Source organism: Rhyacophila brunnea, unplaced genomic scaffold (genome assembly GCF_057557595.1).
Source record: "Rhyacophila brunnea isolate RB1 unplaced genomic scaffold, BYU_Rbru_1.0 scaffold_23, whole genome shotgun sequence".
Lineage (NCBI taxonomy): Eukaryota > Metazoa > Arthropoda > Insecta > Trichoptera > Rhyacophilidae > Rhyacophila > Rhyacophila brunnea.
Window position 1 is genome coordinate 30,745,089 of NW_028232893.1, and position 144,179 is coordinate 30,889,267.

A 144,179-nucleotide genomic window follows, 5' to 3' on the forward strand; every position below is an offset into this window, starting at 1 on the left:
TATAATGCAAAGTTAAATAGAAAAAATATTTCTGTGTCGCGATGTCAATGTCACAATCACAATCATTTGACAGAAGCGTTCCACTGTTGAATGAACACCTCCTCTAGCTCCTTTTCTCAATCCCTAGTTCTTCACTGCCGGGTAAATTCACCGAACTTTATGAGTTCATCAATACAGTGACGTCCAGTCAATTGCCATTACTTAGCTCAGCTCGGCTTACATTTGCTCAGTAACCTCTATCACATCGCATACTCTTGTCTGCCAACTTATTCATTAGTTTCCTTTACGGTCTTTCTGCGTTATGCCCAACATGCACTTTTCCATGACACGTTACGCTACTCGTATTGTTAGGATTTCTCATACATTTACAGCGCACGCCCACAAGAACGTCGGGCAGTTGCGTTTTTTGGTATGTTGCCAAAAGCGGTGTTTGCCACATTGGCAACAAGTTGCTGGCAACCTCATTAAATTTCGATTAAAATAATTTATGGTCATATAAATTATGATAATTATCGTGAAATTTAAGTCTTTCAGTGCTAAAGACGCGCTAGGCGCGTAACTGTTAGTTGGCCATTAGATATAATTAGCATGATACTTAAACGTGGTAGTTAATTAGTAATTGAATTATAATTTCGTTTAATACTTTCTATAATATAAGAACTCGATATACCATTACCGTACTGAAAGCCTTATGAGGTATGCTTACAGTGTAAGCATAATATGTCAAACTATTATGAGAATATCATATGTTTTCTTTCACGACCTGGTTTAAATAAACGATTCCTATTCATTTAATTTTCAAATTTAGAGTTTGCATTTATGTGTATGTTCTCGCTCTCTCTATGTTCATATGTTTTCTGTCATGCGTTACAGATAATAAGACAAAAAAAAATGGTGTGTGTACTTATATACGCGCGTTAGAAGTTATACTTCTTTGGCGTAACAAAACAAAAACAAAACTTGTGATAACCTAGATTCTTCGACTAGCTCTTAATTATCTTGTTAAATTACACACTAAAGGAAAAGGGCCGTTTATTGGAGCGCCGTTGGTTTATTTCTATACACTTCAACTTATATTACTAAATTATATAATGGTTTCTCGTTGTTTTTATTTTTAAAGTACCTAATGTCACTCTGGCGTTTAATAGTTTGTTTACGAAAGGAATTGCAAATGGCCAACAATAATAAATTCGCTGCCTAGGCAACGGAACAATTCTAAACTATAATAGTATACTGTATAATCGTCACGATTGCAGATCATACTGTGGCGTAAAGGTAGTGCGTTAGGCTGATAACCGAACAATCGAGTGCCATTTTTTTGTGTGAAAAAATAAATTATGTGTTACATGTCACACGCCAAAAATACACTCTGATCTGATTTTCCAAACGCGCCTAAAGAAGTATAACTTCAAAAATATAAAGTCAATAATAATCAAACTGAAACGGGGTCTAACCAAGTGTAATATTTGCGTATATATTCCACTTTTAAATAATTTTGAACCAAAAAAAAATATAATAATATACTGAAAAAACCCCAGCCACCAAAACAATATAGAAATAAATTAATTGAAAATATTTCAGATATATGACGTGTATTGTTACGTATAAGGAAATGCATTCATTATAAAATTCTTAAGAAACTAAATATCATTCAGACAGGCAGTTTTTAATCTTCAAATTCAATGCAAAGTTCATTAGCTCGCCAGGTTCATGGCGATGCGGTGACATTTTTTTTCCTTTCCGCGGAACATTATGAAAAATAATCATGTTATGAAAATTACACGACTCTTATTTTAGTAAACAATCAGATGACATTGAAAATGGTTACCAAGTCGTTTGTTTGCGGATTAACATTAATTTAAGTGCGAAATGTGTGAATCACTTCACTGTAAAACGGGAATCCGAGAAATGAAGGATTTTCGTTTCGTATATCGTATAATATAATATAATATAGTGAACCAGTCGGACTCGTAATAAAATATTGTGAATGTTGATTGTTAGTTTATGACGCCTGAATTCTTCAAAAGTAACGTCCCGTTGTGTCTTAAGGCGAATCCTCTACCTACCAGAGGCACCTAGCGGAAAAATACGAAACTTGCAATTTGAGACAATTGTGTAATCCGAGCTGTATGCCGCATCGGAATTAGGGATTCCAATCCCGGTATCCCGAGCTATTTTCGATACCTATGAATCCCGGGATTGATAAACATAATCCCGAAATTTTCGGGATTAATTTTTTTATCAATTTTTATGGAAAATAAAATAAAAACGAAAATATAACAAAAAAATAGTTTTAATAACAAATAACTACATTAGAAATAAACTGAGTTTGAATGAAGTTTGATTTATACCCATGTGTAAGTTGTCGATTCATTTTATTTTTTCACATAAATTAATAAAAATGAGAAGGATTGGAAAAAAACAATGCTTCGCACTATTAACAAAGTAATTCCACCATGATCTCATACGTTTTACATCAGTTTCATATTTTTCTGTTGACTAATTAGATTTATGAAGCGGAAAGGCCATAAGTACACCATGATTTGCTTTACTATTTCAAATCTCGCTAACCCATTCATTAAGTCTTTACTATCAGAAACAGCAATCTCATATTAAATTCACATTATTATTTATATTACAATATTATTTACTCCATTAAATTTATGTATTTCCAAGATTGAACGTATACAATATCAACAATAAATGTCTTAAATAGTATAAATTATACTAGATTTATTTTTGACCGATTTTATCAATGTTATTTGTAAATATAAAAATTTTATATTAACAATGGAAAAAAATGCCAATCCCGGGACCAGTCGCGGGTCCCGGGATTGTCAAATTGTAATCCCGAAATCCCGGGATCAGAATTTTGGCTCGGGATAGGATTACCTAATCGGAATATTAAGACTATACTTCAGTTGGGGGGCATGGTCTAAATAGATCGTGACTAGGCGATGCGCGGATTGTGCAAATGACGCGAGCCGTACGAAATATGATTTGTCATAAAATTCAACATGAGTCCTTTTAATGTTGTTCATTATTATATTCGTAATAATAATAGTAAATTCATTGATATGTTTTCTTTTTCAAGTAAATGCGGACCGTTTTTTAGTCATCTTTACACAATTTAAGAATATATTCCTCTGACGCCATGACAAAACAAATTGACGTGCTCACACCACGACTGTCAGTCTCCGATTGGCGACGACTGCGAAATTTCGTTGCACATACCTACTGTTGAAAATTATTTGCCGTTTCACTTATGTACGCTCTTAAGACAAATCCTCTACCTACCAGAGGCACCTAGCGGAAAAAAAACTAAGCTTGCAATTGGGACATTTTTTGATAATTTACAATTTAAACTGTATTAATTAACGGCAGTTTTGTATTAGCTTTAATTTGTTACTTAGTACAATTTTTAATATTGCCTCTACGTGCTTATCTGTCCCATGGGTACCTTAACTTCAACGAAATTGCTTCGGGTGTTGATATATTCCACCTACGTGAGAATGAGTTTAGGTGGACGTTGTTTTATAAATTCTTAAAATAGGGTCTGCTTAACTCATCCGGTGTACTTCCTTGTACCTATCTAATTTATCTACTGATCTATCTCTTTTTTATGTAATACTGTTATATTTATATATCTTTGTTTCTAAATGTCATGTTGTGAACGTCTTAAACTTATAATTTGTAATGTCCACAATATGTTCAAAAAATAAATAAATTGAATTGAATTGAACTTAAAGTCATGAAAATTCAGTCAAAGCACATTTGAGTGCATGGCGACCTTAGCCTTTGGGTAACTGCTCCTGAGATATAAAAATTATGCTTCACATCAAACGTATGGTCCCGTAATACGCCCGATTAAGACGGGGTGTGATGCGGGGCAGGTGTGGTTTGGTGGGGCCATTAACTTCAATGTATTAATTAATAAATATGTACCTACCTGAAAACATTAAACATTAAAGAGAAAAATATTTTTTTATTTTAAGTCAAAGATAAACTTTACAGTTAAGTATTAAAAGTTATAAAATGTGAATTTGTTAAAGGATTACATCTTATTATTACATATTATTTATTAAAATTTAGTTTAATAGGTACTTATTCTATATTGTACCTACAAGATATTTGACTAATTCACAGTTTTAATACTATTTGTATTTATTTTAAAAAACATCTATTTTTCTAAAAAATATAAAATGTAAATTGAAATTCTTTTTTATTTATATCAAAATAAAACTTCACCCCTACTGCAAGTATAGCTAATCATGGAGGTTCATCATAGCACGTCTGGCTAATTAGGGTTTTATGAAAATAGTCAATGCACACAATCAAAGAATTTTTTCCTATAACCATGCCTTAGTCAGAGCATACTGGACACCAGGCGGCGCCTCCAAGAATCTCTGTCGCTCGCTAATCATCTTGCGTCATTCCAGGTCCCGTAGCTCCGCTGTACACATTTTGTAGATAGTATTTAGCGATCTTGACTGCTTACTCCTCTCTCTTATCCATTCGTTACTCCTAAAGTCATTCTTATATTCTCCTAGTAACACTGCACACCCAGTATCCGTCACAAACATCTTTTCAGCATACGATTGGTCCAAGCACCCGAGAGTTCCTCAAGAACGACATAATATTATTATGAACGATGACAATTTAGGTGAAATTCTTTATACCTACTCTCTAGTTCTCTCTCTATACGTCGACACCCTAGTGTTACTAACTTAACGTAAAGTGTAATATATTAGCAGTGGTGGAATTACGTTGCACAAGATCTCTTAGTGCGGGGTAGGAAAGCGGAACCCATTAGGGCATTTTTTTAAAAATTTAATTATACATTTGCAAATATTATCATCATAACCACAAGTCACAAGCTTCTTCCAACGCCTCAAGTTGTGATCAAATTGAGACGCATGTCACGTCACTGTCACGCTGTCTTTGCGACGAATTTAGTCTATGGTTTCGTCATTTTGCAGAATATTTTGAACTATCACCACCTCTCTAAATTCAATTATAGAGAGTGCCAACTCCAATGTATTAGTATTTTGAATTATTATTAATTATTCATGCTAATTTCAATTAATATTAATAGTTTCTACGTATGCGTACGTTAAAATTACTTGCGATATTATATCCATAAATAATATTTTGAATAGAACCCAACTTGCAGACCATAGATAATAGACAATATCCACCATCTTGTGGCGTGACATTCCCGTTGAAATAATGGAGATTGCTATATACTTTTGAAATAACAGTGAGACTACTTACTGCCTTTGCATTTAATAGCGATTTTCAAAAGTGCGTTTTGATGAGAGAATGCTGAATTTTCCACTAAATATTGAATTTATTTGGTTCACAATTAAAATCTCTATGGAACTGCGTTCACAACTTTTTTTCGAGTTTTCGGAGATTGCTATCTATTCTATGCTTTTATACCCCTTAGTTCATAGGTTACGACCCCCAAATGGTTGGTTGGGTGTTCGCAGTGACGTCCCGTGGGGGCAGGCAGATTGAGCGTCGCTTGGGGGCGGCAGTTACTTGAAGGGCGGCAAATCGAGGAAAATCATTAGGTATATTATATAGAAATAGGTACCTAAACTTAGTACCTAATAACGAAAACATCCTTCGATTAAAAAAATCAGCTCACTGGTTGGAAACAAAATGCATTAAGAATTAACATACAAGGTTTAACAGGACTGTATTTTTTTGTTGGTTTCGCGATGTCTAGTTTACTTCTGTTGTCCTTGGACGTCACGTCCTTGATGACCAGCAATGACACGTGCAGATTTGCGAATTATATTTGAATCATAGGTAGGTACATAGGTACTTACCTAGCTTGCGTGTTTTGAAAGTTGTCAGGTGTTTTTTTAAATGTATCTGAAACCGTGGACTCACAATATTGATTATTGAAGTGGAGATGGCATTTAAATTGGATTTAGTGGTATATATTTTGCTAGTAATGCATCCATACAACACATTTCTTAAACATTGGGGTGATGTAAGGATGATAAAAAATACTGTCTAAAAATGGGGCGGCAATTTAGCGCTGCCTAGGGGCGGCATTTTGTCTAGGGACGTCACTGGGTGATCGGGTGTATTCCACCCCTGAGAGACACCATGCCCACGAAATGCCAACATTCACTCATAAAAATGTGAAACGATTAATGAACTCATGTACCTACTTACATTTCATAATTACACCTTACAACTTACTATTCGCTAATACTGATAGGTGATTATAAACTTCTATAATAAATAAACGGTGATTAATTGCCATAACCTTAAAAGAGTTTACGTGCAAGATAAAGCATAGACAATATATTTTTTTAAACGGTTCCACGAAAAAGAATTTAGAATATTTGCATAACATGGTCATTCATTATGGCAATTCTATATCGTAGGTAATTATTTATAATGTATATCCCCGAATTACTTATTCACAAGGAATACTTTGCAGGTATCTAGTAGGTAGGTAATCATCGGTTTCCTTGCAATGTTAACAATTATTAGTAATTAACTTTTTATTTTGATAGTTAATGCCACAGTAATTACTAGATTAATTGCCGTGTGATTGTTATCATTTTTACCAGGAATTTTTTCCGTTCTGTTATATTTATAATGGTAATAATTTATTAGGTGACTTCCGATCCTGCCATCTGGAATTTTAATTTTACTATTACACTAAAATTAGCAGGCAGGAGTAAACGACAATACAGTCGAACTAGGGATTGCAATACCGGTATTTATTTCAAAATCGGTATCCCAGTATTTTTCGATACCGAAATACCGGTTTTAATAATCAAGCAATACCGATATATTCGATATTGACAATGGAAACAAAATGTATTAATTAACATAAAAGGCTTAACAGGGCTGTATTTTTTGTATAGTTACGCGATGTCTAGTTTACTTCCGTGGCCCTATGACACAAGTCATAAAATATTAACATTTGGAAACTAATTTATAATTTAGGAAAATAATTTTCAACTATAGGCGCGCCGAAATTTTTCGTTCGGAGCAGAACATTCGGAGAGCGAACGTTGAGCTGGGAATACGTCAATTTGTTTCGTGATGGCGACGGGGGTATTAATTCTTAAATCGTGTAAAGATTACTAAAAACCTTACCCATTTACTTGAAAAAGAAAACATGTCAAAGAATATATTATTATTGTTACTAATATAACAATAAACAGAACATTTAATGGACGTATGTTGGATTTATATGACAAATTATATTTCGTTCAGCATGCGTTATTTGCACCCGCGACCCGCAATCCGCGCATCGTCTAGCCACGATCTTTTTGGACCATGCCTCAACTGAGGTATAGCCTTAAGCGTTGGACTATAACGCCGTGGGTCCCAGGTCCCCAAATTATATGTAAAAAAAACTTCTGCAATGTGGAGAGAACATCACAAAAGTCAATGCCCCGAATACAAATGGATACTAAATTATTATTATACCTATTACCTACCTACTTATGATTAAAAGCAACCTTCAATTATTATAACTCAAATTATTTCAATCAGCTAATAAAATTTCATCATTCATGTTAAAACCTCCAGACTGACAATTTTGCCAAAATGTTTTTTTTTTTTATTTTCTGTTCATATTAGATTGCCTTCAATATATCAGGCATGAATGAATTTTGGTCAATCCTTACGCCGCGTTACCACATATTGTCAATTTGTGTTGTTCAACTTTCTGTTGAATGTTGTAAAAGAAATTAATAGAAATGTTCCCATATATCAGTTTGTTGAATTGACAGCTAGTGTAATCAAGGGGTTAATGTTACATGAGAACGGAGCATTATGCCGATATGAATAAAATTAGGTCATCAAAATGTACAAGACATGTAAGGTGAGTCGGGGTAAGTGTGAAATGAGATGAATTTCAACCTGGTTCATGATGAATAGGTGTATTTTAAACAGTTGAAAACTTTACCATAGGATCTTCAAAAGCATTACAATTAATATGTACAGAAGGAACCCACTGTATATCTTACTATAATACGACATTTTAAAGTTTTTTGATCACTAGTCAGTTTGTTACACTTACCCCAATATTGGGGTATACTCACAAATTCATTTTTATTCCAAAAGTAAGTACCTACCTAGATTCAGTTGTAATATAAAATGATTTCATTGAAATTTTGAAGGAGAAGCGTTAACAACATGGCCCCCACACCCTGAAGCGGGCCCCCAGGCCAGGTTCTTTGGTAGGCGCCCATACATATCACTAAGATTAAAGCAGTGACGTCCCGTGGGGTAGGCAGATTGAGCGTCGCTTGGAGGCGGCAGTTACTCGAAGGGCGGCAAATCGAGGAGAATCATTTGGTATATATACCTAGAAATAGCTACCTAAACTGAGTACTTAATAACGAAAATATCTTTCCTTTAAAAAAAATCAGCTCGCTGGTTGGAAACAAAATGTATTAATAATTAACATAAAAGGTTAAACAGGGCTGTAATATTTGTGTCGTGTTCGCGATGTCTAGTTTACTTCCGTTGCCCTCCAACGTTCTTGGTGACCAGAAACGACACGATCATGGATGATAAAAAATATTGTATAAAAAATGGGGCGGCATTATGGCGCTTCCAAGGGGCGGCATTTTGTCTAGGGACGTCACTAGATGAAAGGCAGTATGGCGCTCTACAGTCTACAGTAACGTTTTCCAAATGGTGCTCGAGGTAAAATCAAGAGTATTTAGTACTTACATTTTTTAGCGATTTTTAGTATTTTTTAATACTCGTACATTCACTTCAATTATTGAATTATTGAGCATCGACACACATCAAAAATTGCATCGCATAACTATGTTTTAAAACCGTATTCAACATTAACATTTGAAGTAAATTAACTCCTCAGGCGACATTTTTACTGTTAGGGTTAATTTGTGGTGTATTTATCTCACTTATCTGGTGAACCCACCACGCCGAGTCTCTCCTGAGCCCGGGCCTACAGGCTAGAGCCCTGTCAGCCGTGGCTAATTCCTATTCTTATTTCTTTAATCAGCTTACGTGACCTCGTCGTAAGCTCTTTGTATCGCTTGATTCGTATGTCATCACTACCGGCCTGCTGCAGGAGTGAAAGGAAGCGAAGGTGTGAATCTCGCGCCTTAAAATGAGGCGTAGTTCCCCTTACCGTCTCGTAGTAGGATATTTGCATAGCAGGACAAAAGTTTGACGATGAATGTATCCAAAGAATTGAAGTACCCAAAAGAAAGCGAAAACTTTTCACATTTCAAATTTTCACGACGAATGGAAAATTATAGCACGTAAAACCATGGCCACCAGGCCACGATGTTTGCCGGGCCCCCTACCTGTCGTTAAGGTTAAGAGCACTGTGATGCTCTACAGCAGCGTTTCCCAAATGGTATTCTACAGAACCCAACGGTTCCGCCAGGTAAAATTAACGGTAGTGATTTATTGTATTTTTAAATCAATACACTTGAATTATTGAGTTGTCAGAACTCTCGGGTGGAAGGCCAGCACCTTCTGCACTGCACCACGAGAACCGCCCCACATAAATATATTGTGACCTCACCGGAATCGAACTCGGAGCCGCCTGATGAAAGACCAATGCATTCCGCACTGTACTACAAGAGTCGACAGTTAGGCCGAAAGGTTCAAAATTACATACCTACATACGTTCCTATGAAAATAATAACATTTTATACACGATGTATAAGTATATTGTGGAGTCTCATCCCAATCATCAGAGTCGAAAAAACCTCAGCGGAAAAGGACCTCCAGTAGGGATAAAACCGAGTTGGTGTAGGCCCGTCAAAAAAGTATCGAATCGATACTTATATTTCAATACCAGATATCGACACTTTTTCTTTACATCCTACGGCCCTATATTGGAGACAACTGGGGCCCAAACCATGTGCCATTAATAATAATAAAAACCATCTTGAATCGCTCTCAAGAGTTGTAATACAAAAAAATCGTGTTATATTATATTCATAGAACAGATTAATAAATATAATTCAGATAGGCTATACCCCAAAACACTACATTTTGGCACAAGATTTTGAATGTGTGTTCTACGAAAATGAAACATACATTATAGACGTACAATTAATAGTGTGTATTAAAATCTTCAAATACACCAATATTGAATGAGAATCAGTGCATAAACCGAGAGCAATAGTTGTCAGAACAAAAGACAAGCTTAGAATGACGCGTTCTTGACGTGTTTAAGTTTATCCCATATCCCACACTCGAGATCGGTTGCCTGTTACTCCACACCCGTTAGTTATTTCAGTTCCCACTAATTCTGTGTTCCCTTATTATATTATATAATACCTACTCAATCCAATCTCCTTGGTGTCATCCATCGAACTGACGAGAAGTAAAAATTATGGGAATGATATGGTTGACATCGATCAAATGAAACAAAAACATTTTGTGAAGTTATAAAAAATTTATTTGGTCCACAATAGTTAAAACATTATTTATTATAAGTATAATAAAGAGCTTCAGGCGTAACGCCCACAGGAGGCGGCGGGGTGGCGGCGTGAGCGTAAATTTTTCGAGCGATATGCTCACTCAACTAAAATACGATGTAATCGTATACAGCAGAACCCATAAAGAACGGGGCGCTCGAGGAGCACATAAACAGGTCGCACACTTTACACCACTAAAGGCTTGGTTAAGCGGCGACGCTCCTATACCGCGAGCCCATATTTTTGTTCTTCATGGTCAGTTTCCAGATAGTAATATAAAACAAATATGCTGTCGATCTACTTTTCGAGCTAATGAAAGGCAGTGCAGGAGCGTCTGCTTTGAGAAATGTCTCGTAAATCCCTCGCAAATCCGACACCGCCTCCACTGGGGTTTTTCACAAATTTCACCCTTATTGCACTCAATTTTATTCTGAGGTAACTTTCTGTCACTGACAATGTAATGCAATATGTATTTGCAGGGACAAATAAAAAAAAATACATTATAAATTTACCACCATAAATTGTCTACACAGATTGCACTATAAACAGTTGCCATATAATCCAGTATTTTTTAAATGGTGATGAGCTTAAGGGGGATGTTTATACTATCAGAGGCGAAAAGAGGCACCTAACGGAAAAATACGAAGCTTGCAATTTGAGATTTTTTTTTGATAATTTACAATTTCAACTGTAGTAATTAATAAATATGCATCTGAAAACACTAAAAAGATTTTTTATTTTTTTTTAAATTTAAAGATAAACTGGTAATTGTAAAAAAATGTAATAAAATGTGAATTCGTTGCAGGGTCAAATCTTATTATTACATTATATTTTATGGCCATATTTATTATTAAAATTTAGTTTATTAAGTTTTAGATTTTATGTGGTATAGATTTTTGACTAATTCATCGTTTTAATATTTTTTATATATATTTTAAAAAACATCGATTTTAAAAAATATATAAATGTGTATAACTTGAAATCCTTTTTATTTATATCAAATTTTATTTTAGGCATGGTCACAATATTGAAGCTCGAGTTGATATAAATAGAAAGGATTTCAAGTTATACACATTTATATTTTTACAAAAATCGATGTTTTTTAAAATATATATAAAAAATATTAAAACGATGAATTAGTCAAAAATCTATACCACATAAAATCTAAAACTTAATAAACTAAATTTTAATGATAATTATAAGCATAAAATAAATTGCAATAATAAGATTTGACCCTGCAACGAATTCACATTTTATTACATTTTTTTACAATTGTAAGTTTATCTTTAAGTTTAAAAAAAAATAAAAAAAAATTTTAATGTTTTTGGATACATATTTATTAAATAATACAGTTGAAATTGTAAATTATCAAAAAAAATCTCAAATTGCAAGCTTCGTATATTTTCGCTAGGTTCTCTGCTGGCATGCGTCTCCCCCTTAATTGCAAATTCAAACATCGGACAACTTATGTTGGTATATCTATATCTATGTATATCAACTATTACTGTGCAAAATAAATAAATAAGATTAGGTACTGTTTTTCTACTAATTTTCTGTTTTTGACTTTCTCACATTCGACTCCGCGCAAATATCAGTGACGTGGTGGTGCTAAAAAGATAAGTTCCAGAGCACTGATTTATTTTAATAATCCCCTAAATCCATTGATATTCCAAAAATTCAAATTAGAATGTTTAAAAATTTTAGAATCACTATTCGTTTTGAAAAACTTAAGAGTGTCAACCCTACGTACTCTGGCCCCAATACACTACTGCAATCAAAGATGTCGCCATCACTTGTATAACTATGGTTGAACCGCCAGGTGGCACCACTAAAACAATATTTGGTACAAGCCGGTTATGGGGAAGCCAGCGGCAAACACATTTTGAAAATAGCCAATATACTGGATTATTTGTTAGGTTGGGTTGGGTTAGGTTAGGTTAGGTTTTCATTCTTGAATTAATGAATTTTGCCAAAATCGGCTATGACGATTAGCACGGTTCCCACCTGGCTTCCCCATAACCGACTTGTACCCAATATTTTGCCAATTGAACAAAATATAAAAATACAAAAACTCACCGGAATGCTACAAACTTCAGGACTTCACTTACTTGAAACCCCAGAGTCAAACAATCATCATGTAATATTAGATTAATAACCAATTATTAAATTATCATGCCATCTTCGGGTCGTTTAAATGCATTCAAATAATATATATTGCCCGTGTGTACAGTTGTAAACAATTAACGGTACAAGTCGGTTATATGGGGAAGCCAGCGGCAAACACATTTTGAAAACAGCCAATATACTGGATTTTTGTTAGGTTGGGTTAATATAGGTTAGGTTTAGTTAGATTAGGTTAGGTCAGGTTAGTTTTTAATTCTTGAATTCATGAATTTTGCCAAAATCGGCTATGACAATTAGCGCGGTTCCCGCCTGGCTTCCCCATAACCGACTTGTACCCAATTAACATATAATATCATTGTTTCAATATTTACCATCAAAGGTTTACCATTGTCATAACATAAGAAGAATAGAATTTAACCAGTACCTATTTCTCATTTATTAAATTCCAATTACAGTAGAACCTCGATAATTCGAAAAACGATAATTCGAATTTCGCCGTTTTTCGAATTTTTCGTCAATTTTAACCCCCAAGAATCATTTTTCATACAAAAAGTTTGTTATAAATCGAAATTTTCGTTATTTCGTAATTCGAAATGGAATTTGGTCCCAAAGGCCATTTTTATCCATATAAAACGAAATAAATGATAGTAAAATACTTATTTTCTTGGAAAGTAATAAATTTAATGACTGCAATTAAGTAAGCAAACACCTGCAAATTTACTGATGGGAGGCAAAACCCAAAGTTTAAGTTGTGGAAAAACCCAAAAACTCCTAATGTACTATGACATATCCAAGCATCAATATTATTATTATTATTGCAGGGGATGTCAATCAAGGTACATTTACTTGTCATTCAAGTAAATTCAGAATCCATTATTTTATTAATGTGAAAAAAATGTTGTTTTACAAGGTAATCTTAGCACATGGCCACTAAATGGTTTTCAGTGAAAAAAAAACATTTATTTACGAAATTTCGTAATTATTAAGTAACTAACTTGTGTCATTTTTTTATAACTGACAGAATTACGTTTTTAATATGTATTTTAATAAACAATGAGTTTCTTATCTTTTAAAATTTGAGTTGATAACAACTGAATGTTTAGATTAAACTGGCAATAATGAATACACAGTGACCCTTTGTTTGACAGGACTAGTTCACTAATTGACTTAATGAATTCACTTGACATTTTTATTACTGTTTATAGGATATTAAAGAATTTTATTTTAAATATAATACACACCTACATAGGTACCCGTTTTTACTGTGAATTTGTATGAATCTAGATTAGATTTTCGAAAGGAACAACATTCTTATTTAAGAATTTGTATTCTTGGTAGGTACCTATCTAACTGGATGTCTGATTACTCAGTAATTAGTGCTTAATTACAAAGTGTAAAAAACACATATTTCGAACTAGTTCACCATTGAATTACTTTTTTCACTGGTAAATACCACGTAACACTATTTTTCAATACTGCATCGTCTCCATACAAATTTACGAAAAAAATTTTTTTTCGGAAAATTCGATTTATAGCGATTTTCGCTAATTCGAAATCAAATTTTCAGGGTCCCTTGGATTTCGAATTATCGAGGTTATACTGTATTGCAAAAAAAATCAAACCATCACGTCTTAAAATGATCAAAATATACAAATATCATTTACAACGATGTTCAATCTTCTTCCAGATGGAGCCATCCGTGGTGTCTATAAATTAACTGAAGCAAATTACCGTATGAAGTGTCATTTTTTATAGTAAAAAAAATATAGTTGTATAAAAATTAGTACAGTATTCCCAGAAATCTTTTTTTTGCCTCATTTTCTGATCTAGACTCCATCTCTATGAAAGAAGATTTTTTCAATATATTTTGATTTAGGTACATTATATAATAATTAATTACCTAATTGATTATATTGGCATAACATGGTGAACAATAACACAATATATATTATTACGTATTACTTATATAAAAAAATAATTTTCTAACAATATACATAATTAGTTAATTAATATAAAAAAATTATCCATACACCAGACAGTAATATTTAAACATATTTTTTATCATAATAAGGGTGCACTTATATTAATTAATTAAGAAAAGTGTGCAATATATTCATATTTATATATATTTTTTTTAATTTGTATTTTATTTTTATAATTTGGTTCCACCGTATCCAAGTGCAGAATAAGGCCCCTTACGCACTGTCAACCAGTTGCTGGCAACCAGGTCGACAGCAACTACGAAGCATAAGAAAATAAATCGGCATTTACACACGTGGTTGCGGCAACCAGCCAGTTACCAGAGCCAGAGACCAGTCGACAGTGCGTAAGAGGCCTAAGCCGTTTTAAATACTGAAATATTCATATAAAATTGTTTATTAAAATTTTATTTTACAGAAAAGTAAAAAAAAATATGTACTACAAATTAACAATTTATTAAAATAAATTAATAAAAATGATAATTCATGCAGTTCCCGATACATCCATATTTGATGAACGGAAAGCGGACGAAACCGGTACCGACCCTTTATTGAAATTATATGACTAAGTACATACTGCAAAATTCGCTTTGATTTATTATAATAAAGCAGTGACGAAAGGTGGATTTGGGCTGTGGAGATCCAACATAAATAGTGCAAATTAAACTTTTTCAACGTCCACGATGGCCGAGTGGTTTACGCGTCAGCTTATAATATCGTGGGTCTGGCTAATAGACATATTATTTTTCAATTTGTGTTTGGAGTTGGAGTATGGACCTAATAGGTTGAGCAAGTGGCTAACATCCATTTCTCATAAAAACAAAAATCTGTTAATACAAACCTCCACTCTGTGGAGGCCCATATGATCCTATTAGGATCGGACATGGTCAAAAGAAAAAAAGAAACTTTTTCAATCATTCTTATTTGTTTGCAGTTCATTTACACGTCTATTAGATTTAGTACAACGGTGAATCAGCGAACTGGCTAACGATTCTAGTGTCATCGGTGATTTCTTCATTTATGCCATATCCAGGTCGACCGTGTGAGGCGCACTTTGTTTATATAATTATTATGTCGATGCTTGGTGTGCCATGAAAGTTCAACAAAACGTAAAGGTTCAAAAACACTGCTTTTTTGCAAAAAAAAGATTTTTTAGGGAAATGTGTTTTTTTTTGAGTTGCCAATTTTAGCAAAATCCAGTGAATATTTTTTATAGTTCAATAAGGAACGTTCCTGTACAGAATTGAAAAATGATAAATCCCAGAAAGGGTTGTCTGATTTTACGACACATTAGCAATAACCTGCTCTTTTGCCCGCACCTTACCCTACTACCCCACCGCTGCTATCGCGGTTATTGGATAACTTCACTTACTCACAATGAATCGTTGTTAGGTTATTAGACGTTTGAATGAAAACGTGAACCCCTTTACCTCACCTCACCGCTCCACCATTGCTATCTGAATAGTTTACCTATGCATGATAAGCTAATGTATGTGCATTTTTTATTGTTTTAATATAAGCATGCGCTCTCTGTCCGCACCTCACCTCACCATTCCACTGCTGCTATTTGACCACTTTACCTAGTGTTATTTCGTAACTTCGGCACGTTTTCCACTAATCTACTAAATTGGTGTCACCAATGTATTTGTGCAAGTTTCACGAGTTATAACCGAATACACATACAACCGGTTTGATGGTTGTATGGGAACCCCACGGTTGGAGCACCAGAAGAAGAAGAAACTAAGATGGTAGAATGTAGTCTATAACCTGTGCAGTTTTAATAATTCTTTAAATTATGTCGGAACAAACAGAATATACACTACGAATTTATTAAAGGGATAATAATATACTACATTATTTGAGTTAAAAGACATTAGAAGTTTGATAGTTTTGACAGAAAACAAGAAATAGTCAGAGCGGCTCCGAGCGAGATAAAGTAACGCAATAGATTCAATTAAAGTGTGTTTTAACGTTCAAGATTAAATTGTCCCATTATAAAACAATGAATTTTTAGTTGTTTCCTATATAGAACCAGAGTATCAAAACTTTCAAAAAGCAAATCTAGCTCGAAAAATGTGTAAACAAAAAAAAAAAAAATTTATTATATTATTATAAATCAATTATATTCATATGGTAAAATAATCCTTGAATATTGGCTACCGTATCAAACAAGAGCCGTTGCTAATTTTATCACAGACGCCTCCGACGGCCAAAGATCTGGCGGCAGATTAAGCCTTATAGGGCGACACATGAGGTTGGCACAGTTTCGACTTGTTTTTTTTTTGCCATTTTCAATGATGACCTCCATAATCCACGCCGAATAAATTTTTTTCATCAATATTAATCGATTGCCCTTGATAATAATCTGTTCCAAATATTAATACGTGACATTCGCTAGGGGGTCATGATTACGATATATAAATGACTTTAGCATTGAAATCGACAACAAAAACAAAACGCCGTGTTTATTTTGGCGGTGATTTCAGTCAAAATTATCGTATTATTTTAAATATAATACTATCTATTTATAAATGTTAATGATATGTTTAAGTTTCCTATTTTTAATTCAATATAAATATAAATGTGTACAGTTCGTCAAAAATATCTTTTTTAAATAATGACATTTACACTTTTTTTTTAAATGTACATACATAGTCCAGAAAAATAATAGCAACTATTCATTGGCCAATTAAATTGATTACGTGAAGCAGTGGCGAAGGGTGGAGATAGGCTGTTAAGATCCGACATAAATAGTGCACACTAAGCTTTGTCAGTCAAACATATTTGTACAACTAAGACTACAATGTATGGATAGTGTTTGTTAATTTTTAAAATTTGATTAAACCCTGCCTAATCTAAGCCATAGTAAGTAGATAATAGTCAAAAAATATTCATTTATTTAAGAAATATCTAAAATTATGCTATTAAACCATACATAATTTTAGATATTTTATAGATTGAAGAATATTTTTTATATTATTATGGTTTGGAATAGGCAGAGTTTTGATTTTTAATTAACTAACTAACACCATCTGTAATATGTATTCTTTTCAATGACAACAAATAAGTATGACTGAAAAATTGTGCACTATTTTTTTCGGATCACCCATAGCATACATAAACTATTATGGTTTGGCTTAGGCAGGCGTTAATTGAATTTTAAAAATTAACCAACACCATTTGTAAATTGTATTCTTAGTTCAATAAAAACAAATTAGGTTGACCGACAAAGTTTAGTGTGCACTATTTATGTTAAATATTAATAGCCTACCTCCACCCCTCGCCACTGATATATTTCCAAAACCGATATGTCCACAATTCAATACCTACTTGTGATAAATGATGTTTTTGTGTTACACATTTAAGTCAAAGTGTTCTAATCTACACCTCAGTTTAAAGCACAGGGATTGACTTTCTCTCACTCCTGTGGCAGGCCATGAGTGATGCAATATGAGTCAAGTGAGACAACGAGGTCACAAATGCTTCCTCGTGGTTAATTATAAAACAACTTTTACGTATGCTGGTTAAGGATACAAAAATAGAAATGTTTAATGATACCTTTTCAAAATCTCAATACACGATCGACGTGTTGGACACGCCTGTTATAGATCATTATATTATATTGTGTGAAATTACATTACCGTACATGGACTTCTCGGTTTTGAAAATAAACGCCCCATATGCTATTAAGAAAACTTTACAGGGAATGCGACATAAATCATAAAACATTGAAAACAAATATTTCAACAAAATGCAAGTAATTATAATTTCAAATGTCCAAATCTCTGTAATTTACAAAACGTGGAATAGAGGACATTAACTGACTACCCAGGTTCGAATCCCAGACATGCTCAAAAGAAGAAAAACTAACCATTTGAGCAGACTCTTACGAAAGATCTTTGGTCCAATCTGCGAGAATGGTATCTGGCAATGACGGTATATCCATGAACTCGTCAAACTACTTGACGAATCTGACTCAATCAAATCAATATCTCAAATGACAAAATCAAATGTCTGCAATGTGCCACATATACATGAATAAATATCGGAAAAGCACTCCGCATTTAATGGTTCAGTAGGATAACGTAGTGCGGGAATACCACGGCTTCAGTGGCTTGATGCCCTACAGAGAAGAGTGCAAAAGAAAAAGAAGGAATAGTTCAGTTCACCACCAAAGCAATAATATATCAATCATTTTTAACTGCAGAACCATCGTTAAGTTAAAAAATACTAATTTATTAGTTAAGTTAAAGTTCAATTTATTCAAGTCAAATGTATAATATCGTCACTGTTATGGCAGAAGACGCTAATTCGAAAAAATGACATATTGAGTTAGTTATACCAAAATGTTCCTTATTTCAAACTTTACCGTCTGGAAACCTTCTTAATAAATAAACAGTCTTTATTTTAAAGTCGTCCTTTTTACGATTACTTGATTAACTCACATGATAGACCATTTCAAACATTTTAACAACTTCAAAGTCAAATTACTCAAAACTAGTATTCTCCAGTTAGTGTGTTCTGCCAGAACAGAGACGATATATTGTTGGGAGGACATACTGCATTCAAATTTGTCCATACTTTATACTACAGGAACAATCAAATTACCCTACTTTACCATACTTTCATATCATGGCCCCCACAAATGGCTCTAGCCTGGGGGCCTGGGCTCAGGAAGGGCCCAGCGTGGCGAGTCGACCAGATAAGTAATATAAACACACATCACAAATTTTCTCTAACAGTAAAGCGCTATTGTTCTTCAATATTGTTATTATTTAAAATTATGTGGTTGTACAATATAATTTTTAATTGTGTATCGATACTCGACAACTCATTCAAATAGATGTATTAAAATATACAAAAATCACTAAATATACACATTAATTTTCTCGCGTACACCATTTGGTACATCTACTGTAGAGCGTCACACTGCCTTTATCTTTAGTGATAGGTAGGGATGCCCGCCAAAGATCCTAGCCTGGGAGCCATGTTTCATATAAATAGCCACCCTAGATATATGTTATCATATACAGTACTCTCTCAGTAATTCGCCACCCCAAAAACCAGACAAGTGTCCAATTAGTGAAAGCAGCGGATTATAGTGCATACCTACATAGAAAATATGGTAAAAATTAAAACAGGTATTTCGTAAAAATAGTTTTTTTTTGAGAAATTTGTACTAGCAAATTACGGTTTTATTTATAATCAAAATCAAGTATTTACTAAATTATATATATTTATAAACTAAGTTTATTAACTAAATATTAAACAGTAAATCACTTCACAACAACCAGTTGTTCAGTGAGGCAGATATTCTTGAATGGCTTAGGATTCCTGGCTTTCCCTATGACCAAAAGCTTCAGTTTGTGTGTCCCGGTTACATTGCAGCACGGCATAATTATGATGCGGTCCTTGGGCACTTTCCTCCCTGGTACATTACTTTCTTCACGATGATCGTACGTTTTACGAAGGAGAAGTTTCCAAAATAAACCCGTCTCATCTGCGCAGTATTCTTGTACGCGGCGGACTATTGAATTTGACAATCGAATACCAGCGAATTATAGAGCTTGACTTTGTCCTTTCAACTAGTAAAAATAACGGCGGATTAAAGTAGTTGTCGGATAATGGAGCGGCGGATTACTGAGAGTGTACTGTATTATGTAATGGTAAATACGTTGAATCTTCTTTCAGATAGAACCTTCAGAAAGTTCCATTTAAAAATCGCAAAAGCATCTTGGCTCGTCAGACTTGACATAAGTGTCATTTTCGCATGCAAAAAATATTATAAAAGCACCCTTCTTATTTGGGAGTTTATATAAAAATTAGTACCTACTTAATCCTTTTTTTTAACTAATTTTTATACGTATAGGCTTCATCGTTATAGAAGAAGGTTTTCTTCAACATTTTTATATATTAGTTATTTCCTACAAAGGACTGATGATTGCCAAGTTCCATTGGGAGAAAACAATTGAAGAAGGGAAAAAGATGATTTTCCACCGAGGTTTATTAACAATCCGTAACACAATGAAAAATAATGAAGATTTCTTAATTTGACTGTAATTAATATTACATATAATTAATATTTGTCAAAAATAAAATGGAGAACCATTACGCATTCATAGATCAAGTGACATTTTAGCATACCGAGATTATTAACAGAGCTGGAAACGGAGCCAAAATTGAATCCTTACTTATTTTGAGCTAGATTCCAAATTTAAACTTAAAAATTTAGGAATTCTAACAGTGTATAGGTCTAACTGATTGTAATCATTCACAACTCAATGTTTATGGATATGTCACTTAAACTGTTAATGCATAATGCCATGCGAATTTATGTAATATAAACATATTTACAAATAGTGTCAGCTTAGTTTGAAAGTAAACATATAATAATTATATTATAATACAAAAATATAATTTCAATCGAATAAAAATAGCATTAGTAAAAAAATACTTGTAAATAATAATGCATTATTTAGGTGTGAGTGACATCTAGTTAAGAAATTATTAAACCTTCGACATAACAAAATTTAAGGAAATAATAATATATGTAAATTGCTACATACACATACAATTAAATAGATTTACTTTTGACAGTACTGTCAGCTGAAAAAGACGGTTGGGTTATGATTTGAGCAAATAGACTTCAAAGATAAATATGCGATTGTAAATTCTACATACATAACTCATCTCAAATAATCCATTATTACTATTCTAAGAAAAAAGCTTGATATTTCTTTGTTCTGTCAGTCATGTTTTAGCCGTACAAGTCAGGCCAAAACATTGAAATGCATTGCTATGAAAATAATAGCAACATTTTATACACCTGAGTTCATGAAATGCAGTTGCATGTTTAAAAAAAATCTCAATTACATGAAATGAAAGTATTAAACTGCTTTTCATTAATAACGTGATTCATCAAACCGCCGTGTAAACTGCAGTCTGTCCGCCTGTTGCATCCAATCGAACCATCGATGACACGATTAAAACCAATGACAGTCATCAGACTGGTCAAGGCGTGGTTGGGAAGAGTTTAGGCGCATCTCTCGCACGGAGACAACAGAGAATTGATAAAATTAATATTAAAAAAACCAAGTAATAATCTCTTGGCTGTTTCTTCATGGGTGAGAATCATGGCCAATCAGAAATAAAACCATCTTTTGAGCGACCGAGAGACTGCCACCCACATTTGGTTACTCCAGCGCACAGGCGGTCTTTATCTATTTTGCCGTTCCTTATTCTCCTGATTCTCCAGTCCGTAGTAATAACATCCAAACTAAACAAACGCTCATTTAATCGTTGAATTTAAAAAGTATTTCAATGTTTTTTTAATCATTTTTCGGTACAGACACTGTCAATGATAACTTGTTCAGTAAAATATATCTCACATCACATAATTCCCTCACTAGATGTCACTATTAATTGTTACAATCCACATTAAACAGTTATAAATAATTAATAAATTTACTCGAATATCAAAAATACCATAACAAAAATATAGTATAATAAGTATTACACTCGTAATCTGTCAATGTGTTGGCAATAGGTTACAACTGGAGTTTAAAAAAATTGAATGTGTGAACGGCACAAATTATAGAAGTGAACTAGGCAGCGAATGAACAAACGAATACAGTATTTCATTAGATTTATTACTTTGAATCAATTGGAATCTCTTGAATAAGGAAATAAATCGAAGGAATTTTTAAAATAGTAATTACGAGTACTTTAAAATTGACACTTTAACTATACCCTTAGTGTCGTAATTGGTAGTGTGTTCGGCTGTTAACCGAGACATTGCTGATGCTAGTTTTTTCAGGTTTCCGAGTTAAATAATACCTACATAACCAACTACAACAGGATCCCTACTCTGAGCCTAGGGATATAGCTCAGTAGTACAGCATTTGACTGCAGATCGCAAAGTTGATGTTTCGAGCCCACCATGTAATGCTTGTTTGCTACAGATCAGCCAGATTCACTTCACGGCACACTTCTTTCGGCAGATTATAAACTATTACCATCACAGTACAAAACTATATCAATAAAATATTATCATATTGTTATTCAATACAAAATAAACTTATCTATAAAATATATAGCTAATAATTCGCTAATCACAACGGCAATATAGACCGACCTTACTATCTTGTCACCTCGTCTTATAGTCAGTACTGTAAACTAAGCAGAGGGATGCCAAGTGGATGTGGTCGGAATATAGGAGGGCAATTACACAATCAAACCGAACGGGCTAGCTGTAACAATGTCACAGAGTTAATTTGCAGAACAAACAATTCACTACAGCGCTGATTCCATGATTTACTATCAATTATTACTAGTAAGGTTATATTATAAGGTTACATACCTACAGAGAATCATAGTATGAACACTTCATATTACAAGATTTGATAGCGATTCTAGAAAGATTTTACATAACGAATGTTGAATTTGTAACCACATAAAAACAAATTTATTCTCTGTCTTGGCAGCATTACTTGTAAAAGAAAGAAAATGACTTAGAAAAAAAACTTTCTTCTGTAGAGATCTAGCTTAACTGTATGAAATTGAAGCCGAAAAAGGACCTCTGGTCTACTGATTAAGTTAGCTACAAATGACTTCGCATTGTAGGTTCATTTAAAGAGAACTTCACACTTCTACTATGACATCTGTTTGCTAATTTTCCAGACATAAAAACGTCTTGTGGAAAAATACTTCCTCATCAATTTTATGTAGGCATTATTTTTATGATAAATAATCACGTAAAACACCGAGAAATTAATACGTAGGTTAAGTAAACAAAGCAACAGACTTTTAACGAGAATGTGAGCAGCCATTTTGTTTTCAAGGCTGCCAATACAACAAAATAATAAACTTATTACCAATACAACCACTCATATAATCATTCGATTCCTAATACAGAATGTGTATAAGACTCCTTCTGTCTAGAGTCCAAATGCTTTGGTTTTAGGCTGTCGTTTCTACAGATAGATCCGAACTAAATAACCTTTATCTAATTATTATAATAATACATCATGTCCGCCAGCCCATCCAGTTCTGTAACAGTGTGCGTTCGCTAATATTGTGTGTATACTTTGTTATAAATATAAAAAATCTCCTCTTCGGATGATGGAGACGTCATTATGAGTTCTTGAGCAATGTGTTGTAGGCAAGACCAAGCGCCCACGAGATCTCGTGTCCCTTTATTTTATTCACCAGCTGTAACAAAAATCATAAAACAATCATCAAACAAGATCAAAACTAAAACGATTTCAAGTAAACATATTTTTGTTTTCGAAATCTCTGTGGTAACATCTTCGCTTGCTTATGAAGTAGTGTGTGTCGAATTCAAATCATTCGGGTCGGCCAAATTTACATGGTATTTTAATGTGCGCTTGAATTCAGAGCATGAACCTCATCAGGTAACATAAATTTCTTCTAAAAAAGCATATAAGCATTTATTAGTACAGTAGTAAAACTGTGCACCGAAGAGGCCCTTGAGGCCCTCGTAGTCCAGTGTGTAAGGCACTGGCCTTTCATCCTGGATTCGATCCAGGTGAGGTCACAATATATTTATGTGATTTTCTCAAAGCCTGGGTGTTTGTCATTGTTTCACTTCTATCACTAATTACTCTATTGTTTCACTACACTACTATCATTGGTCCTCATCATTTAATTTTCTGCTTATTAAACTGCTCTTTCCTTAGTGATACTGAGACCATTCGTTCGTTATTTTACCGATGCGTCCAATATATTTTTCTTTTAATGAAAAAGATGTGGGAAAGATTTGGAAATTCGAGAGATTACATGGAAAAGAGGGAAAAAGATTTGGTAATGTTTAATTAACCCATTGAAGACAATCGGCGCCAATTTGACGCCACTGTTGACCAAGTGATTCTGGACAATTTGGCGCCGCTTGCCCTTAGTATAAATTTTTAGATATTTCTTAAAACGTTACAAGTTTTTTTTTTCGACCATTTCCGATCCAAATATGATCATATGGGCATCCACAGAGTGGAGGTTTATATTGACAGATTTGGTTTTTACGAGAAATGGATCTCAGCCACTTGCTCAACCTATTAGGTACATACTCTGACTCTACACAAATTGAAAAACAATACGTGTACTTGCCAGACTCAGGATTCGAACCTGTAGGCCTATAGGCCAACGCTTAAGCCGCGCGGCCATCGTGGGTGGGTAAGTTTACCGACATATTTAAAAAGAAACGTCTAAATTAATTGTTTCAACACCTACACAAGTTTTTAAAAAATATTTAAATTAATCATATAATAATAAAAAAATTGTACTTGGTAGTTTTAATAAACACTACAAAATTTTATCTGGTTATTGGTTAACATTTCTGTCCGTTTTCAAAATTTTGGTAAAATGGGGTATGATCATGGGGATATTTAAAGAAGTACGGAAAATGGTGGAGGAATATTTACATCAGTTAAGGAAAAGTTAGGGAAAAAAAGTTGGGGATTTTAATGAAATAGGGAAAATATTGTACATAGGATGTTTATAAGAATCAATGATATTATTATACTTTTGTACGAATTTCGCACCTTTACTTTCATTTATTCACACCCACAAAATCTTTTAATCGATTAGCACTGTCTTCTCATGAAATCAATGCATTCGAAGATATCGTATGTTAAAAATTTAGGCCGTTGTGACTTCATTTAATTTAGCCAAATGCAGAGCTGCCATAAGATGAAAGGTTGCAGACTTAGAGAGTTTATAATAAAGAAGAAGAATATATTGACCTCAATTTTTTTGTCGGGCGCAAGATGAAAGGCCTCCTCCAGCAATACCGAGATGAAGGTGAGATCGAAGCAAACCCACGGCTGATCAGCATTGGGCACCGCGCACTCTGTCACTGAAGCATCCGTGAAGTCCTGCACGGATACAGTGCCTCCTTCTATTGGATCTGTAAACAACCATCATAATTAAATATTTAATATATATTAATAATATTAAAGGGCTCAGGTGCCATACGCCGACGAAAATTAAGGGTAGTCTGTAGGCTTTGTAGGAAAGATGTATGTCATTATGATGCCTTGTCTTTTCTCATCCTAGGAATCATCATTTCATAATCACATAAACTACATTAATACCGTAAAAGAGTATTATTGTAAGGTGGTCGCAAAATGCCTGATTTATAGTTTTTTGTATGACGTCATCAAGTTTGTATGTATCGAGTAGGCTCAAATAATCCAGAGATTTCATTGAAATTAAATAGATGCCACTGCCTAATTTAAACATACACACAAATAAACACTGATCTCTACTAACTACAATATTGTGTGTAATATACATATTTATTCTTTTTAACACTGCAACAGGCCCAATGACACTAGTAAAAGTGAAACGACCACATACACACCCAGGCTTTGAGAAAACCACATAATTATATTGTCACCTCATCGGGAATCGAACCCGGAGCCCCTGGGTGAAGGCCCAGCGTCTTACGCAGTAGACCACAAGGACCACCGTAAGCGCTAAATAATTGCTTAGCCTTCGACACTGGTCTATATTTAACTCTTTTACTCCCAGCTGATTTAGCCTAGCATATGCGAAAACTCCCAAGCGTTTTTTGACAACAAATCGTCGATTTAGTTTTTTTTAAATAACTAATTCTACACATGTTTTAAAAATTTGAAACTTTTTTTGTGTGTTCTCAATGGTGTATAAAGCAATAATAAGTAATAATATTGATAGTTTAAATCAATAAAACAAAAGAAAAAAATAATGTATCAATATTTATTTAGAAATGAACGGATAAAACTATGTTTGAACAACAAAACAAGTGTGACAACATTTTTTTATTTATAATTGATATATCAAATTTTATAATATAATCTATCCTTATGTAGTAACAGAAAAAAAAATAAACATATTATTATTTCTCTATGAAATAGAATTTTTATAAAGTAATCAAAAAAAATCGTATAGTGTCAAGGTATTCAAGAATATTATTCAATTCACGAAATCGCAAGAGAATTCGATACAGTATCGACGACTAACTGATATGGAATGAAGTAATTTCAAAAAATAAGTCTCAAAGCACTAAATCATTTATAATATTATTTATATTCATGTATTTTTTCACCATCTTACCAAAAATACAGTGGCATCCATTGTTAGTTCAAAAATTACAAATTTCATTTTGTAATGTGATATATGAATCATAAAACAACTAAAAGAAATATCAGAATTTAAAATGTGTCATAAAAATAATGTTTTATTATTTTTATGACCCTCTTTGGTCTCAAGTTCGACAGCAGAGCAATTATGACTTGTGAGTTATTAGGGTATGGCATAATTATAAACAATGCCGACACTAAAATAAATGTTAGTCACCACCCAACACACAGTGAATATAATGCTTCGTCTACATGAACGAAATATGACGGGAAAAAATTTGGAATAAATCGTAAATTTGGTTCCAAACTTTCGGCCGATGGATCGGCCCAGATGGAGTTTTCGCATAGGTATGGTGGGCCGAAATATCGGCCCCGTGGGAGTAAAAGGGTTAAATTTAACTTCACTCTTATATTCAGACTTCATCTTCACAGAAGAGAAGTTTCATTCATCGATATCTTTGATGCGCTATATATTTACCTATCAATCCGGCATCGGCAGCCCTATCGAAGTAATAACTGAATGCGCTAACGCTGTGCTCCTCAAGCTTGGTGGGAACAGGCGCAGAGATCAGCATTCTCTTCACCAGGTTCACCACCAGCTCCTTGCACCGATCGTACCGCACCACGGGCATCCGTTCAGAAACAGAGTCCTGTGTCTCTTTCACTTCTTTGTATAACACATCTTTTTTGGGACCGCTGCAACAAAAATGTCAAGCATAGAATTATTATCAATCTATGAAATAATTGGAGTCTGTCTTTGCGCATCCGTTTGTTTTGATATTAAAGCTCAAAAATGAATGATAAACAACTAAATCCGTGTCAGCATATTGATCGGCGATATTAAATAACTGACCACAATTATAAATTCCTTAATATCCATTTCCCGTAGTGTCCAATTATGGCAAACTGAGTAAATAGCTTACTGCAATTATAATTTCCGCAATATCCATTTTTCCACATAGTCAGCCATATCCAATGACGTAACCTCCGTATAGAGTAGCTGACTCAATTATAATAATTATTTTCTAAATACTCTTTTCAAGATGTTATCTTGATTGTGAGTATGTCAATAAATAGCGGATCATAATTCATTGGACATGTCACTCGAATATAAGTTCCCGGTCTGTTAGTATCTCAGTCTCTGCATCGCTCCGCACAACATCTCATTCAACCGAGACTCGGACCTTGGAACAGTATCATAAGTATTGTAACATAACTACTGTAACATACTCTTGTACCAACTGTTTACACTGCAAATAAAACTCGCTCCTCCATCCAGAGGAATGAAGGAACCATCCAGAGGAACCAAATCTCGACCTCTTCGTACACCGTACCATGACTAACCACAGACCAATATTAATAAACTTGCAACAATTCTTCTTCTTAACACTCTGACCACTGTGATGATCGCATCACTGGTTTTAAACATTATAAACATGCACAGATTATAAACTAAATTGTTACCACCAACTTAATAGGGTTTCAACAGGTGTTTTTCAAGGTGTTCTTTCTTATTAATCAATCAATCTGAAATATTCATCGGATTCATCATGATCAATTTCTAGATGTGTACATACCGAAATATACCAGAAGATATTTTTGCCAATCTGGGACCGTCGATATAGTTCAATCATAGAGTATTTTGATTTCAGGTTGAAAGGTTGATATTTCGAGAAGATTTTTAGTTTTGCACAAGTTCAATTGATAGAATATTTACCTAACAAAGTAATTCACGTTGGCGTATCTCCAAGGCACATCCTTGATGATGGGATTGATGCACTCGGATACGAGGTGAATGGCATCCGCAGGGTTCTCAGTCAATAATACGCCACGCCGGGCCGCCATTAAGCCGAGATTCAGGTAACTGCCAAAATGAGATAAATACATTATTTTAATCCAAATCATTCACATATCCTATAATCAGACACCCTCCCCCCTTAGGATGTGATGTATTTAGCCAAAGTATTTTTCCACTACTAACATACGGGTTCGAAATTTGTACCTACTTCAATTCAAAAAAGGTTCCAACACAACGCGATATAGAATGATACATGTTAGGCATAATGCACAGGGATCAAATGTGTAAGGGACATGAGGTAAATTTTTATATGCATTGTATGTGTCAAGAATTTTTATTTTGATGGTTATTTTCTGGGGTGTTTCCAACAGGGGGGTTTATATCCAAGGGATTTTTGTCCAGGGGGTAATTGTCCTATAACCATGGTGGGGATATAACGGTTATGTACCAGTGGTAAAGAAAAAAAAAAGAAAAACCCACTTGTCAGTGACTTGCAAACTTTTCTCAATCAATTGATTCATATTAAGAATTATTGCCAGTAACTACACTACAAAATGTTTCAAATTCTGCCAAGAAAACGCTACCAACTTTGTAATTAAAATTAAGGTATTGATATTATGATTAATATCCGGCGTCAGGAGTTATCCAAATTTTAGTTATAACATCCTTGTACTTGCTAAATAAGGTATCTTTGGAAAATATAATGGTAAGAGTTTAGGATAAAAAGGGTGGACTTGGGGACGATAATTATTATCATATTATAATCGGGAGACATCATTCTATTTAGCCATTGAATAATCACCTGTGTGTGAAGAGCGATATGTTCCTGTCAGGTCCTGGGAAGGAGATCAGCGGCCCGGGGATCCCATCACCGACAGGCTCGTAAGTCACTTGAGTTGATCCACCGCCTAAGTCCATGGCGGCGATCGTGTCAGTACTGGAGAGGCGGTCTGAAACCAACTTTTATTTTAGCCGGACCACATTCGCAGTTATGACGCGATAGGTAATCAAATAAAACAAAACTTGAAGTTTACGTAAAAGTTAAGTTTAAGTAAAGCTAGTATCATTCTTCAAACGACTTCTATCAAAATGTCAGTCAGATCCACAGGTAACGTGTGGCAGTCATCTGAATTATTCCTTAAATGCAGTCAATGAATATTTTGCAGAGTTCAACAAAAATTAATTTTCTGACAATATGAAAAACTTGGAAAATCAAGTGAGAAATCCTAAAATGGAATTTTATAAAAATATAAAAATTTTATTTCATTTTTCAAACTACCGTTGTATATTGTTGGTTACAATTGTCACATCCACGAAAGTATTTCAACTCCATTAAAGTGATGGAAAATGTTGAATTTCTCACCGAGCAGAAAGTTGACAGTGAACCAAGAGTTGACACCTTCGTCCGCGCCGTCCATAATTTCCACCGAATCCTCTCCCACCTTGAAGCCGGAAGTCCTGAGAGCACCTCTGACGGCGTCCAGCAGACGATCGGCCGCCACGGGATCCAGGAGTCGAAGCCCGGCCGTGGCCCGCAGGAGGAGAGGTGTGGACGCTCGACTCTCTTCCGGCACCACCGTGTAAGCATCGGCCACAAGTTTCATTATTGACTCGGCCCCCTGAAACACAGCCATTAGAATTCACTATTGTCCTTTCAATGCTGTATAAGATATTCTGGATGTTCAATATTTTGCAGCGAAGGGGAGGTATCTTTCCTAACGTGTTTGATTCAGAGCACCACTATTATCGAAACCGGAACATTTTTTTAAATATAGTACTTCATACATTTGTCAAACACAAGCCACAATACATAATTACATATACCCTACTTGGCTATTTTGTCTTTTACATACACAAATATATTCCACCAACATGAGAATGAGTTGTTTTATAAATTCTTAAAATAGGGTCCACTTAGCTCATTCGGTGTGCTTCCATACTTTATAATTTTTATAATTTTTGTACCTATTTACTTTTTATACTGTTTTTGTGATACTGCATATTATATTTCCTTCTTATTCACACTGTTTTAGTACCATTTCTTTGCTTTTAACTGTCATGTTGTCATTTATAATTTGTAATTTTCACTGTCTGTAAAAATAAATAAATAAATTTGAATGTCACAAAAACTATGTAACTAATGAGTGATTTTGTAGGTATGCGGAAAATCTTAGAAAAGACGATAAGGCCTTGTCCAGATGGTGCGATTTGACTCGCGTGTAAAAACTCTCGCGCATTCCAGGTACATGTGACCTCATTAAGCCATCCACATGTATTCGCCGCATGTCACTTCTCACGGGCGGTCGAGGAACAGGTGATCTCGTTGATATACTGTAGGTTTACCAGAGTTTCTTAACCTTTCCTTTACAATACTAATAAATTTCGGCAGTTCCGGTGATGTCACCTTGGGTTACCTACCATATGAGGTTGACAATATTACAGCAAGTAAAAGGGAAATGCCTATTTTGGCAACATAAATAAGTCTAACAAATTTTTAATACCATTATTTGCAAATTCAAATTTTTTTTTTTTTTGACCATGTCCGATCCTAATAGGATCATATGGGCCCCCACAGAGTAGAGGTTTCTATTAACATATTTTGTTTTTTTACGAGAAATGGATGTCAGCCACTTGCTCAACCTATTAGGTCCATACCCTGACTCACACACAAATTGAAAAACAATATGTGTACTTGCCAGACCCAGGATTCGAACCTGGGACCCACGGCGTGATAGTCCAACGCTTAAGCCACGTGGCCACCGTGGGTATAGTATTGTACTATAATTATAGTACGGTTGGCAACACTGCCTCTCACCATCATATCTCTTTCTCACAACCGAATAATATGTCTTTCTTTGTCACAGATACATACTTTTAGATCTATCTCTTTTGCTCGTAATGGAATGCGATGCTCTGTTTGCAATGTGAATTTATAATTTATGACAGGTAAATGAAATCTAACGGATATTTATCAATTATATGTATTTACTGGATAAAGCTATTTATTTTGAAAATAATAACATTTTAATTAGATGCAATATTGATGATTCTAAGAATATCCGAAATATAAAGATGATGAAGTACACATTAACTGAAATATTTGCAGTTAAATGGACTAGGTGAACTAAGGTGACGTTACAGTAACAAGAGTGTTGATCAATTTATAAAATCATTTAATAGGCGTCTTACGTGGGCGAAGTCGTCGAAGCGTTGAACGGCGCGCTCAACTCAAACGTATAACCGTGTGTGAAAATGTTCGTAGACAAAGTCTTTTTTTGGTTATACGGTTATATGTTTGAGTTCCGCGCGCCACTCAACGCGCTGCCGAACACGCTTACCTAAGACGAACCGTTACCCTTTCTAACATGTAACCATCTCTGTATGTTGTATTGAGTTTTTAAACGAGTATTTGTTTAGTAATTTGACAGCTCCCTGACGTAGATGGCATTGCTAACGATGTCAGTCATTCCAGCAGGACGGATAGCCTTACTGGAAGGCTTCAACAGATGTTCATCCTGATCACACTTCTCACCACCACCCTTATTTTGAGTGAGAAACTAAATATTACCTTACTACCAGATGTTAATAATATCGTTACTCTATTATCAAGTTTTTAAAAAATGCTATACAAAAAGGTATTGTTTGAACGAGAAATAAATACCTTTGGAGGATTGTCCACGTACGAAGATAAGCCCGGTTCCACTTCTTTGTACAGCTCACCTTCAATCACCAATCGCCCACCTGTCGAGTAAATGATAACCGTTAAGAAGGTGTGCTATGTTTCATCTACCAACGATACGAGCATACCACCTTGCAACGAGTCGTTGAATCAGAAAAACCAAAGTTTAATCACGAATCAATATGTCAACTTTTTTATCCATCTTCACTCCTTGGATGGAGCATATTGACTACTAAAAGGTAAAACACTTAGGCCGAGATGCATGAATTATCACAAATCGCTATATGCTATTTAACTGCACTATGCACGTTTGCTCTAAATATGCAAATGACACAGAGTACACCAATAATAAAATTCAATTTCGAAACATTTACAGACTATTTACATAAGTACTTGAGTACATTTATAAATTTCAATCTGTCTGTTTTTTTCAGTTATAACCTATAGCGGCTCGTGGATAAGATATTTGGGAGTGCTGCGGTTGATTAAAAATAAAAATAAATGTTTATTTGGATTATATTTTACTATTAACATCAAAATTAAATATAAATAATTAATTATATTTATAATTAAAATAAAGAACTTTGCATAAATTGCTTGCAGAAATAAATTTTAACAATGTTAATAAATCATTATAGCTATATTTCTATCCTTGCTGTGGCGCGCGTGCTCACACGCGATGCAGAAATGAAGAAATACTGAAAACGGACTGTCTGACCGGCAGTACGAATCTGCGAGCACCGCTGCCGAATATTCTATTGAAATCGGTACTGTGCAAAATCCCAAAAGTACCTATCGCAGTGTATGATAATATTATCGGACATTGGATGTATCGATGCGTGGGCGAGCTGATTACACGCTTAATAATATTGATATTTTCATATAATATACATAAATTTATGTATATTATAATATTACATTTGTCTCAATTTGCTTGGGGGTGCTGCAGTACCGCAGTGCATATGGACGAGCCTGGTTATAACTCAAAAATTAATGGACCAATACTGATAAATTTTACACAGCTTATAGACTACATTATTGGTACCAATTTAGTAGAGTTTCATCTCAATATCTTAAAAGGTTCCAAAATTAAGATTCACTTCTCAAAAATAAGTAAATAAATAAAATGGTCAGATAGCAGCAATGGAATGGTAGGGTGAGGTGTAGGTGGTTGAGTATGATACTGACATAAGTGGCTAATGGCACTGACTGGATATACATAGAAATGAAATGGCTGGGAAGAAAGAAAAGTGTCTATCTCATTGATTTCAAAAAATTCAAATCTAATCTGTATATAACATACATAATTTTGAAAACACTTCTGAGAACCAATAGAAAAAATCTTTTTGAAAAAAGTAAGACACCCCGCAGGAATCGAACCTGCATCTCTTGGGTTTCGCACCAATGCACATTGATCACAATGCTAAAGGCGCCGTACTTAATTGCAACAAGTTTTAACTAATGGCTCTTACTTGAAGCGATTTTCAAAATTGGGCTACATTGTCTACTTCTTTTCAACAAAATAGTTTTATTTGATTATCTCAAAATGCCCAAATAATGTAATATAGATCATTATTCAGGGGAAGGCTTCAATTACCAACATGTGAACGTTGAATCTCTCGAAAAGATGACTTATTTATTTGACTTCAAATTCATTATTTGCAATCATTTGGGGGAAGTAAACGCCCCACGATGACCGAACGGTAACGTGTCGCCTTATAAAGACACTAGTCTCGGGTACAAATCTCGGGCCAGGCAAACTCACATATTATTTTTTTCAACGTGTATTTGGACCCAGAGCATAGACATAATAGGTTGAGCAAGTGGCCAACATCCATTTCTCGTCAAAACAAAAATCTGTTAATACAACAACCTCCAATTAGAGGAAGGTCCATATCGTGGGTATTCTGCGAAAAAGCACTAAGTCAAAATTTTGCTGTTTTGACTTAATGATGAGGTAATCTTATTAAGAGTACGCTCTATAGTCTACAAAAACATACACAGTCATATCTATAAAACTGGCGAAGATAATTTATGTTATAAGTCAAAAAGACTTACATCTATTTAGAGAAAAAGCACTAAATGGACTTAGTGCATTTGCTTCTCTCATTCTCAGGCTATATTCACAAAATTCTGCGTGCGAAACTGCACTAAGTCATACTCAAAGCAATATTGCAGAAAGGAATTTGCCTTTTATACATATAAAAAAAGTTAAGACCGTCCAAACTTTCAAACTCGATTATCTCAAAACTAGTATTTTTGGCTTAATGCTTATTCGCAGAATACCCACGATATTATGCTTAGGTTCTAACATGGTAATTTACTTTTATAATCTAAACACCCAAAACAGGAATGACATTATGTTATTATATTATTATTTGTCGAGTCGTCAACGTTTTTTTGTATTAAATTTTTTTCATGAGTGAACAATATTAATCTCTACCATTATCAGAGCAAAAAGTTAATATGTATTCTTATTTGGAATATGATGTTGTCAAATAATGTTTTTCATTGATAAAATCACGGTGATAACATGTGCGTCGCAAATTACGTATTTGCAGATTTTAATGTAATATGTCATACAAGTTTTGTTTTTATATTGTTATCTTAACAAAAACAGGCCCAAAAAATGTATGTTTGACTATCTATGTTCAGATTAAAGATAACCAAATATTACAGTTCCATATTTCTTAGTGCTGTGATTCTTTACCAGTACAAGCGTGCCGCAACAACGGTTTACATATCGAAAGTATTAACAATCTGTATCAAAGGCTGCTTAGAATGAACGACCTCAAAAAATCGCAATCAACAGTACTTTTTACCCATCTATATCACTGGCGAAGGGTGGAGGTAGGCTATTAAGATGCGACATAAATAGTCCACAATAAACTTTGTCAGTCATACGTATTATTGTTTTCATTGAATTAAGTCTACAATTTACAGATAGTGTTAGTTAGTTTTAAAAATCTATTAAAGATATATCTATATTTTGAGCGATACGACAAAATTATGCACACTTTTTCATTCATACTTATTTGTTTTCATTACATAATATTACACGTTATATTGTTGGTTTATTTTTTTTAATTCATTAAGCCCCGCCTAAACTAAACTGTAATAGATAAAAAAAATAGCATTCTGTCTATAACATATCCAAAATTATGTATGATTCAATTGCATAATTTTAGATATTTTACAGAGAGATGAGTATTTTTTGACTATTATCTTTTATGGCTTGGTTTCGCAGGGTTTAATTGAATTTTAAAAACTAACCTACAGCAGTATCTGTAAATTGTAATCTTATTTCAATGAAAACGAATACGTATGACTAACAAAGTTTAGTGTGCACTATTTATGGCGGATCTTAACAGCCTACCTCCACCCTTCGCCACTGATCTATATATCGTCTATGTACGTTCAATACCGCGTATGAGCTAATATGTTCAAAACACGTATTTTTGGCGCTCTCGGTTAAACGGCACAAGCCGCATTCAAATTTTGAAATTGACCAATAGACTACTTGCACTCGGTTAAAATCAATACCGCGCATGAATTATCCATACTAAAGAAGTAAGCAGTACTGCGTATAACCCTAAATCCAATACACCGGACGAGCGGAGAGTTGCGGCGATACCGCGTAAGGTCCAACTGATTTACAAAATAATCCTATGGCAATAAATTTGCACAGATGCATACGATAATAAAAATATATTTTATAATATAAAACAGGAAGACACAATAAACTGCATTTAAATCTTTTTTATTGCCGAAATTACAAGGTTTTTTTGTCCCTCCTGAACATTTTGACAAATGGTTCTTCCGCGGTATTGAACTTACATAAACGATATTTTATAAAAATCTAAGTATGTTTGTTTGATTTACTTTTCCTGGCCGCCCCCAACCGACATGATACATAAATACTCAACCAATAGGTATTAGGCTTGCATGATATGCAATGCCAAATGCATTTATTACTAATGTTCTGTATTAAAAATAATAATTATAGTAGGTATGTCTTTATGTTTTGAGACAATAATTACTTCCTGGATATTTTGAGCCCTGTATATGTTTCAGTGGCGAAGGGTGGAGGTAGGCTGTTAAGATCCGCCATAAATAGTGCACATTAAACTTTTTCAGACATACATATTTGTTTTCATTGAAATAAGACTACAATTTACAGATAATGTTGGTTAGATTTTAAAATTCAATTAAACCCCGAGAAACCAAGCCATAATAGATAATAGCCAAAAAATACATGTATATCTATAAAATATCTAAAATTATGCAATTAAATCATACATAACTTTGAGTATTTTATAGATACAATAATATTTTTTATTTATTATAGTTTGGTTTACGCAGGGCTTAATGAATTAAAAAAATGACCCAACAATATGTGTAACATGTAGTTTTAATCCAACGAAAACAAATAACTAAGATTGAAAAATTGTGCACAATGTTGTCGTATTGCCCAAATTAGACCAAATCTATTATGGTTTCGTTTAGGCAGGGCTTGATTGATTTTTAAAAATTAACTAACACCATCTGTAAATTGTAGTCTTAATTCAATAAAAACAAATACATATGACTAACATAGCTTAGTGTGCACCATTTATAGCGAATCTTAACAGCCTACCTCCACCCTTCGCCACTGATATGTTTACACTAAATTAAAAAGTATTAGTGCCCATACGCACTTGTGGCAGGCCGCCTATCATTTTTTGTATGCAAAGTGCGATATGCGGCAGGCCGCTGCGGTTAGCCGGCATACAAAAAACGATAGGCGGCCTGCCGCAAGTGCGTATGGGCACTTAGGCTCGCATGAATGCGAAACAGTATTCGATATACAGTAGAACCTCGATATAACAGACCAATGCGGGTGAAGCCGTTAATGCCGAAAGTTTGTTATATAAAAACACAAACAAAATCCTGTTTATTCGTCTTTGGATGATATATCCAAACACACCCATTGTGGAGTGACATTAATGTTCGATGTCGACGCGCTTGCTTCCGGTAATCCTGGTTTGAAAAAAGAATAAAGTCTGCCATTTTTTACCACGTTTTTATTAGCTCGTATTCTTGTTTGTCCAACACATTTTTTTTCTTGTGTGTCCAGTACAAATTTTTTCTTGTTTGTCTAAGGTTTGTATTGGATGATTGAAGATTTTTAACTAACTTCCCGACTAGCTAGCATTTGAAAGTTTTAGAATATATCAGAACACGATGCCAATGCATTTTTTTAATACTTTTAGCCATCTTTAAGTAGAATTTAATTCATTTTCATTTAATTCTGTTTTGTATGAAAAGTTATTTCAATACCATTATTGGTAGCTAGGGAGTCCTAGCAACTAAATTATTCATATATACGTGCGTTACTATGGAAATCAATACGAAATGACATTTCATTATTCAGTATTTTTATCAACTACAAATTTTTTTGTTCGTTTAGCTAGTCAAGTCAAGTTTATAGGATTCAACAGAAAATTTAAAAACATTGTATATAAGAAGTTCTTTTTATCTTGTAATTATAACTCTCTAAAATTATGAAAATGCGTGTAATATAGATGAATTTCGTTATCTGACAAAAATAGTCAATAAATGTTATTAGATCGTCTAGATGCGATCTTATCACTGATAACTTTGTTTTTGGGTGTGTTGTTTGTTCTTCCTCGTTATCGTCTCTTACATCCTCATTTTTCAAGATCATAACTCTTATTTCATTTTCAGTCATGATGTAATTAATACCCAGGGTCACCTTCATCTACTTCTAACCATTGTAAACTTATTGAATAGAGCAATAAATGTATCCATTCATTTCGAGTAAACAAATTAAACTGCCGTGCAGCTGTGTGAATTAGCAGCCAGTGTTGGAAATGTCAATGCTACGTTCAGTTGATGAGAAGGACGCCATTATGACTTGAATTGGAGTGCGAGAAGTATGATTTGATTATCATACGCATAACATTGTTGACAATTGGATATAAACATGTATAACAGGATGTTTTTAACAATTTTCACATTTCACCGGATATCTTATCTGTTATATCCAAAGTCCGTTATATCGAGGTTCTACTGTACAATGATAATTCTATTGAACTAACAGATGGAGCTGAATTGGGTATTTTACAACGTTTTTCTTAGCTCATATTCTTATTTGTCCGGTGGTTCTTTGTCCGGTACAAATCTTGCAATCGATTTTTAACTAACTTCCCGACTAGCTAGACATTTGAAACTTTTAGAATATATCATAACACGATGCCAATGCAATCTTTTAATACTTTTAGCCATCTTTAAGTAGAATTGAATTCATTTTCAGTTAATTCTGTTTTGTATGAAAAGTTATTTCGACACCATTATTGGTTGCTAGGGGTCTGGGGTCCTAGCAACTAAATTATTAATATATACGTGCGTTACTATGGAAATCAATATGAAATGTCCAGTACAAATTGTTTTGACCGTTTAAGCTAGTCAAGTGAAGTTTATATGATTCAACAGAAAATTTAAAAACGTATATAAAAAGTTCTTTTTATCTTGTAATTATTATGATTACACACACAAAAGGAAAGTATTGACAGAATCAAGGGAAATATAAAATATATTGCAATTATTTTTTGTTAGATTTTGACGATATGTGTGATTCGTATTTCTTACTATAAATAATTTAACCAATTTCATCCGCTTTCATGAGACAATCTCAACCAAAATGAGAAATATTATCTTATCTCACGTCCCCCCCTACAGAAATATGTCACGCGCCTCGATACCGGGAGGGGAATAAAGAAAATCCTCGATGAGCGACTTACCGATGTATGATTTGTGAAATGTGTAGGCCAGCACCCTCGAGCCTGTGGAGCCGGCGTCGATGATCACCGCAAACACCGGTTCGCGGTAGCCCATCTTCAACGCTATATTCTCCACAACAGGGTGGAAAACTGTCGTGCAGACGGCTGGAAATAAATGAAAAATTAATACCACAATTAATAACTATACTTAGAACTATGACTTATACCCCGCTTACACGTGCATGGATTTACTATTGACAGTACGTATTATTGCGGCTATAACAAAAAAAAATCACGTGTAAACAGGTATTATCGTGCAAATTGCAAGATTGCATGCATGTATCGAAAAAGTTCTTGAATTTTTACACGACAATTGGACCGTCTGCCTGCGCAGCAAAACAATAGTAGTGAACCTGCCAGTATAAAAGGAACTACACCACGCAGAGACTCTTTTTGAGGTTTACTGATTTTCACATCCTGTCAAATAGTACCAATATAATGATAACATCGCGTCTCACTTACTTTTGAAGAATGATATATACATATAAAAAACCACAGTACATTCTGTGTAAAAAATACAAATATTAGTGTGCGTGATGGGCTCATGCAACAGAAGTGAATCTATTTTTTTTGCTCTCCACTTTGGTTAGATTGAATTCTAAAAACTAACCAATATTATTTGCAATTTGTCCTATTAGTTCAATGAAAATAAATGAGTATGACTAACAAATTTTAGTGTAGACTATTTATGTCGGATCTTAACAGCCTACCTCCGCCCTTCGCCACTGCTGTCAAGCATATTTTAGTAAAAGACAATTGGCAAGACTGCTTGTTCTACATTAATCTAATTGTATAGGATGGTTTTATTTATTTATAACTTAGAAACTCTTGTGGCCACGTTGGTCGCCAGTTTGTTTTAGTTATAAAATAGAAATACTTCCGGTGTTGTATTTATTCAGAGTTCACAGAGATTTAATCAATAATAACAGAGAATCTTTCAAACGGTACACCAAAATAGATTAACAAGATAAGATGACTCGCTCGACCAAATAACCAAATGAACTTTCCAAAGGATTAGTTTAGTTCAGGTAGGTATCACATTTGACAACTAGATACAACACATATCACTAGAAACGAGTCTCGATAGTGCAAGGAGCTTAGTCTCAAAATAGAAGACCTGTATGATCAAAAGGGTCAGAGCTAATCAGACTAAGCTGACTGGCTGTAAGTCTGTGAGAGATCTGCGAGAGATACCAATTACGGACAACATAGCGTTAAATCCTAATCTGTCTACATAGCGCTCGCGGTGTCTAGTCAATGGGTCGCGCCATCTATGGGTCTCTTTTCGAAGTCATGCCGCTATAATTGTGTAAAATGAATCACATGTAAACATAGTGAAGTATTTGACCTTTACATAATAATTTGTAACGGCAGTAGTACAAACGAAAAATATCAAGTAGTCAAGTACCGTTATCGCCAATTCAGATACCAACTGTAAATAAAACTCCAACTTGGGCTAGATAAGGAATACATGCCCCTACAAATGATAAGCTAATGTGATTACTGATTATATCTGCCTTTACAATGCCCTCCCCCGCTTTCGAACAATATTCTGAAAATTACCAATTTAATGGTATTAATTTAAATAATCGAATCATTGATTACCAAGAGATTGGTCCACGACGACAACCGCCAAATGCAAAAATTCCTCTCAAAACTCTCCTCGCAAAAATATCCATATTTCTCTCATCCTGTTTGCTGAGGGCCTGGCATTTTAATCCATACATTAATACTGGGCATCGGTTAGTTTTATAGATCGTAATAAATTTTTGAGTGTCCTCTGCGCGTTCTTCCTTGAGGCAATTATTATGATGATTATGTCTTGACAATGGCATCTCCAACGAGCACGAAACGTCGAGGCAAGGAGGAAGAACACCGTGTCCGGAAACTTGTACGTATGCAGTTCACCGTATCACACTTCAACGTGAAATGTTGTATCGGAAATATATGGCCGTATTTGAAGCACCTAGTTTCAAAAGACCTTAAAACGATTTTAGGTAGTTTTGAGAAAAAAATGTGAACTTTTGTATTTATTTTTAATTCGAAACGTTCTAAAGAGTAGAGTTCTTAAAACGATTTTAGGTAGTTTTGAGAAAAAAATGTGAACTTTTGTATTTATTTTTAATTCGAAACGTTCTAAAGAGTATTTTGGCTTTCCATTTTAGGGGTATTTGAAAAGAACACCCAACTATTTTAGCGGGTTTTAAAATTCACCCTGGGGAATCTGAATCGGGACAGATGCTATCCCACAATACTTTCAGACTGTTGATTTTCAGACGGATGCAAGACGAATTGTTACGAATTATTAATTGTCTCTCGAATGCCCTCAATTGAGTTGCTGAATACGATAGCGTCATTGGTGTAGAAACTAATTAATTATTTTCTTTTTGTGTAAATACTTCTGAATATTTCCGTCTTGCTTTGACGTCAGGAGCTTTCGGTTGAGAAGGTCTACCAAGCACAGCCTATTAGCGAACATATCCGATGATCTAGGACTATTTGTACGAGACATGAATACCTAATTATCATTTACAAGAATAAGTAGATAGTTATGAAAATATTTATCAAAAGATTGTTTTGCTCACCGTTGGTGAAAACCAGGAAACTAACAATCACGGTAAGAAGGAACATCTTGATATGGCGGTGGCCGATTCCTTGACTTTGGTTATATAAGTTATTTTTCAGATAATATCAACGATTATCTAATATCAATTGGATCAATATCAGAATGCTACATCTAAAAAATAAATATTTTGATAATAGTATTATCTTTTTTCCATATTCCATCAAAGTAGTTATGAAAAACATTTCTTATTTATTTTGTTTCTTAAAAACTATAAAAAATGTTACTAATTGTTCGCTTTTCTGAACTGCCAACAATAAATGTTGCATTATTTTAGATTTTCTGAACGGAGCTGCCAATTATAAATTTTCCGTTATTTTAGATTTTTCAAGCGATCATTAGTAAACTTTCCATTCAAAATCAGAATCGAAACTGTTTTTTACATGAAGAGTGCCTGATCATGACGTTATTTCGCCAAAACTTGTATGCCAAGCCGTGAACATTGTGTATGTTTTCTATCCATTCATGTGTATTTTAAAAACAATATTTATCATTTTAGTCTGAAAACGTCCATGAAAAACTCAAAACACTTCACAAATTTCCGTTATCTAGTTCGCCTAGTAAAATTTACCAGGGAGTCACTATATAGGTACTTAAATATCTATTTATTTGTTTGACTTTTTCAATCACCTATAATTTTGGACACGGCTGAAGAATAAAATTTTATCATTATTTCACATTCACAACATATGAAATAGATTGTTAATTACAAATGAGTTTCGGTATTATCATCTATTTTTGAGCATTGTCGACTTTCTTATCATTGTAAAAAATTTAAAAAATATATATTAAAGTCGATACAATTCATAAGTTGTGATAATATTATGCTGCACGTCGCGTACTATCATGTGACGTTACAGTAAGCTGCCGCTACGGGAAAAAGTGTGTAATGTCGTTTTTCTTGGTGTTTAAAATGTTATCAGACTGATGCTCCCATCCCCTAGCACATTTTGAACCTTTAAATGTTTAAATGAACATTGTCAGTTAGCAAAATCTGCCGAAATCACCAGAACAACAATGAGGTCACCTCACGTTGTACCGCACTGCATCGACACCTGATCAATGAACGTTTTTTATCATTATCTACATGCCTACACATTTTAGACTCATGTCAAAATCACGTGTTTTTTGTATGTTGTCTACTATTTATAGTCAAAATATTATTGAGTTTACTAGGTTACTCCATCATTGAATTTACAGAGATCATTTAGAGAATTCATTTAGAGATTCATTAGAGAGAATTTACAGATTCTGCAAAAAGACGAAACGATAGACTAAATTTGTCGCACGCGACGACATGCATCTCAATATAATCACAACTTTAAATATATTAAACACTTCAATATTTATTTAAGTACCTAGTAATATTTTATTTATAATACTTGTTTCTACTTTATCATATTTTACCACGTTTTTATTATCTCGTATTCTTGTTTGTCCAGTAGAAATTTTTTCTTGTTTGTCCAAGATTTGTACTGGACGATTGAAGATGTTTAACTAACTTCCCGACTAAGTAGACATTTGAAACTTTTAGAATATATTATCAGAACACGACGACAATGTATTTTTTTACTACTTTTAGCCATTTTTAAGCAGAATTGAATTCATTTTCAGTTAATTCTGTTTTGTATGGAAAGTTATTATTGTTGGTTGCTAAGGGGGTCCTAGCAACTAAATTATTAATGTATACGTGCGTTACTATGGAAATCAATATAAAAAGTCAAAATGACATTTCAGTATTCTATATTTTATTCAGTACTTCTATCAAGTACAATAAAAAGATTTTATTATTACATAGAATTGTCAAGTTTATATGATTCAACAGAAAATTTAAAAACGTGGTATATAAATAGTTCTTTTTATCTTGTAATTATATAATAAACAAAACAAGTAAAAAAATGAATATGTTGATAAAGTGTCCCAATTATTATTATTATGATATGATATAACTGATTTCTATTATATTTTTTTTAATAATTCTATATTAAGTAGATGAGTGTGTTTGTTAAAGTTATTTGAAATGAGTTTAAATGAACATTTATGACACTTGTAAATTAATAACATCTGTAATAGAGATAAGAGACTGGATAATGAAAAAAACAAATAAATTTACTCATATTGTCTGACACTTGCATTAAATTATTATGACATTAACCTACTATTATGTCATAATTACATGTGCTACTGAACACTGACAAAGTTTGAAGGAAATTATTACATAACGTCTCTTGCATATCAAAGTATGAATGACCCGATGCCAAGAGTCCAATTTTTGAAACAAGCATTATTATAAAATATGAATACCTGTTTGAAAATCAAGTATATCAATGCAACGGAAATGTTCAGCGTAGTTGGGAATAGCGAAGAAGAAACAACAGCACAACCAAAAAACAAAGTTATCAGTGATAAGATCGCATCTCAACGATCTAATAACGTTTATTGACTATTCGTAAGATAACTAAATTCAACTATATTACGCGCATTTTCGTAATTTTAGAGAATTGATTAAAAAAAACAGCAGACTTCAAAAGTGTAAACAAAACTTGATTCTTTTTTCAAAGCAGGATTACCGAAAGCAAGCGCGTCGACATCGAACATTAATGTCACTCCACAATGGGTGTGTCTGAATATATCATCCGAAGATGAATAAACTGCATTTTGTTTATATTTTTATTTAACGGACTTTCGGCTTTAACGGACACCCCCTCATTCACATTAGTCCGTTATATCAAGGTTCTACTGTATAGAATGGGTATAATGCGTCAGAAACATTATCATCACGTTATGTGCTGTCACAGTAAGCTGCCGTTACGGGAATAAAGTGTAAAATGTCGTTTTTCTTGGTAGGTATTTAAAATGTTATCAGACTTATGCTACCATCCTGTAGCAAATTTTGAACATTTAAACGATTAAATTCAGTTAGCAAAATCTGCCGAAATCGCCAGAACAACAATAAGGTCACCTCACGCGTACCGCGCTACATCGACAACCGCATGACTCAATGAACGTTTTTTATTATGTTCTGCATGCATACACATTTTCAACTCATCAAAACGTACGTGCACTTTTTGTTTTTATTTTTATTCTGTGGATTTTCTATTAAATTATTATCTATGTCTGGTATTTACATCTATTATCTATGGTTTGCTGGTTGGGTTCTGTTCAAAATATAGATGCAATATCACAAGTAATTTTAACGTATGCACACGTACAAACTGTTAAAATCAATTGAAATTACCATGAATAATGAATAATATTTCAAAATACTACCTAATACATTAGTGTTAGCACTCGCCATCATTGAATTTATAGAGATAGTGATCATTCAGAAATTTAGTCGTCGTGCCAGCATGTGACAGCACATAACGTGACGGTAATATATTTAAAGCATAAGACTCCCATCTAGCATTTTCTTTTTCAATAATCTCAACATTAGTACATATTCAATTTACCTCACTTGTCAAACTGCACTAATATTGTTGCTAACGACACTGTACACATTAAACATAGATTGCTTCATCATAATTATTTACCAATTACTTATTTCAATTAGCGGGTATGGTGAAAGTGAATCTCTATTTTTGAAGCTTCATTAATTCAATATTTCATCACAAAAACATTTCGTAATTTATTGAAATGCATCAACGGCCATTAAGTAATAGATACACCATTTGTAAATAAAATTCAAAAGAGACAAAATGGTCATTACGATATTAGCAAAGCGTCTCCAAGTTTTGCATCTTAGTCTATGAACCTGTGTTGCCACCTATTTCCGCAAAACTTAATTATTTACTAATTCACCGGTCTTTGGGTCGGCCCTATCTAGGGATTATCTCATCTTCGAGCACCACACCAGGCCCATTGCCATTTCATTTGCTTAGTCCCTTTCTCTATCTTTACGCATTATGCTCAACATATGCCTTTCTTTATCACACACTAAACTACGTGGACTTCTCTTGTAATGATGATTCATGTTTCACATGCTTGCGTGACCACCGGAAGTACATATTGGTTAAAAACATTAATGCTTGATGCAATTACTTTTTAAAATATCATTCAGGTATCCAAATACAGTCAAACTTGGTTATGGGTATTGGGAAGATGGGACCGACTGAATTTGCTCGTTATAAGCATTACTCGTTATATCGTTATATAACGTTTTTCGCACCACATTCTATTTAATCATAGAACATAAAAAATCTGAAAACCATCGTCAAAATGACCGAAACAGCATGGCATTCATAAACTACAAAAGAAGTTGTTTATTGTAATGAACCGCGCGGCGCTGGTAGGTATGTCATACTGACTTCACAAAGATTGGATTTTTTACATGCAATTTCAACCATATACGTGGATACTTTTTCAATGTTGTCGGCGAAAACACCAATTAGGTACTTAAGACACTTAGCTAGTGTCATAAACGTAATCCAATCCTGGCGGCATCGGTCTAGTTAACTGGCTGGTCAGATTTTATTACTTAGGGACGAAAATGTTGTTGTTAAACGATCAACATATTAACAGTTTTGGTCGGTATACCCGAGAAGTAGCTCGTTATAAAAGTGAATAAATGTATGGAGAAAATCATAAACTAAAATGTCAACAAATGTTTCCTCATTACATCCGAGATCTCGCTAATTCCGTGATCGTAATAACCAAGTTCGACTGTATTTAAATCACTGGTGTCACAGCAAGACCGCGCCGTGAATGAACCAAATTTATAAAAAATACAAAGACGTTGAATCTTCTTCCATGGCTGAAGGATATTTTAGTTTGACATGAGTGTTATCTTTGTAAGGAAGAAAGGAATACCAAGCAAAGTAAAATAATAATAAAGTCAGTCGTCTTCCAGCTTCTAAGTGGATCTAGACCTTCTTCGCCAGGCGCCAGGTGCCAAATGTAAAGTCCTTAAACTAATTCATAAAGAAAATAAAAAGTGTTCCATCCCTAACTACAAACAATGTGCCCATAACCTTCATGTCGATCATTAAATAAACTTTCACTTGTGTTTTGATCATGTCTATAAAAGTCTCTGTTCTATACCTTGTGTAAAAGGGGAAAATATACATAATATTCAACTGCCCCAAATTTTGATTTTAATCGAAGTGAAAACAAAAAGCATGCAAACCTTAAAAAATAAAACAGAATTTTTTCAGTTCATATTTCAGTTCAGAGAGTATTATAAAAACCATCAGTTAACTTTGTCGCAATTAGATAAGACACGTATAGCATAGTGGTCAGTGCACACAGGCATGAATCCCAAGGGACGTAGGTTCGAATAGGTGTCGTATTTTTTTCAAAAAGATTTTTTGGTTATATATTTCTCAGTTCAAATTATATATATACTAGCTGAGCCAGCTGGCTCTCGCCAGTCTGTCTCGCTAGGTCTTGCAGACGGCTTGGCGGTATTGTATATTAATATAATTGTGAAGTATGCATAAACGGCGCCATAGTTTTCCCTTCGGGATAGATTTTCATTTACGTCAGATATTTTGACATTTCGCTGATTTGTCAGTTTTACGATTTGCATCTCGTCACTGCCAATACAAATTTGGAGTCATATGCGTAGTCTATTCTGGAGTCAGGCCTTCACAATATCACCTGACACCACTTCAGGCTGCTAGGCCTAGCAGAACAGCTAACAATCGCCGATTTCTACCAATGACATATTAATTTTAATACAATATATGTGTAGGTATGTGCATTTAAATATGATAAATAATTATACATCTCATTCATTCCAATATACAGCAATATTATGTGATTATCATAAAAAGCGACACATTATATCAAAATATTAATCTCTTTCGGGTCCTATTTACATAATAGAAAAAGATTAGCAGCATAAAAAACAAATTTTTGTTTTGTTTCATTGTCTATAAAAAATAGAATAATATTTACAAATCAAATTTTGAATTCAAAATTAACCTTAGCCAATATAGTTTCCCGGTGCGGGACATTCATATTGAGACAAATGTTAATAAATAATAAAGCAATACATATTATATCTGAGAGGAATAGACCAATTCTGATAAAAACAGGAATTTATAAAACCTAAAAATGTGGAATCAGCTTAAAGAGGCCTTCATTCAGCAGTGGATTGATACAGGTTGATGACGATATAAATAGGTAGGTATATACTCGTAAAATCACAAATTTAAAAAAAATATGGCAGTTTATGTGACTAAGAAGAGTAGAATTAGGTTGGGATAACCTTCATCCAGCAGTGGATTGATCTTGGTTGATGATGATAATGACGATATTATGAATGGGTAAATATAATATCAGCAATTTTGATAAATATAGCAATTCATATGATCGACAGAAATACAAACAAATTAGTTCTAGGCCTTCATCCATCAGTGGATTGATTCAGGCTCATGATGCTAATTGCAATATTAATATATATAATATCACCAATTTTGATACATACGGCAATTCAAATGACATAAAGGAGTAGAATCAGGCTAGGGAGGCCTTTATCCAGCAGTGGATTGGTTCAGGTCGATGATGATAAGGACGATAGAAATATGTATAATATCACAAATTCGTTAAACCTATAGTAGTAGAATCAGGTAGCGGAACCCTTCATCCAGCAGTGGATTGATTGTGGTTGATGATGGTGACGATATGAATATGTCGATAAATATAATATCACCGATTTTGATAAATACAGCAATTCATATGACAGAAAGGAGTATAATCAGGCTATGGGAGGCCTTTATCCAGCAGTGGATTGGTTCAAGTCGATGATGATAAGGATGATAGAAATAGGTATAATATCACAAATTCGTTAAACCGATAGTAGTAGAATCACGTTACGGAACCTTTCATCCAGCAGTGGATTGATGATGATGATGAAATTCAAGACTGTCAAGAATACAATCAACGTAGAGAAGCCATTATCCAGCAGTGGATTTATCGAGGCTCGAGATAATAATGGCATTATAATAATATAGATAGGTAGATAATATAATATTACTGGTTTTGATAAATATAATAATACATGTGTAAGTAAGGAGTAGAATAAGGCTAAGGAGGCCTTCATCCAGCCATGGATAGGTCCAGATTGATGATGCTAAGGATGATAAAAATAGGTAGATATTATACAATATCACAAATTTTGTTAACTATAACAATTCGTATTAATTTATTTCATTGTTTGCAATGGCTACTTAATATGACTATATTACAATCTATGGAAATTAGTAGCCTACGTAATTATTCAATTAAAAAGAGTGCATAAACAGCCACAAAGAAGTATTAAAAAAAAAACAAATTTGGAATACAATAACGTTATCTATGGAATAATTGCATATCATCATACCATATAATCAATAAAATTCTCTATGATTATTAATTAATAGAAAACTCATCTTACAATAAAAATGTCTTGATTGAAATTGATTATTTAATATGCTAATAGAAATGTCACATTTTTTCGATTATTTCTGCAAATTCTAAATTTGAATTCTGATACGTCAAATGAACTTGTTTATATTACAAAAGAAAACAATTGAAAATCAATCATCTATTATTTCAGTTTGACAGATAAATAGCAGTGACATGGTTTTAGATTATATTTTCGTAGTAATTAGTGAGGAAATATGTATTTATTTCTTGTTCGTACGCCAATGCGCCGCTTATAGATTTGAATAGTTTTATGGAATATTAATTTAGATATTTTGCAATATTGATTATATAGAAAGAATTAAGCGACATTATAATCGATTTGCGGTAGACGAAAGGCAAGATGCGAAAATGTATGGTGACGGATATAAAACGCGATTTAAAAATGATTTTATCTGTGATTGTGTCGAGTTTTATCAGATTGTGTCCGATTCAAATGGAAGTAGATTCGGGACTCTAAAAATTGAAGTGAATTCCTTTAATAATCAACAAAGTGGTATTTAAATAAAAAAGTTGACGTATTTTCCAAAATCTCTTAGGATAATAATATATAGGAGATTATTAGTAAATAAGTGTTTTCAAATTATGTATGTTAAATAAAAGAATGTTGCATTCTTAAATCTTGTAAATCGTTGTTGAATAAAAAAAAAACAATATTAAGTTAATATGAAAAATATATAATATTATAGTAATTGACATACATAAAGTTTGTAAATTACCCTATTATCATTTTGCATAATATTGTATGTTCATGTATAAATTATTATTATTAAAAACGTAGCATAACTCACTACAAAGCACTGGTGATCGGAAACATGTCTGACCTTCCTATGCCAGTGCAATAATTCTGCTATTTTAATCATTAAAATATAATCTATATATTGTAACAGCTAATCACGACAATTTATTTATGTCACACCGAGACCACGAAAGAAACAAATGGATAAGGCGGCAGACAAGAGTAGACGATGCACTAAACGATCACATGGATGTCCTAAAACCGACTGGATCAGCGTTCTCGTTAAATTTGGCAGATGTACATGACAACGGAGAACTAAAGACCGAGATGAGTGTAGAGCTAGGAGGCATTCATCCAGCAGTGGATTGTCCCCAGCTGATAACGACGACGAAGACTTATTAACTCTTACTCTACGCTGGCCATGAAAACATGTCCAAACGAATTAATACCCCGTTTACACATGCATGGATTTACTGCTGACAGTACGTATTGTAGCGGCCATAAAAAGAAAATGCACATGTAAACAAGTATTATCGTGTAGGTTGCAAGATTGCATGCATGGATCAAAAAAGTTCAGAAACTTCTGAATTTTCACACGACAGTTGGGAATTATGCAATATCTGCGCCTGCGCAGTAGAACGATAGTGGCCTGATAGAAAAAAAAATGAACTACACCGCGCAAAACATTCTTGACATTTACCAGTTTTTACAACTGATCAAATAGCACCATACAATGACAACATCGTGTCTTGCTTACGGTTGAAGAATGAGATTGGCAAGAAAATCAGCACTTTTATGTGGAAACAGTTATTATCATGATAGTTTAAAAAACACAGATTGTTGCAAGTAAATCCATGCATGTGTACAGGCACTGTAAAAGTGGACGTTCTGTTGATATCTATTTTACAAGGAATCGCCGAGTGGCTAATGCGTCGGTCTATAATGTCGTGGGTCGCAGGTTCGAATCCAGGGTCTGGAAAATCTACGTATTGATTTTCAATGTGAGTTTGGAGTCAGAGTAAGAAGCTAATAGGTTGAACAAGTCACTAACATTCATTTCTCGTAGAAACAAAAATCTGTTAATACAAACCTCAACTTTGTAGAGACCCATATCGACAGCTCCTATGTACAAGGTCAGAACTGCAAAATGGTAACTTTTCAGTAGTACGATTTCAATAAATTTTAATGACACCACAACGTTAATTTAACTCCTAGAATTTTTGATTATTTTTCGATATAATCGTTTTATTATCTTTAAAATTATTTAATAAAGGCAATCAAGTCAAAATATTAAAAACGTAGTTACAACCTTTCTACGTAGGTGTCGATATGATCTTAGGATCAGACATATCTGATAGTAAGGTTATAGTTAGTTCCTCACCCAAAATAATGGTGACGGAGACAAGTGTGGTCAGGATGAACATCTGCTGAAGCCTTCCAGCAGGGCGGGCCTTCCTGCTGGAACGGCTGACATTGTTAGCAACGCCATCTACGTCCCGGAGCTGTCAAAATACAAAACAAATACTCTTTTAAAACACAACAAAATACACAGAAACGGTTAAATGTTGGAAAAGATAAATGATTTATTTATAATCGACCATTCCGAAGATTGGTTTATGGTCCGTAACAGCTGTCAACATAAATAAATGACTTAATTAAAGTAGAAATAACCACGTAAGCCCAGTTCAATTAATAATTAATTAACATAGTAAATGATTTCGAAAATTGATTAAGAAACTCAGGTGAATACAAGTAAGTACAGTAAGTATATCGTATTGTCTTTTCTAGTATGAAAACAAAATTGCGTTTATAGGAAAGACACGCGACACAAATGAATATATAATACATAAAAGACAAACAGCAAAAGTTGATGATATCTATCAATTATGGTCTGTCATTGATGCTTCGAATCTAAATTTATGGTCCGACAATAAGAAATTGGCGATAACAGTCGGTGTAGTCGCATATAGAAGACTTCTCAGTCCTATCATAGCGGCAACGCATGTTTAAATAATGTATCGGCTCTCTTTTTAGTTGCGACTCCTTTTCTTCTCCGCAACACAGAAAAAGTTTACTAATAATAATTCTAACATCACTGCTGATGGTTTTAGACATATTTTTATTATAAAAAGCTTCAAATTACGTAAATTGATAAACCTGTACACCACGGGAACGTAAAATGAAATGATAAATTTGGGGGAGTTCCTCATTTTAAAATGGAAGTGTGATTAGCTGCACTGGAGGAGATTAGTTAGTTCACAGTTTTGACACGTGGACAAGAAGTTCTCGTTCGACAATAGAATCAGCCTGTTTTATGCAGTTGGTCAGTTGACTCAAAATCAAACAATCCACCTCGTCCACCATATCACGTAATCAGGTGTACTAAGGTCAAAAAAATTGTCACAACTTCAATGGTGCATTTAGTAACACGCTTGGCTGTCAACTGAAACATTAGTGGTTCAAGGCCTAACGTGGGTGACTCTTCGTTTTTCATTACCCATCAGTCAGATTCACTTTACCGGTGAAATTGTTGCTACAAAGGTTTCAAAAAAAAATTTAAAAAATTGGCAGAAATGTTAGTTTCTAAACATAAAAACAAACCTTATGGGTTAGGTACACAATGGTCCAAGCAAGGTGAATGCCCTTTGATACGTATTGAAACACTGATACTGTGTTGATAAACGGCAAACATTTGCCGGCCAACGCATATATCGATATATTCACAATGATAAACACCAAACCACCATTGAAACTGACTTGGACCATTGTGAAGGCCAGCATTAGATCTTGGCTTGTTTTTATGTTGCAAAAGACTACAACCACAACCACAATTGAGTATCTTATAGTAAGTATACTTATTTAATTCTAAATAAAAACTTACCATTAGAATAGAATTATTAGTGAAAACATCAAATTTTGAATGAATTGAACTTTGATTATGAAAAATATCATTTTTTATCATGATTATAATATTATTTTAATCCATGATAACAAGTATACCTACCTATTCTACCTACCTAACACGGATGGGTAAATAATTAGCAGTTATTGCATTTATGGATAAAACGGAACAGTTTTTATTTGAAATGTTTTGCGAAAAAGGAAATCTACAAAATAATGTTCCTATTTCAAAAAGTTTCTGTGGCAAAAAATCGAATTGACAAATTTTATTTATGTTGTCATTTACGTGCTATTTTGCAGTGTTGAGTTAAACTTACCACTAAATATCTGTACGTATTGAATTTTCCCATAACGGGAAGTCATGCCTGCTGTTTATGTGTTCTAAATTCTGCAAGGTTTCATTTTGAAGAAAAAGCACAGCACAAAAGTAAAAATAAACTGTCTCCGTTTAGGTTAGGTCGACGCACTGACACTGTTGACAGTTCAGCCCGAAAATCGAAATGTCAAATCATATCGACGCAGGAACCGGGATAAAACGCCAAGATCCTTAGTAAGTGCATACTAATATTGACTTTCCGGTTTTTATAAAATAATAACGGTCGTATCTAGAAAATAATTCAATCAACGGAGAGACAATATACACGTTTTCAATGTAAATAATCCACATGGACGTGACATGACTGTTAATTTTACGTAACTAGATTCCTAAAATAGTAAAAGTAACATTCTACATACCTTGCGTTGTCGAATTTCGCTCATTTTATATCCGTCACGGTGCGCGAACTAATGCTATTCAATTAAACTCGGCGGAATGAGAATTCCGCTGCCGAAACAAACTATGCTCGATAGTTGTCAATGCCAAACTAATGCTGCGTTCTTTCGAGAAATATTGTAATTATTTCCCGTTGTCATCGTAATTCGAGGACCTTGAACTGTCGTGGCGCGTTATCTTCTCTCTTTTGCTATTATTTCCGCAAACAATACTTCAAACATTGTCTTATTACCTACGCGCGTGATGTTTATTGCAATATTTTCACCTGTGCGAAAATTTCCTATGCACTCGATTATTTTCTCGATGAAATCAATACTAATTGAAATTTTCAAATCGCGATTCGTTTGTTTACAAATTCTTACTCTGCTGTGATTGGACCAATTGCGATTTCAATCATCATCATTCATCTAATTCTATTTTTTAAAATAAATATCAATAAAAGTTACCTACTAAACCCAATGATGTTGAAACATTTTCTTCTAAGTATTTAGTGATTACATTTTTATTTTCTTCAACTTCAGCAATTTTACCGTTAAAGTGAATCAGATTGTGTGTAGGTAACAAAAAATCGTCTAGCCCAGCGATTCTCAAACTTTTTGAAATTTCCTGCGTGGCGGTCCCTTTCAAAATTATTAAATGGCTCGCGGACCCCTTTAGTAAAAAAAGAAAATCTATATTATTTTAAAGAAATTCGGGGTGCCAAATACTTTGCACAAGGGTGCCACATACCTACAGCGCAGCACTGCTTATAGGCTGTTGTGAATAAAACAATTATGTACGTATTCAGAAAATATTACATGTTATGTAGTCATTAAATTTAAATATAAATTTTAAAGTGATGGATGCGTCTGCTTTGCCTGAACCAATTCTTCTATGTTTGGCTTTGTTTTGGCCAGTGCATCTCTCATGTCATTTGTCGCGTAAAATCCATTTCGAGATTTTGTCTTGATAGTAAGTGGGTAATGTAAGAAAAGCTGTCTCACACTCACAGGTGGTTGCGAATGAAATGCACTCTTAGAACCATCTTTGCAACATCAGGATAGGACTGTGCCATTTCAATCCAAAAATCACTACAACACGTTTCAAGAAAAACATGTTTTGCACCCCCATCATTTATCAAATCAAGGAACTGTTCCTGAATTAAACTGTCATCAAGAAATGTTACATGCTATAATTATGCGTTGGTTTTTTGCGGACCCCAGTTTGAGAACCGCTGGTCTAGCCTCAAACCATAAGACTAAGTACCCCGAACTACCAACTTTCAGCTGACAGTCAAGCAAAATAAATGTATATTTTTTTAAATAACTTGTCTAGGTTTTGGTTTGGTTTTTGGTCTTAAAACGCCTTAACCGGTTCTATACCTTCAACAAATTATCTCGCTCTATGAGACCGTGATCGACAGGCTGCACATACAAATTTCACGAGATTTATCTCGCCCAACTTTAAACTCAAATTACTAGCCACTGTCGATTGATTTGCATAATCTAAAAAATTAAACACAGTGACATCTGTTTGAATAATTATAAAGAAATACTAAGCGAGAAATTATCGGTATTAAGCAATTTTAATAAGAGCTTCACTCTACATTCAACGTGTATCGCTCAAAATCTACGGCCTATCGGATATTGCCATAGTAATATCGTGAGGCATGGAAAAGGTTAAAATATTATTTTATACAAAGAATTCAGTATAAATCTCACAGTGGCAAAGGGTGGATGTAGGCTGTTAAAATCCGACATAAATAGTGCACACTAAACTTTTTCGAACAAACGTATTTGTTTTCATTGAACTAAGACTACAATGTGTTTTGTACAACTGTTTGTTAGTTTTTAAAATTCAAATAAACCCTTCCTAATCCAACATATTATAATAGATAATAGTCAAAAAATATTCGTTTGTCTATAAAATATTTAAAATTATGCCATTAAGCCATACATCATTTTAGATATTTTATAGATAGAAGAATATTTTTATCGTTTATAAATAGTTTGGTTTAGGCAGGACTTAATGAATTTAAAAAACTAACCACATCATTTGTACCTAATAATATGAATTACTAATTCAACAAAAATAAATAAGTATAACTGAAAAAGTGTGCACTATTTTTGATCACCCATAGCATACCTAAACTATTATGGTTTGGTTTTGGCAAGGTTTAATTGGATTTTTAAAACTGACCAACACCATCTGCGGTATCTAGTCATACTTAAATGAAAACAAATATATATGACTGACAAAGTTTATGTCGTATCTTAACAGCCTACCTCCACCGGACCATAGCATAGCAAACTCCGCGCGGAGATGTAAAAATTTCAAGACCTAGTGATTTACGTAGGTATACACAAAGTCTCCCTCCACTCAAATCCCTTAGTGAAAGACTAACACAGGATCCAGCTAGGAAGGTGTATCGATACTTATATATGCAATTTAATTATGTTTGAAATGATTAGGCATGTTATGGGTATTCTATCTATTATCTAAAATCTATTTTTGAAAATCTTTACAGAGAAAGCATGGAAGTGAAGAACTGCCCATTGTCTGAAATATTGAAGCAGCTAGGAGTGGGCCGGAGACCTTTCAATGATGACTTCTTTGTCGACAGCAAAATTCTGGCGCCACTTCAACTCCGACTCGGGGTTTACGATATAGATGACGAGTCTCTCTGCCACCCATCGTAAGTTAAGAACAATAAATTATTTGTGACTCCGTTAATTTCTGTCATTAATTTCATCATGGAATGAGAGTATCTGCCTGATAACACAAGACTAAAATTAAACTTTTTGTTTCGTTCCACACTTTCGGGCACCAGTGGCGAAGGGTGTAGGTAGGCTGTCGAGATCCGACATAAATAGTGCACACTAAACTTTTTCAGACATACTTATCTGTTTTCATTGAACTAAAAATACAAATTGCAGATAGTGTTGGTTAACTTTTAAAATTCAATTAAACCTTAAAAATTTTCCCTTCACCCTGTACTATGCCGCTTCTTGTATTATTCGAAAACCGATACACTCAGTTCATAACATTAGCCAATCACAGCTTAGCTTTCAGATTGATTCAATACGCGATAAATGTCAAATCATTCAAAAGGAATATTTATGTATAGAATAAATCGTCACCGTTCAGGCAAAAGTCACCAATCCTAAAAACATAGTTTTGAGATATCGCAATTTGAAAGTTTGAAAATGCAGGAAAAATCAGATTTTAATGTTTTTAAAGTTTTATCTACATTAAATTATTTTCTCATGTCTTAATAATTTCTTTAAGGTAATTTTACTTTTTGATGCTAATTAAAACATCTGGACGGTTTTGAAGGAGGCAAGGTAGCTCAATTATGGTTTGGTGACTTTTGCTTGTTAATAATCTGAACAATGTTAGCCAAAAGAAGGATCAGTAAAACTCACCATCCATAGTATAGTGACTTTTGCTAGTATATTTATAACGAAGGATTTATTTTTTTTATATAGTCAATAATGTCTATTCACCTATAATGACTTTTGCTTGTTAAGATTTTATCAAAAGTCATCTAGTGAAAAACAAATAATTCGGATTTAAGCAAAATTTTACTAACTAATGTACCGTGGTGAGTTTTGCATCTTAAAGAACATAATTTTACGCTTCGGGTGACATACTCAACTCAAAACTGCCATTTTCAGGGTTGGTGACTTTTGCCTGAACGGTGACGAAATATTGTTTATGTGCCACTTGAGAACTAATCTTCTAAACCCGGTAGTGGCACAAGAGCATTTTGTACAGCTTCTCGGAGTTTATCACGTTACTGGCTGATAGATTGCAGGTGACTGACAGCAAGTCCTACAGAAATACAGAAACTGGCATACTAAACAATCTCTTAATCAACATTGGCTGTGCAATCTTAAACTAACCCTCCTGACCATTAGCACGTAATTTACTGACCACATAATCAATTCTAATGCCGTCTGAATATTTTCAGTGTTTCCATATCGTGCCACATTCCCGGATGCGTGACGCGATTCGGTTCAATAATGGAGTTTGATTCTCATTACAATGCAGGTAACTATTATTAAACTTGAAGAATATTTACAAAAACCGAAAAGTCCACAATATAATATAGTCAAAATCTATTGAAAAATACTTTATACATTTATCCTATTATCATGTATATAACTTTCAAAATCCGGTCATACAATTGTGTGGATCAGAACCAGACGTCAAAGACAAGTCTGACATTCGTGAAATGCTGGAAGAAACAGATGAAGATTTTTCAACATTAACAGTGAATCAGAGAAGATATTGAGTTTTTTTTTCAATGAATCTCTAACTTAAACACTAATTATCTCAGAACTGAATAATTGAAGACCCGAGAATGAGAACAGGATATAAACCAAAAAGTCTAAAAACGGTTTTTCGGTAATTTCATATTAAAAAAAAAAACCTATATCGATGAGTTTGAGAACGAGATATAACGAACTCCTACTTTTGCCACAAGATGGCAGTAGTGGTATCAAATTCAGCTAAAAGCTAACTTCACTTAGAATGAGAAAGATATATAAACCATTTATATCTCGTTTTCATTCTAATTCGAACGTCAGTTATATTTCTGTAAGCTGTCAATTCAAGTGTCTTCTTAATATTATGTCCAGTGAAAGTGAAGATATTATGTTCAAGAATATGGAAGATAGTGACTCTGAGTACATCTTAGAAAGTGAGGAAGAAGAAATTAGTACTCCTCGTCGTCGTAGGAAGACTAAAAAACAACCGGCAAAAATGTTGAAGATGTTGATCCTCAAAATGAATAAAAAATATTTTTGATTCTCATATTTTGTAACATTTTTACTTATAAGTGATAAAAAACATTTATGAAAATAAATAAGCCAAAAAACGGAATTAATATTCATTTACTTAGTATTTAAAAATAAAATAATAAAATTAATATTGAAAACAGGATAAGAACCAAACACAATTTAATTGATAAAAAAATATGTATCTGCAAATATTTAATTATTTTTGTTATAAAATGTTCAAAACTACTTTAACTATCACGTTACATTCACTTTTTGAATGATATGGATCACACATATTTTACAATGTTTTTCTTAGGTCGTATTCTTATTTGTCCATTACAAATCTTGTTTTACTTTTTAACTAACTTCCCGACTAGCTAGACATTTGAAACTTTTAGAATATATCAGAACACGATGCTAATGCATGTTTTTAATACTTTTAGCCATCTTTAAGTAGAATTGAATTAATTTTTAGTTAATTCTGTTTTGTATGAAAAGTTATTTCGATACCATTATTGGTTGCTACGGGGTCCTAGAAACTAAATTATTATAAATAATATATACGTGCGTTACTATGGAAATCAATATGGAATGACATTTCATTATTCAGTATTTCTATCAAGTACAATTTTTTTTGATCGTTTAAGCTAGTCAAGTCAAGTTTATATGATTCAACAGAAAATTTAAAAACATTGTATATAAAAAGTTCTTTTGATCTTGTAATTATTTTAAATCAGTTTATTGGCTCTCCTGTAAAATTCACTATTTGGTCTTTGTATAGTTTTCATTCTCATGCCTTCAATTGTGGGTTGAACAAATCTGGTTCTGTGGGTCTATTCTATACTTATCGAACACTAAATTGATAAATAGTATCAAACTTAGGGTAGGTTTGTATCAAAATATTAGCACTTATTGTAACAATTACACGAAGCCGGTTTTTATTGTTGCAATAAGTGCGATATTTTAACAGCAGCAAGATAGGTGCTGTTAAAATATAGCACTTATTGCAACAATAAAAACCGGCTTCGTGTAATTGTTACAATAAGTGCTAATATTTTGATACAAACCTACCCTAAGTTTGATAATATTTTTCACTTTATCACTTTAGCGGTCGATAAGCATAGAATAGACCCACTGGTCCACACAATTATAATATTGAAATGTCATTCTTGAACATTTGATTCAGACATCCAAATGCGCTCCATCCCAGCTTTGATCTCTGGATCTTTGATTTTGACATACAAAATTATAAATTATTTCAAAGCTAATTTTCAGTTTGTCTTCATCACACTTGATATAAATATCAGGCATGGCGAACAGACCAGATTGCAAAGCAATTTATGGTTGATAGGCCCCCTCGTCATTAATGTAAACTCTTTTGTGATTTTACTTTCAGCGCATCGCTACCTCTGCTGTGAATGCAGGAAGCACCTCCCGAGCGCTCACTTGCTGGACTTACATTGCGCCGAGTCGCATGACTCCTTCTTCGCTGTGCTAGCCGAAAGAGGACCCTCCGTAAGTTCAACATCTTCCATTTACCAGTCCCAATTCTCATCCGTGTCCGGAAACTTGTACGTGTGCAGTTCGCCGTATTACACTTCACCGTGAAATGTTGTATCGGAAATATATGGCCGTATATTAAAGACTGTCCAACCTCTTTGGGTCGTATAGTACTGACATAAAATTCTTATCTGAATAAAACACTGTTTTTGTCGGTTTACACTTTACAGGAAGCCAGCAGCAAAAAAATTTTGAAAACAGCCGATATACTGGATTATTTGTTAGGTTAGGTTAGTTTTTCATTCTTGAATTCATGAATTTTGCAAAAATCAGCTATGAAAATTGATTTAATGTTCATATTGAATCTAATAAAATTGGAGACCGTATAGTATACAGTCATCTCTTTCCGATAGAAAGCTCACGGCGAACTGTGCCACGGTGAAATGTTTTACGTACAATTTACATGTAACCATTCTCATGTCCCGAAGCACTTTACAGCACCATGCGGTATATACACACGTTTTTATTCATGTTATGTCACTTTATAAATGGACTAAACCGACGAATGATTGACGTGCTGAGGATTCAACTAATACAAGTGCAACGGTAACCAACTAGAGTAAAGCGAATTCGTTATTCATTACATATGCGATTGTAAATTCTATAAATGATCAAATGATCCGTTCATACTAATCCAAGACAAAAAATGATATGTCATTATTAATGTTTTTAGTGTTTGAAGGAAAATAAGTCACGCCAAAATATTCATATTAAGCCGCATTTAGACCAACCGAGCGAATGTTTGTTCTTCCCCCACTCTGGCGAAATTCTTATGCTCGCTCAACAAAAAGCGTTTATGTCAAGAGAATTTTGCTGGAGATGGGGAAGAACAAACATTTGCTCGCGTGGTCTAACTGCGGCTTTACATACGTTGCCACGGGATAAAATCCAGTTGTTACAGTGTTACATGTTTGAGTCCTATTTCAAGTAGATATGTCATAACGTGAAAACTGCTTGTTACACATTTTCGATCATATGACACTTGCACTAGTTTAATCCTCAGCACCTTAATTGAGCCGTCTATTTTCAAAAATGAGTTAATAACAAAATATTTCGTGACGTCACATTTTCTACGTAGCCTGGTCAAGTCACAATACATTTATGTAATTTTCTCAAACTCCACTCCACTCATGTTTCACTATACTTCTGTCAGTGGTGAAGGATGGAGGTAGGCAATGGAGATTCAACATAAATAGTGCACACTAAAGTCAGCCATACTTATTTGTTTATCTTAGAATACAATTTGCAAATAGTTTTTTAAAATTCCATTAAACCCTGCATAACCAAATCATGATACACAAAAAATACTCTTCTATCTATAAAATATGTGAAATTATTTACGATTTAATTTCATATTTTAGATGTTTTATAGACTGAAGGATATTTTTCTCTAATATCTATTATGGTTTGCTTTAGACGTTGTCCAGATGTTGCGTGTCTCACTACACTTTACGTGCGAATACCAAAAATGTGCTGCGCCCAAATGATGCGTTTCATTTGACAGTGTACAAGCTAGGTGACGTAATGCATTTTTTAATGGGCATGAAAAAGCGCGAGTGCAAGAAGAAAGCCCGACAACTCAATTGTGATACACGGTTCCTTTGAGATTTTATATGTCACGATAACTTGCAAGATGTATTCTCGGCAGTGCACACGCTAGGTGACTAAATAATCTCGACTCGATCGAGAGGCGGACATAATTCATTTTGGAATGGCTTTAAACGTCGCATTGTCGAAAGTCTCGCGATCACTAGCGCTTGTCGTGCGAGAGATAACACCGTGCGAGATGTGAACGGCTCAATTAGGTCACTTGTACCTAGAGAATGCGTGAGTCAAATCGCGGTTTAATTGAATTTTAAAAAGTATCTTATACCATCTGCAATTTATATTCTTCATTCAATGAAAACAAATATGTATGACTGACAATGTTTAGTGTGCACTATTTATGTCGAATCTCCACAGTCTACCTACACCTTTCGCCACTGACTACTGTCAATGGGCATCAAAGCCTTTTACAGTATTAAAAAAAATTATATTATCACATTTAACAACGAAACATATGATGTTATAATCAATACTGTGTCATCTCTATATGATTTTGTAGTGACTAATTATCATTGAATACAATATACATTTTTTTTAAATACCCATGCTAATAATAGATTATCACCTGTGCAAACAATATAATATGTATACTAAAACGACATTGGATATTTTATTTCAATTGACAATAATTTCGCTGGTGGAATGATTCTGGCTGATCTTCTTGTTCTTAATCTTGCGTGACAGGCCATTTATGTCCAAGGCCGACTGCATAAACGTCCACCAAAAATCTCTATCCCAAGCTCTGTCTTTCTTGTCTTGCAGTGCCACGTTCGAGACGTATAAGAATTGTAAAGGGTACCGACGATACATCAGTGATGTCGAATCTATGGCACACGAATGTTTCGTTTTGAAAAGAAAAACAAATTACCTATAATAATTAAAAAAATATTTTCTTTATAAAAAAACTTTCCAACTCTCTCGCTCAAACGGAAATGACGAAATTCATGCATAAATGAGAGATCGAATTGTATAAAATATCGCAAGCAAATACTCTTCAACAACAATTATTACGTTTAATGTAAATGTATAATTGCATAGCTCGGTCCTTAGGATCACGCAATTAAAAATTTAAATATTCAATCATCAAACATAATAACTGCTTGTTATTTTGCCTCAAACATAATCGCGAAAAATGAAAACCGTTCAGTGATTGAGAATATAATATGAAAGATATGCCTTCGACTAGAAACACGGTGTAAGATAGAATCTCAAGAACTCAATTGTAATTTTTAAACTTATTTAAGGCGTGCATTTTTGAAGCAAGTATTAATATACAATTTTGAACTACAATATACAAGTTTGAACTGTCAGAATTTTAAATGAATGGTAAGTATTTATTTCAAAGTATCGGTATAAGCCCGCCAGTTTTAATGTTGAATGTAAAATATTGGTACAGCAAGAAATAATATTCAAAAATCAGTAGTAAAAATAAATAATCATTATTTAAATGGCATGGGCCAATAGATAAAATCAATATCCATTATTATTTTGATCGTATGAAAAGTAAAAAACATTCAATGGGGCGCACGGCATTTTAGGGTTACCATTATCGCATATAAAGTATATTAGTCTATGCATTCGTGAATATCGGTAAGAACAAACTATTTATGATTATATTATTATTAAAAGAAGATCAAATAAGAAGTCGCAGAGGTGCAGAAAAAAGAGCTAGATGGACATTTCACAAAATAAATGCGAATAACCTCAAAGATTAAATTAATAATTGATCAAAAATATAGGTTCTCTAAGTAGGTACGAGGGTGGGTCAATAAGTCCTTAGAAAAGCCGACAGGTGGCGCGACTAGTACTGTAAGCGGTTTGTTTTCATGCAGCGGCACTACCGATTCAGTATGCTACGAAGTTTCAATCAGATTGGTCGGGTTGTTGTGTGTTTCTCGTACATTTAAAAAAAAATTTGCTTGTGGAAAATGGAAAAATGGAAAATGGAGAAAATTGAGTTTAGAGCTGTTATTAAACATTTTAATATAAAAGGGTTAACAGCAAAGGAAATAAAAAATTAGTTGGATTTAGTTCACGGCATATCTGCTCCTTCACTTGCAACTATTTATAACTGGTTAAATGAATTTAAACGTGGTCGTACATCAACAAAGGATGAACCACGCTCAGGACGTCCTGTAGAGGTGACTACACCAGAAATGATCAATAAAATCCACGATATGGTGTTAAGTGACCGAATATTAAAGTTGAGTGAGATAATTGAGGTTACAGGGATCTCAAAAGGTAGCGTCATTTCTATTTTACATGACAAATTGGGCGTGAAAAAAATGTCTGCAAGATGGGTGCCGCATTTGCTCACAGTCGACAATAAACGCAATAGGGTGGTGGCCTCTAAAGCCCTGTTGTCGCTCATGCAACGCAATCCGGATGAATTTTTTCGTCGCTTTGTGACTGTAGATGAAACATGGATACACCACTATACTCCCGAGACGAAAGAACAGTCAAAGCAGTGGATTGCGAAAGGCGAACCATGTCCAAAGAAGGCGAAAACCGTAAAATCAGCTGGTAAGGTTATGGCTACTGTATTTTGGGATGCACGTGGAATTATTTTCGTTGACTATTTGGAAAAAGGAAAAACAATAACAGGGGATTATTATGCATCTTTATTGGACCAGCTAAAAAACAAAATTGAAGAAAAACGGCCTTATTTAAACAGGAAAAAAATCCTCTTTCATCAGGACAATGCCCGTGTTCACACATGTTTACGAGCAATGGCTAAAATTGAAGAATTGAAGATCGAATTGGTCGACCACCCACCGTATTCGCCAGATTTAGCCCCCAGTGACTTTTTGCTTTTCCCAAACTTAAAAAAATGGCTAAGTGGACAACGTTTTTTTTCAAATGAAGAAGTCATCGATCGGACAAATGCTTATTTTGAGGACCTTCCGAAAACTTATTTTTCTGACGGTTTAAAAAAAATTGAGAAACGTCTAACGAAGTGTATTGAGCTCCAAGGAGATTATGTTGAGAAATAAAAAAAAAATACAAAAATAAAAACTGTTTTAATGCTTTTTTCTAAGGAATTATTGACCCACCCTCGTACTACAAATATTACAGAAATCATTTTTTTAAACTAAGTACATTTTTATTACCTATTATTGTCTAATTTTATAAAAAAAAAATGAATCTCAGTTTGGGTACAACAATAATTAATAGTATGATATTAAATTTATCTCAATTAAAATAGTATGCTAAATGAATTAGTTAGGGTTCGTGGATTTTTTATATTTTACATGTTTTTTTACTCATCACTACAAAAAAGGTTTTTTTCAACGTCTTTTAAAATTACTAATTTAAGTAATTATCTTAATTATTTATATAATCTTTCATTATTATTATCCTAAGAGATTTTGGAAAATACACCAACGGCTCATTTAAGCGACATTTTATTGTTATTTTTACATCTTCACTTCAAAATGTGCGCTACCGATTCATCTACCGTTTGAATTGACCACAATTCACAAATTTTCAATGATTTTACAGGTACGTGACGTTTATATCCGATATTTTCTTACACACCGTATACGATCGCCATATTTACTGTCCACGCCTGTCAGAATGACGTCTTTGTCGCTTAAGACCTTCTAATCCTTTATTTGACAAACGAATTCGATTATTTTTATTCAAATATCGTAATGTAGGCATTGGCGCACTTTTTTCCGGTGAAAAAACCATAATTTTGGTACAATTTAATGCGTATAATATCTTTTGACAGCGGGGTACGCCACTGACGGCCATTTCATAGATAATGTGATATTCCAAATTTGATTTTTTTAAAATACTTTGTGGCTGTTCACCCACTATTTTTGTTATTGAATAATTACCTAGGCTACTAATTTCCATACTAAAAAAGTTGCCATTGCAAACAATGAAAGAAATTAATACGAATTGTTATAGTTATCAAAATGTGTGATATTGTATATTATCTACCTATTTTTTTCGTCCCTATCATCATCAATCTTGACCTATACACTGCTGGATGAAGGCCTCCTCAGCCTTATTCTACTCCTTACTTACACATGAATTGTTATATTTATCAAAATCAGTGATATAATATTATTATCTACCTATCTATATATAATGCCATTATTATTACGAGTCTCAATAAATCCACTGCTGGATGAAGGCCTCTCTACGTTGATTGTATTCTTGACAGTATTGAATTTCTAATGTTATTTATCTACATATTCATATCGTCATCATAATCATCATCATCATCAACAACTAGGATCAATCCACTACTGGATGAAGGGTTCCGCAACCTGATTCTACTACTATCGGTTTAACGAATTTGCGATATTATACCTATTTCTATCATTCTTATATCATCGACCTGAACCAATCCACTGCTGGATAATGGCCTCCCTAGCCCGGTTCTACTCCTTTCTGTCATATGAATTGCTGTATTTATCAAAATCGGTGATATTATATTTAAAAACATATTCATATCGTCATCATCATCATCAACCAGGATCCATCCACTGCTTAATAAAGACCTCCCTAGCCTTATTCTACTCCTTTTGTCATATGAATGTATGTATTTATCAAAATCTGTGATATTATATGTATCTACACATTCATATCGTCATCATCATCATCATCATTATCATATACCTGAACCAATCCACTGCTTAATAAAGACCCCCTTAGCCTAATTCTCCTCCTTTCTGTCATATGAATTTCTGTATTTATCAAAATCGGTGATATTATATTTATCTACATATTCATATCGTCATCATCATCATCATCATCGACCTGAACCAATCCACTGCTTAATAAAGACCTCCCTAGCCAGATTCTACTCCTTTCTGTCATATGAATTTCTGTATTTATCAAAATCGGTGATATTATATTTATTTAAATATTCATATCTTCATCATCATCATCAACCAGGATCCATCCACTGCTTAATAAAGACCTCCCTAGCTTGATTCTACTCCTTTTGTCATATGAATGTATGTATTTATCAAAATCTGTGATATTATATGTATCTACACATTCATATCGTCATCATCATCATCAACATTATCATATACCTGAACCAATCCACTGCTTAATAAAGACCCCCTTAGCCTAATTCTCCTCCTTTCTGCCATATGAATTTCTGTATTTATCAAAATCGGTGATATTATATTTATCTACATATTCATATCGTCATCATCATCATCATCATCGACCTGAACCAATCCACTGCTTAATAAAGACCTCCCTAGCCAGATTCTACTCCTTTCTGTCATATGAATTGCTGTATTTATCAAAATCGGTGATATTATATTTAAAAACATATTCATATCGTCATCATCATCATCAACAAGGATCCATCCACTGCTTAATAAAGACCTCCCTAGCCTGATTCTACTCCTTTTGTCATATGAATGTATGTATTTATCAAAATCTATGATATTATATGTATCTACACATTCATATCGTCATCATCATCATCATCATTATCATATACCTGAACCAATCCACTGCCTAATAAAGACCCCCTTAGCCTAATTCTCCTCCTTTCTGTCATATGAATTTCTGTATTTATCAAAATCGGTGATATTATATTTATCTACATATTCATATCATCATCATCATCATCGACCTGAACCAATCCACTGCTTAATAAAGACCTCCCTAGCCAGATTCTACTCCTTTCTGTCATATGAATTTCTGTATTTATCAAAATCGGTGATATTATATTTATTTAAATATTCATATCTTCATCATCATCATCAACCAGGATCCATCCACTGCTTAATAAAGACCTCCCTAGCCTGATTCTACTCCTTTTGTCATATGAATGTATGTATTTATCAAAATCTGTGATATTATATGTATCTACACATTCATATCGTCATCATCATCATCATCATTATCATATACCTGAACCAATCCACTGCTTAATAAAGACCCCCTTAGCCTAATTCTCCTCCTTTCTGTCATATGAATTTCTGTATTTATCAAAATCGGTGATATTATATTTATCTACATATTCATATCGTCATCATCATCATCATCATCGACCTGCACCAATCCACTGCTTAATAAAGACCTCCCTAGCCAGATTCTACTCCTTTCTGTCATATGAATTTCTGTATTTATCAAAATCGGTGATATTATATTTATTTAAATATTCATATCTTCATCATCATCATCAACCAGGATCCATCCACTGCTTAATAAAGACCTCCTTAGCTTGATTCTACTCCTTTTGTCATATGAATGTATGTATTTATCAAAATCTGTGATATTATATGTATCTACACATTCATATCGTCATCATCATCATTATCATATACCTGAACCAATCCACTGCTTAATAAAGACCCCCTTAGCCTAATTCTCCTCCTTTCTGTCATATGAATTTCTGTATTTATCAAAATCGGTGATATTATATTTATCTACATATTCATATCGTCATCATCATCATCATCATCGACCTGAACCAATCCACTGCTTAATAAAGACCTCCCTAGCCAGATTCTACTCCTTTCTGTCATATGGATTTCTGTATTTATCAAAATCGGTGATATTATATTTATTTACATATTCATATCGTCATCATCATCATCATTGACCTGAACCAATCCACTACTTAAAGACCTCCTTAGCCTGATTCTACTCCTTTCTGTCATATGCATTGCTGTATTTATCAAAATCGGTGATATTATATTTATCTACATATTCATATGGTCATTATCATTATTATCATCATTGACCTGAACCAATCCACTGCTTAATAAAGACCTCCCTAGCCAGATTCTACTCCTTTCTGTCATATGAATTGCTGTATTTATCAAAATTGGTGATATTATATTTATCTACATATTCATATCGTCATCATCATCATCATCGACCTAAACCAATCCACTGCTTAATAAAGACCTCCCTAGCTTGATTCTACTCCTTTCTGTCATATGAATTGCTGTATTTATCAAAATCGGTGATATTATATTTATTTACATATTCATATCGTCATTATCATCATTATCATCATCATCATCATCGACCTGAAACAATCCACTGCTTAATAAAGACCTCGCTAGCCTGATTCTACTCTTTTCTGTCATATGAATTTCTGTATTTATCAAAATCGGTGATATTATATTTATTTACATATTCATATCATCATCATCATCGACCTAAACCAATCCACTACTTAAAGACCTCCTTAGCCTGATTCTACTCCTTTCTGTGATATGAATTTCTGTATTTATCAAAATCGGTGATATTACATTTATCTACATATTCATATTGTCATCATCATCAACCAGGATCAATTCACTGCTGGATGAAGAGTTCCGCAACCTGATTCTACTACTATATTATACCTATTTCTATCGTCCTTATCATCATTGACCTGAACCCATCTATTGCTGGATAAAGGCCTCCCATGCCTGATTCTACTCCTTTCTGTCATTTGAATTGCTGTATTTATCAAAATCGGTGATAATATATTATATCTATTTATATTTCCATTATCATTATGAACCTGAATCAATCCACCGGTGGATGAAGGCCTCTCTAAGTTGTTTGAATTTCTGTCGGTTATATGAATTACTATATTTATCAAAATTGCTGATATTATATTTTCCCATTCATAATATCGTCATTATCATCATCAACCAAGATTAATCCACTGCTGGATGAAGGTTATCCCAACCAAATTCTACTCTTCTTGGTCATATAAACTGCAATATTTTTTTAAATTTGTGATTTTATATACCTACTCATTTATATCGTCATTATCGTCATCAACCTGTATCAATCCACTGCTGGATGAAGGCCTTTTTAAGCTGATTCCACATCTTTAGGTCTTATAAATTCCTATTCTTATCAGATATAATATGTATTACTTCATTATTTATCAACATTTGTCTCGATATGAATGTCCCGCACCGGGAAACTATATTGTTTAAGGTTAATTTTTAAAACAAAATATGATTTTTAAAATATTATTCTGTGGCTCCAAGCATTTATTTTTTATAGACAATGAAACAAAATAATGTTTAAATTTATTTTTTATGCTGCTAACCTTTTTCTATTATGTAAATGGGACCCGAAAGAGATTAATATTCGCATTATATTGGATCGCTATTTATGATAATCACGATTGAGATGTATAACTATTTATCATATTTAAATGCACATACCTACACATATATTGTATTAAAATTAAAATGACAGTGGTAGCAATCGGCGATTGCCAGCTGTTTTGCTAGGCTTAGCAGCCTGAAATGGTGTCAGATGATATTGAGAAGGCCAGACTCCAGAATAGACTACGCACATGACTCCAAATTTGTATTTGCAGTGACGACATGCATATCGTAAAACTGACAAATCAGATAAATTTTCAATTGTCTGACGTGAATGAAAATCCATCCCGAAGGGAAAACTATGGCGCCGTCTATACACACTTTACAATTATTATATTAAAATCCAATACCAAGTCACTATGATGAAAAGCTGTCTGCAAGACCTAGCGAGACAGACTGGCGAGAGCCAGCTGGCTCAGCTAGTATGTATATTATTATTTTTACTATTAGTGTAAATGCCGAATCAGATAATAATTTAATATTGTTAATTTATTACTTTATTACAGTATGTAATGTAAACAAGACCGTGAAACGTATTGCCATTGGCGAGCCTTAAGTCCGAGGACAATTAATAAGTCGTCCGATTTGTCTATGCTCTGATACTGATCAATGAACGAATAAAAAAATCGAGCTGTCAAAAGTCAAAAGTTGGGATTATCGGAATGTTTTCCGATAATCCTAAAATGTTATGATATTTATATGTAGACTTGCATAAAATAATATAACAGTAAAAACAACACAAATTTTATGTTTTCTTTTATGAATTTCATAAACGTTTTTAGTAATAGGTTGTACGTAATTGAAGGAAAAGATTTTTATGTTATCGTTTGACTGGGTGTGTATTCTAGATTATCATTTTCAATCATTCACATTGATCGACATCGGTCGTCTTTAGTAATAGGTTGTATGTAATTGATATATCATTGAAGAAAACGTTTTATTCTGTCATATGTTTGTTACCATTGATTATTATTGTGAATTTTTGAACACAAGCAATACATTTATTGTAAACAACTGAAGTCTGTCTTATTATTGAATTCTGATACTGAAAATAATATGTAATAAGCACTATACAAGTCTGAAGTATGTCTTGTTATTATTGCAAAGTTGAAAATGTATATAATAGACACTACAATTTATTTAACTCCGCAATGAAGTAGAGATTAAGGGTTTGAATCTCATAAGGTAAGGTTACATATATCTTTGAAGTGCGCTTAGATCAAGAGTGTATGCCTAACAGCTACCTACAACTGATGGTTTGGAAGGTGCTGTTAAGTTAAGTTACAGCTGATAGTTAAAATGAAATAGTATCTTAAAGGCACTAGAAGCTTGCTCAGGAGACTCGCATTGCATCATTAAGCTATTTTATAGATACACAAATGCTGCTACACTAAATGGGCGTAAGGGATGAAATAATAGAGAAATATCATTCTAATAGTACAGTCTGTTCTGGAGAGCCAGATAGAAAGAACAATACTATCCTACTAAATTTAACATAATAAGGAAGCTACTAAATAAGTTATTTCTGTAAAAGAAAAAATCTGTCCAAAATAGATTTTATACTGACAAATTGATATTTACACTTACCATTAATTATTTAAATAATTCCCGAAAATTATTTAAATAATTCCCTATCATAATTTAAATACTTCCATTGTTATATTATAATACTTACCAATAATCATTTTTTACTTGCTGTTCATATTAAATAGTTCCCACCTTTTTAATAAAATACTTGCTCGATTTTTTATTAAAATACTTGCTGTTAATGCATATATATACTTACCCAATAATTTGAAGCCCTTATTTAATAGAATTCTTGTTTTCATTTTTTTTTCGCCATAAAAAACTGCTTGGCACGTCAGACAGTCGAAAAATATTATTTGGGAAATTTTGGCACGCGTACGTAAAAAGGTTCGCCAACCCTGATATATAGTGTTCAGCAGAAGTGGGAAATTGACTTGGATTCTAGATGGATGTTTTTTTCAGTGGAGAGGCAAGATGAAACACTCACAGCACCCATGTATTTTTTAGTTTTTTGTGACGTCATTACTGCTGACAGTACCTATAATCGTGGCCATAACAAGACAATGCACGTGCAAACACATATTGCGCAGTTGCAAGATCGCATGCATGGATCAAAAAAGTTCAGCAACTTTTTTATTTTCATACGATATTTGGAACTTGTGCGATATCTAGAACGATTGTATCAGAGCATTTTATGATATATTTTCTTTAATAAAGAATCTAAAGCGCGAATTATATTGAAGTGCATGTCGCATACTATCACATGACGTCACAGTAAGCTGCCGTTATGGGAAAAAGGTGTATAATGTCGTTTTTATTGGTCTTTAAAATGTTATCAGACTGATGCTCCTATCCCGTAGCACATTTTGAACCTTTAAACGAACATTGTCAGTTAGCAAAATCTGCCGAAATCACAAGACCAACAATGAGGTCACCTCACGTTGTACTGCACTGCATCGACACCTGCATGACTCAATGACCGTTTTTTATCATTTTCTACATGCCTACACATTTTCGAATCATGTCAAAATCACGTGTTTTTTGTTTTTAGCGATTGGCACTATGTATTTTCTATAAAAATGTTATCTATTATCTATGGTCTGCGGGTTGGGTTCTGTTCAAAAAATTATTGAATTTACAGACTCGTTACTAGGTTACTCCATCATTGAATTTACTCAAAATATTCTGCAAAATGACGAAACCATTTAAAATACTAAAGACTAAATTTGTCACCGTGACAGCGTGATAATACGCTATATGCATCTCAATATAATCACAACTTTACATTCTTAATTATTGTGTTTATTCAATATTGAATAAAAAATAATAATTCCAATATTCCCATTTTTTTTTTGCTTATATTTATCACAATTTAAGGTTTCAATTATCTTTTGAATGCCCCTCATATAATCATCGAATAAGAAAACCAGTCAGGTGGTGTTAACACAATAATTACTGAATAACGTGACAGTATATCATTTGATTTTCCAGTTTGCGTGTTACGTGGAAGAATGCAAGACGAAGTTCAACAATCCTGAAGAGAGACGGGCGCACTGCATCGCTCATCACAAATTCCCCGTCGATTTCCGCTATGACAACATCAAAAAAAAGAAGAAGAATGCGAAACTCAAACACCACAAAAATCAGCATCAAAAACAAACAAATACCAGTGAAGAAATGTTAATTGATGCTCCGTTGAATCAAGTTATCGACGGTTCTCCTAAAAGGGAGGTGAAACAACCGGTTTTGAAGAATTTCTCATTCGGTCACTCGAAGACTAAAGGTTTTAGTAGTAAGGGAAGTGTTTACACCGGTAAAAGATTCACCAATGATTGCAATATGAAGGATGAAGAGAAAGATGGCTCCGGCGACGCCAGACCTAGCAGACTGGAATCTGAAGATATGCTCGTCGAACTTAAGGATTGTTTACCGGATTGCTGATGGTTAATAGCTGCGAAAGGCTGATTTAATAATGTCAAGTTGATTACATTGCATTCCAATCTCAACCGTTAGCCGTACGGTCAAGTACTTTCTAAAATTGTTCTAAGGTATATTTTGTTTAATTTTCGAATAAAATTTACAGAAAATATAATTGGATTATTTTTCAACACGTTACCCCATATTGATATATTATAAAAGTTGCAAATAACTAGACACCAGTGGCGAAGGGTGGAGGTAGGCTGTTAAGATCCGCCATAAATAGTGCACATTTAGCTTTGTCTGTCATACGTATTTGTCTTCATCTAAATAAGAATACAATTTACAGATGGTGTTGGTTAGTTCTTAAAATTCAACTAAACCCCGCGAAAACCAAACCATAATAGTTTTGGTATATTTTGGGCGATACGACATTGACAAACGTGTGAACAGTTACATATTGTCACGATAGTTTAAAATATGCACTTTTGCTGCCAGTAAATCCATGCACGTGTACAGGCGCTGTAATGCTGGATTAAAATATTGCAATTATAATAAAACACCGTATTATAATAAATACATTTTTTTTATTTACTGGGTTTTTCAGACAATTTTGAAATTAAACAATTTAAAAAACACATAACAAATCGTAATGTCTAATATTACTGCGTACATTTGAATATCAAAATTATACACAGTACGATATTTAATTTAAACAACAGAATATCGAATCTTACGGACATTCGTAATTACCGATATACTGTAACACTTTTATCGACAGTGCCCAGACACGTAAATTCAATTACACAGTACGTACACGAAAGATAGATGAAGGTCTCCCCAAACCATTGATATACTACTGGATGAATCTATGCTTCTTAAAATGACGCCCGATTTTCAGCGACTCGGCCAGTGTTAAAACTTACTGTTTTAATATCAGCGGACTTAACTCGATATAAGCTCACTTAATATTTGTCTCGAAAACGACCTGGCAATAATTATGAGTAAGCCCGATCTAGCTTACATCTTACTCTAACTAATAGTCAGCGCATGACGACTTGCTCTGTCCGCTCAGACATGAATTTTTGGTAGCTTGCAAGCTTTGGGTTGCAGCACCGTTAGGGTCACTATTCCAAGAACGCAAATTTAGTTTTACAGCCAGGGCAATACGGGTGAAATTCGGGAATCCATGTTAACGGTCTTAACGCATTATACCTACAAGGAAATATTATAAGACGATATTCGTAATATCTTCTTTTTTCTTTTGTGGTACATTTTTAAAATGACACTTGTATGGCAACTCCTCATCTAGTAGTATATCAATGCCCCAAACTGATATGAAATTATGACATTAGGCAATTTAAATTTCTAGTGACGAAATGTTCGTAATTTTATATTAATATTGTCATGTAACTATAATAGCACGTATGTGTTTAGTTTCGCATCGATTTACGGAGACCTCCGCGTAACAATCGTGGAGTTTGGATATCCTGCAGTCTCACTTGGCCTTTCCTTGGGCCGCCACGGCTTCCATGGCCTTCTTGACAGTCTCCTCGTCACCGAGGAACTGCATGGAGACTACGGGCTTCATGTTCTCATCCAGCTCGTATACGAAGGGGATTCCAGTAGGGAGATTCAGCTCCATGATAGCTGCGTCAGACATGTCTGGAGGAATAGACAAAAGATTGGTTGAAATCAGGCCAAATGAATTATTGTAATAGATTTTTGGGTTTCCACCGTGTGTACTACTTCCTTCTTCCCTCGACGTTTCGGGCTCGTTGTAGAGGCGATTATCAAGAGATGATCTCTAAAAGAAGGAAGAAGCACACACAGTGGAAACCCAAAAATCTATTACGGTAAAAAACAACCGTGAAAGTCTCAAACATTATAAGGCAAAGGAAACTTTTTACAGGCAGTACAGCTAAATCACCGGTAGAGTAACACAAGTAAAATGAAATTTCATCATGCGAATGTTTTACGTTGACGTTACGATTATTTATCTAAAATCTATTGATTGTTTTAAATTTACCACATTTGGCAGCACTGGCATGTTTTATATTAACGTTCAACAATTTGAATAATATTTTTATTGATTTGCCCTTAGCAATATGTCTGTACTTTTAAAAGAATCAAACTCATTACCTGATACATTGAGTACAATGAAAAAATTAGCCAACCACTTAGGATGAAGATTTATGACTATGAATAACTATGTATGAATTATTTCAAATCAATAGTAAACATTGTCTTAATAATGGTTTGACTGAAAGATATGCGAATTTCTTTTATAAACCCAATTTTTTTCAAGATCTTTGCATATAATTTTACACATTTGTAGAAAAAGGTTCTGATCATCACTGAACTCAATAGACTTCCGGCTTCGGACGGTTACTACCAAAAGTTGGTTGGGTACAAACGGGAACAACCGTTGCGCAACCCTAACTAACAGAGATTTGATAACATTAGACAGAAACTACTAATCAGAAGGCGCAATCGCTGTAATAAAAAATAAGACGAATCAATCGACATTTCGATTTTAAAACTCCATGCAACTGGGCCAATTTAGTGATGGACTGTATTCTGCCAAAAGTTGGTAAGTCTCGAAATCATGTTATGGAGTAATTGCAATTTAAAGTTAGATATGCCGTCTAAAATCAGGCATAACGCTGATATCTTCTGCTTTATATGCACATTCTATATATCGGATGACCTTAATTTTTTTTCTAGATAATATAAAGACACAATCCGTTGTTAACTCTAAATACCTAAATTATCGACTTAACAACTTTTGGTAAAACAAGTGTAAATAGTTTTCCTCAAATACTCACCATCTAAATGCTTTACGATTCCTCTTAAACTATTTCCGTGAGCAGCGATGATGATTTTCTTTCCTGCTTTCATCTAAAAAGCAGAAAAAAAACATGTCAAAATTACCCTAAAATCGGTAGATATGACATTTTAGCGGTAACTTATTATTAGTATCACAGGACCATTATAATTTCGAAGCAGTTCATCAAATCCAAACTGCTGATTGTGTTGTAATTTTATTGTGCTACAATTAAGATGGATTTCGAGTCACCTTTTCCTTTTCGCATAGCAAACGTTTACTCACTAAAACAAAATATGTATCTTTTGAATGATATTTTCGTGAACAGTAAATAGGTAGGTACATTATCAGATGTTCAAAAATTATTTAAAAAACATATCGAAGAAATAAAAGCGATAATCACATGTTTTTTTATACCTACAATATCGTAACAATATTTAACTATCATAGTCACCTGCGGGATGATGACGTCATTCCAGTAAGGCAGGGTGCGCTCGATGGTGAGCTTTAGACTCTCGCAAGTGGGAAACTCTTCCGGCTTGAGGCAGTCGGCGTAGCGGGGATCCTTCACAATGACGTCGTAGTATGGGTGGTCAGGTTTCATCTCTGGGGGCGGCACATCAAAGCTGCGACGCCAGATGTGAACCTGAAATCATATGGTTACCCTTTATAACAATGCGCTACAAACATTGGGCTTCGTCTTCGTCTTGTGTACTTCCCGGGTCTTTTCGGGTGTTAACGGTATTAAAATTTATGATTCCTTAGTATTGTTTGGACCCCACGTGAGTTGAAGTACAGCCTTATGGTGATGAAGGTTCGAAAGAAATTTTTGAGACTCCTTTACGTGAGGCTGTATGGACACTATCCATAGCTTAATAATTACGGACTTTTTCTTAGGCATACTCACATACTATAGTCTAAAAGCTAAACGAGATCTTTATTTGGATTCGTATTTTTTCCAATTTATATAATGTGTAAATGAGAACTCTGCCATTCTTAATAGTTTTGTCCTGCGTGTTCCTGACAATTATCTTAATAATCGTAGGGCATCAGTTGCTTGTTCTCCCAAGGTGCAGAACTAACCTGCAACTACTACTAACTGTTTCCAACATTTTCATTGATGAATATTTATTCCACTTGTATGAGGTAACTTCAGATGGACCTATTTTTATTGATTCTAAAATAGTATATTTTTATAATTCTTGTATATATTCTTCTTATCAGACTGTATTGTGTTTAAACAGTTATAATACGCGTCCATATAAAAAAATAGCCGGAATCATTGATATCATTAAACGCTTCTTCATCTGACCCTCGAATAGACTACAACAGACACTAACAAGTACATATTTAGTAAAATATAATTTGCACCTATGTAAATTTATCCTGTCATTGTTTTCGGGGCAAAGGGAAACCCTTTATATTTAAATCAGGGGTAGTCAACCTGGTCCCTACCGCCCACTAGTGGGCGTTCCAGCTTTCATGGTGGGCGGTAGAGGTTTTAAAAACATTTTCATTATGCATCAGCCTCAGTGATCTCATTAATAATTTATTTAATTAAATGTAATTTCATTAGACTTCATGCTTCTATGTATGGAAAGTATGTATAAATAAAAAGATAGATTTAACTACAGTAAGTTGTTTTATAAAGATTTATTCTGCACACTTAGCAAAAGTCTAACATAAAGTATTTGGTAAGTAATTATTATTATATGCTTTAACTTGCTGTAACTCTGCTTTATAAATTTTATAAGTAAAGTTACTTCCCTACTTCATAAATCACCATTACTGTGGAACCGGTGGACCAGTGATGCCAACCGTACTATAATTATTATAGTACAATACTATAATTTTAGTTCTGCGAAAAATGTTAAATACTATAATTTTACGCCAAATATACCAAAATAATATAATTTTAAAGGATTCAAGACGAAAAATGTTCCTGTACTATTGTACATAAAAACGCCTTTGTACTATAATCAGCATAGAAAAAGATGGCAACACTGCGGTGGACGGTTAGAAAATTTTACTACTAACAGAGATACAAAAGTGGGCGGTAGGTACAAAAAGGTTTACTACCCCTGATTTAAATTAATATATCGAAATGTGTAAAAAATAGTATGTATTTCTGTTCTAATGTTTTAATGATCCAATCTCTTTGCAAATAAAAACATTTGGCGGGTTGCCAACTGCGTGGAATTTGTTGTTATTTAAATATACCAACCCCTCGAATTGAAATCATGCTCGGTGGCCACCTGCCAAGTGGAAGGTAACCGGAGGAGAGGAGGTTACATTACATAGCGTATTAAAATTCATACAACTGTGATAAATGGTCAATCCAGAAAAGATTATTAATTCGAAACCAATAAAAACAGACTAATCTTTTTTCGGTGTTACCACACAGTCAAACCTCGATTTAACGGACAAAATTTCCTGTCCTAATTCCGCTTATAAATATTCAGCGCACGATTACCACCTGATCAAACAGCATTTCACGTAGTAATTTATTCTATTATCACGTGGCATGACTTTCTACCGCAGTTTTAACGCTTCATGGCCGATGTTTCGAGATGTAAACAGGGTTTTTATTAACCTTTTCTATGCCTCACGATATTACTATGGCAGCATCTGACAGGCCGCAGATTTTTAACGACACACGTTGAACGTAGACCGAAGCTCTTATTATAATCGCTGTAATATCGTTAATTTTTGGCTTAGTATTTCATAATTATTCAAACAGATGTCAGTGTGTTTATTTTTTTAGATTATGCAAATCAATCGACAGAGGCTAGTAATTTGAGTTTAAAGTCAGACGAGATAACTGGCAAAATTTGTGCATGTACCTTGTCAATCACGGCCTGATAGAGCGAGAAAACTCACTGAAGGCATAGAACCGGTTAACATTGTTCCATTACAATTGAACTATCCAATTTTATTTAGGTATGGTCCCAATATTGAAGCTCAATTTGATATAGATAAAAAGGATAAGTTATAAAAATCTATGTTTTTTAAAATAAATATAAAAAATATTAAAACTATGAATTAGTCAAAAATCTCTTAGGCGATGCTTAGAAAACTTAATAAACTAAATTTTAATAATGAATATGACCATTAAATATATGTAATAATAACATGGGATTCGATTCAACAAATTCACATTTTATTACATTTTTTACAATACCTAATTGTAAGTTTATCTTTGACTTAAATAAAAAAAAATTTCTCTATTGTTTTCAGATACATATTATTTATTATTAAACACAGTTGAAATTGTAAATTATCAAAAAAATGTAAATTGCAAGCTTCCTATTTTTCCGCTAGGTGCCTCTGGTAGGTGAAAGACATCGCCGTAAATGTTTTGAGTAATCTAATACAAAAAATTCACATTACTCCATCTATTATAGCAGTTCGATCTCTTCGACTATAATAGAGTTACCACGCATCAATGACAGTTATATTAATAATTGACAAAAACTAAAACTATTGAATTTTATTATTGATGATATTGACCTGCTCCTCTCCATACTTGGCGGAGGTCTCGGCTTTGTTGAGGCCGGTCAGTCCTCCGTAGTGACGCTCGTTGAGCCTCCAGGTGCGCTCCGTCGGAATTCCCGACTGGCCGGACTCAGACAACGCCGACTCCAAGGTCCGCTGAGCCCTCGTCAGGACAGACGTGTGCGCCACATCGAACTTGAGACCTGCCGCCAGCAACGCTTTTCCGGCCGCTAACGCTTCAGCCTTGCCTGGACAAATAACATACTGCATTTTAATTAACTATTTCTTTTATTCAACGAATAATTCACAAGATTTAAGAATGTACCATTCTAATTATTGAACATACATAATATTGAAAAAATCCCCCGCGATGAACGGGGGGGGATGTATGTTAAGAATATAAAACATGTTGTGAGCGCTTTGTTCCGGACTTGATATCCAGGAGGAGAAGACTGGACCGTCTGTCTGCCAGAGCTACCGTGATGATTGTTAAGCTCTATAATACCGTATCATTAATTAAATATTTTATTATTAGAGCGCATACGCACTTGTTCGTTTTTTGTATTCAAATCGTTTTTTGTATGAAAAGTGCCTACACCATACGCACTACATCTCGGCAGTTTGGCTACCGCAGCGGTTGTCATGCACAGCGCGGCCTGCCCGCGGTCTACCGCACCACGGAGCGCTACACACTAGGCGGATAAACAGCGGTTGACCGCATGAGTGATCACACGTAGTGTTTTTGTTAAAAACTTATTCCGATATGGATTTCGATGCGGAAAATTTATACACGATGTAAAAAAATGCCCTTGCATAATTAAATGAGTACTAATAAACAAGAAAAATTATAGTAAAGCAGTGGTTCCTAAATGAAGGCCCAAATATTTTATTTCCGAAATTAATATTAAATGAGTGAACTAACAAACAAGAAGGTGAAAAAAACATTTAAATCTCCGATGAGTTTTATTTTATAACCATTCTCAGTTAATTCGCCCCTCCTGCAAGTGTTCTAGTTAAAATACTGTTCAGACAGTTATTTATAATTTGATCTATCTGGGTTCTCAAACATCCTGAGATACCTAACAGAACTCCAAGATAAGTCACATTCATTTTGAAACTGACTGCGGCTAGCCACTAACGTAACCGCGTCAGCCGCCTTGCGGATAACCGCGACTCCTGGCTAGCCGCAAGGCGACTAATTAAATTAAATAGTGTCATACAGTATTTTGATTTAGAGTTCATTATTGCCGCGGTATGTAGTCGGGCATGCTGCGCTCCCTCCACCTTTGCGTTGCCGTGTTGGGCTAAGGCTTCCCGATGAAGCCGTTCCCTAACAATGTGACCAATGACAGCACAAATTGCTTTATCGGTTTGGGCATATTTCTGTATACAGTGACAATCTACCAGTGAATCAATGTTTTACTTTTACATTATCAGTTGTTATCTATGCCCTCACACTGGGTTAAAATGAGGAAAAGTATGGATTATATTATTAAAATGAATTATTAGCATATTCCTTTATGACACTTCTAGATCTACATGAGTCAGAACACGTACGGAGATAAAATGTACAGAAAACCAAAATGGGATGAAATAAACTTCATAATAATTACCTTTCTCGCTGAGCTCTGCGTCGAACCAGCCGCAAAACTGATTCTTTTGATTCCATTCGCTCTCTCCATGGCGAACCATAACAACCTTGTATTTGGCCATTATAAAAAATAGTTTTCAAATCTCACACGAGAAAAAGCAGGACTAGCCGGTAGTGGTCTTGCAAAAATCTGCTCGGATTTTGGAATAAGTTCTGACTTCTCTGACCTCTAAATTCAGAAGGTCGTCCAGTGCTGCCATCTATTCTACACGATCATGCCATTATCTTTTTTCAAATAAATAAAATTAAAAAAATTAAGTATATCTGTGAAAAAATATAGTTCACGTTATCGTTTTATCTTATGATTTCGTCTCTCATTCAATTTCAATACCTACCTTACATTTTCGAGCGACAAATCGAAAACTTTCTCATCAAAATCATAGGTAATTGAGATTTTTTCATTTTCCTAAAGCTCTTTTGCAAATAAAATAGGAAACTAAGAATCAAAATAATGCCTTTTCATATTTATAAAAAATACAACTCAATTGAGCTATACCTACCTACCTAGCGTCTTTTGAATCCGGCTCATTCTTTCAGTGGGTTTTTGTCTCCAGCACAGTTTTCAGGCTTGGTACAAATAATTTAGAAATTTTAATTTTCCGTTATTACGAAATTGTGACCAGCTATTGGAGAAAAATCTAATAATTCCTGGCAATCTTATTATAACTGTCAAAGTGACAGTCATTTTGTCAACAGCTGATTAGATAACCAGAATAAAAACAGGTTATGTTTGTACAACAATAATATAAAATTTTTTTGTAAACGTGTTTTGATAATAGATAAAATTATCTCATTAAAAACAACTGAGCCTTGTAAAAAAAGTGTCAATAACACCATGCGATGTTAGTTATTATTTATTTGGATTAATTTAATTGTGTGTAAAGCTATGTGTATTTTATTCATTCACACCGGCGGATCTTCTGCCGGCGGCTATAGGCTCATTCTGGCAAGTAACAGAGAAGAATTTTTCAGTCGACCAGCTTCCAAAGCGGCTCTCTGGGATGAAGATAACACCGTTATAGGAGGTAATATATTTTATATCATTATAATTTGTGACTTTTTCCCCTAAACAACACATGATACTATTCGTGGTTTTATCCAACTGACTTTCTCTTAGGTATGCTTACATACTGTAGTTTAAAGTACATTATGGTTATACCGGACACAGTCGGGTAAAAATGGGAAGCAGCGGGATGTAGCCCTCAACTAAACAAGAAAGCCTACAATAGGCGTGCTAGTAATCGGCAACCTTTTCTTATGTGTATTCTGTGACTTCTACTAGTAGGGATTCTTACTATATTATTTGTTAGATTATTATCCACTTAGAGCAGTGATACCCAACCACGGTTTCGCGAGCGGTGACGTTTCGCAAACATTTTTGTGACCACTGTTAAAATTGAAGTGGATTTATGATTTGTTGTTAGATATCGCATTATATAATATATATCAGCAAGGTGTAGGAAGGAAAATTATTAAAAGAAAAAAAGTATTGATAAGTAGGTATGTATCGAAAGGGGAGTACGATAGAAATGGCCATGGATGCACTATTTTTCAAAATGTTAACTAGCACAATGAATAAGTAATGATTGAAAATTATGAAACATGCTATAAACACACACAATAAAATAGCTAAGAACTATATAAATGAATCAATAAAATGATTAAAGCAGTCAGCGTACACATTTCAAATGTCATGTTGTCAATGTCTTAAATTAATAATTTATAATATTCACTAAGTACATAACATATATGTAAAAAAATAAATAAAATTTGAATTTGAAGTGATCTGCCTACCCCCAAGGGACGTCACTACTCATGGTGCAATAGCCCAGAGTGGATCGTGTGATGTCGTCACCCTCAGTCTGATCTATCTCCTGCAGTCCGGTACTACGATTAGTGACCCATCTAACCATTCCGAACACTTCTATCTGAAGCTTTGCATCAAAAACTTTCCAGGTTTATCGATCCAAGTCTATTGGTTAAATATGCCTGGAAATTTGGATTATGTTTGATTCCTGAAATTCCTTGTAAATTTCACGGTTTTGGTGCATACACCACACGGTTACATGTAAATTGGACATAAAACATTTTACCGTGAGCTTTCTATCAAAAAGAGATGACCGTATACTATATCGTCTCCAATTTTATTAGATTCAATTTTCATGAATTCATGAATTCAAGAATGAAAAGCTCGCCTAACCGAAGCTAACCTAACCTAACAAATAATCCAGTATATCGGCTATTTTCAAAATTTGTTTGCTGCTGGCAACTGCTGCTTGCTACTTTCTTGCAAAGTGTAAACCGACAAAAACAGTGTTTTATTTAGATATGAATATTATGTCAGTACTATACGACACAAAGAGGTTGGACGGTCTTTAATATACGACCATATAGGGTAAATGCACTGGTATCCGGACAGTTAACTATTTTCTCACCTTATTTTCGATTATCTTTTCCATTTTTAGAAGAAAACAAAATATGTTATGATTTATAAATGTTTACATATATATTCTTTTGGTTTATAAATATTTTAAAAATCTATATTTAGGTAAATTACTATCATATTTCTCATGTTAAGAAAAATGGTTGGTTTTTTTAGTCTCCGGACACACAATCTTAGTTTCCGGACGTACTATTTTTAGTGGTCGGACAGATTATTTCGTATAGAAAATAAGACAAGTTTTGGTGTTAAAAAAATATTTTTTTACGTTTAAACAATTTTAGTTAATACAGTGATGCAATAAACGCAGAAATAGTTCACAATGAGCACTCAAGCAACTGCTAACTTGAAAAAAAACATATTTTTATTTATTCAATGTGTTTCTTTTATATAGTTCTGTCGAAGTAATTTCGAGTGCAAATTGAGCAAAGCAAAATGAAATAAAAAACTGAACTTCATAAATCAAATGGTAAAACTAATAAACATCTCAAGTGAGTTGACCAAATTTTGACATTAATTTTTATTACATCCAAAAAATCTCAAACTGTGTAACTTTTGTTTGTGTTCTATAATATGCAAAGCAGGCTTACAAAAAAAAACATACTTGAGAACTGCTGGCAACTAAATTATTGCCATTGATAATTTTAAAAAGGTTCAACACTTCAGTCACCATAATTATATTTCCAAACACACTAAAATAAATTTCAATACTAATCCTAATCCCTTCTCTGACGAAAAATAAATGTTTTCAAGTGCTATTTTCAATCATAAATATAAAAGAGAACTAAGTGTAAAAAATCCATGCTTGAATCAAGCACTCTTCAGTAGTTTTACAGAGAAAAAAATGCTTCAGTACTATACCCCCAACCCAATAGCCTGGATATGTGACTTAATGTCTAAACACCTACAAACCCGGAACCGGGTAATACGGGTGTCTAGTGATTATACGGGTGATAAACATATTAATTTAGGTCTAAGTTTAAACAAAAATTACATACAAAATCTTTTAGTGATGCTTCACTATAAGATAACATAGACATTGTCGTGCATTTACGGTGAAACCAACGAACACATCCATCACAGCCAATGTTCTTTAATAAACCATCCTCAACATCACTTTCTAATTCATCAGAACAATTTTGGCAAATCGCCCTTTTCGCTTTCCTTTTTTTATTTGTCTTCTCTTTTCTAAGGAAGACCTTTCATCTTTTATGAATTGCTGTACTTTTGTCATCCTTCACTTTTTCTTCTATGATCTTCCTCCACGCTTCCGAAGAAATGGCGCTTGGTGCTTTGACAGTGTCTTATTATTCTATTTTTACTCCCAAATTGAGTAGGTTTGGGGTAAAAAAGATGAGATTTTAATGTTAAATTGCTCACACTTGATGAACTGGTGCTTGCATTTGACGTACTCGTACCAGCTATTGGAGATAACTGTGTAAATACATAATAATTAATTAGAAAATAGCTTTGTCCGGTCATTCAATATTGAATTTTAGTCGCCGGACAGCAGGATCAAAATTATAAAATCGTGTCCGAAAACTAAAAATATTTACAATTCTATGTTTGTCCTTTTCTAACTTGTATGAAACCAAGCAAGCCTCGATGTGATACTGTACACACACAAATACTCAATGTCTCTTATAAATTCAGTGCCCGGACACTGCGTCCGACAACTAAAAAAAGATAAAATTTTGCACTTTAGTTGCCGGACACCAAATATTTAACTAAATTTAACAAAATACATTATTTTTATCATTGAATAATATACAAGAACATATTACTGAATAATATGAAACATCTTTGAAGCGAATAAATGAAATAATCATAGTTTTAACGTACTTTTTGTATCCTTCGTTCACTAATTATTTTTTAAGAAATCGAATATTTTTTTTGTTCGAGTCAGCATGTGCACCACTACTAATGTAATACTATAGAATGAATTCCTTTGTGTGTGACAAATATAATTTTATTGGTCCAGGAACAATACAGGCACAATATGTGAGTCATCCTTCATATGAAACTCTCATACTTTGCTTATTTTCGTTATATTTGTACAAAACTGTCCGTATACTGAAGCTGTCCGGGGACTAATGCAGTTACCCTATTTCCAATACAACATTTCACGGTGAAGTGTAACACGGCGAACTGCATACGTACAAGTTTCCAGATATGACGCCACACACTGTCTCCATTCTTGGCTCCAAGTATCGCTCACAAAATCTTTTGTTTGAATGTCAGAAAATGATAAACTTTTACTGTTTTCATGTAAACGAAAGAATTCTAAACTTGTATATTTATGTTTTATTTAGGTCGAGACTTGGAAAAAGGCCGTGAGGGTGGAACCTGGTTGGCTGCCTGCCCTGTGAGGAAACGTGTTGCTGCTTTACTTAACCTATCCGGAGTTCAGGAGAAGAAAAATACTCAAGGTATGCAATCGACTTTGGTGATCTAACCGCTGCAGACTTTATTTCTTCAGCCACATCATTAAAGATTCGGAATTTATACATGCTGTCGACTTGTACCAGAACCAAAGCATTCACACAATATTACAAAATAGATAGTTATAACTGCTTTTTAAAAGATAAACCAAATTATTCATAAATATGTAGCCGAATTCACTGAATCACAAAAGTCACAAACAATGGTATACCCAAGGTATACCATTGTTATATAAAAACAAAACAGGTCATCATACTTCCATGACTACCAATTTAACTGCACTGAAAATGATGAGAAACGTGTAATACAAAATGCTCATAACACCCGAAATGGAAGATACGTTCCGGTGCGCTCCGGTTCATAAAATCCCCAAGATTATCGCTCCGCCTCATGGACATGGATGAGTTATTAATTTCTTTTATTTTTTTTTGTTAACTGTCAATTCATGGTGGAACTGCATTGTATTGTTGTTTTAATTTAATAAAACGCAAATTTTTTTTTTTTTGTAGTACTTATTCCACTTTTAATCAATAGATTAGGACCGGTTTCGTCCGCCTCAGAGGGACATTTTCAACTGAGTTGACAACCGAGTTTTATTAGATGAGTTATTAATTCACTTGCTTTGTTTTTAAAGTTTAATACGTAACTTATCAGACTCTAGGTAAAAAACTATATATTTATGACATGTCGTAAATCTTGTTTTTCACCTGCTGCGCTGACAACATCTGCGTATTCTAATCTTACATGCCACAAGTTTAAAGACTGTTATTTCATTTGACTGTCTGAGATACGTAGGAATATAATAAAAAATCTAACAAACATATTTATATACAATATACAATATGCATAACCATAACTACATAAATATAATAAACTATTTCTTTTATTCAACAAATCATTCACAAGATTTGAGAATGTAACATTCTATATATTGAACATACATAATTTGATAAGCATTTCATGTAAGAACTACTAGTTAAAATCATCTTAATTAAGTAGGATGCTCATAGCCTAATTGGAAAAAGTACGCTGGCGCGAATCCATCGGTTACAGGTTCATGTCCTGTACAGGTTCATATTTTTTTTCATTTCGCGCACTGCATAAGACTCTTCCTAGCTGGAGGCCAATCCCCGAGTGAAGCACTGCAAAACACGTCACCGAACCGCTTCAACTGAAGCACGTAAAATTTGTAGTTTTACAGGAGATATTGTGTGTATAGAGCTTCGAGTGAAACGGATACACAATATATAAGTGCGAGTGAGAAAGCATTCAGCATGCTTATACCTCATGTCCATGCGTTAGAGTAAGATAGAAAGTAAACATGTCGTGACGGAACTCTTGTCAATTTCATGGAAATTAAATAACATTTTTATCCATTTTGGTAATGACTTCATATTCAATCACTACTTACCGTTAATGTTGCATTATTAAACCATTCATTGTTGAAGTACGTAGCCAATTAATCTTTAAACAAGCTAGTTACGTCTCCAATATAACAATATTACAACACGGAATTTCCGTTGTATTATGAAAACAAACATGTGAGTTTGTGTATTACAAAATCACAATAAATATTTAAATGAGGATTTAAACACAAAATAACACTTTCAACGGTAATAGTTATGTAAAAGACAAAACACAATAGGTGTACATACAGCTTTCTACAATATTACGTTGACATTAGATCTGACGTTTACCGTCAGCGCCTCTAGCGGCAACGCATGTACCTAGCTCAACTCACCCGCAGTGGACAGCGGCGGTTGACTTTTAGTATGCTACAGTGAAGTAGGTTTGCGTAATGTTTGCGCAACTGGTCACTTGTGCTTCATAGTGCTTTATTCAGGAATTGCCGTCCTGTAGTCTAAACTCCATAGACTCTTACCATAGAACGGTGTAAGGTTGGAGAATAATATTTGCATTTTTGTATTCACTATAAAATACAATATCGTATAGCTGATACGTTTCAATGCGCCAACGTACAGAATATTCATTTTCCAATTCAATCATACAAGAAACGTTCTGGAATTGTCATCGACTCTTGTAATACAAAAAGTTGAAAAGACCCCTCTAGATATAATCAAAACCTTTTGATCAATTGTGCCCCACAGAAAAGTACCTAGCGTTATCCTGAAACGTTTGTTTCGAGAAAATATTGTCTAAACAAAACTCATGAGGTACAATATGATTCGCGTCAACAGAGTAATATTTAAAATACCATCGGTTGTAGAAATTCAATTAATTCCAATGGTAATTAGCCCACGATGCCTGACTACCAGGTTCGAATCTCAGGTCTGGCAAATGCATATGTTGTTTTGCAAAGTGTGTTTAGACCAGAGAATGGACCTAATAGGTTGAGCAAGTGGCTCATACGTTCTTCTTATGATCAGACATAGTAAAAAAAAAATGTTAATTAAATATGATAATATGGTGTGTGATTTGAACTTATTTACCGAAAACTAGAATTATTGCAATAGCGCTCTTTTTCCGGAGAAGGGCTCGATTCTGAATAGCTATTTTAATACACTTTGAAAATGTAATCCATTTCTAATTCCATTTTTGCTATTTTTCAGGGCGAGGGTCCTTAGTCTCAAATTTCATTTTAGGTAATGAAACGAGCTCAACATATATAGATGAATTGAGTAAAACAAGTGACCAGTACAGTTATTTCAATCTCGTAACCGTAGATATAGGGTAAGTGCAACACTGTCTTCAATTTTAAATGGATTCCGACGAGCAATTAAAATTCTTTTAGAAACATTGGCAGTCTCTCACATTGCAATTCCCCGATAGATACGACTCAACATATTTTCAGATAGCCAAGTCAGTCTGGTAGCTCTCCAAAACCCGTCATCTACACACCCACTAGACACCTTAACACTATAAACAGAGCTCCGAATGATAGGAACAAACCCTAGATTCTCCTGGATAAAAAGTCATACAGGGATAGTCGGAAACGAGGAAGCTGATAAATACGCTAAACAAGTCAACAGATAAAAGACCTTCAACTTCTCACGGGTACTATCACTTGATGTCACAGTAAGATGCCACTAGGGGAAAAAAGTCTGTAATGTCGATTTTCTTGGTGTTTAAAATGTTATCAGACTGATGCTCCTATCCCGTAGCACATTTTGAACCTTTAAATGAACATTGTCATTTAGCAAAATCTGCCGAAATCACAAGACCAACAATGAGGTGACCTCACGTTGTACTGCACTGCATCGACACCTGCATGACTCAATGACCGGTTTTTATCATTTTCTACATGCCTACACATTTTCGAATCATGTCAAAATCACGTGTTTTTTGTTTTTAGCGGTTGGCACTATGTATTTTCTATAAAAATGTTGTCTATGGTCTGCGGGTTGGGTTCTGTTCAAATATTATCTATGGATGTAATATCGCAATTAATTTTAACGTACAAACACGTAGAAACCGTTAAAATTAATCGAAATCAGCATGAATAATGAATAATAATTCAAAATACTAATACTAAATAGGATTCACAGAGATTCGTTACTAGGTTACTCCATCATTGAATTTACAGAGATCGTGTTCGTTCAAAATATTCTACAAAATGACGAAACAATAGACTAAAATTGTCACAGTGACAGCGTGATAGTACGCGACATGCATCTCAATATAATCACAACTTCACAGAATTTTTAAGAGTATCAGCATTAAATCATTTGCCCTTCTTCTTCTTCTTAATCTGAACTTCTTCTAATTGTAGAGAAGTCACCAGCACTGTGCACCATTATTCAAATTTTGACAACAAGACGATTCGTTACGATAAAGAAGTGGTGGGATTCAGCAATACACTTCCTGGGAAACCCTACAAGAAAGTGACAGCTGGGAAAGTACGATTTGAAGATATCATCTCTCGCAACTGTGGCGAAGAGTCCAAAGATAATCTGGTTCAAGAGCTTCTATCACTTCTAAAATGGGACAAAGTGTAAGTTATTATTGTTGTAAAACTTTATTACGTGCAGCACTCGGTAAATTACCGGTAGAGTGAATCCCACAGATATGTGACAAAAAAGATCGTTCGTCAGAAGAAAAACTTAATAAACGTAAGCATTTTTGTGTTATAATCAATTACTGAGTGCGTAGGCTTAAACTAGTACATGTGACATAATTAAAACATACATCATTTAGAACACCTCAGAAATATACCCATTAGAAAAATATTGGTACGGAGCGGAACATGATTCCAGCCTATGTGCTTTATCAATTAAACTACCCATGCCATACCTAATAATGATGAAATTAGCTAATAATTAGGCTTCTGAAAATAATTCTACTGATATTTACATGTATATAATTCAAATGTATTAGCCTGCCTTCTCCTTCAAATACATTAGCTCATTCACTGCGGACCTGTTAATTACTAATTAATTACAACATTTAAATAACATGCTAATTATATCTAATGGACAACGCAATAGCTGCGTTGGACACACGGAATGAGTTAATAAACGTAAAGAAATATCAATATTTTTCTTAAGATAGTCGCTCACGATGGCCGAGCGGCTTAAGCGTCAGTTTATAATGTCATGGGTCCCAGGTTCGAATCCTCAGTCTGGCAAATACATTGAGGGGTGTATTTTCAAAGTGAATTTATTCCACTATTTGACGAAAATGAGTCATGAATGCCACAATTTAAAGGATAAAATTTTGAACAAGTATTTTTTTGGATAGAAGAACCTAATAGCATTCAATCCAGTGGAAAAATCATCTTCAAAATCGGTGTTAGTAACAAAAGTAACATATTTCAATACAAAACGCATGTATAACATCAACACTGTCAAAAGTTTTTTGGCTTTTGCCAAAAATTTGTTGAAGTGGAATAAGTTCACTTTGAAAATACACGCCTCTATTGTTCTTCAATTTGTGTTTGGAGTCAAATTATTGATCTACTAGGTTGAGCAAGTGGCTAACATATATTTCTCATAAAAACAAAATCTGTTAATACAATCTCCACTCTGTGGAGGCCCATATGATCCTCTAAGGATCGAACATGGTGAAGTAGTAGTAGTAATAATGGATTGTTGGTGAATGAATATACCTCATTTTTTCGACCATGTCCGATCCTAATAGGATCATATGGGCCTCCACAGAGTGGAGGTTTGTATTGACAGATTTTGTTTTACGAGAAATGGATGTCAGCCACTTGCTCAACCTATTAGGTCCATACTCTGACTCAAACACAAATTGAAAAACAATATGTGTACTTATCAGACCCAGGATTCGAACCTGGGACCCACGACGCAATAGGCCAACGCTTAAGCCGCGCGGCCATCGTTTACACCTCACCTCACCTCATTTACAAAATGTAAAATTTATAATCGCAGATTATCTTTGAAGTTGATTCACTCAACTCAGTCACCAATGCACTTGTATTCGTTGAATCCTCTGCACCTCAATTTATCCTTTCAGTCATCTTCCTGATGAAGAGATAGATAAGCGAAGAGCGGAAACACCTGAGATAAACATTGACGGGCTGGCAGCAGTGTGCGTAAAGATACCTCATGCAAATTACGGAACCAGGTTGGTACACTTAACCATTCATAATTTCTATTAAATAATAATAAAACTCATATTGTTCAGGGGTAACAAACTGATGCTTCATAGGTGTTTGGGTTTTGATGTATGTCAAAAAACCCTTTATTGCAATAAATATTACCAAAATAAAATTGAACATTTCTATTGTGTCATTAAGTTTATAAACATGTCTTTCATATGCTTTTTAGCTAGGTTTTAGTAGTTATAGATCATTACATATTGCATTACATGCTACGTGTAGAATAATGTACAGTAGAACCTCGTTATAATTTACAAAATATACGGGCAAATGTGAAAATTGTTTAAAACATCCTGTTAATCCTATACATGTTTATATCCAAGTGTCACCGTTTGGAAACAATGTTCTGTGCATGATAATCAAATCATACCTCTCGCACTCGAAATTCGAGTCATAAGGCATTAGACTAGTAGACGTCGACGTTTGCAACGCTGGCTGCTGCTAATCCTGACAGTTACACGACAGATTAATTGGTTTACTCGAAGTGAATGGATGCATTACAATGGTTAAAAGTAAATGAAGGTGACCCTGGATATCACATGACTGAAAGTGAAATAGCAGATGAAGTTATCATCTTCATTTTTTGTTTTTTAACATTTAAGGGATGTCAAAAATGTGACATAATATAGACAAGGTGTTAAAGGTTATGTGACGATGGGGAGGAAGGTTAAAAAATAGCCAAAACTGTGTGACGTCATATGCGGACGGGCCCCTTAAAGATAAGATCGCATCTCGAAAATCTAATAACACTTATTAACTATTCCTCAGATAACGAAATTCAACTATATTACAGCCCATTACACGGCAACAATTCGTCTGTTTTTCAGGATCGAGATTCATAATGAATCATTATTTTTTTTAAGTTGCTTAATAAGTCCTACGAGCGAGTTCACACGCGCCTATGGCTTTACGAATTGTGAAAAATGACAAATTCATCTAGACGCGACATTCGGTTTTGTTAACACATCTCGAATGCGAAATAAGGTAAAGACGGATCCGTCGTTGAAATCATATGGAGATACGCACACCTTACAGCAGTGGTTTCCAAACTTTGTTACTATGCCTCCCTTTAAAAAAAATCTAATCTCGGCGCCTCCCCCCCCCTTTATTTCATTAAATAATACAGACTATTACTAATACAAAAATGAAAAAAAATATAAAAAAAAATCAAGTTTTACTTATTTATATTCATTTTTAAATTAATTTGTTTTTCATGCGATGAATGTGCTTGTTTATTAGCACAATCAATTTCAATAGTAGTCAATCCAAATTCATCATCGTTCATTAACAAATGGATTCTATCATGGGCCCCACATCCTGAAGCAGGCGCCAAGGCCAGGATCTTTGGCGGGCCCACCTACCTATCGCTGAGGTTAAGGGCAATGTGGTGCTCTAATATAGTGTTTCCTAAATTGTACACGGGGGTTTTCATTTAAGTATATCAATCATCATATAGGTATCACATCAAATTGCAACGCACAACCACATATTTAACAGTCCTGAAAGAAAACAGCACCTTTTTTTACTATTAATAAAATAACGTGAAAAGTGCATTAGCAAACTAACCAAGAACTCGAAGAATAAGTAAATAGATTTTTGTTTGCTTCAATATATCTGCCGCGGAACTCATTGAAATGTGGAAACATGGCGAACTTATTGTTTTGTTATTTTGATTTCCAAAGCTCCAATTTTTCATGAATGCCTTCACATTGTCTTTTTATATCAGTGAATGCATTAGTGGTCCTTGCATTGATTTATTCACTCATTTTTTTTTTAAATTTCAACCAAATAGACAAATTTAACAACAAAATTATCGTTCTTAAACAGATTTGCCTCAAATTTTAATATTATGATTTGACCCTTTTATTTCATTTTTTCACGAGATAGACAGCATACTTCACAATAGTATAGAAGTGAAGTATTATAAAGTTAGTCTCCATATTTCCAGACAGGTTTGCAAACAACCTTTTATAGGACTGTTTTTTATGTAGTTTGTAACTAGCGGCCGTTTTATAAAATATGCATTTGCAATCTGCAAACCTGTGGCTATATTAATTATTATGTGACACTGTTCACGCCTCCCTTCGCAACACTCCGCGCCTCCCCAGGGAGGCGCGCCTTCCAATTTGAAAATCGTTGCCTTACAGGGAACATTGGTTATGAAGTAATGGTTTTATGCCAAGTCATGCTGGATGGCAGGGTATCCACCCTACAGGGTAATACTAAATATTAAAACAATGTATATTTAAAGGTTTTTTTTATTTTTCAGGACACACACAGTAATCATAGTCGATGCAGAAGGAAAAATGGACTTCTGGGAATGGACTATGAATCACGGAGATACAAATTGGATCCAAACACATTTACAACAACAGATTTAAAATACACTATATTACATAATATATCATAATTCATATTATGACTGTTTTGATAAAGTTGTACAAACAAATAAAAATTGTGTCGTGTTTTTTTTTATACACAATTGCTGTTGTGCCTATGAAACCGATAATATATTTTGGAAAACGAAAGATACATTTATTTTCAGGAATGTGACAACCTAATGAACGTCTCTTGACCTGACTTTCTAATTCTATCAATTCAAACTCAAAACGTACAGCATCGATAACTCCATCTATATCTAACCTTGTTGGCCTACCTGTTCTACTCTCTACTGAATAACTAGTTATTTCTTCCTTCGCCAGTTCAATTTATATGACCTAACCTGTGCAGTCTGCCAATCGTGATTAAATAAACTCCGCAGTACTATAAAGTTAATTATTATGTTTTGCATAAACATTGATTGACTTGTACGTATGCAGTTGGCCGTATCACACTTCACCGTGAAATGTTGTATCGGAAATATAATATGGCTGTATATTAAAGACCGTCGTTCAACCTCTTTGAACCGTATAGTACTGACATAAAATTCATGTCTAAATAAAACATGGTTCTTGTTGGTTTACACTTTACAGGAAGCAAGTAGCAAACAAATTTTGAAAATAGCCGATATACTGGACTATTTGTTAGGTTAGGTTAGGTTTTCATTCTTGAATACATGAATTTTGCGAAAATCAGCTATGAAAATTGAATTAATTTTCATATTGTGCCACGGTGAGATGTTTTACGTACAATTTACAGGTAACCATGTATAAATATTACATTAAATCACCATATTCAACCTTATAGCGCCTGTACACGTACATGGATTTACTGGCGGCGATAGTGTTTATTTTAAACTATCTTGACAATAACTGTTTCCACGTAAAAGTCCCAACTGTCACCAATTCATTCTTTAAGAGTGAGTGAGACAGGTGTTGTCATTTTATGGTACTATTTATGACATAGTGAAAATCGGTCAACCTGAAAATTCGTTCGTAGTTTGTTTTGTTGCCGGCAGGTTCGCCACTATTGTTCGATGGAAAAAATCCTACTGCCGCATGAAAATTCAGAAGCTTCCAAACTTTTTTGATTCATGCATGCAAACTTGCCAACTGCAGGATAATACATGTTTAGCCATACATTTTCATGTTATGGCCGCTATAATACTTACTGTCGACAGTAAATCCATGCATGTGTAAACGGGGTATAATTTAAAACATATTTTTGATGACCACAGGTATTTCAAATGGTAAATTACCATTCTGTTCTAATATACAGCCAAGCAATTTAGGCACACTGAGAACAGTGCCGGAGATCAACTTAGGAAAACGGTATTTCCCTTCTCTGTAACAGAACTGGAGTCTCTTACTAATGTAAGAATCGCTGACACTAATGTTACCGATTTCAATATATTTATTCAAAGATGGTGAAAACATTTGAAAGCTGACTCGTAAACTCTCCCAGTTATACAAATGGCAAGCTGGGATATGACACACTTTAAAATGGTAACCGATAGATTTGTAAATGTCGGTAATCTTTGTAACTAAATCATCGAGTTCATTATTGAGACTTTCCTTGGAATCTTTACATGCGACAAATACTTCAATAGCAGACGCCTGGCTTACTCCGAACAGACCGATTCCTGAATCGATCGGTACCGGTTTATACTGCCGACCCATCGCGAAATATCTCAAAGGAAACACTGTCGGAAACATGACATTCCGAGTATAATAAGCCGCAAACGCTAGCAAAGACGCTCCACCGTTTAAATGAAGCCGACTGTCTTCGTTAACCTTAGTGTTTTCGTCGTGATGTAAAATATACACAGATTCCGGATCGGTATGGTTTAAGCCGCAGCCTTCAACGACTAGACTTTTCGTAAAATCTGGATTAGAAAACTGAACTAAACCGGCGTTTCGTAACTGTTCCGTGAAGTAAAACTTTGCACTCAATTCAAATACGGCGGCGTCGTTGAGAAGATAATAACTATGGGGACTCGAAAATTTTAACAAATTCAATCGTAGCGCTTTATCTAAATGACTTTCGATATTTTTTAAATCTGGCTTATCGTTAAATATATATATTTCAAATTCTTCACTGTCAGGAGTTTCACTGTGAAGAATATTCGGTACTGCTAATGCACGTGTGACAGCATTTTCTTCAACGCTCCAAAGAGCTACTTTTAAATTCTTAATATCATCCCGAACGATTTTCGTGTGTATTTTTAACTTCTCGTATTCATCGGTTGATTCTTTCGTTTTTGAATCTACTAATTGTTTTATTTTGTTTGTTATATCCGTTTTTGTCTTTTCCAGACTGTCTCTGTCTTTGCAAACGCTCGTATAAAAATCCCAAACCTTCTTAACTTCTTCGATGTCAACAGCACTATGTCTCTTCATCATATCACCTTTAAGTGTTTCCATATCCTTAAACCTCTCTTCCATATCAATATACGGAAAGACAACAGCGCATACCTCAGTGGCTTTGTTACCAGGAATATGAAGCGCTGAACCGTAAAATCTATTGAATCTTAAACTACTCCACGTAATCTGAATTAATCCTTTCATATTTGATAACTTTAACGCCATGCTTAAAATTTATTATAATCAGTATTGCCACATTCCTTATTCTCACCCCCAAATAGAGTACAAAAGAAAAAAAAATTACAAAGTTCTCAGTAATTGATTATTACTAATGTGTATTGAAGAATGTTTAGTATAATAATATATAGATACGAAATATTAATCAAGTGTTACTTGAACATAGTTATACTTGCAGCCAAAAAAAATTGCAAGCAATATTTATTTTAAGTTTTTACGTATCAATTTTTTTCTTTTTGCTTTCACTCATATCAGTATCACCGTCGTCGTCAGTCGATTTAGTTGCCGTCCCAGCTTTAGGTTGTGTTTCTATTTTCCTCTTAAGGGGCACTTTAAAATTGCCGAATCCTGCTGCTCGTTCGGAATCTTCGATGGTGTAGGGCTCTAGCTCGAGCGCCTTCAGCCGACGTTTGTGTACTTTTGTCCTGAAGTGCTCGTTTAAGGCTTGCTGGTCGATGAAGTACCGGGCGCAGTGGATGCAGTAAAATTGAGCCGCACCCGCTTTGTCTAGGTCCACTTCTTGGTTCAGTAATTTCTCTGAATTGCCTGTAAAAGGAAAAAATCATTTAAGAAAATGCTAATACTGAGTTGGATATTATATTACACTGATACTAGACCTGAAAATTTTAAATTATTTACTCGATATAAAATGATTGTGGTTGACAAATATATTTTTATTGATTACACTATGATATGTCTGTAGAATGAAGAAACCCTGAGCCAGCATCTGTTTCTCATAAGGATGTGGTATAGCGGGTTCCAATAATCAAAAGTTTATTTGAATAACAAAGGTATGGGTTTACAATATTTTGTCATCTGAATAAATATAGACCAGATAACGATAAAACGTGGCGTACCCGATAAGAGACCGAATCTAAATGACAATGTGTTTGGAACCTCTTAGGCGATGGTAGCGCACAATGGCAAGAACTGCCTGCCGGTAGGTAATTTTTCGTTACAGTTCTTAAAACTAATTTATACATATATAAACCTTAGTACTAAAGATGTTGCTAACTCTGCTTATTTGATCGCCAAATGCTGGTTTTGGAGGCCCCCTAAAATGTAGGTATCAGCAAGTTTCATTTTAAAAAGAAGGGATATTTCGCACGATTTGTGGTAAAGGAGGCCATTGAAATCCATAGAAACCCTGAAAATATTAATAGGGATGATGGATTACGGTTAAAAACGTCATGGCTTCCGGCACTATGAGCAAAATCGGTATTGTTCGGTTATCAGGAATACAGCGGAAAACACATTTTTAAAATAGTCGATAAACTGGATTATTTGTTAGGTTAACCTAACCTAACCCAAACTAACAAATAATCCAGTATATCGGGTATTTTCAAAATGTGTTTTCCGCTGTATTCCTGATAACCGAACAGTACCGCAAAATTCAATATTCGAGCCGGTATCCCAGGTCGTAACGATTGACAGATTACTCTGAGCAATGTTTGCTTTTAGCTAATCGGATTCCTTTTGACATTCTTAGAGCAACGTTTACATTCACATACCTACACTACATTTTCATCATAAAACATATCATCTCTTGATAATGGCCACTGCAACGAGCCCGAAACGTCGAATAACGAAGGAAGGACACACGGTGGAAACCCAAAAATCTACTATGATAAAAAACAACCGCAAAAGCCTCAAAACATTATATAAATTATTTGTTGTTTGTAAATCATACATGATACATATTTCACATATTAATGGCTGAAGGTTGTTGCCGTAGTCTATGGCACTGTGGTCTTCCAATGTAAGTATCTTCGAAATAATTTGCGAGTGGTAAGCTTTCTGGAGGTAGAAATTCATACAATTCTACAAAAACACCGATAACTTCATCAGTCAAAACATACTTTGTGTGGCTTGTAAAAGATTGGATCTTAACACAATCACTGCTGAACTTTTAATTACCACATTTAAATAACAAGTACTCCAAACGCGCCAGTCACGGTGTTAGCACTAAATGAGTTAATACTCTCTCAGAATACCTACTATAACTGTTTGTTTACTAGTTGAAATCATGTCCTATTTATCCTATAGTGAGATTCGAACCAATCAGAAACATTACGTGCTAACCTCAAGTTCACTGTTAGCGACAAATCAAGCTTTAAAAGGACTATCCTAAACATTCTTGATTTTCGATACCATGCACCGATATTGATATTGTATTGTATAAAGAATGATTAAATAGAATGTTATAACAGAATAAATGGATAAATTATGGGGAAACCAGTTTTTTAAAAGACATGAAGTACATAAATTTTAGTAAATTATCAGCCATAAATGTAAACATAATGACATCTGGCATTCGCGGGAAAATCTGTCCAACATCTAGATTCAAATTTAGAATTCTGGGAGAGTTAAGAACACCTCGAAGATGTTATTGGAGTAAATACGAAAAACATAATAATTCTGGATGACGTAAATAATCTGTGATTTTGTAGGTTATGTTATGAAAACCAGCATGGAGACGATAATCTATCCACGACATGGCGTCAAAAAGTGATAGGTTTATACGTCCACGTACCTTCTTTGATATCCTCGTTAATTTCGTCCAAATCCTTCTTCCTATTTTTCAACCTCCACCGTTTTTTGAGGTGCGTGTCACCGAAATGATACTTTTTGCGTTTATATGTCATTTTGATTCTAGGACAGTGTGAACCATAGACTTGGTGTGAAGAGTGTCATCAGTGTCATAGATAATATAAACAGTGTTGCCTGGTAAAAATCCACTGTTCGATTTAGTCCATGACTGTTGCCAACCGTACCATAATAATGCGTCCATTGAGCTACTTTACGAGCTGTTTGTTGGCGAATTTAAAAGCGGGGGTTTCAGCTACTGCGATTTTGATAATGACACACAAAACTTTCCATTCGCTGAGAAGCCAACAAGCTAGCGACTATTTTGACAGAACGCAGTGCGTTTTTTACCAGGAAGTCGCTACTACGCTTTACTGCGCAAACGCAGTAGGCCCACACGCCGGCGTGTAGCGTGTAAAGTTGACCGGCTTTCAACTTTTCTCGGTAGATTGTTTACAATCTGCTTGTTAGCTTGTTCTATGATGACACTGGGCGACTTTAAAGGCAGATTGTAAATTCGCCAACAAGCAGCTCGTAAAGTAGGTCAATGTCATTGACGCTTAATGCCAGCGCTCCATTGGCGAGCCAAAAGTCCGAGGACAATAAATCGTCCGATTTGTCTATGCCCTGCTACTGATCAATGAACGAATAAAAAAGTCGAGCTGTCAAAAGTCAAAAATTGCGATTATCGTAATGTCTTCTGATAACCCTATAATTTTGTGTTATTTATATGTAGACTTGCGTAAAATAATATAGCAGTGAAAACAACACAAGATTTACGTTTTCTTTTATGAATTTCATAAATAAAAATAAAAAAATAATTGGTAAATCTCTCATTTTATAATGTGTAAATTAACAAATAAATCAATGAAAATGTTTAAAACAATTACAGATTTTTTTGCGGTCCTAATGATTGCGTATTAATGTCAAATCAAATTTGCATTGCGATCGACGGACGAAGTCTGGCAACTCGGAGGTAAAATATCAAACATGTTTGAAATCCAACGAGCCTGGTCTGCGGATTAAAAAGTCCGCAGACCTGGGGTGCTCCACGCGAAAAAAAAGTCCGAAGACTGTAAATCGTCTGACTTGCGTGCCAATGGAGCGCCGGCATTATAGTATTTTGAACTATAATTTTGTCCCGCGTACAATGTATAATATTAAAAAGGTATAGGTACCTAGTACGTCCAAAATATTACAATTTTGCAAAAAAATACTTTTTTGCTTACATATTTATTTTTTGCATTAAAAATTCACCAACAAAAGGTCTACCTCATGGAACTGGAAATAATCAAAGGAGTTTTACCTACAAATAAAACTCTTATTATTCACGTTGACTTTGAAGTCCTTGAGATAGGGGTTGCTCTTCCTTCTTCGCGTGAGGTTATATTCTACTAATTTATTTTCCTTTTTCTGTCGTTGGTCATTCCACCCTTATTATTAACTGGTCATACCGGCACGTCCCTTTTTTATGTAGGGAGTTTGGGACCCCTTTGTCTTCATTATGATATGGCTCAAGGAACCAGGTAGAAGTTACCTGGACTTCAAAGTCAACATGAATAATAAGAGTTTTATTGGTAGGTAAAACTCATTTCATTATTCTAATTTGACTTTGAAGTCCTTGAGATATCTGTTTGTTATCACCTGGTGTTGGGTATGCCAAATTCCTGTAGGTATGTGACAATGATTCATTGACGAGGTATAACCCATCGTGACGTTCAATGTATAGGGTTGAATAAAGAAGTTAATGGGTTCTTTTCCCCTTCTGATGGTGGTTTGTCCATCGTTCTCTGGTAGTTGTCGTAAAATGTCGACCCACTACGCCAGTTACCTCTCTTTAAGATTTATTATCTATTGGGTATATTTACAGTTTAAGGAAGCCACCACTGAGCGGGCACTGCCTGGTGGTTCTTATACTCCTGCTTCGAACAATACTGACCTTATCCAATTCCCTATAACTGTCCTGGTGGCTGGTTTTGGTGGTTTTCTTGAAGATGTAAATAATTCCGAAATACCCCCACCTTCTCTCTCCTTGGGTTTGACACGCAGACGAGTTTCCGTAACCAGAATACTGGGACGATGTTTTGACACGTGGAAGCGCTTAGCTTCCATTCCGATTGATGATGCTTGGCGGTATCTGTCTTTGCGCCAAACATTAACCATATGTGGTCACCTTTATCCACTAATCCATTGTCTACTATTACTGAGTAGTGTGAGGTCATGAACCCTTCGTCCCGATGCGAGAAGCAGCCGAGTAGCTGTCCTGCGAGACGTTTCGAATAGGTTGTACTCCATCGGTGTTGTTTTCCTAAAATGATCTACCACTCGTCCTGGATCCCAAACCGGTGGTTTGACGGGTTTGGTTTTATGTACCGAAATTGCCTTTACCATAATATTGTGTTGTACTACTACGTTGATGCTGATATCTACAATGATAATCGGTTTGCAAAATGTGGCTATAGCTGACTTATGCACCAGGATGGTGTTGTACGACAAACCCTCCGTGTTGTGCAAGGAGCCTAGGTATCTGGCCAATTCCATTGGTTGAGGGCTATTATGATCCATTAGGTTCATGTTACACCATGTCACTGTCTTCCATTTGTTCCAAGCTGGTTTGTAAGTTTTTAGAGTCGAAGGCCGCCATCTGGAAGTAAGGAGTGCCCTTTCTTCCACCATTCAATTTGATGTTATTTCACCCCACCCTAAATTATCCATAGTTAGACGGACAGGTCCTGGGTCCTGGGAGGTGGATGGTTTGTCTCCGTACCAACTAGTGTCGTATGTAGGTGAGGTATTGTATAAGGAGGTACAATCGCCCTTTTTCGTTAAGTCCACTCCCCAAAAGCATTGTTTCCAGCTCGGTGCCACTAGTAAGTAAGTACTACCCTTTTGCTGAGTTCAGGTGCGCTAGGACTCGTGTAAGTACGTTTGGTGGGTGAAATATCCACGCCAGTCTGAAGTCGTGAAACAGCGCGCCACTGTCTGTAACGTCTTGTGAGACGTATGTTGCAACGACATGTGCTGTTTCGCTTGCGAATAAATCCACCTCGGGAACTCCCCATCTTTGAAACAGGGGGGTGGTTGCGGTGTTGATCAGATGCCATTCAGGAATGAGTTATCTGCGGGAGAGATGATCTGCCACGCAGTTGTAATTTCTGCGGAGGTATTGTGCAGTAAACGTGATGTTGGCTCGACTGGTAAATACTAGTATCTGTCGGCATAGGTTTAGGAGGGTGACAGATGTTGTGCTGCCCTCGTTGTTGATGTAGGCCACCACTGTTTTGTTGTCTGTCTGCAGAAGCAGATCTGATCCTATGATTGCTTGTACCCGAGATTGAATCGCAAACATTTCCTTCCTTTTGCAATGCCATGCCATGCTAACTGGTCTTGTTTCCACGTACCTGATAGGTGGTATTCATTCAGTTGGCTCCCCAGCCTGTGCCGGCTGTGTCTATCGTCAGGAAGTGATTGAATGTCGTTCTGTGTGTCAACTCTGAGGATCCTATCACCTGGAGCCACCACATGATGTCCTGTGGTGGGATTGTCGCCTATTGGCGAGAATGGGACCTCGACAATATTGATGACTGGAGCTTTGTAGCCGTCGGCAATGCAACCTTCCTCGTGGAGGTAGGATGTGAAGTTTAGTCGCCCCAGAAGGGATTGGATATGTGCCTATCTGAGGGACCAGCTGCCTTTTCGTACCTACGATGTGTCAACTCTGAGGATCCTATCGCCTAGAGCCACCACAATTGATGTTCTGTTGGGCCTGTGGTGGGATTGTCATCAATTGGCGAGGGTGGGACCTCGGCCATATCGATGACTGGAGCGTTGTAGCCGTCGGCAATGCAACCTTCCTCGTGGAGGTAGGATGTGAATTTTAGTCGCCCCAGAAGGGATTGGATATGTGCCTGTCTGAGGGACCAACTGCCTTTTTGTACCTGCGATGTGTCAACTCTGAGGATCCTATCGCCTAGAGCCATCACATGATGTTCTGTTGGGCCTGTGGTGGGATTGTCATCAATTGACGAGGGTGGGACCTCGGCCATATCGATGACTGGAGCGTTGTAGCCGTCGGCAATGCAACCTTCCTCGTGGAGGTAGGATGTGAAGTTGAGTCGCCCCAGAAGGGATTGGATATGTGCCTGTCTGAGGGACCAACTGCCTTTTTGTGCCTGCGTTAGCAGATGGTGACGGAGTGCTACACACTTCTCCGACGATAGAAACCTCCGCTTGTTGTGTGTATCCCACGTGATGTCTAGGAACCCTCATTGTTGACTTGGGATCAGACAGGATCTTTTTTATATTTATTAACCACTCTAAAGACTGTAGGAAGGTTATCCTATATTCCACCAGAACAGAGATTGTTTCTCGGATTGTTTGGCTACTAAGAAGTCGTCTAGGTAAGTGAATATTCTCAGCCGTTCTTTCGTAGGCGTTCGGCGACCCAATTTCTCAGGGATGCAAACATAATCGGAGCGGCTGGCAGTACGAACGGGAGACACGTGAATTGTAGGAGCTCCCTACGGTAGGCTAGTCGAACGAATCGACGATGTTGAGAAGCCATGGGTACCTGGAGGTACGCCTGGCTTAGATCTATCATTACTAGTCAGTCTTCTTTTTGTAAGACGGCTGGAACCTATGGTGAATTAGTTTGAATGGCTTTGGCTGTAGGAACGCATTCAAATGAATTCTTGATCAGAAACAGGGTCGAGAGATAACTGGGGGTTGGACCCGCTTCTTCTAGAACCCCTGAGTTCTTTAACTCATCGATCTCGAGAGTGACCTCTGTTGATTGTTGCGTTTGAAATTTTTTCCGTAAAAGTAAATAAGGACTTACCAATGGTGGTGTTCGCACAAAGGGTATGCGGGCTACGGTTTTTTTTTACCAATGTTGGGGGGGTACCCTACGCCATCCAGACTCCACGAAAGGCTCTTAGGCGGCCTCCAATGTTGTTGGTCGTCCAGATGCGGTCACTTCCACTTGGAGTACGGACCCCTGGTGGAGCCCGTACCTCCCCTGGAGAACTCCCTTCTCACAGGACGTCTCCTCCCGGCTATAATGTGAGTTTGAGGCCCTTCCGAGACTCTGAGCTCGGAGGAATCCTTGATAGTGCCTCCCGAGTGAATGTATCCTTCATTAAGGACGAAATCACCTGGCGCCGAGCTTGCATAATCTCGGCGCGCTTCCCGGTAAGCATCTGAGTCATGTCCTCGCAAATTTGATTATGCGTTGTCCCCAAAACCCGATTTTTGGTACAGGCCTATCGCTGTTATGATGTTTTGAGGATTGGTTGCCCAAGCCACTAACCCTTGCATACCCTTCCAGAAGCTGTCCCGTTGGGAAAACATCGCATTCTGGAGGGCCGCGATGGTCCTCTCCGTCAGATGGTTAGCTGATGACGAGTGGTCGTACCGACGCAACTCATCATTTAGACTTAACTCTACGGACGTAGGGGCTGTCAATAATTGTTTTGGGCGTTGTGCCACTCCTTGCTGGGCCCTCTGCTGAAATAAGGTACGTAACGAGGATGTTATGGGTTGGAATTATTAAAAAGATATTATTGTTGTATTTAATTGATATCCTTTATTTCCGCTTAATAACACAAAATCACATAACATATTTTTACTGGTATACTAAAATATAAGGTTGAATATTACTAGGTACACAATGTGTGTTTCTTGTGAGAAATCCGGCTGAAGAGTGTTTTATATATTGGAATACTACTAGAAAGGAACAATAAAGATGATGCAACAAACTTAAGAAATGAACAAGATCTAACATGTAAAAGAAACAATGAACTCATTGTTTCAGCCGGTCGAATTCACTGCTGACTCACTAACAGTTACAATTTTGAATGGCACATAACAAGGATACCTCAAAAATCAGCATCTTAATCGACGCTCGTACGTTGAACTTTTCCTCCTGTAGCAGTTCTGCTACGCCGTCTGGTGTCCATTGCTTTTATAATATCCTCCTCACGGTCATTCAGACGTTGCGCCATAATCACTGATTACTTAACTTTCACTTAACGGTTGTCCAAGATAATTTTTTTGACAGTTAGAAATGAAATGTCAGACGCAACATCTAAACAGTCGAACTGAAAGCCAAATCCAGAATGAAGACAAAGGAGTCCCAAACTCCATACATAAAAAAGGGACGCGCGGGTATGACCAGTTAATAAAAAGGGAGGAATGACCAACGACAAGAAGAAGGAAAATAAATTAGTAGAATATAACCTCACCCGAAGAAGGAAGAGCAAACCCTATCTCAAGGACTTCAAAGTCAAATTCGAATAATAGGAATTAAAATACCTAACGGGTGTGAAGTAACAGGTAACCAATCTCGAGTGTGAATATTGGATAAACTTAAACACGTGAAGAATATGCTTGTATTTTGTTCTGACAACTACTGCTCTCGTTTTATGCACTGACGCCCATCCAATGTTGGTGTGTTTGAAGGTTGTAACACTATTTCATAGAATAATATACTATATACCTACTACATTATTGCTAGTCTATCATGTGTGGTCCATATTCGTAGGATAATCACACATACTAAACCCTGCGTCAAAATGTAATGTATTGGGATATAGTCTATAGAAATTCTATTTATTAACCTGTTATGTGGTCTACACTCTTATTTTACATTTATAACCGAAAACAACTCATAAAATATTTTTTTCCGAAATACCACTTCTTGGACAGCGTACCATAAATTGGTTACAAAAAGATGGCAACACATATATAGTATATTATTAGTCTAGGCAACTTGGCAACATTCATTGATATTAGTCATCAACTGTCATTACTCATTGTCCAACTGGAATTCTGCTGGATACCTGTCTGTTTCTGACGTGCTTTCTTCTATTTTCTTGTTAAATATAAAGACCTGTTTCAAACCAAGTAAGTTTTTATGCAGTGAAACATGTTATAGACTATTCACAACTTGTTTTTAAGTCTATTTCTACATTTTGTTGTATGTATAAGGGCTTATAAGGAATGTCGAAATATCGCCATATTTGGTAAACGTCACTGTCATCTGTGATTTTTACAACTTTTCCAGTCTAAATAGATTGGTTAATTCCAGTTGAACATATCTTTTGATGCTTCTTGTCGCTTTATAAATTCGCTGTTTTGCAGTTTTTACAAAAATTATCGCTTCAGTGCGGTTTGTGGTGGTATTTTTGCACAGGTTGTGTGCTCTATTTACCCCTCTCTAAAAAGTTCGTTGATACTATTTTTGGGTGTGTACAACCGCATTTCGCTGATAGTCATTTTCTGTGTATTTACGTGTTTCGACGAGTTAAGAAAGCATTGGTAATCATTATTTATAGCTTTCTTTGTTTTCTCATTTTTTTAATTATGTGATACAGCCATAAAAGTAATAATGAAAATTGTATTTACCTACTTGACATTTGAAGGGCGAGACTATATTATTTTTTTTTGGTAATAATGCCGCAGTTGACAGCATGACCTTTTATAACATTCTTTTTAGAGCAAACCCAACCTAATCTACCCCAACCTAATCTAACCTAACCTAATCCTAGTGTGATAATGATGCACCAAAATGTATGAAAATATCAAACTATAAATTAACACGTTGATCGCCATGGGGGTCACCGGTGACCGGCATTGGATTACGTTAAGGGGGCCATGGGGGTCACCGGTGACCAGCAAAGAAGACCTGCCTTAAAGTTGTTCTACAGCGCCGGCGGGCACCCGCGCAGTGCATTTTTCGATACGCGGTGACCGGCATGGCCCTTCTGTATATTACTGCCACTTGGCCTGAAAATATGTCTTCCCAGTCACAAAATATAGGCTCACTAATGTAAAGAATGTACATAATGAAAAAAAAGTTTTCCTTTTAAATTGTAAATGTGTTTTTATTGATATAAAAATAAAAATTAAATCTAATATATAAAAATTAATATTTGTGTGTTTGTTTGTTCGTATTTAATGCGCAGCCATACCGTTCATCCGATTGCGATAAAACTTTGTAAACTTATTGCTTGCACTTGCGGGAAGAGTATAGGCTATACTAATATATAAAAATGAATGTCTGTCTGTCTGTATGTCTGTCTGTCTGTGTGTCTGTCCCGTATGCGTTCCTATACCATTCATCCGATTGCAATGAAATTTTGGTAAGTGGTTGTATGCATACCCATAAAGGTTTCTGAATTAGAAAAATCATCATCTTCTTCTTCTTCTTCATTATATTTTCTTTTATTCGTATGGTTCCTATACCATTCATCCGATTGCAATTAAATTTTGGTAAGTGGTTGTATGCACACCCATAAAGGTTTCTGAATTAGAAAAATCATCATTTTCTTCTTCTTCTTCATTCTATCTTCTTTTATTCGTATGGTTCCTATACCATTCATCCGATTGCAATGAAATTTTGGCAAGTGGTTGTATGCACACCCATGAAGGTTTCTAAATTAGAAAAATCATCATCTTCTTCTTCTTCATTCTATCTTCTTTTATTCGTATGGTCCCTATACCATTCATCCGATTGCGATGAAACCTTCATCAGTTGTTGTGGTAACACCCGCAATGGTTTTTGAATTAGTACAACCATCTTCTTCTTCTTCTTCTTCTATTCTATATTCTTCTATTCGTATGCGTTCCTATTCCATTCATCCGATTGCAATAAAATTTTCGTCAGTAATTGTGCCAACACCCGCAAAGGTTTCTGAATTAGTACAACTATTTTCTTCTTCTTCTTCTTCTTCATTCTATCTTCTTTTATTCGTATGGTCCCTATACCATTCATCCGATTGCAATGAAACCTTCATCAGTTGTTGTGGTAACACCCGCAATGGTTTTTTAATTAGTACAACTATCTTCTTCTTCTTCTATTCTATATTCTTCTATTCGTATGCGTTCCTATTCCATTCATCCGATTGCAATAAAATTTTCGTTAGTAATTGTGCCTACACCCGCGAAGGTTTCTGAATTAGTACAACCATCTTCTTCTTCTTCTTCATTCTATCTTCTTTTATTCGTATGGTCCCTATACCATTTATCCGATTGCGATGAAACCTTCGTCAGTTGTTGTGGTATCACCCGCAATGGTTTTTGAATTAGTACAACTATCTTCTTCTTCTTCTATTCTATATTCTTCTATTCGTATGCGTTTCTATTCCATTCATCCGATTGCAACAAATTTTTCATCAGTAATTGTGCCAACACCCGCGAAGGTTTCTGAATTGGTACAACCATCTTCTTCTTCTTCTTCATTCTATCTTCTTTTATTCGTATGGTCCCTATACCATTTATCCGATTGCGATGAAACCTTCGTCAGTTGTTGTGGTATCACCCGCAATGGTTTTTGAATTAGTACAACTATCTTCTTCTTCTATTCTATATTCTTCTATTCGTATGCGTTTCTATTCCATTCATCCGATTGCAACAAATTTTTCGTCAGTAATTGTGAGCACGCCCGCGAAGAGTTCTGAATTAGTACAACCATCTTCTTCTTCTTCTATTCGTATGCGTTCCTATACCATTCATCCGATTGCAATGAAACTTTGGTGAGTTGTTGTGCCCTTGCCCGCAAAGGTTTCTGAATTACTACAATCATCTTTTTCTTCTTCTATTTGTATACGTTCTTATGCCATTCATCCGATTGTGATGAAATTTTGACCAGTTGTTGTGCGCAAGCCCGCGAAGGTTTTTGAATTAGTACAACCATCTTCTTCTTCTTCTATTCGTATGCGTTCCTATACCATTAATCCGATTGCAATGAAACTTTGGTGAGTTGTCATGCGCATGCCCACGAAGGTTTCTGAATTAGAAAATCATCTTCTTCTACTATTCGTATGCGTTCCTATACCATTCATCCGATTGCGATGAAACTTTTGTCAGTTGTGTGCGGTTTCTAAATTATTATTATATAACATACAAAGTTTGTTGTTTGTTTGTTCCATCCAATTTTGATTTTTTTTTTACTACATATTTATAACATTAATAACGTTTTCATATTTTGGATTCGATTTTAATTTAGTGTTCTTATGTTTGACCTTTACTCCTATTATAATTATTTTCATATTGCCATATTGTATTACACAGATATTTTAATATTAAAGAAATAATTACCTCTTATTATTTTTCAAATATCTAAGATAAATATAACCACGAAGCGACCCCGTACGAAGCCGGGTACTTCAGCTAGTAGATTATAAAAATGTAAGTTATGAAAAATATGTAAATAATAAAAAAAATATAATTACAAAAATGATTATAAGGTATGTATACGTATATTTCCAGTTTATGTGTATCCAGGTATTATACTACCCAATTTGAAAACTTTTATTCCGTATTTATAAATCTAAATCTAAATATAATTCAACTGCGAAATGGCACCATGCTCTCGTCAACACATGTGGACAGGTGACCGGCAAAATGGCCGGCCCGGCACAGTAGAATAAATTAACTTGTTGGCGCAGCGACGGACACATGTGGCCGGCACATCATAAAAACCAATATTTACATAAAAAAATCATCAAAATAAAATAAAAAACATTATATTCTTTCATAACCTATCAAATAATACCTTAGAGACAAATAATCATTTTTTAACTATTTTATGTAAAACTAGTTGGTGATCAATGTGTTAACAATTAGTATTAGATCGAAAAGCATCTTAGTAGACGTCGTTTTTTTAAGTGTGATATGACAGAACGTTTATAAATAGATGTCCTGTACTGTACAATATAATACGACACGACGTGTATAGATATTTGTAAAAAGGCACTAAAGATGTTGGGCTTTGTCTTGCGTACTTCCCGGGTCTTTTCGGATGTTACGGTACTAAAAATTCTTTATAACTCCTTAGTTAGAAGCAGACTTGAGAGCAGTGGCGGCCGGTGATCATAAAATTAGGAAGTGCATGCAAAGACATGCATTTTCCTTTTTGTGGTATTGAAAAAAATCGGCAATAGCCTTCAGAGTGGAGGTAGGCTTATGCTTAAATATATAATACATCTGGGGGGGGGTTGAGAAACGAAACGACGCTCACATTCACCGACAGCATTTATTTATTGTCAAAGTTATAAAGTCCAAGCTTCTGGATATGATAGGTATGATGCAAAAGGCATACAAACTCTTTTCGATTTTTATTGTAATACATTTCATATGTGCCAACGTAGTTTCCACGTTTGACACTCCTAACTTCCATAAATTATAACTGATGCAAGTATTTTAGACAATATGTCATTGGTACAAAGCCGTAAACTCCTCATTTGTGTAGCTCCGATAGGTAGTACGCGGGTTATGGTCGGTTGAAGTTCACATACTGACGCAATTCGGGCATATCTTATACTCCCCTTTCGGTTATTTGCATCCCACATTCTCCGCATATACCTACGCGCTGTATCATTTTGATAAATACTATGGATCGGTGATTTTTCAACGGGATATAGTTACTATCTGTTAAAAAATTGCTAATACTTTGTACACCTCAACTCCAGAATTGCACTCCAAATGGGACTGATTTGAAAGATGTATTCAAAATGAAAAATACTTCGGTAACACGAATATTGTATTTGATAGAATAATTTATATTTCTTTTCTTTAATAATTGACATTGGAAAATTGCTTTGTTCATCTTCTTAAAAAATATTTTATCCTCTTTTACGTTCAAAATAACGCTCATACTCCACATACACTATTGAAATACCTAATATTGTAGAAATTGTTACAATGTAACGCTTTTGTTAAATAACTACTTCTCGTAGAGTAGTATAAGTAGGTAAGTAAAAAATTGTAGTATGTATATTATATTATGTAAAGGTTATTAATAGTTTATCAATTACTTACTTACAAGTTTACTTTGCTCTAGGCATAATAAAATTATTTAATTTTTAAAGGTAAAATAATTATAAAATTGGTATTTGTATGTTGAGATTGCTACACCTAACTTAATGAACACAATAATACTCTAATCGATATTTTGATCGATTCAATATTATATGGCAAACAACGTAGCATTTACCTCATAACGTACGAAATAATAATATAATAATTTGAAATATTACGCGGGAATCTTGTACCGACTTCAAAAGCGTTTGTGAGTTGTTATTATTCGCGCCAGTCAAACACAGCATTGTCGTGAAATGTCGTCTGCGCTCGTAAGCTCAGATTGGGAGGCACAGTGTCCCAAGTGAGGTAAATATTGCACGTTCGGAAATAAAAAAAGATCACAACTGAGCCCACATTATCGGCAGCGTGAAAAAAAAATCATCGCCAGGCGGTTCGATTTCTCTCCTGCACAATTAATACTACGAAGGACGTACCTACGCATACATGCAGGCCTCCAGAAATTACGCGCATTTTATGCGTGCAGACGGGCGACAAATTAAAGATATTTTACAATAATTAAATCATACAATATGTAGGTATTTGAATACATACTTATTATTACATAGTTACGTAATAATTTGGGAGATCAGTGCACCTTTGCTCCTATACAAGAGCCGTCCCTGCTTGAGAGTGGGTCTATTGTTTGGGCCCCGCATCAGTTGAAGTACGGCCTTATGGTGGAGAGAGTCCAAAAGAAATTTTTAAGACTCCTTTACTTTCGGCTGTATGGATATTATCCGTGGCTTTATCCAACTGACTTAGGGATGCTTACATACTGTAGCTTAAAATTTAGAAGGGATCTTTATTTAGCTACATATTTTTTCAGACTTATACGCGGCGTAAATGTGAACTCTGCCATTCTTGGTGGTGTTGGCTTGTGTGTCTCTGATAATTACCTTAGGAATCGAGGCCATCCGTTGTTTGTTCTCCCACGGTGCAGAACTAACCTGCCATTAGTAACGCCAATTTGGAGGGCAGTAACCATGTTTAATGAAATCGCTTCGGATATTGATATATTCCACTTACGTGAGGTGAATTTAGGTGGACGTTGTTTTATGAGTTTTTAAGATAGGGTCTATCAAAGTTCACTCTGTGTGCTTCCATCTACATTTATTTTTTTACTTATTTTATTACTTATTCTCTGTATTTTTATTTTTAAAAATTATTAACACTTATTTTATGTCATGTCGTGAACGCTTTGAATTTATAATTTGTTATGTTCATTATATGTAAAATAAATAAATTTGATTTGATTTGATTTGAAGTCATATTTTGGATTAAAACACTGTTCCTTATCTACTTGTGTCACGGTGCAAACATATTTCCATTAGATAGTGTCATATCTTAACACAATCACTGCTGAACTGCTAATTAATATTTAATTACCACATTTAAATATCATGTTAATTATATCTAATGGCAAACATGGGAGAAACTGTTTCCGCAATAAAACGATGGTCATGCGGTCATCTCTGGCAAAATAATCTTAGGTAAAGTTATAGTACCTACTCAATATCGTCCAAAATAAGCGCGTAATGGTTCAATTATATTATCATCACGTTACGTGCTGTCACAGTAAGCTGCCGCCATGAGAAATAAATGTGTAATGTCGTTTTTCTTTGTATTTAAAATCTTATCAGACTGACGCTCGCATCCGTAGCACAATTTGAACCTTTAAACGAACATATCAGTTGTGCCGAAATCGCTAGAACAACAATGAGGTCACCTCACACGTTTCGCACTATATCATGAACCGCACCTTGGTGAACTTTTTTTTTATTATCTGCAGCCCAACACATTTTCGAATCATGTCAAAATCGTGTCTTCTTTGTTTTTAGTGGTTTTCTCTGTGGATTTTCTATTAAATTATTAACTAAGTCTGATGTTTACGTCGATCATCTATGGTCTGCTGGTTGGGTTCTGTTCAAAATATAATCTATTGATGCAATATCGCAAGTAATTTTAACATATTAAATTACCATGAATAATGAATAATAATTCAAAATACTAATATTGGTACTTTCCATAATTAAATTTATAGAGATAGTGATCATTCAAAATATTCTGCGGAATGACAAAACCATAAACTAAATACGTCAGTGGTGATAATTATCTGCTGTCTCTAAAATCTTATTGGTGTGCTCAATTATGGTGTTATTTTTCAGTTGAAAGATGTCTTCACGCAAAACAGCCGGACGTCGGGGCACGACGAAGAAGCGTGCGCAGAGGGCGACCAGCAACGTGTTTGCCATGTTCGACCAAGCACAGATCGCCGAATTCAAGGAAGCCTTCAACATGATTGACCAGAACCGCGATGGATTCGTCGACAAGGACGATCTGCATGACATGCTCGCATCGCTCGGTTAGTTAACAGCTTTAATTTATAGATCTAGACACGATGTTGTCATTTTATTGTACTATTTGACAGTTGTAAAAATCGATTAACCCCAAAATGAGTCTGCGCGGTGTATATTTTTTTTCCGGCAGGTTCGCCACTATCGTTTTACTGCGCAGGCGCAGGTATCGAACAAATCCAACTGTCGCGTGAAATTCAGAAGCTTCCTAACTTTTTTGATTTATGCATGCAATCTTGCAACTACAGGATAATAGATGTTTACACATAAATTTTCTTGTTATGGCCATACTGTCAGCAGTAAATCCATGCACGTGTAAACGGGGTATTATGACGAAACAAAATATTATATAGCTATTTTGTGGAATTTATTTTAATCAATATTGCAACACACAGCGGAAAATATTTCAGAGCAATTGAATACGAATTTAATATGCCAAATCTGCTATTAATGTGTTCGTTCAGCATTAAATTTCTGTGCCATTTTTTTCTCTTGTGGTTTTATAAATGTTTACTTTACATTTCTGTTGTATTCGCAGGTTATTTTATGTTTGGTACATAAACATGTATCTGCAAGTTTTTCTGACGCGTACTAGAGGGGGTACAATTTTTTTTCATAATATACAACAGGGTAATAAATTGTTTTGTGTTTGGCTTGAAAATTTTATAAACAGCTGTTAAAGAGTGTTGTTAAAATTGGTATGTTATACATAATATTGTAGATTTAGAGCGGAATGCAGAAACATTTGTCATAACTAAAATTTCCTTAGCAGAAAACACTATGCAGAAACATTGTCCTTAGTTAAGATCATTTCTATTGAAAATAATACCATATTTAAAAATTCTCATTAGGTAAATTATTTTATAATTGTTAAACGATGACAAAAATATGACAACTGCATTTTATAAATGCAATAACTATAAATACATATTAATATTAAATTATAATACTCTTATGTTTCCGTTATAAGTCATTATACGTGATTCCACAGGCACCGCAAGATATTTTTTTAAAATGGTAACACTAGCGTTAAGCGTTGTTCTTCACCTGGTATTTTGTATTTCTGCGGGTTGGCGTATAAAAGTAAAATAATATTCTACAAGTACATGCCAAAAGAATTAACACTATCAATATCCATATTGAGATACATTGTTAAATGAATTTGAGTGTATGGACTGTGTTATAGACATGCGAATTTATTTTGACAGCAGCTGTCAGTGGTAAATGGTAATACAGAAGGGGGCGTGTTCATAACAAAAGTAGTCTATGGTTAAGGATTCCTTAACTCTATACTCAGGATTGTCTATAGTTAAGTCATGTTTTTCGGCGACTTATCCTTAGGAACGAAATCTTAGATTGTGCATTCTGCTCTTAAAATCAGCAACAATCCTTATGCAAGTAATTGTAAGCATGTTCTGAAAAATGTTTTCATTGTTTGCAGGCAAGAATCCCACGGAAGACTATTTGGAAGGCATGATGAACGAGGCTCCGGGTCCCATTAACTTCACCATGTTCCTCACTCTCTTCGGAGAGCGACTGCAGGGAACCGATCCTGAGGATGTCATCAAGAATGCTTTCGGGTGAGTGCGGCGGAAGATTGCATTCAACCTCACTTATTTTTTCCTATCTGTATAACAATCATTAATTGGTTAGGTTACATGTAAATTGTACGAATAACATTTTACCGTAGCACAGTTCTACGTAGCTATACGGTCATCTCTATAGCACTGAGATGAAAATATTACGCATTGTTCTATATTTCTAATTTAATTACATATCTATTTTCTACTAGTAGTCTTTCCCTTGTATTTCGGTAGTTTTTATTACATATCTAGGTAGTAAGTCGGTTTACAGGAATTCAAGAATGAAATCTCCGTCCGAGTCGTGAGCGAGGAGAAGCATTCATCTCCTCGCTCTGTATGATGGTGTTTTCGTCTGTGTATGAACTTGGAGGTGAACAAATTAAAACACCAGAATTGTAGTCAGAAACGGCGAGGTTTATTACCTGAATATTTGGGGCTACATTTTATATAATTTCAATCTTTTGCGGAGATCGAAATACAATTTTACTGTCAAAATTCTTCTTCCCTCTCCTGCGCATGCGCGCCAAGATCCGGCGCAGAAAGCAATGCGCAAAATGCTTTGTTGCCATTCTTGTTAAATTACATATTACAGCATTGTAAGTTTTAATATTTATTTTCGCAATCAACCCTTACTATGTGTCGGCTCGATAATGATTCGGGCCTCTCTAGATCCACAGAGACATCCCCAAATGGGGACCATTCGGGGGTGTAACATAACCTAACAAATAATCCAGTATATCGGCTATTTTCAAAAAAAAAATTCCGCTAGCTTTCTGTAAACCGACAAGAACCGTGTTTTATTTAGACATGAATTTTATCTCAGTACTATAATTATGACCTAAAGAGGTTGGACAGTCTTTAATTTACTACTATATCGTCTGTGTTCTGGCAGAACACACTAACTGGAGAATACTAGTTTTGAGTAATTTGACTTTGAAGTTGTTAAAATGTTTGAAATAACGGTCTATCATGTGAGTTTATTAAGTAATCGTAAAATGGATGACTTTAAAATAAAGACTGTTTATTTATTAAGAATGTTTCCAGACGGAAAAGTGTGAAATAAGGAACATTTTGATACTAACTCAATATGTCATTTTTTCGAATTAGTGTTTTCTGCCAGAACAGTGACGATATATTTCCGATACGACATTTCACGGTGAAGTGTGGTACGGCGAACTGCATTCATACAAATTTCCAGACACAATTTCACAGAGGACACCGTATACTTTAATTAAAATGGCACGAGACAAGCTGTCGAGTGACTATTATTATTCCATATACATTTAGGCCTGCTTTCTCAGAATTGTGGGACCAAGTAAAGTGTCAACTCTTGTTATAAGACGGTCAGAAGCCAATCCCTGCCTAATCCCTGGATTTACAATTTACTGGATGTTATTTTGTATGAAGTGTTTTTATTTTCATAGCAATGTATGTAATATTATTTAATTTAAATGTTTTGGAGTGACTTGTCATCATTTAAACACTAAAAATACACAACAAGACATGGGAACTGAGTTGTTTGGAAGTGTTTCTAAATCTTAGTTCAATTATAGATAGTGATCCGTTCGGCAGGATATTTAAAAAAAAATCAAAAATTTCAATTAACGGCGAATTTTGAATTAGCCTTGTTTGTTTCAATAGGGTTTTACTGAAATATCTAAGTATTTATTTTTTGCCAATCTATGATAAACAAAAATTTTAACGATTGCATTCCATAACGTGGAAAAACATTTTATATAATAATTTCAGAATAATATATTGTCCTCTATACTTATTTTCATTCAAACTGTAACTGTAGGCGTGTGGTTCGCGGAATGATATTTTATCAGCAGAGATATAACGTAACCTCACATTTGCGTTGTTCTAAACAAAAGATCCACAACAGTTGGCGAACGATAAGATTCGTATCCTGAAACAACATATTAATAAAATACCCGAACAGTAGCCATGCGATGAAACCAGCCAGCCTCGTTTTTTCTATATGGCGCGCGCAATCAAGCTTGGTGAACAAAAGGATTTGCGACTGACATTTCTGAAATATGAAACGAATCGAATGATATGCTCGATTCTATGACATAGATGCCAATGGCGAGTGAGCGTTTCGTAGGATGGTTATGTTTCGTTTAATAAAATTAGGTCATTAGCGAACGACGCATGTCTAATACGCATTAATCCCAGTACTTACGACAAACAGGGTAGTGGAGACATTTTATTGATAAGAAAACATCCAAAAGCCCAATAATAGCCGTGATGTAATGTTTGAATAATAAAATTTTTGTCTTCAGATGCTTTGACGAGGAGAACAATGGTGTGATAAATGAAGAGCGTCTGCGTGAGCTGCTGACCACCATGGGCGACCGCTTCTCCGATGAGGACGTGGATGAAATGTACCGCGAGGCGCCCATCCGCACCGGCGGCCTCTTCGACTATGTCGAGTTTACCCGAATCCTCAAACACGGAGCCACAGAAAAGGATGATCAATAGTACTCCACCACGTATAATCCCTCTTCAGCATTCGATTCATCTTTTATTTCTCATCAAAATCGTTATCTCAGAACTGCCACAACTAACCAATAGCTATTTTACCCGAAACAAGACAGGTTTGCTGAAACTTGTTCTGCATAATATAGAAGAATAGGTAAAAAGACTTGAAGAATTCGACAATGGTTTTCTGCCCAATGAAATTTTTTATTTCTTTTGAATATCTAAGAGAAAACAGTACTACGCATCGAAGGGTTAATGCACAGTTATCGTATATCCAGTTTTTACTGCCAATTACCAATTACCCATATTCATCATACTGTATGTCTTAATAGGGTATTTGAGAAAATATCTTCTCATTCAAACACATTTTGAATCCTTCAAATTCGATTTTATCAAACGTACAAAAACACAACTTCTTTCTTTTTAGTCCTTATCCACTCCTCTGTTGGAGCATATGGACACTAAGAATCGCCAGTCTGCTTGCGTTGTCCCTGGACATAGCACCATCCAGTAGCTCCGCTATATATGGCTGATGACGTTTCAAGACACTCGAATCCACTTTGTTTAAATACCATGTAGACTGGATTAAAACTCTTGAGGCTACATGGTCTGCACTCTCATCTTGTCACTCCAGTATCTGCCGCAAACATTTGTTCTCGAAACTCAGTATACGTTTGCTGTGGTGCCATGGCTCACTACCATAATCAACACGTGTCGGAATGCAAGCATCGAATAGGCGGCATTTGGTTTTAACTGAGTACAGTCATGACTCCTACATACAATGCCTGTCTACTAACATATACAGATAACTGTCAGAATTTTTAATTTAAAAAGCAGTATTCTGAATTAAAAAGTGTGAATTATGTAGGAAAAAAAACTTACAGCCATTTTTTATGTGCGGTTAATCTTAGCCTAATTGGCATTTCTTATTATAAAATAACGATTATTTTAAAATAAAATCATTTATTATTTAAAACAGATACATAATATCGATTATGATTAATTAATATTTATTAAGAACTACAAAGTGGTGTGCCATTTAATAACGTTATTATTTGGGATATCACATACATTTTCTCATTCCAAAAGCAATCTATCTTTCGGCATTTATATTTTAAATTATATAAAACATATACGTATGTACGTGGTTTTCTTTTATAAATTATAATCGAAATTAAAAATCAATATGGCCTTGACTATATCCGAATGGAATAGGTAGTGTTTTCCAACAGTATAAATTTAAGATTAATTGAAGGAATGGTCAAAAACATGCATAATTAAATATTAGATTTTGTATTTTCAGAATAAACACACCGATAAGTATTTTTATTTAAATTTTTATTATTACTAAGCGAGGCGTTCCGATATTAAAAAAATGTGTTTTTAAACTACTTATAGAGTATTCTTTCAGATTTTATTTTTATTTGTATATGGATGTTTTTAATTTTCTCTAAAATTTATTTTCAAATTACGATTTGTCAGTAGTATAAAAAAATATTTATATGAAAACTTTTTCGTACTTTTAGGTTTGTATTTTTATATTATATATAATATATGATTTTATTATCGGAGACTGTGTTTTATTTACTGGACTTATTATCTGCGACCTTAATAATTTTGTTTGTTACCTTTGCATAAGAGCTTGTCCAGATGATGTGTGTCTCGCCGCGAGTGCATGTGGACGGCTCAATGAGGTCACCTGTACCTCGACCGCGCGCGAAAAGTGACACACGGCGATTACATGTGGACTGCTCAATGAGGTTACATGTACCTGGAATGTGCGCATGTCAAATCACGCCATCTGTACAAGGCCTAACCGAAGTGATGACAATGTGTCTAGTCTATCTATAGTCGGGCCGTGACACAAAATTGTGAGTTCAGATGGTAGTGTTACTTATTGCTTAACTTCATAATATGCAATGCGGTAACCTATTTGTAATAAATAAAGATTTTCAATTACATATTTCATTTATAATAATAATTAACAGATTACCATTTTTTTTTTCAATTTGAACCCACCATTTTTTACAATTGATACACCACAATAGAAAATCACAGTTTTATGGCACACCCTTGCTGCAGAGGGTATCGGTCTAGTCAGATATCTGATCTTGCGTATATCATCATCCCGTTTTTAACTTTCCCCAAGACAATTGAAAAAGTGACTTGAATTGCCGTCAATTATTCTAAGTGGGTTGGTCTATTCGGCGGACATTATTTTGAACCACTAGTTCAGGGATGGCGAACCTATGGCACGCGTGTCACTAGTGGCACCCGAATGTTTCATTTTGAAGAGAAAAGAAATTACTATTTTATCTATATTTAGAAAATGTTTTTTTTATAAAAGTTTTACAAATAAATATATTAGTAGGTAGGTAGGTACTAATATAATATTAAAAAATAATGACGTATTGCGTACATGCGTATTTTCTTCGGTTTTTCATATTATGTTTACCAATTGATGTGCAAATGGACATGTCAAAATTCATGCATAAATGACAAATCGCATTGTATAAAAAATAGCAGGCAAATCCTTTTCAGGAATAATCATTATGCTTAAATGTAAATCACAATTGCATAGATCGGTCCGTAGGATCGGGAAATTAAAAATAAAAATATTCAATCAACAAACCTTATGAAATTAATTATCGGCAGTCATTCAAATATAATAACTGCTTGTTATTTTGCCTCAAACATAATCTCTAAAAATGGAAAACCTTTCAGTGATGGAGAATATAATATGAAAGAAAAGTAATTTAAATGCTTCCACGAACTCTTTGAGAATTTTAAAACAAGGAACAAAATATTCAAAGAATAAAAGATATGCCTTCGGTTAAATAAACGATGAAAGATAGAATATCAAGAACTCAGTTGTAATTTTTAAGCTATTTAAATAGAATTCTTAAAAATAATTTTATTAGAAAACTTAATTTCGCATTAAAAAACTTCCTGGCATGTCAGTTGAAAAATATTTTTTGGGAAATTTTGGCACGCGTACGTAAAAAGGTTCGCCAACCCTGCACTAGTTGAAGTCTTTAGGTACCTACCCGAAATTCATATACACCTGTGCTACATATTATATTTGAATTCAATCTTGAATCTCAACTGAAACAAAATTAATAAAACACACCTTACGTTAAATTAAAACTGTTGTCATAATATACCACCAAACTTTACATTAATTTGATTAATAAAATCACATTATCATTGACAGGTAATTTTTACTAGGTGGACACTTGTAGGCCAGCTATTTTTGGAATAAAATAAATCCCTTAAAAAATATGAAATAGGAACAGAATGATAAATATTTGTGAATGTTTTACACATTAAAATGATAATTATTGTTTGAAAAAATACACAAACAGTTCAGAAGTTATGACGTTTACAAGAACGCACGAGTTAACTCGTCCATGGCCAAACGCGACATACATGCTTTGACGAGTTAACTCGGCTGTTCTAGTGATCGGTTAAAAAGGTAAGCGAAATAGACCAACAAGATACTTCTATCTACCAACATTGTACATGTACAGAATGTTGGTGGACCAAATTGTGGCGGTTAGATTCCAATGTCCTGGAAGGCCGTTAAATACTATCTATGTGAGTGTATTCGGCTGAGCTACGAGATGCTGGCATGATCTGGAATGACGCAAGAAGACTGGCAAGCGACAGGGATTCTTGGTGGTGTCCATATGCTCCAGCTAAGGGCAGACATGGCCGAAGAATATGGAACAGTACAATTTAAGATAAATAATCCGGATTTATCGTTATCCGGACTATCGTCATCCCCATTTCGTCCGGATAATCAAAGCTTTACTATGCATTATAAAATGAATAATACCCCCGTTTACACGTGCATGGATTACGTATTATCGCGGCCATAGCAAGAAAATGTATGTGTAGACCAAGGCCTGAACAAAAACGATGCATAAGTGCGAGTGAGAAAGTATTCGGCACCCTTATAATCTTGGCGACACGCGCTAGAGTAAGATAAAAGGTTTACATATTTGGGAGAATGTTTGCTCGGTGTAGCCGCCAAATCTTACCTTATTGCTTAATTATGCGTCGATAACTATGTTGCTAAAATAGCTATTTTTGTGTTAAACATAAAGTCAGTGGTAAATATTTTTAGTTAATTAAGTAAAAAAGATGGTTCTGTGTGTTGTATTAAAATGTGGTAGCCGTATAGATAAGCAAGAAGATGGTATTACATTTCATAGGTAAGTTGATACACGTTCGTGATAATTTATTTGTATATTATTATATATTTTAATATCAACTGACCGTGTTTCTTTAAAATAACTTAAATTATGAATATTTTTACCTAATGGTTGCATTTTGACCGCTTAAAAATACTATATAACGTAAAAAAAATAGAAAAATATATTTTAATTCTGAGCGTCTAGTGCGAGCACTAGCGAAATGGTCTATGGTCTCGAACATTTGAATGTGTTCGCTCGCCCACAAACCAAAAGCACGGCACGCAGTTTCATTTAGCAATGCAATGGGTGGCGTCTAGATGTATCTATAGTCTAAGGTGTAGACATGTATTACCCTGCATGCAAGATTGCATGCATGAATGAAAAAAGTTCGGAACCTTCTGCATTTTCATGACAGTTGAGAATTTTTCGATAGTGGCGAACCTGCCGGCAAAAAAATTAGCTATGAACGAATTTGAGGTTAACCGATTTTCACTAGGTACCTGTCAAATATTACCATAAAATGACAACATCGTTTCTCGCTCACTCTTGAAGAAAGAGATTGGAGAGACAGTCAGGACTTTTATGTGTAAACAGTTATTGTCACGATAGTTTAAAATACACACTATTGCTGCCAGTAAATCCATGCTCGTGTACAGGCGCTATAAAAATAATTGTAAACATTAAATTTTTTTGGTACATTAAATTTAATAAATTAACAAAATATTACTTTTCAATCCTTGGGTAGGTCCTCAAACCTCCTTTTCATGCTACAAAAGATTTTGGTTCAGCATCTCTGTTTCATTATCTTATTGGAGTGTTCGTGACACTGAACACACCCATGTAGGAGGTCTTCCGTCTATTATTTCTATGAACGCCACAGTAGCAAATGAATCTATGCATATTTAGGGCGGCCAAAATTAAAAAAAAAAACAAAAAATGGGGAAACAATAAAATATAACACTGCCGTGTCCATAGCGCGTGGCTTTGGGATATCTGCCTAAGCATAACAATTCATTTGTGTACATACATTTATGCAGTGTCTTAAGTGGGGTACTCATTAGCGAGCCGTAACTGTGACCGTTGCAGATACAGTAACAGTATGGACGGCAAATAGTCGATCGATCATTCGGCAGTTTTTGCCGTGAATCAAAGGGAGGCTTGCAGTCGCTCGTCGACATTGAATGTGATACGCCGCGAACAGTGAAATACTTAGATAGTGTTGTTGTACATCTTTTTACATGAACATGGCTGCTAACGAGGATGAGGAGAAATGCCTTCGGTATTGTGCCGCAGATGATGTCATGAGATTTTATAATTTTTTGTTTACAAAAACAGTTTATTCCATGTAGACAATTACAATAAATACTGATACACCCCTGTTACAGGCGGGCTTCTCCCGGTGTAAAATAATCATTTAGTAGCTATAAGTCGAAACGTAACCCTGACCTCTAGAAACGGCTTCATAAAACATCTTATCTGATTGCTTGCTCAACCACGTAAGTATTTTTTATTCATAAGTAAAGGCCTTCGTCCGGTGTGTGAAAATCACATATTGGGCGGAGGTGTAATTAAGATAAATTTAATTTGATTTAAAAAGTTTAAATGATGATGGATGAGAGAGATAATTTTAAGACTGAATATAAGTATTCATATATAATAAATTTTGCCGCGCTTGCCGGCAACGTTAAAATCTCCACGCGCCTGCGCCGGGGTGGTCCTCGTGATTCGTCAAATCAAAAGCATCACGCGATAAAATTTGGCCAATCACGAGAGTCCTTTTTGCTGGATGGCGTGGGTACGGGGAATTTGAAAAAGAAAAAGAAAGTTAGTAAGCGTCCTTTGTAAACCGTGTACAGACCTGCGTAACTAAATGTAAAAACAAAATATGTAATGGACTATAAAGTAACGTTGTCCAACCAAATATTAAAATATATAACGCTAAGACCGCACGAGAAAGACTTAGTGTTTTATTTAATTTTACCAACATTATAAATCCTTTTTTTATCTTTTTTTTGTGAATCCGGGGTTCGATGGACACCTGAGCTAGCCGCTGGAACCCCGGGCATCTCAACACCCTTTTCTGTCGGCGCATAGGCTTTTCGATCCAAAAATTGTTGAAATTGAAATTTTCATACATTTTGATGCATCATTATCACAAACTAAGATTATATTAGATAATATTAGGTTGGGGTAGGTTATAATAGGTTTGGTTTGGTCTAAAAAGAAAGTTATAAAATTTCATGACATCTGCGGCACATTTACCATGCCTTCTTTTAATTCCGTGGCAAGCAGGAGAAGTGGTATATGTCATCAAAATTCCGAAAATGAGTTAAGGGCGGACATGCTCAGCGTAGGTAAAAATGGAGCTTTTGTTCTATTTTCAAAGCATGATCCTGGACATACCTTAAACGTTGTAGATAATCTATTTATATAATTTTGAAGCTTATTATCCTTTATATTTATTTTAAACATTTGATGACTGCATTAAGTATTTTTATTACATAAAATAGTATTCTTTTAAACCTCTCGCTCTAATGTTTTAGAATATAGTCATATTTCAGTACATATATGTGCAGTGGTGTTAAGATTTTTTACGTTTATTAATTTTTAAACGCATTTATAAAACCATCAGTATAATTTATATCGACATTATTATAGTGAAATATTTACGATAAAAAATTATATTGATAATCTCTGTGATCCCAAATTTGACAAGAATTGGGCATTTTATTATTCAAAAAATGGGCAAGATTAACACATTTGAAGATAATTCCAAAGATACTAATTATAAGCTATGTCTTTGACCATTCAAGTGTGATAAACATCCTACGAATAATGATTGTTTTATAAAAATTATTGACCTAAGAATAAGGTAGTGTTTTTTTCAATGTTTTTTTCCGGTAAAAACATAAGTTATGACTGTTATGAGTTATAATTCAACACATAAAACGTATCATAATAAGCGTGCATTCTACTTTACGTTGATATATTATTGACGTTTGTAATAGTAAGTTATTGCAATGATTATTATACAAAAAGGTAAAAATGAAGATCTTCATTTTTTAGCAGAATTAAAAAATATCAAGAATCCGCTCAAGTTGCTTATGATAAAAAAAAGTTAGATAAAGTGGAAGCCAATTTGGATCCAACCAAAAGGGTTTTTTAATTAGATCTCGGGCTGTGCCTACCATACCTGATGTTAGCATTTAATATTGCCTTCTATAAACGCTTACTCTGTACATTCAAATTAACCATCTACGATTGTGATGATAGGCATTCAGGGAGTTACATGGTGGGTAAATTGCACCTGTTTGTTTCATTTTAACAGTATTATACCTCGACATTAAATTTGTATTTACTGATATTTTTATCATTTTGACACTTACAAAACTTAACTTAACAAAACAGAAATAGCCATGTGACTTCCATGTTTTTATATTTTATGTCTCAATAACCAACAGTCAAATCGATTGACCACAGATTTTTGATAGTTACCTGGGCACAGTCACATGGATTGTAACAGTGTCCACTCAATAATAGAGAAAAAAAAAAGAAATGAACGAAATAACAAAGAAAGCATACTGATATAACACCCATGAGAATGGTGTCAACTAGTAAGATCAGCGGGGGAAAAATATCCATGTTTATGTTATGGATCAAGATCAATTTTATGAATTTTCTGATTTATTGAGTTGTTACCTTTCCAAAACCGCGAAGTTGATACGGAAGGACGGAAATATTCATGGTTTGAAATAAAATCGTCAGCTGAATGCAGAACTATTATCACTCACATTTTAAATAATTTAGAAGGGAGTTCTTTGAAACAACCTACTTATCACTTGTATAGATAAATGTACCTATACATCATAATATTTTAGTAGGACTGTTAATGAAAATAATGATGTATAAATGTGTCCATATAAATAATAACTGTAAGGATGTAATAATCTTATTTGTTTATTTTACTTAAGATGTTACTTCACGAATAAATTAAAACTTTAATGACATATAATTATCTTCTTATAAACAATCTATTCCACATTTAAGTCCTAGTCCATACTAAATTATGAAAAAAACTTGATAATAATAGTATTATGTCAGCTAAGTGCTCGAATTTCATTCAGGAGAATAGGTATGTCAATTTTCAGACAAATTACTAATAAAAATGCAAAAAATATGCAGATTACATAATCATTATTTTTTCATATGTATAAAACAAAAATTCAATTAAAAATATAAATATCTGATTTGATATTCAACTTTTAAGTTTAAAATAATTCTCCTGCAAAATAATCAAATATACCTCTTCTCTTTTTGACCACGGAATTGATGTTAACAAAATAATAGTGCTATGGGACCCAAGACAAAAATTTCTCCGACATGTTTAAGCTCTGAACGAACACTGCGGATACGGTGGCTCACCATCTATTATCATTGTTATATCGATATCATTGACGCCGCGTCCACATCTAGAGTTGGTTACAGTATCTGCAACGGTCATAGTTACGGCTCACTAATGACTACCCGGCTTCATGTTAAACAACTTCCAAGTTGTAAAGGAAAGGGTTTAAAAGAAACATTTAATTTTATAAAATAAGTTATTTAATTAGTGATATTCTGTACGGTTTCATAACAATTGTGTTTTATTGAATCGTCTCAGCTTGAAATTCTGGAGAAAACGCAGCTCGCTATTCCAATTCCTCAGCAAGTTGACTTGGGATACATTCATCAGGTCGGGTATTTCAATACCGCACGTCTCGTACTCCACGCTTTCCCTCTGCTTTGTCATCTTGATGACGTCCTCTCTTGACGCGTGCTGTCTGTTTTTTCTGCCACCGATGTTGTTTTTCATTTCAATCTGCGACAATTCATCGTCGAATCTGGCCAGATATAGCTCGATCACCGAAGCTATTTGCTCTTTCGCGAATACCTGGGTGTCGCATTCTGGCAGGTTATCTTTGAACCAAGCAATCTTTTCGCCTACTATGTTTTGTTTGATCATTTGTCCTAACCGTGCTCCGTCTCTATTGGCCAGTTTCTTTGTCTTCCTGCCGAGAGCGATGGTCTTTCGACTGTTTGGATGCTTGCATTTTGCGACTTCCTTTTTTAAACTTTGCATTTTGAAAGAAAATACTACGTATAAAATAAAATAACCTCACTTTACGATACGTCAAATAAACACCATGCCGTAATATTTTGAATGTCAAAATTTTATATCAATGTTACTAGTATGTTATGTTCTTGTATACAGTATAATATTTTTATTTTCAGACTACTTCGAATCTTTTTCTTGCTAGGTGGGTGCTTTTAACTAACTTTTAAAAATTAACGTAGTCATCACTCGATGAAATTTCCAATACGTAGTCATTTTTCGTAGATTACAAGGAAGAAGCAATATTATATTTTTATTATAGGTAAATATAGATACGACCCTGAAGTTATTAGAAGACAAAACCCAGATTATAAAAAAATAAATAACTTGTAAATACATACCTACCAAAGAGATTGGACTCAATCTCTTTGATACCTACCTACTTAGTTAAAAACTATCTTCAGTGAAAGTAAATGTAAAAAACCTCTTTAAAAATATCAGCAAACTCCAAACTGTTACGTCATGGCTACACTATTATTAAATGTCAAATATTTATAAACTTTGTAAATGTCAAAAATTTCACTGACTATTTTTTATTCAAAAACAAGTAAATTACTGAAATATTTGAATTAAATTAAAATGGTCTCCATAATAATCAAATCATTTTTTCCAAGACTAAAGGTGTATTCTGTGATTATACCTAAACGATGTATCAACTCGAGTTTAACACAAGAAAGTGGTAATTCGACATATTATTATTACTCATAATAAAAGTAATTTGACTTACGATATATATTTGTAATGTTATTTAATGATATAGAGTCTTCGCAATTGGAGACACCGGATTATGTGGACCTGGGATTATGCAACGCCTGGGAGAATAATGACCCAAAAATCGCAGCCATAAAAAGTAATCTGATCCAGGATATGACGGTTCTGACAGACTTTGTGTCCCTGGAAGAAGAAACTGCTTTCTTTTCTGAATTAGAGCCATATCTAAAAAGAATGAGATACGAATTCGACCATTGGGATGATGTAAGTTTAAAAAATTCATTCCTTAGGAATCTCGCATTGCATACTCTTGTTTGCCTCCAAAGATAGTTGTTATCAATCAGCTCTATGACTATATATGAGTAGCGAAGGGTGGAGGTAGGCTGTTAAGATCCGCCATAAATAGTGAACATTAAACATTGTTAGTCATACGTATTTGTTTTTATTGAACTAAAACTACAATTTACAGATGGTGATAGTTAGTTTTTAAAAATCAATTAAACCCTGCCTAAACCAAACCATAATAGTTTCATTATACTTTGGGCAATATGACAAAATTGTGCACATTTTTTCATTCATACTTATTTTTTTTTCGTTAGAAAGTTAGATTAATACTTTGGACGCGGAAGACGCACACGGTGCGTAATGACCAGGCGGCCGACCGATGTAATTAACGTGCATTTTAAAGGAAGCAATTAAAATCTCATTATCTATTCAGCAGCGAAAGCGTTAAGAATACATATTACACATCGGTACCTATTGTTGGTTCATTAAATTCATTAAGCTCTACCTAAACCAAACTATAATAGATAAAAAATATTATTCTATCTATAACATATCCAAAGTTATGTACGATTTAATTGGATAATTTTAGATATTTTATAGATAGACGAGTATTTTTTGACTATTATTTATTATGGCATGGTTTCGCAGGATTTAATTAAATTTTAAAAACTAACCAACACCGTCTGTAAATAATTGTAGTCTTATTTCAATGAAAACAAATACGTATGACTGACACAGTTTAGTGTGCACTATTTATGGCTGATCTTAACAGTCTACCTTCACCACTGCTATAATATATTGTACATGAAATATCTATAGATATAGGTCAAACTTTTATAGAATGCCACTTGCCGAAATGTTCTATCTCTTCTTCATTGTGAAAGCATCTATAAATAATAAAATACTATAGTTAAAATACTTTTTTTTTGTTCATAAAATGTTATATTGAACAATCCATGGATTGAAAGCGACAATGATATCCGTGTTCACGAAGTGACTATCTAGACTGAGGGGACTATCGATGATGGTATTATCATCATCATCGGGTCGACTCACTGCTGGCAGAGTTGCCACCTTAGCGTATTTCTTGCCAGATCCAGCATTTTTCAATAGGCATCTAGCATCCAAAATGTTCATCTTGTGTATGGCATTAAATCTAGCATTTTTCAACACACACTTAAACCAGATTTGCTTGAAAATCAACAAAGTCGTTTCAACAAACGAGCTCCGTGCTAGCTCAGGGTATTGGTTGAACTCAGGATTCACAAAATTAGATTAAATAAAAGTCTTTGTTTTTTGGTAAGCACGTGGCTCTGTATTTTAATGGTTATTATTTTTTTTACAAGAAAGAAACTTATGTTAACAGTGACATGTATTTATTGTTATCGTTTTTATAGTTCCTTAATTAACTATATCTTAATACAACTTATATCTATTTATTAATGGCCGACACTAGTTTTATTTTTGGCGCGGGAGTTCGCGAATTCAACTCTGCGTCCGTTCGCAACTCGTGTTTTTTTTCGACTGGCTTTTTAAATGTTTAAAAACGCTCGCGTGATAATTTAGTGAGTACAGTTACTGCTAACTCTCTTCCACTCTTATATCTTTTACATCCATCACTTTTAAACTCATAAAACAAAATCTTACATAGATTTACAAGCTATTCCTATTACAAAATTAATTACAATTTTAATGCTATGAATCTTTAATATAATACTTAAAGCTATTGGTTTAAAATTTTATATCTAGGTACATATTGTAATTAGTATTCTAAATCTAACATATTCCTTTTTATCCAGATAGCCAAGTGATACGTCATAAGTCTTTCCTATTCTGTTAATTGACTATATGGCCAAGCTGCACGTTTAGGCCTACAAAACTTTATTCCGGTTCCCCATTGAAGATGGGAAGTTCATGAGTATGTCAGTACTTACTAGGAAAGAATACCAGGTGGCAGTACCACCTGTCAATATTATTTTCAATGCGTTTTTTACGCAGGCAGATATAGAGTATGTGTGTGTGCTGAAATACTGAAATTCAGGGTTCTCTGGAAGCAGCTTCATGTGTTAGGTAACACAAGTCTATAGCAGCAGAACAACATCATTGCCTCATATCACTGTGAATATAACTTAACATATATTTGTAAATTTTCTTCTCTTGCAGGCAATCCACGGATTCCGAGAGACAGAACGGTCAGTGTGGAAAGGCTTGGCTGCCGAAGCTGTTCAGAAGGTGCGGGAAGTCGCCATACCACCACCGGCAACTCCTCTACCCCACACGCATGTCCTGGATTTGGATGCCAAGGGATATATCAAACCACACGTAGATGCCATTAGGGTGAGATCCTTTGACTATGATCCCGTAGCCCCTTTGCATAGATATTCAGGCCGATCCTACCATTTAATAATAAATAGTTTATAAAAAAAATATGATTATCCAATTTTAATTTATGATTAGGATTTTCAAAAAATGTTAAAACATATTATTTGCGATTACAACGGTTTTTTTTTCGATTATCTCAGAATATGAATCAAACCATATAGGACAGTGGTAGCGAACCTATGGCACGCGAGATGATTTTGCATGGCACTTGAATGTTTTATTTTGAAGAGAAAAAATATTCTATAACGATAATAACTGACAGATGGCATTACGAATAATATACATTACGTTTTATGTAAGTATTATTATAATTGAATAGGTTGGTCCTTATTTTGTATGTGTCACATATAATATTATCGCACTAACCTCATCAGGCAGCGGGAGAAGCCGCGAAACGAACCTCTGATTTTGATCGATTTACAATACTTGAGACCGCTGTAACGAGAGAATGCCTCATCTGATCGGAGCAATTCTACTGTCAATTTGTGCGTAAAGAACCAAACTAAGTAATACAGTACTTAACAAACAATTTCATTTCTACCCACAAAAATGGCTGTACCGAATAAGACACAAGGACTTAGTGGAGCAGTAGTAATTCTGGAAGACAGTTTCAAAATTGGTGGACCGAAATGTATGGCGTAATTGAATAATTGCTACAGCTGTATGTATGCTATGTTCTGTGAGTGATATCTAGAATATCATCATTTTTAATAGCATTCTTAAAAACTATATTTTTTCCATGAAAAACTGCTCGGCACGAGAAATAAGATTTGGGAAATTTTGGCACGCGTACGTAAAAAGGTTCGCCAACCCTGACATAGGAGGTATTTAAAATACGGTGACGATATTTAGACTCAGTCTTCCAGAGAAAATTTTCTTCAACATTTTTGACAATGGCTATATATTTTAATTGTCTATTCTAGTTTTGCGGAACGACCGTGGCTGGAATCTGCCTGCTGTCACCAGCCGTGATGAGATTGCGGCATTCGATTGAACAAGACCTTTTCGCTGACTTTTTACTATCACGACGCTGTCTTTACATCATGAAGTAAGCCACATTCTATATAGCTCTATATTCAAATCACATGTTTCTTTTTATTAACACCGTCTCAATGTATATAGCAATCACACCACAGACAGAAACGCATGCAGAAAATGGTTTGGGGGGGACATTTTGAAAAAAACATAATATACCAGCGCATCTATTCTATACATAAGACTGCATTCGGCCGCTATCTAGGGTAGGTTTGTATCGAAATATTATCACTTATTGTAACAATTACAATAAGTTAATTGTAATTGTTACAATAAGTACTATATTTTAACAGCACCTCTTTTGGCTGTGGTAAATTTTAGAGCGAGGTAGACAGTTTTGGCCGTTTAGATGGCTAACTTATTGTAATTGTTACAATTAGTGTTAATACTCCGATACAAACCTACCCTAGATAGCTGTTGTAGCGTCTGAAAGCAGTTGTGTGTATAGAATAGATGCGCAGGTGCCATTGTTTCAAATTTACCCTGCCTTATATATATAGTTTCTCGTCGCTTCAATCGCGGACCCCACACTTTTTCTGATACATTTCCCATACCCAGAGATTCCACACTTCAGTGCTCACCTATGAGTTATTGCAAACTGTAGCATCCACAAGTAGTTATCAAATGCGCATCATAATTATTAGGATTGTTTGAGTCATCTGCGCAGACTTGTCTTTTAGATATACGCAGGATTTAATTGGGTCGGATCTTAACACAGTCAGTGCTAAGGCATGTGGCCATTAGATACATATACATTCACTGCTGACCAGTTGATTACCACATTTAATTATCATGCTAATTGCTACACGCCAGGCGTGTCTTGAGAACTGACCGAGCTGTGGTAATTAACTGGTCAGCAGTGATTGTGTTAATAGCCTACCTCCACCCTTCGCCACTGCATTTTATATATATATATATATTTTTTTTACCATGTCCGATCCTAATAGGATCATATGGGCCTCCACAGAGTAGAGGTTTGTATTAACAGATTTTGTTTTTTACGAGAAATGGATGTCAGCCACTTGTTCAACCTATTAGTTCCATACCCTGACTCACACACAAATTGAAAAACAATATGTGTACTTGCCAGACCCAGGATCCGAACCTGAGACCCACGGCGTGATAGTCCAGCGCTTAAGCCGCGCGGCCACCGTGGGTTGTATATACAAGTACTTTATTAATTTAATTTAATAAAACGCAAAACTTTTATACTTAGTACTTTTCCCACTTTTAATAAATAAATGTGGACCGGTTTCGTCCGCCAGATTTATTTATTAAAAGTGGAAAAGTACAGTATAAAAATGCATTTCCACCATGAGTTGACAGTTAACACTATAAAAGAAAATACAAGTACTTTTTTAATTTCAGAGGAACAGCTCGCTATGATTTCAGCCATGAAATTCTGAAAGGAGAGATATCCGATTTTAAAAATCAGAAAATACAGCGAACCCGGAGAATTTCTGTCATATGTCGATCTCAGCCAACCACCTAAATGGCTATTAATTATAAATGTTTATAAATTAAATCAACGAGTGTTCTCTGTTTGTGTATTTAAGATATACCTACTATATACTGCTACACAATAATATTTTGTCAATAATTTTGCATTCTTGTAAATATTATTCAAACTCAACGCAAACAATTTTATCACACGAATAACACGCTTATATACTTGGAAATATATTTCCATGAACAGAAATCATGTTTAGTATGGAACATGGTTCAAAACCAAAAGCGGTTTCAGTCTAAAGCGTCAATTACATTGAGCTACTTTACAAGCTGTTTGTCGGCGAATTTAATAGCGGGCGATTCAGCTACTGCGATTATGATGATGACACACAAAATTTCCATTCGCTGAGAAGCCACAAGCCAGCGACTATTTTGACAGAACGTAGTTAGTTTTTTTACCGGGAGCTTTCTACTGCGCAGACGCAGTAGGCCCACACGCCGGTGTGTAGCGTGTAAAGTTGACCGGCTTTCAACTTTTCTCGGTAGAGTGTTTACAATCTGCTTGTTAGCTTGTTCGATGATTACACTGGGCGACTTTACAGGCAGATTGTAAATTCGCCAACAAACAGTTCGTAAAGTAGCTCAATGAAATTGACGCTAAGGATGGCCTCTAAGTCACCTACACAAAATCAAAGTACGAGGCGTGTTTTGAGATTATGTTGCGTTGATTTTCTTTGTGTGGACTGCCTAACATGCCTAAACGTTGGATTAGGAGTGAATTATTAACACCAGCCGAACAGGGAAGTCTCATTAGATTTTTTAAAATAAGGCATTTAACTGTTGTTAAAATTACTGTGATAGAATTTGTTAAAGATTATAAAAAAATTGTGTACATTTGTAAATATGGATTAAATTAATAAACAAAATTTAGTTAAAATATTTTATTTCTCAAATTTGTAACATTTATAAATCTTCCTTCTTCTCTCCATGTAACATTATAATCTATCTAAAACATCTCCAGACCTTTCTGTCATTTGCCAGTAAGGATTGCAATCCGGTATTCAATTATTTATTGATACCGAAATACCGGTTTTAAAAATCCAGAATACTGGTATTTTCGGTATGTATTAAGAAAGCATACACGTTTATGTTTTTCAAAAATGAAGTAAATGTTATTTTGCTCACTAGTTACTACTATATTGTATATTAAATTTAGTGTATTAGATTAATACTGCCTAAACGCAAACTTAAATATTAACTGAAACTAACATACAGTCGAACTTGGTTATTACGATCACGGAAACAGCGAGATCTCAGATGTAATGAGGAAACATTCGTTGACATTATAGTTTATGATTTTCTCCATACATTTATTCACTTTTAAAACGAGCTACTTCTCGGGTATACCGAGCAAAACTGTTAAAGTGTCGATCGTTTAAAAACAACATTTTCAACCCTAAGCAATAAAATCCGACCAGGCAGTTAACTAGACTGATGCCGCCAGGATCGGATTACGTTTATGACACTGGTTAAGTGTCTAAGTACCTAATTGGTGTTTTCGCCGACAACATTGAAAAACTATACACATATGGTTGAAATTGCATGAAAAATATCCGAGCTTTGTGAAGTCAGTAGGTACCTACCAGCGCCAGCGGCTCAGCACTTCATTACAATAAACAACTTCTGTTGTAGTTTGTGAATGCCATGCTTGTTTCGGGGATTTTTATGATGATTTTCTGATTTTTTATGTTCTATGCTTAAATAAAACGTGACGCGAAAAATGTTATATATCGATATAACGAAGGCTTATAACGAGCAAATTCAGTCAGTCCCATCTTCCTCCTAATAACCAAGTTCGACTGTAGTTAAATATTAATAAAACAAAATCCTGCAAATATACAATGAAATCAAATAAGTATGACTGACAAAGTTTAGTATTCACTATTTATGTTAGATCTTAACAGCCTACCTCCACCCTTCGCCACTGGAAGATTGTGATCCTTTTTAGGAATAGGTACTGCCAAATTCTGCAATAGGGTGTATGAATATTCCTTCTCCAACAGCAACTGCAGGCCTTGCAGTGAATGCTATCAGTTTTCTAATGAATTCCTTCTGTTGATAATTTTCTGGTCTGAAGAATCGTAAAATATTATGCAGGTACACAAACAGCTCCTTCCACCTATCAGAAGTTATTTTTGATCAGGGCGTATGAATAGTTCAACTCATTTGTGTAATTATTATTACTATTTCAAATTCATTTGCCATTTTGGCTATGTGACCAGAGCTAGAGAATTTTCTGGAGACATTATAGAGATTTTTCGCTGGAGACCCTTCAATCATCATTTATGGCACTACAACCCTTGGTGGGTCTCTTGACACTCTGCAGTTGCTTTGACTGAGCATTTTTAAATCTGTAAAATTGCTATCGGGGGTTGCTTACATAGCCTGCCTCGCCGGAATATCCTCCGGCATTCTATGAACATAGCCGATCCAGCGCAGTCTGCATTTTCATATGCCACGTGATCTTTTCACCCCCATAAAGTGTGTACAGCTCCTCATTATACCTTGACCTCCAAATGCTACTTTCTTGAACAGCCCCAACGATTCTTCTCAAAATAACGGGCGCAAGAGAGTTTTATATAGGTTATTTTGGTTTTCTTTCAGTGCTTTGTTCTTTAGAAGCCTTTGGAGACCAAAATAGCACCTGTTGGCGAGGATAATCCGGCGTTTTATTTCATCGCTCATGTTATTAGTGTTTGTACCTCCAATCAAAGACATGAATCTTAGCCGGCTCTCACATCTAAACTCGGCTCGTCTGCCGCACAGCCATAAATCAAACCTTCCAAGAATGTCAATCCGGTGTTGCATATGAAGACCGTGCAGATCTACCTAGCGATCGGCGAGCCGGTACAGGAATGACCAATTTGTAGGTGTTTGTATGCGTCCTGGCGTCTCCGACTCGAAGCCCGAGAAGCATCCAACTTGTCGATTGCAACAGCAGATGTTTTTTTCAAACTAAACAGTCGCATTCGACCAATCTGTGGAGCTCCATTTGGCAACTTGCGTTTTGTGAATAACGATCACATCGACACGTTGCGGGCAAGACGAGTTTTGATGTGAGAGCTGGCTTACATTTTTCTTTTGTTTTATAAGCCAAGTTTCAATACCACATAAAAACATGGAAAAGATCAAATGTGACCAAACATCTCTATGGTTTTTCACTCATCGAGTGTTATTCCAGCCTTTTGCCATTTTATTTTTTTATATCATGATATTTCATCAAACGATTGACTAGCATTGCTCGTTCTACCGCTTTCAATAAGACTTCTATATTCGCTGTCCTTATACTGTCCATGTCCGTACACGATGGCGTCGTTAAAGTAATATCTAATAGAGTAGTTTGGGAATTGAAATTGGTGCGAGTAGCATAACAGATTGGCACGGAAACCTTCAGAGTTACCCCGAAAGGCCAACTTCTCGCAGTATTCAAATGCCTGAGCCTTCCCCCGATCGATACCTTCAGAAAGATACACGCAGGAATGTTGCCGTTTTGAAAAAATTAAATATTTAATATCGGAATCTTGAGTGATTTTTTTTAGCACGAATTCTGGTAATTCCATATCTAAATCAAGTATGTATAGATTTCGTAATTTATTTATAATATAATATAGTCCTTTCAATGTAATTTTACACTTCCATAACTCTAAAATTTTTAAATTGTTTGTTTTATTGCTTAATATTAATGCATGATCGTCATTAAAAATTGACGAACTGAAATTTAGTTCAGTTAAACTTTTCATATTTAATTTTTCAATAAATATCGCAAATCCTTTGCGAGATATAAGCTTCAACCCTGTTATATGCAGTATTTGTATATTCTTTAATTCCGATAAATTGGCGAGTCCTCTATCAGTTATCATCCAGCAATGGTACAATCGGAGATAACGTAAATGTAAACATTGCGATAAAAATTTACAAGTTTTATCGCTCACTTCGTAACATCGTAACGATATGCTTCTCAACTGGTCGAATTTCGATATCAAAAAGCGATGGAGTTGCCTCAGCGGATAATACTGTACGAAACCGTACATATGAACTTCGGTAAGATGTGGACAATTTTCTGTTATCAATTTTAACGTATCATAGTCCATTCTGTTGTTTAAAACAACAGATTTCATTTGTTTCAACACGTCTATAAATTGTAAACTAATAAAACGGCTGGTCAAAAACACATCTACATGTCGTAAATGTATAAAATATTTATTTATTTTAAACAAATGGTATTCACTTAATGAATTACATCTGTGTATTGTCAACGAATTCAAATTCGGACACCATTTTATTAAATCGTCCAATAGGGAGTCTATAAAATTTTCTTTCAATTTTATATTTAGAACTTTCAAAAAATTCACGTTCTTTAGAGTTGCCATGAACGATAAGTCCTCTTCGTCTTCTACGATAAAACGTCTGTTTAATATGGCTGTTTCAGTTATTAGCGATTGCCATCGTCTACACACTTTCGAAATGCGTTGATGTAATGTCTTCAATTGAAAATAGCTCAGTATGTCAACCAGAATTTCGTCAGGTAGATCATCCATGTTTGTCAACAGTACAAAATATTATTATTTACAGTTCGATTTTTTTAAATATTATTTTGTTTGTTCAACTGTTTTTCCTGTGACACGCGTCATATCACGGTGTGGCGTAAATATTTACTTAATCCATTCAATTGTGTGCAGTAATAATTAGCAATTCTTAATTTCACGTAATGTAATGAAATTTAATTAAATCAATTCGTGTCGTTTTTCTATGAAAATAATATCAAAATGACGTCTGTCAAAATAGGCAATAGACAATTTTGATGAGTGTAAAAAAGACTTATCATAGACAATGTACACAAAAATATTCTTCAATAAAAATATTTATTGCGTAGGTAGGTAGGTAATTAGATTAGCATAAACTATTAAAAAAAATAATATCGATATGAAATGAATATATTAAAAAAACTAATAAACACTGTTATATTCGACAACTTTATCTGGGGCATTCAAGAAACAATCGACTGCATACCAATAAAACATTATAATATTTAGTATCGCGTTGGTTTGAAAGTCATGCAATATTATGTAGGTACCTACCTACCTAAAGTGCCAACGCAGATTACTTTTTGGTCAGATAAAAGACACAAAACGAGGAAGTCGCGTTTTCTGGTGATATCCGGAACACGTGTCCAAGCCACGTGAAGCGACCCATGAGTACTAATTACCAAAGAGATTAGGGAGGAGTCCAATCTCTTTGCTAATTACCGAGGCCTGACGTGCCGCTCACGCATTCGAGTGTGTGTAACACTGAATGTACCTACCCTTAACATTCGGCGGTGATATCGATTTTCAAATCTCAAACGTGGAGACGCTTAGAGCCTGGTAAGATGGAACGGCTCACAACCATAAAGGAGCATGGGTACTAAGTAGCACACACGTGTTGAACAACGTTCAGGTTTCACGTGTCTGAGGAGACACGGTACGTCGCGATAGATCGAGGAAAGTACCGCGATCTCGTGCTATCCATGTAGCCCTAAGTTCCAACGCTTGAACATAATAGGGTGAAATAAGTACCTAGGTACCTAGTACTTACTGACATTAATAGTAATAATAATAACACCTTACAAAGAGTTTTTAAAAAATGCGGAGGATATCAGCGGTGACCTGTGGGTACGATTTTGTAAAGTCGAGGGGACAAGTAGAGTGGGCAATGCAGCCGCTCGTCACATGATCTGGCATGTAAACAAGTGAAATTCTTAGAAAATTCTTCATAAAAATATGCGTATTTATCACAAATTTTGTATTAAAAATTACCCAAAGTATAACAAAATCCCTGTAACATACTCCAAAATGCATATAACATAACCACTCAAACAGATCTGTCATGTTTATTAATAATTATTTTCAAATACAGGATTTGATTCTAGGAAAGAGGTACTTAAATTGATATTTTTTCTAGGGACATTGGTGGTTGGAATTTATGTTTTTTTTTCGTGGGGGTTCTCAAAAAAATCACTTGGAGCTTAGAGCCTATATGTCCCTGCTGGTGTCTATTTGCACTACCTATCTGACAAATTGATAAGGAATACAGGTCTAGTGAGAAACGAAGTAATTCACATGATAGTGGAAGTGGTAGGTATTTAAAAATACATGTGTTTTATGATTAATTGGCGTGGCAAAAAAGAGGGAGAACGATTAAGTCATAGATACTCAATTCTTACGATCTGGGTGCAAAATCACCTGGGCACGGTGTACACTTTGAAAACCTCTGTCCTACCGCGTTTACAGTTTTATTTGCTTTAAATTGAGTTGCTGACTTTTTAACGCGGTCGTGAATTTAGAAAGGTTGAAGGTTTCATTGTTTCAACAGCAACTCTAATCGACCGAAAAGCGTTATCTTTTATGGATCAAGATAACATCCGTCATGGCAATTAGTAAAAAAGTCTCTATCTACCAATAATTATTTGTTAAGAAAAAAAATAATAATATAACAAATTGATATCGAACCGAGGAAATTGCGCAAACTGTCAAAATCTTGCGTTTAATAATAATAAATTAATCAAAATTGAATATTTGCAATACCTACAATATAAAAAATGTCATTATTTTTCTCGAGCGTCGTATTTTGAAATAATTTATTTATCTGACAATTTTTTATTACATGATGCCACATTACACGAAATGTTGATAAATAAAAACACTACTGACATAGGTAGGTACCTATGTATAATATTATGTAAATAAATACTAACATCAATAATTTTAGTTATCTTATAAGCAAAATACTGAAGACATAATAAATTATGTTGCCATGACCTAAAACCTGGGAATACAGGCACGCCCTCGTTAAAAATTACGATAAAAATTAAGTACTTACTAAAAACACAAATAATTCAGGTACAAGTCTGTTTACTCGAAGCCAGGCGGGAACAGCGGCAATTTTCATATCCGATTACGGCAAAATTCAAGAATGATAACCTAACCCTAACCTAATAAAATAATCTATTATGTATATTGAACATTCATAACTTGAAACACCTCAGATATACACCCACTAGAAAACCACTGGTATCGCGCCAATATGCTTTAACCAATTAAGCTACAAGCCTCTTACCTAATTGCGATAATTTAAACTATTAGGTCCTGAATGAAATGCTTATCAAATTGCGTTATTATTGACTATCGGTTTTTGTGTTTTAAATCAAGGAATATTAATTACCTTAATTAGTAACCGACGTCCGGCTCTCGTCAAATATTTAGTTGTAACGTCTACTTGAACTTGCTTAGATTTTTTAATAAACCATTTATTTTATTCAACGAATAATTCACAAGATTTGCATTTATGTTTTTTTTGCTTTGATTTGATTTGCAGTATCTTATTTTTTTTCAAATGTGATTTTTTCTAGTGGGTATATAATATGAGGTGTTTTCAAGTTATGTATGTTAAATATAATATGGAATGTTACATTCTCAAAATCTTGTGAATTATTCGTTGAATAAAAGAAAAAATGGTTTATTATTTGTGTATATTAATTTTACGGCTATTTTCCAAATCTGTTTGCCGCTGGCTTCCACTAAACAGACAAGAACCCAAATTAATTATTGTAGAACACCGGTAACGTCCTGTGGGGGCAGGCAGGTCATGCGTTGTTTAGGGGTGGCAAATTATAAAGGGTGCCAAACGACGGAACTAATACTACCTATTATTGCAACTTTTGAAAGCAGTGGCTGTTTTCCACGAAGTGGACGATGCGGTCGCTTCATTAGAAAGTACCGACATCATAGTTTTAAAACCCATAAGGAGGTCTCCAAACAGCACCTACTTAACAAAATAGGTAGGTATGGACCTAGCGTAACGTGGCATGGAAAGGTGTATGTTGGCCATAAAGATCACAAAATACACCAATGGAAGGAGACTATGCATGTGAAATGGTAATACACTGGATATGTCACTCGGAGGGTGAACAACCTCTGAGCAAATGCCGTCATCCAAGGTGCACTAGTCCACAAGGACGCCCTAAAACCCGCTGGATAGACGAACTTATAAATGTGTATGGATGTACGCGGCAGCGAAGAATTAGGAACTGAGAAGAGTGGAGGGAGCTAGGGGAGGCCTTCATCTAACAGTTGATCAACCCCAGCTAATGATTATGATGACTTAAGTACAATCAAGTTTTAATAAAATCTTAATGCAATGTTCACGACATTTTATCTACTTTAAAAATGGTTGCCTATCGCTTGTTGGAACCTAAACCATTCCATTGACACGACACGTCATGATAAATAGGTACAGTGCCTATTCGTTTTGAAGCTTTGTTTCTCAACGGTTTATCGTTTATATAAAAGTTGATACATTTAGAAAGGCGGCCATTCTTTGATATTTATTATTTAAAAAAAATGTTTAATATATCAGAGTTACTAAATTATCAAAAGACCACCCCGGAGAGATAAAGATCTATCTGTTAAAATAATCAATTTGTCGATATCAAATTAGAGTGTCATCAATGGACGATGTATCGATTAACAAGATACAAAATTAGAAGGTCTGTATGTTACGTAATATCTAGTACACTGGGTACATATATTATTATTTTGACTGTTGCAGGTGGTTGAAGAGACTGGATTTTAAACTCAAAAGTTGAGAGAAAATAATGGAATAACAATAATATGTATTAGGCTGTGACATCAAATAATAAAACTGGCAGTAATCTTGAACAAACGTGCTTTATTTGGCGGAGTATACTGAGGCGTTACAAATTAAACACAACCATCTTATTAGTGACATCCCTAGACAAAATGCCGCCCCATTTTTTATACACTATTTTTTATCATCGTTTCATGACTTCAATATCTGAGAAAGGTGTTGTATAGATACATGACAACAAAATAATATATACCACTAAATCTAATTGAAATGCCATCTCTACTTCTATGGTCAATATTGCGAGTCCACGGTTTCAGATACATTTAAAAATACTACACCTGACAACTTTCAAAAACCGTGAGTGATTGGCAAAAGTATTTGATATATAAGTAAATTAATTAGGTAATAAATATAATTCGCAAATCTACATTTGTCATTGCTGGTCATCAAGGATAACGGAAGTAAACTAGATATCGCGAGCCTGACAAAAAAATACAGTCCTGAAACCTATTAAGTATGCTAATTAATAAATTTTGTTTCCAGCCAGTGAACTGAATTTTTTAATGAAAAGATATTTCCATTACTCAGTTTAGGTATCTATATCTATATACCTAATGATTCTCCTCGATTTGCCGCCCTTCGAGTAACTACCGCCCCCAAGCGACGCTCAATCTGCCTACCCCCACGGAACGTCACTGGGTCTTATCGACAAAGAAATACTCATAAATTCCTATAAATATATTAAATTTAAATAAATATATTCCTATAAATTTCCTACTTATTGTAAAATAGGTATGATGAGTTTTGTCTACTTTTGGGCAATCATCGTCAAACTATCTTTCCTATTGCGCGACGGTAAGGTGAAACTATAATTCGGTTTAAGGCTTTGATTTACATTCAGTCTTGCGATAGGCCGTATGTGCTACAATGCGAATCATATCATACGATGGAGAAAACTAACAATACAGTTTGCAGATGGTGCTGGTTAGTTTTTAAAATTCAATTAAACCCTGCTTAAACCAAACCATAATAGTTTAGGTATGCTATATTTTCATTAATACCTACTTATTTGTTTTCGTTGAAATAAGAATATTATTATAGATGGCGCTGGTTAAGTTTTTTATAAATTCACTAAGACCTGCATAAACCAAACCGTAATAGATAAAAAATATTCTTCTATCTATAAGATAATATCTAAAATGATGTATAATGGTTTAATGGCATAGGTAGATTTAGATATTTTATATAAGTATAGGTAAAAGAATATTTTTTGAATATTAGATATCTACTATGGCTTGGATTAGGTAGGGCTTAATTTAAATTTAAAAACTAACAAACACCATCTACACATTGTAGTCTTAGTTAAATGAAACAAAAATACGTTTGACTGACAAAGTGTAGTGTACACTATTTATATCGGATCTTAACAGCCTACCTCCACCCTTCGCCACTGGATGTACCATGTATGTACATATCTTTAAAATGACAATTTTTCACTGCATTAATAAAACTAACCAAACAGATTGTCGTTTATCTATTAATAAAAATAATATCGTATAGGTATTAATTGATTTCGCATTTACTTGGTAGAATTCAATTTTTCAAGAAATGAAAATATAAATAATATTAAATTCTACAGGTTTTTTAAAAAAGGTTTTTGTCGATAGCTATTTCGGTTGTAACACCATTATCAAGACTACTAGTCTATGACTAAACTACTGCACTAAAAATGGAAGCGTGAAGTGTAACAATTTGGCTGCAATAAAAATTCTCAAATCTAAATGAATATGCATTGCATTAAATTAATTTTCATAGAATGTGGGCCAGTTTTGTATTAAAAAAAAACCGCGAAATGTTAAGGCCATCTGAATTCTTTTAATATAAATATATTATTATAATTATTATTGCCTGTTACTATTCGAGATGTACCTACCAGAACTAGATAATCTCATCTCTTATGTACATACTGCTCTATAGCTAATCGTACAGGTTTTTTTATGTAAACTTTTGATTTTATTTTAGTTTTTTTTTACGAAAGTGCAAGGTCGTGATGAAATTATAATAAATGTGCTGAGAACAAATTGAGCTGAGTGCAGATTTATAATCGAATTGCCGTTACTTCTTTCGACTGACTTTGTTATTTTATAAGATTGAAAGAAGGTGAATCACGAAAAGCATTATAGATGTATCTATAATCAAAGGTTATAGATCATTATTATAGGTGTACAACCTTTTGGCTTCTCTGGGTCACATTTGATGAAGAGGAATTATCTTGGAGTTGTAAACCATCTTACTACTAACCATTAAGGTTATGCGCACACAGTTATACCGAAACGGACCGGAGCGTACCGGAGCGCCGTTCCGGTTCGTGAAATCGGTAAAATTATCGCTCCGTCTCGTGGAAAAAATAATTTGACCGTCTGAGCTAGATAGGTCATAAAACAAAAAATCTTACACACTTATTTTCGCACCGTAAGTAGGTACTATACTACTATAGTGTATTAACTCCAAAAGTATAGTTTTGTCAAATCTTGCAATCGATTTTTAACTAACATTCCGACAAGCTAGATATTTGAAACTTTTAGAATACATCAGAACACGATGCCAATGCATTTTTTTTTTAAATACTTTTAGCCATCTTTAAGTAGAATTGAATTCATTTTCAGATAATTCTGTTTTGTATGAAAAGTTATTTCGACACCAATATTGGTTGCTAGGGGACTAAGGTCCTAGCAACTAAATTATTAATATATACGTGCGCTACTATGGAAATAGTAGCCCACGCGCTACTATGGAAATAGCAACCCACGGTGGCCGAGCGGCATAAGCGTTGGACTATCACGCTGTGGGTCTCAGGTTCGAATCCTGGGTCTGGCAAGTACACATATTGTTTTTCAGTTTGTGTGTGAGTCAGGGTATGGACCTAATAGGTTGAGCAAGTGGCTGACATCCATTTCTCGTAAAAAAAAAAAAACAAAATCTGTTAATACAAACCTCTACTCTGTGGAGGCCCATATGATCCTATTAGGATCGGACATGGTCAAAAAAAAAAAAAACTATGGAAA

General features: G+C 34.5%; 10 protein-coding genes across 12 annotated transcripts; 4 read left to right on the forward strand and 6 right to left on the reverse strand.

The window, feature by feature from the left end:
- Nucleotides 1-21,897: 21,897 nt before the first annotated feature.
- NTPase (ectonucleoside triphosphate diphosphohydrolase NTPase) lies at nucleotides 21,898-60,295 on the reverse strand. Of its 3 annotated transcripts, none has more exons than XM_085950162.1 (10): nucleotides 60,175-60,295; nucleotides 51,164-51,284; nucleotides 38,975-39,118; nucleotides 32,154-32,233; nucleotides 29,856-30,111; nucleotides 29,295-29,442; nucleotides 28,412-28,558; nucleotides 27,173-27,390; nucleotides 25,315-25,478; nucleotides 21,898-23,767 (listed from the first exon to the last, which is right to left on the reverse strand). In XM_085950162.1, exons 2-10 carry the CDS (start codon nucleotides 51,204-51,206, stop codon nucleotides 23,690-23,692), a joined length of 1,278 nt encoding a protein of 425 aa, XP_085806288.1. In that variant the 5' UTR covers nucleotides 51,207-51,284; nucleotides 60,175-60,295; the 3' UTR covers nucleotides 21,898-23,689. The 3 variants fall into 3 exon arrangements, with proteins under 3 accessions (XP_085806288.1, XP_085806287.1, XP_085806286.1); XM_085950161.1 differs by lacking the exon at nucleotides 60,175-60,295 and adding an exon at nucleotides 53,419-53,820; XM_085950160.1 differs by lacking the exon at nucleotides 60,175-60,295 and adding an exon at nucleotides 53,001-53,168.
- l(2)k10201 (zinc finger protein 511 lethal (2) k10201) lies at nucleotides 53,155-73,107 on the forward strand. The gene is made up of 5 exons (XM_085950163.1): nucleotides 53,155-53,233; nucleotides 55,962-56,129; nucleotides 57,408-57,487; nucleotides 59,615-59,733; nucleotides 72,507-73,107. Exons 2-5 carry the CDS (start codon nucleotides 55,969-55,971, stop codon nucleotides 72,954-72,956), a joined length of 810 nt encoding a protein of 269 aa, XP_085806289.1. The 5' UTR covers nucleotides 53,155-53,233; nucleotides 55,962-55,968; the 3' UTR covers nucleotides 72,957-73,107.
- A 392-nt stretch (nucleotides 73,108-73,499) lies between these two features.
- On the reverse strand, nucleotides 73,500-81,069 carry LOC147069858 (phosphoglycerate mutase 2-like). The gene is made up of 5 exons (XM_085950210.1): nucleotides 80,868-81,069; nucleotides 79,270-79,502; nucleotides 76,214-76,405; nucleotides 75,761-75,833; nucleotides 73,500-74,597 (listed from the first exon to the last, which is right to left on the reverse strand). The coding sequence occupies exons 1-5, from the start codon at nucleotides 80,965-80,967 to the stop codon at nucleotides 74,431-74,433; spliced, it is 765 nt and encodes a 254-aa protein (XP_085806336.1). The 5' UTR covers nucleotides 80,968-81,069; the 3' UTR covers nucleotides 73,500-74,430.
- A 546-nt stretch (nucleotides 81,070-81,615) lies between these two features.
- On the forward strand, nucleotides 81,616-93,823 carry Tango2 (transport and golgi organization 2). Its single transcript, XM_085950614.1, has 6 exons — nucleotides 81,616-81,930; nucleotides 85,658-85,774; nucleotides 88,358-88,478; nucleotides 89,518-89,739; nucleotides 91,224-91,334; nucleotides 93,638-93,823. The coding sequence occupies exons 1-6, from the start codon at nucleotides 81,792-81,794 to the stop codon at nucleotides 93,747-93,749; spliced, it is 822 nt and encodes a 273-aa protein (XP_085806740.1). The 5' UTR covers nucleotides 81,616-81,791; the 3' UTR covers nucleotides 93,750-93,823.
- Slimp (Seryl-tRNA synthetase-like insect mitochondrial protein) lies at nucleotides 93,613-96,335 on the reverse strand. The gene has a single exon (XM_085950613.1). The coding sequence runs from the start codon at nucleotides 96,333-96,335 to the stop codon at nucleotides 94,959-94,961; it is 1,377 nt and encodes a 458-aa protein (XP_085806739.1). The 3' UTR covers nucleotides 93,613-94,958.
- LOC147069861 (zinc finger protein 593 homolog) lies at nucleotides 93,613-99,011 on the reverse strand. The gene is made up of 2 exons (XM_085950617.1): nucleotides 98,881-99,011; nucleotides 93,613-96,893 (listed from the first exon to the last, which is right to left on the reverse strand). The coding sequence occupies exons 1-2, from the start codon at nucleotides 98,990-98,992 to the stop codon at nucleotides 96,562-96,564; spliced, it is 444 nt and encodes a 147-aa protein (XP_085806743.1). The 5' UTR covers nucleotides 98,993-99,011; the 3' UTR covers nucleotides 93,613-96,561.
- Nucleotides 99,012-105,697: 6,686 nt separating this feature from the next.
- On the forward strand, nucleotides 105,698-117,945 carry LOC147069862 (myosin regulatory light chain sqh-like). The gene is made up of 4 exons (XM_085950615.1): nucleotides 105,698-105,836; nucleotides 112,961-113,157; nucleotides 114,591-114,729; nucleotides 117,018-117,945. Exons 2-4 carry the CDS (start codon nucleotides 112,968-112,970, stop codon nucleotides 117,214-117,216), a joined length of 528 nt encoding a protein of 175 aa, XP_085806741.1. The 5' UTR covers nucleotides 105,698-105,836; nucleotides 112,961-112,967; the 3' UTR covers nucleotides 117,217-117,945.
- Nucleotides 117,946-124,320: 6,375 nt separating this feature from the next.
- LOC147069863 (translation machinery-associated protein 16 homolog) lies at nucleotides 124,321-126,657 on the reverse strand. Its single transcript, XM_085950616.1, has one exon. It carries the CDS (start codon nucleotides 126,532-126,534, stop codon nucleotides 126,043-126,045), a length of 492 nt encoding a protein of 163 aa, XP_085806742.1. The 5' UTR covers nucleotides 126,535-126,657; the 3' UTR covers nucleotides 124,321-126,042.
- A 378-nt stretch (nucleotides 126,658-127,035) lies between these two features.
- On the forward strand, nucleotides 127,036-133,362 carry LOC147069864 (RNA demethylase ALKBH7, mitochondrial). The gene is made up of 5 exons (XM_085950157.1): nucleotides 127,036-127,246; nucleotides 127,328-127,542; nucleotides 129,727-129,900; nucleotides 130,869-130,993; nucleotides 132,349-133,362. The coding sequence occupies exons 1-5, from the start codon at nucleotides 127,147-127,149 to the stop codon at nucleotides 132,470-132,472; spliced, it is 738 nt and encodes a 245-aa protein (XP_085806283.1). The 5' UTR covers nucleotides 127,036-127,146; the 3' UTR covers nucleotides 132,473-133,362.
- A 20-nt stretch (nucleotides 133,363-133,382) lies between these two features.
- LOC147069865 (uncharacterized) lies at nucleotides 133,383-137,154 on the reverse strand. The gene has a single exon (XM_085950156.1). The coding sequence runs from the start codon at nucleotides 137,025-137,027 to the stop codon at nucleotides 135,696-135,698; it is 1,332 nt and encodes a 443-aa protein (XP_085806282.1). The 5' UTR covers nucleotides 137,028-137,154; the 3' UTR covers nucleotides 133,383-135,695.
- Nucleotides 137,155-144,179: the final 7,025 nt, after the last annotated feature.

Coding starts and splice junctions, on each gene's coding strand:
- LOC147069858 (XM_085950210.1), bottom strand. CDS start 80,967: ATGGCCAAATACAAGGTTGTTATGGTTCGCCATGGAGAGAGCGAATGG. Junction 76,406..79,269: donor CCAAGTATGGAGAGGAGCAG/GTCAATATCATC, acceptor ATATGATTTCAG/GTTCACATCTGGCGTCGCAG. Junction 74,598..75,760: donor AATCGTAAAGCATTTAGATG/GTGAGTATTTGA, acceptor CTATTCCTCCAG/ACATGTCTGACGCAGCTATC.
- Tango2 (XM_085950614.1), top strand. CDS start 81,792: ATGTGTATTTTATTCATTCACACCGGCGGATCTTCTGCCGGCGGCTAT. Junction 88,479..89,517: donor CTCGTAACCGTAGATATAGG/GTAAGTGCAACA, acceptor TTCTAATTGTAG/AGAAGTCACCAGCACTGTGC. Junction 89,740..91,223: donor CTTCTAAAATGGGACAAAGT/GTAAGTTATTAT, acceptor TTATCCTTTCAG/TCATCTTCCTGATGAAGAGA.
- LOC147069864 (XM_085950157.1), top strand. CDS start 127,147: ATGGTCTCCATAATAATCAAATCATTTTTTCCAAGACTAAAGGTGTAT. Junction 127,543..129,726: donor AATTCGACCATTGGGATGAT/GTAAGTTTAAAA, acceptor CTTCTCTTGCAG/GCAATCCACGGATTCCGAGA. Junction 130,994..132,348: donor CGCTGTCTTTACATCATGAA/GTAAGCCACATT, acceptor TTTTAATTTCAG/AGGAACAGCTCGCTATGATT.
- LOC147069863 (XM_085950616.1), bottom strand. CDS start 126,534: ATGCAAAGTTTAAAAAAGGAAGTCGCAAAATGCAAGCATCCAAACAGT.
- Slimp (XM_085950613.1), bottom strand. CDS start 96,335: ATGGCGTTAAAGTTATCAAATATGAAAGGATTAATTCAGATTACGTGG.
- LOC147069861 (XM_085950617.1), bottom strand. CDS start 98,992: ATGACATATAAACGCAAAAAGTATCATTTCGGTGACACGCACCTCAAA. Junction 96,894..98,880: donor TAACGAGGATATCAAAGAAG/GTACGTGGACGT, acceptor TTCCTTTTACAG/GCAATTCAGAGAAATTACTG.
- LOC147069865 (XM_085950156.1), bottom strand. CDS start 137,027: ATGGATGATCTACCTGACGAAATTCTGGTTGACATACTGAGCTATTTT.
- LOC147069862 (XM_085950615.1), top strand. CDS start 112,968: ATGTCTTCACGCAAAACAGCCGGACGTCGGGGCACGACGAAGAAGCGT. Junction 113,158..114,590: donor TGACATGCTCGCATCGCTCG/GTTAGTTAACAG, acceptor CATTGTTTGCAG/GCAAGAATCCCACGGAAGAC. Junction 114,730..117,017: donor GTCATCAAGAATGCTTTCGG/GTGAGTGCGGCG, acceptor TTTTGTCTTCAG/ATGCTTTGACGAGGAGAACA.
- NTPase (XM_085950160.1), bottom strand. CDS start 53,033: ATGGGAAAATTCAATACGTACAGATATTTAGTG. Junction 51,285..53,000: donor ATACGTACAGATATTTAGTG/GTAAGTTTAACT, acceptor GTATTTTGACAG/CTCCGGGACGTAGATGGCGT. Junction 28,559..29,294: donor ATATCGCTCTTCACACACAG/GTGATTATTCAA, acceptor TCATTTTGGCAG/TTACCTGAATCTCGGCTTAA.